Raw genomic sequence first — 144,179 nt, forward strand, 5'->3', positions numbered from 1 at the left:
TTCTCCTACATTATTCTTGACCACTGAAACTCTTTCATTATACTAAGTTTTCAAGTAAATGATCCAAGCTACATAAAAAAGGAACAGTACAAGTCAAAACAGTACTAACTTTTTTAGTTTTTATTTTTAAAATATTTTAAAAACTATTTCATGATATTCCTACTAGACCTGTGCTAATTCAGGCTAAAGTTTTTTCAGATTATTTTTAAGCCATATATTTGGTTACTAGTTTGTACTCACTTATAAAAGATATTAGACGTTATTCATTGAAAGCCACAAGTTAAGAGACCTACATTTGAGTCTTGGCTTTGCAAGCAACTTGCCATAAATTTTGGGGTAAATTATCTAGTCTTTCTAGGATTTTCTCTCCTCTGGTAACAATTGAAAGGATTAGACTAGAATAAACTTGAAAGTTCTATTCTGACAATTTGTGCTGGAAAGACTCAATTTCTGATCTTCAACACATTTTAATCCCATATAATAAAAGCCGAATATGCTAAGTGTCTGGTTGTCCAGTCAGCCGTTCAACCAATCAAAGCATAATATGCTAATGATATGCTAAGACCACTCAACCGCTTGCTATGACCAACAGGAGGCAGACAGTCAACTCGTTGACCAGTCACTATCATGTGCACTGACCACGAAGGGGCAGACGCTCTGACTAGTAGGTTAGCTTCCTGCTGGGGTTTGGCCTATCAGGACTGAGCGAGATGGGCCGGACATGCCCTGGAGTCCTCCTGTGGTCCCTTCCCAACTGGCTAGCCTCCCGTGTCCCTCCCTGGCCCCAATCGTGCACTGATGGGGTCCCTCGGCCTGGCCTGCACTCTCTTGCAATCTGGGGCCCCTCGGGGTATGTCAGAGAGCTGGTTTCGGCCCAATCCCACATGCCAGGCCGAGGGACCCACTGGTGCATGAATTCGTGCACCAGGCCTCTAGTAACAGTAATAATATTCATACATTTGCATACTACTTTATAGCTCACAAAGTGCTTTCACATATATGATCTCTTTTAAATCTCTCCTGTGCCTATGAGTTGAGCACAGTTCATAGAACTGAGAACAAGCTCAGAGAAGTAGTAACTAATCCAAGATCACAGAGTTGCATACATGGCAGAGCAGCATAGACAGGTCCTCCTACCCCCGTGTTCAGTTTTCTTTCTACTGTATTCAGCTACTTCAAGGTGATGGGAAAATGGGAGCATGATTAGTTCAGTTTTTGTTAAATCACAAAGTAATGTGATATCATTTTGTAAAGTAATATGATTTAAAATCAGAGAGTTAGGTTTCATTGACAGTTCTAACATTGATTTGGGGAAGTCACTTAACCTGTCTGAGCATCATTTTCCTCATCTGTGAAAAAGGGGTTTGGACTTCATGACTTTTGGGTTTATTTCTTGCTTAAAATTTTTATTTTCTTCTTCATGACTGTAATTGTTTCTAGATTAATATTATGATAGATCAGTATTAAAATGAAACTTTTTTATTGACTATAAGAGGTTTAAAAAAGTACACTAAGAGATCACTCGTACTAGCTATTATTTATGCTTTTTGGCCACTGGCATATTAAAAACCTTGAACTAACATTACAGACTGAAGACCACTTTCCAACAAACTAGTTAACTTAAAATTTTACAGAGAGATAAATTATTTTCACTGAGTTATGTAGGAAATGCATGGAGTTGCATTTTCTGAGAGGTCTTGACTTGATAGAAAAACTTACTTGGGAACCAATGATAGAAAACCTCATTGTGAAGACATTTTTGGCCCTTCCGGCAGTGTGCTGAATGATGATATCGCCTTCCTCTGACATAGTATCTTATTGTCATGCATACTCCTCTCCCCGAAAGTTTCTAATTGGTAGACATTTCATTTTAAAATTTAAAAAAGCATTGGAAAATAGTGAAAGGTTATGATGATGAGTGTTTCGAGATTAGAAACAAAGGAGAGTTTTGAACCTGCTCCTTCTTTGCCCGCCTCCCCGTCTGAGTAGACCATTGTAACTTTTGAAGCTAACATAGAATGGATCATAACCAGCTTGCTGAGCTGGTGACTTTATGCACAATTAAGCTTTGTTTGGACTTACTTTATTTGTAATAGTGCTGTTAAGGCGTGGGATGCTATTCAGCTGCAAACAACATTCCATTTAATAACGAGGCATTAGTTCCCCCATTAAATCAGTGCCATCACTAACTGATAAGTATCGCCCTTTTCCATGGCCTCACTTGACTCTTCTGCCCAGCGAACAAAGCATGGCAATGGCACAGACCTTGAGACAAGAACGTTGGAGGGAGGGTAGATTGAGCAATGATGGCCCAAATTCCATCTAGTCACAGAAATGGAACTTTGTCCTAGTCTTTTCTTTTCCTTAAATATAAACTTGCATACTTTCCGAGCAGCATGTTAAGTGCCTTTAAAAACAAAAACTAAACAAGCACACTAAATAAAATAACAGCACCAACAACTACATCTCTTAAACACCAGAGATGAAAATGGATGGAGGGTCATGCACCAAAAGATATACATAAAAATGTTCATAGCAGCATTGTTTGTAATAATCGAAATTAAAAACAGCTCAGTGCCCATCAGGAGAATAGATAAATAAACTATGTTCTATTTATACAATAGAAACTCAAGATGCTACCGCTACACTCAATGACATAAATAACTGTCACAAGACTAATGTTGAGAGAGAGAGAGAAGCCAAACTCAAAAGGGTGTATATTGTATGAATCCATCTTTATAAAGGCAAGAACTTAGCAAAATTAATCTCTGGTATTAAAAGTCAGGACAATGGTTACCCTTGAGGAGGAGTAAAGAGTATACATTTAGGAGAGCACGTGGGGGTTTCTGGGTGTTAGTAGTTATCTTCTTCTTTTTTTTTTTTTTTAAATCTGAGTGCTGAATACATCAAACTACACTCATATTTTGGTCATTTTCTGAATATGTTTTATACTTCAATAAAAAGTTTATTTGGAATTATGTTAGAAATAAGAAACTGCTTTAGGTAGATTGGGTCTGAGTGCCCTGAAGGCATCAACTCAATTAAGTCTCACCTGCAAACATAAAGGGTCAGTTTTATTTATTTATTAACAAATTCATTTATTATTTGTAATCCACTTTTGACTTTAGAATAGACTGAGATTTATAGAAAAGTTACAATGAGGGTACCATAGAGGGTTCATGTATACCACTCACCTATTTCCCCTTATTCTTAATGTCTTACATTATAATAGTACATTTCTTACAACTAAGAAACCAACATTGGTATATACATTACTATTAGCTAAATTCCACTCTTTATTCCAGTTTCACTAGTTTTCCCACCAATGTCCTTTTCATGTTCCAGGAACCCATGCAAAGTCCCATATTACATTTACTGGTCCTGTCTCCAAAGTCCCCCTCTGGTCTGAGAATTTCTCAATTTTTCTTTTCTTCTCTTTCCTTTTCTTTTCCCCTTCCTTCCTTCTTTCGTTCCTTCCTTCCTTCCTTCCTTCCTTCCTTCCTTCCTTCCTTCCTTCTTTCCTTCCTTCCTTTCTTTCTTTTTTTAAAAATATATACTTTATTGATTTTTTTTACAGAGAGGAAGGGAGAGGGATAGAGAGTTAGAAATATCAATGAGAGCGAAGCATCGACCAACTGCCTCCTGCACACCCCCCACTAGGGATGTGCCCGGAACCAAGGTACATGCCCTTGACCGGAATCCAACCCAGGACCCCTCAGTCCCCAGGCCGTCGCTCTATCCAGTGAGCCAAACCGGCTAGGGCTCTTTCTTTTTTTCATTAACTTGACAATTTGTTCAGGCATTTGGTAGGATATCTGGGTATTCTGATGTTATCTCAAGGTTAGACTGGGTTATGGGTGTTTTTTTTTTTAAATATATTTTATTGATTTTTTACAGAGAGGAAGGGAGAGGGATAGAGAGTTAGAAACATCGATGAAAGAGGAACATCGATCAGCTGCCTCCTGCACATCTCCTCCTGGGGATGTGCCCGCAACCCAGGTACATGCCCTTGTCCGGAATCGAACCCGGGACCTTTCAGTCCACAGGCCGACACTCTATCCACTGAGCCAAACCGGTTTCGGCAGGGTTATGGGTTTTAAGAAAAAATATCACAGGGAGGAAGTGCCCTTCTCATCACACCATGTCAGGGTGCATGTTATCAACTTGGGTTATCACTAATGCTGTTCACTTTCATCTAGCCTAGATGCTTGCCAGGTTTCTCCACAATAAAGCTACCTTCCACTCCTCCATAGTCTTTGGAAGCAAGTCACTAAGTGCTGCTCACTCAAGGGATGTTGACGATTAAGCTTCAATTCCTTTTTAAAATTTACTGTTTTGTATACAATTCATACTGCACATCATATATCAGCTCAGTTCCTATATATAATTTATAAATAAATATCATTATTTTGCCTCTTTAGGAGCAATCAGAAAGCAAGTATGTGTAGTTCAACATCTCGTCATTATTAAATGTTTTGCTATCTTAACAGAAACCTTGTCATAAGATAAATATCACAAACTTTTAAAAAGGTGATATTATATATATTGAAAATAAATAAAAAACGACTAAGGGAGACCATGAGAGCATCTTCATCAGAGGTAATGATCACGGGCTTCTGAATGTTGGGAGGGAAGTGAGCCTGCAGGATTGATTTTTATCTGGGGAGTAGAAATTTGCATAACTTTGGGGAGGAGTAAAGGGTATGCATCTAGTAGAAAACATAACTTTGTTCTACTTTTCCTCTTAGGACTTACCAACTGCAATCCCTATGCATCACCGGATCCACCCACCCTGGACTGAGGAGGCCTACACTACAGGTGGCAGGGCGGTGGGAGGAAGCGGTCATTCCCGCGGTGGACTTGCAGCCGCTGCCCACCCGCGAGTAACTGTACAATATATAGGGCACGCCCAGGACTGGGAACCCTCCGCCTCGGAGAGGGCGGTCCCAACGAGAGCCCCGCCTCCTGGCCCCGCCCCCGCCTCTTGGCCCCGCCCCCTCCGGGCTTCCGTGTCTTCCTTCCGGGTCGCGCCGGGCTGGCCCGCCGCGGTGGTGCCGCAGCGCGGGAGTTTGGGGGCTGCCCTCGTGCCCGGGCCTCCCCGCGCCGCCTGGTCGCTGGCGAAGCCCACGGCGCGCGCTCTCCCGGACCCTGCAGGGTACGGCCCTTTCTTTACTTCCCCCTCCTGCGGGTCTCCATTTTCTTCCTTCGCCGCTGGGGCTGGGCCTGGCCGGGCGGAGCGCCGCGCTTGGAGCTCCTGGGTGCGCGGCCGCGGTCCCCGCCCGTCCCCCCTCCCCTGCCGCCCCCGCCGCGCCGGCGGGGCTGGTTTGGGACCCTGAGAACAGCCCGGGGCCCCGGGCGCTGCTCGTCTCACGAGGCTGCCCCAGGGCGTGAGCGTCGCCGCGGCGGGCGAGCGGGCAGGGCTGTTTACCCCGCGGCGTCTGCGGGCCCTGGGACTCGGCCCCTGGGAGGCCCGCAGCCCCGGGCCGCCGCCTGCGTGTCTGTGCTTGCTGCTCCTGTGTGTGCTCGCTGGGCGTTCCTCTGACGTCCGATGGTGGTTGCCTGGCCGGGCCCATGTCTTCACTCAGGGCTGCCACGAGGTCCCCGCAGCAGCCTCGTGTCTGTGTCTAGGGGTGTCCTGGAGCGCAGGGATGATGGACACCACCCTGCCTCCCTGTCAACGTGTTAGCAAGGGGCGCGGTGTTGGGTTTCCTGGATGGTTTCCCAGGTACTCCTTGCCACAGTGTGGGGGTGCATTCACTAATTGAAACATATACATAATTAGAAAGGCATGACCGTGTAAACAGGTAGTTGTGTGGCAGGGTCTGTGTCTGACTGTAAACCTTGGCGGCCTCATTTAACAGGAGGCGTGGGATCTTGCTTGTTCTGGTCTGTTCCAGGACGCAAGCTGCCTTTACCGCTTCCTGGCGTACACTCCTAGGTTTCTTAAGTTCAGATCATAGGAACATTTTTTTTTTTCCCCTTAAAGTTCACTTTATGCTTCTGTTGTTTGAATTACATGTTATATCTGTTGGTTGAGTAGAGGGAGATTTTCTGATACATCAGTGCTCCTGGAGTCCTTTATTAGAAACTAGAGGCCTGGTGCATGAATTCGTGCACTGGTGGGGTCCCTCGGGCCTGGCCAGCGATCAAGGCCTATGGGGTGGGGGTGGGACAGGGAGCTTGGCTGTGGGAGTGCACTGACCACCAAGGGGGCAGCTCCTGCGTTGAGCATCTGCCCCCTAGTGGTCAGTGTGCATCATAGAGCAGTGATGGCGAACCTATGACATGCATGTCAGAGGTGACACCCGAACTCATTTTTTTGGTTGATTTTTCTTTGTTAAATGGCATTTAAATATATAAAATAAATATCAAAAATATACATCTTTGTTTTACTATGGTTGCAAATATCAAAAAATTTCTATATGTGACACGGCACCAGAGTTAAGTTAGGGTTTTTCAAAATGCTGACACGCCGAGCTCAAAAGGTTCGCCATCACTGTCATAGAGACTGGTTAACCGGTCGTTTGGTCGTAATGGTCCCTTAGGCTTTTATATATATAAAGTTGGGGGGTGGGAGGGACAATACTTATATTTCCAGTGGCAATGTGCATCACCTCATAGTAGGCACTCTAATTGTTCATTGAATTGGACTCTTCTTTCCACACCTCTTTTCTGAGTACCAAGTTTAAAAAGTTTTTTAACTGCTATCCCAAATTTTGGCTTTTCTTGAACCCTGTATTTTCATGCTCTTCCTTTTTGTTAGGATTTGAAAATCGGTTAATTTCTTTTTACTAATGCCATGATCCAGTAATGCGATCATAACCCTCTGTATAATGGCATCTTAAAATGTTGCTAACTGGGTATCTTTTATTTCGAAATATGGTCATTTAACAAAAACTGCCCCTTCTTTTTTTGTGTTAGTTTCATTGCCTCCTCTTCTTACATAATCCATTTTAACTTCATGGTTCTAACTGATATCTTTAGACTGTTTGTTACGTAAATTGTGTATATCCGCCTCTGTTTTCTTCTAGCATTTTTTAATGGTCTTATTCTTCATGTTTAAATCTTTAATCTACTTCAACAATATTTAGGGTAAGAAAGAAAGTAAGGCTCTAATTCCTCCCTCCTACCCCTCAAAAAAAATTGTTAGCCAGTGACCCCATCATTATTTGTTGAATTCTGTTTTTCCCAGCTGATAACAGATACTGTATTTATCCTAGATCATAATCCTTCTTTATCCTTGGAACTTCTAAATTGTTCATTGATCTCTGACTTCCTTTGCTGATACCATGCTGCTCTTATTACTCTGGCTTTATAATGTATTTTAATGTCTTGGGATTCAAACAATGTCTGGCATATTGTAGACACCACTAAATATTGTTGGAATGAGTGCATTTAGTGGGGTAAGTTGGTTTAACCCTTTCTGTGAAGTTTCTTGCCTATTCTTGACATAATATCTTAGCTTGCTTTTCTTATGGTCAGTTGAATCATTAACTGTTGTTGAATCCTTTCACTTGTTAACTCAGAACTCTCCATGTAGAGTTGCTCCTCGGAGTTGTACATGGAGAAGCATGTCTTTTGATTTGCACTGTGCATTATAAGCATTGTGTTTCTCTCCTCATCAGCTCTGACTCAGGACATTATGTACCTAGTTTCAGCAACTCTGAGGGATAAACTTCTATAGAGTGATCCCTGGAACAGCCCATGTCTATATGTATTTTACCGTCCCAACTGGACATCTTCAGTATAATAAATTTTCAATGGTTGCTATAATAGATACTTAGAAACTTTATGAGATCATTAAATGTATACTTTTTAAAAAGTCAAAAATATGTACAGAAATAGCTAAAAGAGAAAGTAAATATGTTGTGTGTCCATCAGCTAGTAAATCCATTCCTTAGAGATTATTACCATTCATTTGTTCTCCCAGACATTAGAAATAAATGTATATAACTCTACATGTTTCACAAGTGGCAGTGTATAATTATAATTCCAGTTAGTAATAATTGATGACAATCTATGTTACTGCATATAACATTCTTTTTAAACTTTTTTGGTATTTCATTGTAAGAATAACCCCCAAATTTTAATATATAACCAATTCCCTATTGATATTTAGCCAATTCAAAATTTATTTCTATTACAAACAAAACTACAGAGATCATTTTTGTATGTACATATGCACATTTGTTTATTTTTTTAGTGTAAATGTTTAGATGTGGGATTGCTGGTTCAAAGGCTATTTTTAAATGTTGATAGATTGTTCCATGTTGCTCTTCAAAAGGGTGTTTTAAGAACAAATTTCTGCAATTTATGAGAATGGTGCTGCTGCCATCTCATTGCCAAGAATGGTCAAGGCTGAGATTTTACTCTACATGCAAGTTAACAATCTCATGGATGCTGGAAGATGACATGAGACTCCTGGGTCAGAGACAATGCACAGAAATAAAAGTAGTCAGAGGATCATCATTTTCTTGTGCTGCTTCCTTGAGCCCTAATTAACACTGGGTGATGTGATGAGGGCCAGATGATTCTAGCACATGCAGTAGATGAGGAGAGGAACCCCGTGCTTAGGGAATCTGAATCTTTCATAATAGGCTGCAAGTAAACCTGCCTAACCTTTGCCCTAGGTCCAAACATTATCTTTATTATGCTGGATAGTGAACAAACCTGCCCTCGCCTCCACAGGGAGACCTTTCTTTATCTATGGAGGATATTTGCTGTAGAAACACCCTTAAAAACATAGTCTGGAACAAAGGCTCTCAGTGCCCCTGCTTATAAAACCGGTGAAGAATTGTCTCAGAATCGTTGCTGCTAAGATGATACAATCATTTTTTTTTCATTTTTGTAATTTTATGGATGAAAAATACTATTTTAGTACTGCTTTAATTGTGCATTTTTTTGCTTATTGACAGAGTTGAATATCTGTAAATATTTATTAGCCATTTGTATTACTTACCTGTTTATATTGTTTGCTTAGTTTTCTGTGGAAGTGTCCTTTTACTTATTGATTTGTAATAGATCTTTACGTGTAATGGCTATTAATGACTTGGCATATCATTTACTAGTATTTCTTATAGTATATTCTTTTAATGCTGTTTCTGGGAGCTTTTGCTGCATGGAAATCTTTACTATGTATATTGTCAGTTCTGCTATTTTCTGTATGGCCTCTGAATTTCCCCTGCAAGGTTATTAAAATACTAGAGGCCCGGTGCACAAAAATTTGTGCACTGGGGGGGGGGGGGCGGGTCCCCCAGCCCGGCCTGTGCCCTCTCGCAGTCTGGGACCCCTCGGGAGATAACGACCTGCTGGCTTAGGCCTGCTCCCGGGTGGCAGAGGGCAGGCCCAATCCCTAGGTGCAGCCCCTGGTCAGGCTCAGAGCAGGGCCGATTGGGGAGTTGGGGCACCGCCCCGTAATGCACAGAGCAGGGCAGATCGGGAGGTTGTGATGCCACCCTCAGTCACGATCAGGGTAGGGCTGATTGGGGGGTGGGGGCACCTCCCCCTGTCACACTCAAGGCAGGGTCGATGGGGAGGTTGCGGCGCCACCCCCTGTCACTCACAGAGCAGGGCCCATCACGGGGGTTGGGGATCCGTACCCTGTCACACACAGAGCAAGGTCGATAAGGGGGTTGGGGAGCTCCCCCCTGTCACGCACAGAGCAGGGCGGATCAGGGGGTTGGGGCGCTGCACCCTGTCACACTCAGGGCAGGGCCAATGGGGAGGTTATGGCTCTACCCTGTCACACACAGAGCAAGGCCCGTGGAGGGGGGTTGGGGCGCCACCCTCTATCACCCACAGAGCAGGGCCGATCAGGGGGTTGGGGCGCCGCCACTGTCACACTCAGGGCAGGGCCAATGGAGAGGTTATGGCTCTACCCTGTCACACACAGAGCAGGGCCCGTGGGGGGTGGGGGGGGGGGGTTGGGGCGCCGTACCCTGTCACACACAGAGCAGGGCCGATCAGGGGGTTGGTGTGCTGCACCCTGTCACACACAGAGCCGCAGGGCGATCAGGGGATTGGGGAGCTCCCCGCTATCAGGCACAGAGCAGGGCTGATCAGGGGGTTGGGGCGCCTTTCCCTGTCATGAACAGAGCAGGGTGGATAGGGAGGTTGTGGCCCTGCCCCCTGTCACACACAGAGCCGCAGGGCGATCAGGGGGTTTGGGCGCTGCCCCCTGTCACGCTGATCCAGCTGCTCCGCTGATCCCGGTGCTGGGAGGCGTATTACCCTTTTACTATATAGGATAGAGGCCTGGGGGCCGGCTGGTTTGCCCTGAAGGGTGTCCTGGATCAGGGTGGGGGTCCCCACTGGGGTGCCTGGCCAGCCTGGGTGAGGGGCTGAGGGCTGCTTTCAGGCTGGTGGTTGTTGACTGAAGCTCCCAACCGCTCCTTTTTTTTCTCTCTTTTTTATTTTATTCTGGGCCAGCTTTAGCTTTGGCTCTAGCTCTGAGGCTTCCGCTGCTGAGCGTTCTATAATCGAAACAATGTATAACTCCAGCTCTGAGATTCCGGCCGTTTGTTTAGCTTCTATATTTGTTACAAAGTTTCAAACTGCCGGCTCAGAGGCCGGCAAGGCAGGCGGGGAACGTTGGAGTCTGCAGTCACTGAAGCAAGCAAGCCTCATGTTTGCTTCCGGCCGCCATCTTGGCTGGCAGTTAATTTGCATATACTCACTGATTAGCCAATGAAAAGGGTAGCGGTCGTACGCTAATTACCATGTTTCTCTTTTATTAGTGTAGATTCTTTGTATATATTCTTTTATTGGATATTTTGTATTACATATTTAGATTTGTTTTAAAAAATGGTTATGATAATATTCTAAATTTACTTTTCTAAATGTCTGGGCATTTTTCTAAGACATTTTTGATAAGCCATCACCCTGTTGTTTTGATTTGACATATCCAGTATAACATACTACATCCTTATTATTTTCTCAAAACTGACAAATCAGTAAGCAAAATGTTTGTCTCCTACAGTGAGTATGAATTTGATTGAATCCATCTTATAGATTACTATATGTAGTGGTTTGTTCTTAGTGGATTTTAATCTTACGAAATATAAAATGTCCTTTTTTGCCCTATTTAATGATTTTTGCCTTGGAGTCTACATTGTCTGATATTACTGTTGCCATCTGTGTCAGTTTTGTGTATACCAGATAGATCTTTATTGCCCATATGTTGATTTTTAGTCTTTCTGTATTGTTTTGCTTTACTTGCCTCTCTTATACACCAAACATCATACAGCTGGACTTTCACTATCCTTTTAATCTTCACTCCTCCCAATTTGAAAGTATGCCTTTATTAATTTATTTGCATTATTAAAATATCTGTTTTTAAAAAGATGATTATAGATTCACATGCAGGTATAAGAAATGGTACAGAAAGATCCTGTGTAGACTTCATCCAGTTTCCTCCAATGGTAACATCTTGCATAAAACTATAGCATATTATACCTAGGAAATTGATACAGATACAATTGACAGACCATACCCAGATTTCATCAGTTTTATATGCACACATGTGTTTAGTTCTCAGCAATTTTATGTAGATCTTGTGACTCCCAAAGCCAAAATACAGAGCCATTCTATCACAAGAATCCCTTTTGCGAAAGAGTTTATCTTTTAATAGGAGATTTTAACTTATTCATATTTACTTTTTTTTCTCCCCTGCAAGTTTTCAAATCTAGAACCATGTATAACTGACTTTCTGTTACTCTCACATCTCCATTTAATAAGGTGAAACCTTGACTCCTTGGCTTCCCCCATTCTTGGCTCTATTGATTTTATTTCCTTTGTACATTACTTCTGTTTTTCTCTAACCATCCCTTTCAACTTTACCACTACTGTTTCAGTGATGATTTAGATTTAATTATAAGGCCACTGGTTACTTTTTATATTCTATCTTCCCCTTTTAAAATTATTTATTCAATCAGGGAAGTTACTACTTTTTTTTTTTACCTTCTCTTTGAACAATATGTGTATACTATTACTTATTGGATGGCTTCAAAGAAGGTCATACATTTGATTCTCACCTACTGTGCTTTGTTTTTTATTATTAAACTAGAGGCCTGATGCACAAAATTTGTGCAAGAGTAGGCCTTCCTTCCCCTGGCTGCCGGCAGCGGCTCCCCTCTGGTACCCGGGACTTGGGCTTCCCTCATAGCCCCAGCTTCGTCCAGAAGGACATCCAGTCTAATTGGCATATTACTCTTTTATTATTATAGATGTTTCCCCTTTTTTTCTATATCAAGAACTTTTTTTTGCTTCATATTTTGGTCTACATGTGCCTTATCTTGAAGAGTCACTGGTTTTATTTCTGTTTATTTTAACTGTCTTCTGCTATCTACTCTGCCAGTCTTCAAAAAAAAACACAAACAACAACAAAAAAACACACAGAACAAATGTTTATTGACATGTACTAGGCCCTAAGGGTATAGTTATAATTAAGACACATTCTCTGAACTTGAGGAATTTATTGTCTGCTAGGATAGAAAATTACCTCAGCATGTAGGGAATGATACACTATGTGCAAGAGCAAAGAAAAAGTAGGTGATAGATAAGGTCTAAACCTGACTAAAGGATGGATAAGAGGGTGCCAGGCTGAGGAAGAGCAAGGGTGTTCCAGGGGAACCCAGCCTTAGTGGCAAAGCCTAAGTGCAGCCTGGTGGTTGAAGCAAGTGTGGGAGAAGACTGGTGCCAGGCAGGTGGAATGTTGTGGTGTATCATTTTATCAGAAAGAGAGCCTTCCTTTAATGGTACCTTAATACACTTGAGAATGAGGAAGAAGAAGACCCAAGAGGAGACTGGGAAGCAGTTATTTGAGCGATGGAAGGAGATATAAGAGCATGTGGTGCCATAGAAAGCCAGAGATGGGGCAGGCCTGCAAAGAAGGCTGGTTATGAGTGTCAGCTCTGCACAAATTCAATTGTAATCCACTCTTCTTGATCATTTCCTCAGTTTGCCCATGTCTTGATTTCTAGACTCAACCAGAAAAGTCCTTTCCTCAACATAGTGTCTCTTGATCAGTTTCAGCAGTATACAGAAATAACAATTAAGGTTTGGCCTGTTTTCTTGATTTGGTACCACATTATGCACTTTTACCTTTTGGTACTATACTACAAGGCTGCCTAAATGCTCTTTTTATCTCTCACTTCATTGACATATCTCTGTGGGATATTTTGCAAGTAAGTATTGTATTACAACTGCCTTCAATATATGACACTACCTTATTGCCTGTTCTTTTTACCATTTTCTGTGTCTTTTCAATTTAAGTCGAGAATCCCCTTGAGTTTTCAACTTGTTTTCCAGGTTCCTTTATCACACTGTGAACCTAGCCTTTGTGTGGCCCTGGCTCAAGTTCATTCCCATTGCCTCCTTTTGCTTATTTCATGAGAAGTCCTTTTCCTTCCTCCCTTTTCCTCTACCAAAGCACAAGCCGTCTTCTCTGCAGTTGCTGCCATCCTGCTTCTCTCCGCCTCATCGACTCCCCATCTCACTTCAAATCTCAGTGGTAAACATATGTTCTCCCTTGTCTGTACCGCTTAATTTCTCTTTCCCACTGTTACTGCTTTCTCTGTAATGGTATTATTTAACTTTGGTAAGCAGTTTATAATATGAAAGACGTAGTTGAAAATAAAGCATTATAATAAAATCATGTCCTATAAAGCAAGTTGTTTCCCAAGGAGTGTGAAGGTCTCAGGATACAGGTTAAATGGCTGTTGTTTTGTATTCCTTGATTATGTGAGTATAAAAGTTCATTGTGTTGCTGAGAAATTCTCCCTTCATAACCATTGCAGATAAATGATTGGATTAAACAACTAATAAAATAAAGGTCCCCCTATTTTTAATTCAGACTATTTGTTAAATGGAAAATGATATTTTTATATGTTACAAGAGTCTTTAAAGAAGCATTTTGAATGAACTGAAAAGAAAATGTCTCCCAAAGATACATTTTTGTAAGTGTCCTTTTGGAAAAATTTAGTGAACAGACTAATATTTACATATTTGCATTAGGTGGGAAAAATAATTTTGTTTTTAAATCCCATTCTCCTCACAAAATAGAGTTATTGTATCTTGTGCATTGGTTTATTGCCCATTAGGATATTCATTGGTTATCACAAATCACCTCCACTCCTTGGCAAAGGTCCAGACAGTACATGGACAGTTTGGACTTCTGCGTTGGTCGCTGCTGTCCACATGTGTCCCGAGACTATGGCTCTATTCCCCCTTTTCAGCTTCATTTCCCAGGGAAAAGTAGATCGAGTTATCCTTTCTCTTCCATATGTTCTTCACCACCAAAACACTTTTATATGTCATATTAGTTGATAGAAAGGAGTTTAGAATCAGTGAAGGGTGTTAATAACAATGGGTTTACGCATTTTTTCTATGCCTTGTTTATTTTTAAAAACAGATTTTTAATTTTATTAAAATTTTTGAATAGTGTTGCTTTTTCATTTTTTTGGTTATTTTTAGCTTTATCTCACAAAAAGTTAACTCTAACGATTATTTATTGTTGGAAAAAATAAAGCATCCATTTACATTTCTCTTGTACACTGAAGATATTTGAACATGTAATACATATATTTATAGTTTGTAACTCACCTTTATATATGTTGCCTCAATGTAAAATTTTATTTAACAGCCTAAAAATGACATTGCATATATGACACTTGCTGTTTTTGCTAGTATCCCATCTCTATAGTGGTAAAAGCTAGCTGGGAAACAGTTATAAAGTTTGTGGTTTGTATGTCAAATAGAATTTGACTTTCACAATTTGTCTCAATCTTTTCATCAAGAATATGAACATTCACATGAATGATATCTAATTTGCAAATGTTTCTTTGGTTTTATAGAACTTTTACTTTCTGATAAATGCCATTTTATAAAGAGAGTGAAAAGAGCTTGGGTGAGCAATTTATAGGCTGTGGAGTAAGCAGTGTTGTCCAAAGATTATACAGTCAAATGCATCCATCCACCTTGGCAGATGGTATTTCCTTCTCTTGAAGATTTCTAGGAATAAAGCATCCAGTCTCCCAAATTAGCTGACCAGTCAGTTGACTTGGATACTTATACATTGTTGTTTATTTCCTAAATTACATTTTTATAATTTAAATTTATTTCATTTTTTTAAATGCTCTAGAAATTTATGTACACTTCTAGAATGTTTTTCATATTCTAGTCTTTTTTTAATATATTTTATTGATTTTTTACAGAGAGAAAGGGAGAGGGATAGAGAGTTAGAAACATCTATGAGAGAGGAACATCGATCAGCTGCCTCCTGTGCACCCCCTACTGGGGATGTGCCCGCAACCAAAGTACATGCCCTTGACTGGAATCGAACCTGGGACCCTTCAGTCCGCAGGCTGACGCTCTATCCACTGAGCTAAACCGGTTAGGGCACTTTTTTTTTTCTTTTAAGAAAGAGAGTTACTGCCCTCACTAGTTTGACTCAGTGGATAGAGTGTCGGCCTGCGGACCGAAGGGTCCCAGGTTCGATTCCAGTCAAGGGCATGTACCTTGGTTGGGGGCACATCCCCAGTAGGAGGTGTGCAGGAGGCAGCTGATCAATGTTTCTCTCTCGTCGATGTTTCTAACTCTATCCTTCTCCTTTCCTCTCTGTAAAAAAATCAATAAAATATATTTTTTTTTTAAAAAGAGAGTTACTAAGTAACTTCTTTGGAAAATTATTCCTCTTAATTTACCTGTGGGCTTATTTTGAAATAAAATATATATGGTAAAAGAAAGAGCTGTATCGTTTCACATTTTGGTGTAAAAGATTTGGTATTTGTGCAGTTGTAAAAATTTTTTTTTACTTGACAGATTTATACTTGTGGTAGGTGAGATGTTTGCATAAGCAAGTGATCTACTATGTAATTATTTTTTCCCACATTTATAACATGACCTGTTCTTCAGCACTGTAAATCTTTAGAAAGGGTTTAACCTCTGTCCTGTGTTGTGGAAGCATCCCTGCAAAGATGGTTCCCATCTGCCCCTAACAGGCCCTAAAGCATTACTGGGTCAGGACTACTTCTTTTTAAAGTTTTTGACTTGGGGATGGAGTATGGATTCTAAACCATGAAGGAAGTATGAACTTAGGTTCACACTGTGTGCATAGTACATGCCTAATAAGGGTCTGATTTTTACTCTGGTGACTCTCCCCCATTTCCTAGGTTGATATCACATCTTGGGCTTCCTGGCCAGTGAGCTAAGTTTTCCTATTCCTGGTTTCATGGATAGGGTGATCTTTGCTGAGTTTTGGCTTTCCAAATGGCACCTGTGGCTTGAAATGCCATTTTTGTGTGAGTGTCAGAAAGTCTCCTTAATAACCACTAAGGCCTTGTAACTGATGCCATGAGTCATATTAGCTTCAGCTCCTGCTTTCTGTCTTTGACTTTCTCTGTTTCTCACAACTGTGGATTTTCCTCACTTATTTCAAGCTCAGCTATTTATTTACTATTTTACTTGTTACATTTTGTCAAGCATTTCACTGGGTTTGGGTCTAGCTGGGATTGAGAAATAGAAGGATGCTGTTAGGTAATTTTAAATTATTTTAGACATAAATTCTTTGTGTGCTTATTACCTTTTCTGTCAACAAGTCAGATACTTTGTTTTTACTATGTGCTGAGTACTTTGAGAACTGAAGATCTTTGGCTAGATTCCCTCCTTCAAGAAATTTAGTTCTATGTAGACCCTTGTGGAACTAGGTTATATATCTGATACAAAGATGGTACCAGCAGATAGCAGAAAATAAGCCTACTTATGTGTTTTATAAATTGTAATGTTTTATAATCTTAGCACTAAAGTTTTCAAAGGCTAGCACATTGTTCTACTAAAGAGACGTTAGTACATCCCTTTTCTTTTACTTAGAAGAAGTTAAGCTCCAGACTTTACAGGTACAAAAATCATGTTTGATTTCCTTGTTTGTGTAGATGAGAGGTTAACTACTCAATGTGAATGGGGTCAGGCCTGGGCTGTGAGCTGGTAGAGCTGGCCAGGAATAATGGCAGATACGCAGAGAGCTCAGTCAGACCTCTTCTAACTGGAGTCCTCTTGATTGTTAAAAATTACAAACTAGTCAAATTTTAAAAAACACTATCTGATCCCAATAAAATGTCTGTTGGCATAGTTTGACTCATAAGCTCTGGGTTTACAATCTCTATTTAGAAAGGATTCATTATTATATTTTAGATATTCTTTCATAAAATTAACAAGATATATTAGCTATTCATAATAGTCCACAAATTCAGAAAAGTGTGACCTATTCAGTTTGAAAGTTCTATCTAACAAGTAGCTGTTTATCAATGATAAATCTTTTGGGACAGTTGACTTCCTAAGTTGAAAATTAAAATATTTTAAAAAATTCTTATCTTACAGGTAAAAGAATGTCACATGTCAACATTTGTACCTGAAGTCAACATGCCATTTTCAGGCTGCATGGACGAGTGCCAACTTTTGCATATCCTGTGACCTTTCTATCTGGGGGTGAGTGATTTTTAAGAGTGGCTGGCAACACACCAGATGCCAGCCCGCCGTAGATCACCCTAACAAATAATGCTAAGAGTTATAAATTAAACACTGTCTGGTGATCTGTGATGTGTAAGGCAGTTAATTTAGTTGGTCTGGATTAACTGTCAGCTCCAGAAAACTATATTCCCATAATGTGAGATCTGTACTCCGCATGTTTTGGCATGAATAATAATTAACAATAGGGAATCACTTGTTAAAAAGTGAAATTAAAAATGTCTAAGATTTTTCGGATTTACAGCAGTATTTTAGTGGTTTACCATATACTTTAAATAATTTTAATTTTTAAAGTTTAAACTCAGTATTTCTTGAAGGATAGTTATAATTTTGTATAAAATGGGAGTTTTGAGATGATACATCTTCCATTGTTTTATAATATTAGTTTTACTTCTCATGTAGCATAAAATTGTATCCATTTCAATATTTAGATTTCTTAAAAATACATCAGATAGATTATACTAGAGATTCACATTTACAGTGAATTTTTTTCTTCAGTTTCATTCTGGGAAATTACATTGGGTAAAAAGCCTGCTTATTATCTCATTTTTATGCATTTTCCTGCTTATTTAAATTATTTTATCAAGCCATTCTATTTTTTTAGAATATCCTTAGAGAGTTTATGCATCTTATGGAAGACACCTGACCTTTTGAAGCTTCATAATTCACATCTGCATGTCACCAGTCTTCCCCATGTTAACAGTTCTGACCATGTTTTATTATCTATGCCTGCGGCGCCGAGCCAGGACAGCTGCGAGGGGAGAAATGATGAACAGCCATAGAGCCATAGAATCAAACATTCGGACTTCCCCTCTGAATGCAGAGGTGGTCCAGTATGCCAAAGAAGTGGTGGATTTCAGTTCCCATTATGGAAGTGAGAATAGTATGTCCTATACCATGTGGAATTTGGCAGGTGTCCCAAATGTATTCCCAAGTTCTGGTGACTTCACTCAGACAGCTGTGTTTCGAACTTATGGAACATGGTGGGATCAGTGTCCCAGTGCTTCCTTGCCATTCAAGAGGACGCCGCCTAATTTTCAGAGCCAAGACTATGTGGAACTTACCTTTGAACAACAGGTGTATCCTACAGCTGTTCATGTTCTGGAAACCTATCATCCTGGAGCGGTCATTAGAATCCTAGCTTGCTCTGCAAATCCGTATTCCCCAAGTCCACCGGCTGAAGTAAGGTAAGACTCATTTTGTAATGATCATGTCATATGGCTGAAAGGTGTTGGTTGTTTTAATGTTGCAGGGCTTGTTTTATTGGAAGCATTCTCTTACGTAATTTAAACAGATTTGATTTTTAAAATGTTCCTTAGTTTTATGATGGGAAAAGAAAGATCACATATATGAAGATTTAATGCATTCTTCATACCCTTAACACCTCACATCATAATATTCAGAGATTGTGAAATTTGTGTGTCACAGAATTTACTATTTACATAATTAATTTGCATAGCAGTGCCTCTTTATTTCTCTTTCTCTTGTTTTTGTAGTTCAGCCTGCTGGTTTTTAAACATATAATTATTTGACTAGTATATTCATGTTTCATTAACCTAAAAAGTGCATAATTTAAAAAAGTACCCTGTTCTCCATGAGCCTAGAACTCATCTCTCCCTCCCTGAAAAAATACAAAAAATGCCACTTTTATCCACTTCCTTGGCATTTTTCCAGAGTTTATTTATATAAATATAAGCAAATACAAATATAGTCGTATTTTCTTTATACACAAAAATAAGCACACTGTTCATATTGTTTTGTACCTTATTTCATTTAGTCGTACATATTGGATCTTTTCATAGAAGTGCAAAGAGTGCTTACTCATTCTTTTCTACAGTTGCAAGTAATGCACAATGTATGTGTACCCCACCTTGTTAACCACTCCCCTATTGATGAGTACTCAGTTGTTTCCATACTTTTGCTGTTATAAACTTTAAGACAGTATATAACTTTGTCATGAGTCATTTCACATGTGGGATAAATTCTCAGGATTGCTGGGCCAAGTTTCTCTGCATTTGTAATTTTAATATATAGTGCCAACTCTACCTCCAAAGAGGCTCTACCTATTTATATTTCCAATAGCAATGTATGTGCATACATGTTTTGCCGAAGCCCCTCCTACAGAGTGTGTTAATACATTTTAATATTTTTGTCAATTTGGTAAGTAAAAAATGTTGTCTCATGTTAATTTTAAGTTAAAATTATTATCTGAGATTGAATATTTTCTCATGTTTAAGAACTGTTGATATTTCCTTTTCCTTGAGCTATCCGATTATATTATTTGCCCATTTTTCTATTACTTGTTGATATTATCACTTTTTAGATCTTTATATCACTTTATTAATTAAATATTTGTGTGTCTACTATGTATTTAGCATTATGCTAGTTATTAGGGGTACAACAGAGAAAAAAATAGATAAAATCCCTGCCCTTGAGTTTATTCTAGCCCCAGAGCAGTTTGTTGGCACCTGTTAAATTGTAGGATCCCAGGTGCCAGTGGAGGAGTAAAGGGGGCAGGGATCACCTGCCACCTGACATACTGCTTCTTTGACTTCCCTGTTCCCTCAACTCCGAGGAACAACTCCCAGCCACCCAGGAAACAAATGTAGAGCACAGCTCAACTCAAGCTGGAGACTGCTGGTATGATCTTATTGTTTTTTTGAACTGCCTTGATAATTCATTGTGAACAATATTATTAATGAACCAAATTATTTTTTAAAAATCTTTGTTATTGAAAGTATTACATATGTCCTCCTTTTTTCCCCATTGACCCCTTCTAGCTTGCCCCCACCCCCCACCCTAGACCTTCACCACACTATTGTCTGTGTCCATGGGTTATGCATATAAGCATACAAGTCCTTTGGTTGGCCTCTTCCCACCTACCCACCCACCCCTGCCTTCCCTCTGAGATTCGACAGTCTGAATCAAATTATTTTAAACACAAAAAACCAGCATCTTTTAATATACAGATTTTTTTTTTTTCTGAGGGGAAATAAAAGTACTCTGGGCAAAATCCTTTTTTATATAAGAATTGCTTTTTTTGAACTCTGTCATTCTTTGCCTCTTTCCTACAAAGTTATGCACCTTTTTCTTAAAATGCTGACCAAATTTAGAGAGAAAAGTCTATGAAACATGTAATGTCTTTCCTCTAATCTAACACTTTATGTCTGCATAGTTGATTGTGAGTATAAGCTATACTTTTGGTTTCTAGCTGAGAGCTATAATGTGTGATAGTGACTAAAGTGACAGCTTTATTTACAGTGAAATCTAATGTACTTAACTCATTTTTAGCTTTATTCTACAGAAAATACCATTACATTTTAGGAGAGAAAGAATCTAACCAACATTTACTTTTGCACAATAGAAAGGGGTCTTTTTAATTTTCCTGATTATGAAATCAGTAGATGTTTCATTGTTTAAAAAGCTTGTTATGAAATACAAAAAAAAAGAAAAGAAAATATACAGGGGGGAAAAACCAGTTCACAATCTTCTGCCTGGATTCAGTAGCTGTTCTCATTTTGGTGAATTTCTTTGGATAGTCAGAAACATGGCTTGCTCTGCCAGTTTAGTCTGAGAACAAAACAGAGAGCCAGACAAATATGGCTGTGTTCTTTTGAGTTTACAGGCCAGCATGGAAGAGGACCCTGAGATTATAGGGAACATGTGTTGGTGGAAGGAAGAGCCTCATTCATTGGGCTCAGGGAAGTTTTCACCGCGGCAGTGACGTTGAGACTGAGGGTCGAGGAGGCTTAAGTTTGGATAGGAAAGGTGGAGAGAGAAGAGCACGTGCAAAGGTGAAATCATGAGCTGAGATCTTGGTGTTTGAAGAAGTGAAAGTCCCAGAGTGTAGGAAATGAACTGTTGAAGGGTCACAAGCATGGAAGTGCCATTCTTAAGCTCTAGAGTAGTGACTTCCAGACTTTGGGATGTCATAGAGCGCTTGGGTCCAGTTTCCCAGAAGCAGACCTTGAGAAGACTATTCCTATGCAAGTGATTTGTTATGGAAATCCTCTTGGAGAGACCAGTATGGGAGTGGGGAAAGCGCTTTGGGGAAGGGAAGAAGTAAGGCAAGGATGCAATTTCATGTGTGCAGTCCTAGTCGGCCTGGAGGCAAAGTTGCTAGAGAGATGGGCTCTCACACTGCTGCACCTGTCTGTCGTCAGTTCTAGGCTATGGGAATGGAAATCTTTCAGGCACATACCACACCCTGGCTGAAGAGCCTCCCCCAGTCAGTTCTCTGAAGGCTGGAGGTAGAAGCCCTTAGTTGAAGCAAGCAGAGTACAGGTAGGGAAAGTCAGCTAGGATAATGAACCTAATAGTAATGAGAATAAAAATTAGAGAACTGATACAGGGTTGTCAGATTATTTACTTAGCTAAATAAACACATATTAAAAAGGCAAACAAATGAAATATCAACATCATTTATTATCACCATCATCTCATAGTAAAATCTCAGTTTATACTGAGAAATTATCAAAATCTCGAAAAAAGAACAGTTGGCAATTTTACACATATGTATGTGCATATATATATATATATATGTATATATATATATATATATATACATACACTAGAGGCCCGGTGCACAAAAATTTGTGCACTCATGGGGGGAGAGAGAGTCCCTCAGCCCATCCTGTGCCCTCTCGCAGTCTGGGAACCCTCAGGAGATAATGACCTGCTGGCTTAGGCCTGCTCCCGGGTGGCAGAGGGCAGGCCCAGTCCCTAGGTGCAGCCCCTGGTCGGGCTCAGAGCAGGGCTGATTGGGGAGTTGGGGCGCCACCCCCTGTCATGCACAGAGCAGGGCGGATCGGGAGGTTGCGATGCCACCCCTAGTCACGCTCAGGGTACAGCCGATTGGGGGGTTGGGGCACCGCCCCCTGTCACACTCAAGGCAGGGTCGATAGGGAAGTTGCGGCGCCACCCCCTGTCACGGACAGAGCAGGGCTGATCAGGGGGTTGGGGCGTTGCCCCCTGTCATGCACAGAGCAGGGCCCATCAGGGGGGTTGGGGCTCCGTACCCTGTCACACACAGAGCAGGGCCGATCAGGGGGTTGAGGAGCTCCCCCCTGTCACTCACAGAGTAGGGCCAATAGGGGAGTTGGCGCACCGCCCCCTGTCACACACAGAGCAGGGCAGATCAGGAGGTTGGGGCGCCGCCCTCTATCACCCACAGAGCAGGGCTGATTAGGGGGTTGGGGCACCGCCACTGTCACACTCAGGGCAGGGCCGATGGGGAGGTTATGGCTCTACCCCATCACACACAGAGCAGGGCCCGTGGGGGTGGTTGGGGCGCCACCCTCTATCACCCACAGAGCAGGGCCGATGAGGGGGTTGGGGCGCTGCACCCTGTCACACACAGAGCCGCAGGGCGATCGGGGTTTGGGGAGCTCCCCCCTATCAGGCACAGAGCAGGGCTGATCAGGGGGTTGGGGCACCTTCCCCTGTCATGAACAGAGCAGGTGGATAGGGAGGTTGTGGCCCCGCCCCCTGTCACACACAGAGCCGCAGGGCGATCAGGGGTTTGGGGAGCTCCCCCTATCAGGCACAGAGCAGGGCTGATCAGGGGGTTGGGGCGCCTTCCCCTGTCACACACAGAGCTGCAGGGCGATCAGGAGGTTTGGGCGCTGCCCCCTGTCACGCTGATCCCGGTGCCGGGAGGCCTAGCTGCTCCGCTGATCCCGGTGCCGGGAGGCATATTACCCTTTTACTATATAGAATAGAGGCCTGGTGCACGGGTGGGGGCTAGCTGGTTTGCCCTGAAGGGTGTCCTGGATCAGGTGGGGGTCCCCACTGGGGTGCCTGGCCAGTCTGGGTGAGGGGCTGAGGGCCGTTTTCAGGCTGGCGGGTGACTGAAGCTCCCAACTGCTCCTTTTTTTCTTTTTTATTCTGGGCCAGCTTTAGCTCTGAGGCCTTGGCTGCTGAAAGCAGGTTTCTGGCCTTTGTTTACCTTCTGTATTTGATACAATGTTGTGGTCCGGCTAGCTGAAGCCCGGCTGACTAAAGCAGGTTTCTGGGGTTTTGTTTAGCTTCTATATTTGCAACATAGTTGCTTAGAGTTGCAGCTGAGAGGCCGGCAAGTCAGGTGGGGAACGTTGGCTTCCTCTGTCACCGGAGCAAGCAAGCCTCCCTGTTCGCTTCAGTGCATGGCTGCCAGCCGCCATCTTGGCTGGAGTTAATTTGCATATCACCCTGATTAGCCAATGGGTAGGGTAGCGGATGTATGGCTAATTACCATGTTTCTCTTTTATTAGATAGGATATATTTACATTTAGCCATGGAAGCCTCCATCATGTTTGGGTATTGCTGGACTATTGCCTATTATTAATTGAGCACCTGGTTTTATGCCATCCTTAGGAGGTAGTAACTGAGAGTGTGAATTGGAGTAGCTCAGGAGTTTGTTTGCAGAAAATGGACTTATAGTCCCAGGACATTAAGAATTTAAAAGCAGCCTTTCCTCATTTCATCCAGTTGCAATTCTTTGTTCAAAGTTAGTCTATAAGGTCTCAAAGTCTTCTGACTTCTTGCCTAGTGCCCTATTAAGGGGAAAGAAAATAAGGTAGTATAGAATATCCTAGTCCTGAGGATAAGATCTTAATGGGTGCTGGTGTAAGAGGCAGAAAATAGGCTAGCGCAAGGTTACACACTGGAAGAGAGATACAGAGGAGGAATAAAATGACTAATTGAGGTCAGTAAAAAACTGATGGGAATAAAGTTACTTGGGGATAAAATTTAGTGTTGTGGATCTCTTCTGTTTTTTTTTATTTTTTTAGTATTAAAAGCATTTTAAACATATAATAGTGAAGTTAAGAAATTAAGGAGAAAAAGTGGCTGTTGTGCAGAGAATGTACTGCCAAAAGGAGTTGCTTAATGAAGCAACGATTTCACTTATTGGTAATGGGCTGATCTCATTGACTTTGTGGGCCAACAAGCATGATTTTGCCATTTAAGTCAGAGTTGACCAGACCCTTTACTGGTTGATTCTTTTTAAAGCAGCTGCCAGTTTGTTAGTTCCAATTAGAGATGGGCTGGGAGGCAAGGAGTGAGTAGGTACACCCATCAGAATACTATTCCTTTTTCCTTGTTGTGTTCCTGTCCTTTCCAGTTGCTTTCACTAGCACCTGGTGAAATAGAAGAGCCTTGGCAAGAGAACTTTCTTTGTGCTGGCTACTAGATATGCTTACTAACCAGGAGAACGTTTGGTTATAGGGAAGCTGTTTGCATTTATATGCTTGGCTTCCAACCTGAATACATAGAAACTTGCTTTCATGTGTTTCTATTGATCAACATCTTTCTTCCTCTCTAATCTACCTGCTGCTTCCAGTGAACCCTAGAGAGACTTTCTCAGTGGGATCACAACAGGGCAGGAGTCACACAGATTGGCTTGTTTCTTAATTTCCAACCACTGGACACATAGTAGGCATTTAGTGCAACCAACGGAAGGAGAAATAGGTGTGCTGGTGAAGAGAGTGCTGTTGGTTATCATCCCAGAGTTAAGTGCCCAGAATGCAGATTGAAGCAGAGCCTGAAAGGGATTCCAAGCTGAGTTCTGCATGTGTGTTACTATAGATTTAAAATACTTACATAGAACATTAGAATTTGGCAAGTTTGTCCAGTAGATAAACTTGTGTGAGCATATATAATAAGCATTTAAATGTACAGACTACAACGGTCATGACTTAAAGCAGTTTAATCATATCAACACTGATTTAAAAAGTTGGTGCTTTCTCATAGAAAAGTTTATGTATGTATCTTGTGTGCGTATGTGTACATTTCTTTACATTTGCTTGCTTGTTTTCACTAGTCTTCAAGATTCTGACTTGAGTTTTCTGGAATAAAAAAATACTGTTATATTCTTGTTTGATAAAATAGATACCTTTCTCTTTCTAACTTTGAAATAATATATTCTAGTTCTATCAGGGAATTTTAAACAAAAATTCACTTTAATTCAGGTATTCCCAAATCAATTTCTATTTTGTCTCATAGTTAATTTTAATTTAATCAAATTGCCATAAACCTATAAAATAATTTTTCCATCTTTTAAATCATTTTTCTTTATTTTGTAGGTTATCAAGAAAGTTCAAAAAATATATAAATAAACTAATGATACTTGCAAGTTTTTTTATGTTTAGGTACAATTTTAAATATTTCTGAAAACTGATAGAATATATTGTTCTACTTTAAGTATGCTATCATATTTATAATTTATGTTATGTGTATAACTAAATACAGGATGGGGGCAAAAGTAGGTTTAGAGTTCATATGGAAAATAATCCAATAATTAATAATAATACAAGAATAAACTCTGTTTTGCATACTCACAACTGTAAACCTATGTTTGCCTCACCCTGTATATAATGTTCATGCTATATAGAAGTCAGAAGCAAGAATGGTGCTAAAATAACATTAACTCTCTGACATACTAGACATGTTAAGGAAGTCTATTTAAATCATCATCTTTACATCCCTGTGACTATTTTGTAACTACCAATTTGTACTTCTTAATCCTTACACTTCTTTCTACCATACAGTATATGGCTAACTATGAAATTAGAGATTATTTTTAAATATAAATAATGATTTCATTGGTCATTGTTATATACTATTGACATGTGCTTCTTTGAAAGCAGTTTGTTGTCTATATTGAGAGACCTAAAAATATTCTTAATCTTTGACATAAAATAGTCAATATAGTCAGTAATATTGTGATAACTATGTATGGTGCCAGTAGGTACTAGGAATATCAGGGGGAACACTGTGTAAAGTATAGGATCATCTAAGTACTTTGCTGTGCACCTGAAACTAATATAAAATAATATTGAAAATAAACTATAATTGAAAAATAAAAATTTTAAAAATTATTTTTAAATGTTAAAAAGTAAAGCATTATTTCACATTGTCTATTCTACAAGGTAGATAGAGAGGACTAGTACATTATTATTATTAGTTTAATCCTCACCCAAGGATATTTTTTCATTGATTTTCAGAGAGAGTGTAAAGGAGGGGGAAAGGAGGAAAGAGAGAGAGAGAGAAGAGAGAGAAACATTGATGTGAGAGAGACACATCAATTGGTTGCCTCTTGCACATGCCCTGACCCCTATGCGGGATGGAGGAAGGTGAGGGATCAAACCTGCAACCCAAGGACGTGCCCTTGACCAGGAATCTAACACTATTCTTCCATGTGCAGGCTAAGGCTCTAACCACTGAGCATACCAGCCTGGGCTATATTTTTTAATTTAAATTTTATTTTTCAGTTACATTTTACATTTAATATTATTTTGTATTAGTTTAAGGTGTACAGCATAGAGGTTAGATGATCATTTGCTTTATCAAGTGTTTCCCCCAAATTTCTAATACCACATGGCACCATACATAGTTACTACAATATTGCTGACTATATTCCCTATGTTGTATTTTATATCCCCATGACTATTTTGATTAATACATTATTAAAATAGCATATTTCTGTTCTAATCACTGCTTTTCTTTAAGCTTATATTTGTGATTTTTATAATGTAATTTACATTATACTGCAAATCAAGCTATACATGAAGAACATGCTCATGTATTTATTGCAGAGGACCTGGCAGAGGTGATTTCTGTATTAAATTTTCAGTGTTTCTATTAAGCCTTATAAAAACTCACTGAAGCTAAAAACTAGGCTGGTTTAGTCCACATGTACTGTGAACCAGTAAAGGCAATTATTTCAGATTCCTGAGTGGTCCTTATTTCTTGGACATGAGTCATTCCTCCAGCATCATCTGATACCATTTTACAGTAGCAAGAAAAAGATGCGTAAAACCAAAGTTTGAATTTTCTCATGCATTCCACCATTTACCTCACGATTCTTGGAAATATACTGTCCAGAAGTAGGAATACATTTTCCCAACAACATGGTTTTAAATGTTTAATACTTCTGTTCCCTTGAACCTATATGGCTCGCTCTGTTTAACCCCGGAGATTTACAGTAGAGTGTTCAAATAATTGCATTGTTAAGAACCTTCAAGATTTTTGCAGTTAACATTTGGGAGCATGTCTTAGGTCTAGACTGGCATTCCAAACTTGTGTTCCTACCTTGTCACAGGAAGAAGAAAATGCCTAGCCTGCTTTCCTTTTCTCTTTAAATCTGCCACAACCAGTTCTGTTCCTTAGAATTCTTCCCCTGCCTCTCAACACTGGTTATAGAGTGGGAACAATCTCTGGATACAAATGTTGTTTCTGAATACAAATAGTAACAGGTTCTTTATGTTTGATGGGTTTTATTACTAATTTTCAGTAAAGAATCAACAAAACTAGCAAATATGGGGGGGGGGGTTATAAAGTTCCTAGAAACTGCAAAAGTTCCTATTATGATTAGTGTTATCTTTGCTAAAATCCCCATTGAAGTTCTGTCTTAAGCTTTTATTCTTAAAGTTAGAACTTACCATACTTGCCCTTCTTGCTCCCATCATGGCCTGAAGACCATCAGGATTCCTGTATGTGGATGACTTCTATAGATTTCTCCCCTGAGTTTCATATTTTTTTGTCTATTTCAATTTCCTAAACACCTTTCCATAATCAGTTTTTACTTAGATCTAATAGGTCATTTCCTTAAATATACAGGCAATATAACAAAGGGGAAAATCCTCATATGATTAATAAGTGTATAAAACAGTTTAAGTGTTATTAGTAATCACTGAATTTTATATTAGGTAATACAGAGCTATTTCTCTATGAAAGTAGAGATTATTTTTAAACATAAATAATGATTTCATTGGTCATTGTTATATACCATTGGCATATGCTTCTTTGAAAGTAGTTTGTTGTATATATTGAGAGACTTAAAAATATTATTAGTCTTTGACATAAAATCTGTGTTAAAAAATTCTGCTACCTAAAGTAAATTATAAATAAAGGAAAGGTGTTTATTGAAGTATTTTGTTCTATATTTCTAACTTTCTCTGATATATTAGAAAACAATATTAGAGAAATGGTTACATATGACATAAATATGAAAATATTATAGTAGTATATACTTAATGATGATATGTTATAAGAAATCTTTAAGGCCGAAACCGGTTTGGCTCAGTGGATAGAGCGTCGGCCTGTGGACTGAGGGGTCCTGGGTTCGATTCCGGTCAAGGGCATGTACCTGGGTTGCGGGCACATCCCCAGTGGGGGGCGTGCAGGAGGCAGGTGGTCGATGTTTCTCTCTCATCGATGTTTCTAACTCTCTATCTCTCTCCCTTCCTCTCTGTAAAAAATCAATAAAATATATTTTAAAAAAAAAAGAAATCTTTAAGTAATTTTGGAAAATAGTTTTATAAGAAGACTTATGTGCTGTAATACTTTCAAAAATAAAGATAAATTTAAAAAAACCAGAAGACTTATATGAAGAGATAGAATAGGAGTTGGGCCTTGAAAAATAGGATAATCTGTAGGTTGGGTATTTCACTGGGGGGTAAACAACATGAGTAAAGACACAAAGTTGGAAATAAGTTTATTTTCTGGAAAGTAATAATTAATCTGGCAGTAAAGAAGGGGTTCATTTGGGAGAAATTGGAAAAAATGTTATTCATCGTTATGTGTTAGATACTTGCTAAGTACTGTGGGTATAAGTATGACTAAAAGAAAAATTAAGACTTTAAGTAAAGGCACTCTGTACCTGCCTACACCAAAAATGATAGCTAGTTTAGTAGGATATTGTATTATAGAGGACTCTGTGGGTTTTACCAAGAAGTTTGCATTTTATCCCTTAAGCCAGTGGTCCTCAGGGTGCCTGGTTACTCCACACTCCTCTCTTTCCCCAACTCAAAATTTACAGCTAGTTAGGAGGATCTATAAAAATAAAAGTGTAATATGCAAATCGACTGAACAGCCGAACAGCGAAACAACCATCTGGATGACCTTCCAATTGATCAGTTGGGGGGGCCCAAAGATCGCCCCAAAGAGGGAGACCCAGGCCACTGACCAGTGGGCTGTGGTGGGTGGGCGGGGCCTCCCTCTGCGGGGGCGATCCATCTTGGAGCCCTGGCCAGGTGGGCAGGGCCTGCCTCTTTGGGGCGATCGATTGTGGGGCTCCCAGACTGTGAGAGGGCACAGGCTGGGCTGAGAAACCCCCCTCCTGAGTGCATGAATTTCGTGCACCGGGCCTCTAGTTTTGTATAACCAATTTAGACTATCTCCCTTCCAAATTGGTGGGTATTTCAGGTAATGGAAATTTAGAAGGACATATGTAAGACAATTTCATGAAAATTTAAAAAAACAATGAGTGGATAAAAATATCAAAGATAATGAAAGTTTTGATTTTGTATGATATCAGTAACAGAAATGGGAAAGCTGGAAAAGGAGAGGTTTGTGAGGCAAGATGATCAGTTTAGTTTTCACAGTTGGTTGAAGACATGCACTCAGGAGAGCATTATTTATCCTGTGTGCTTTATTCTTGCTTTGCTTTTTCTAGAAAAATGCATGTTGTTCTTCCTATACTTCTAACTACCTATTCCAATGTGAAATCTAATGTGAAATCTCCAAAAAAGACTTTCCATGGAGTTGTAAAAGTAACTTAAGTAGTAAAAATATTTAAGCAATAAGGTCTATGGCATTTAGTTTTAAAGTTTTTTTTCATGTACTGGAAACAGTACTTGTATTTGATTCTCTTCACCTTATTTAATGTCTTTGCTTCACACTGTAACATACTGGGCATGGGACCATAACCTTAAGGTAACAGTAAATCTCATTCTAAACTCTATTATAGGGAAGTTTCTTTCTTTAGCAGATGGGAGATTCTTTGGTCAGAGAGACCTACGAAGGTGAATGCTTCCCAGGCTCGCCAGTTTAAACCTTGTATTAAGCAGATAAATTTTCCCACAAATCTTATACGGCTGGAAGTAAATAGTTCTCTTCTGGATTATTACACTGAATTAGATGCAGTTGTATTGCATGGTATGAAGGACAAGCCAGTACTTTCTCTCAAGACTTCACTTATTGACATGAATGATCTAGAAGATGATGACTATGAAGAAAACGATGATTGTGGAATGGACAATCTTAACAAAAAGCTTAGCAGCACTGCCCTCAGGGAAGGGCCAAATAATGGATATTTTGACAAACTACCTTATGAGGTAAGTCAAATTTATTCAGTAGCAATATTACAAATAACACAATAATTTTTTAAAGTTTAGGTATTAATATTTATTTTGCTAGATACTAGAGAAATAGAAGTATTGGTAAGGTGTACATAACCTGATGTATATTTTGATTTTGAAAAAACTAGACAAAATTATGTTGAGTAATTTCACCACTTTGGTTTTGGATTGACTTTAATAATTTTGGATAAACTATTAAAAATACGTTGTTATATCACTGATTAAAAATAAGAAAACTACATAAACCAGCAATAAATTATACTCTACTACAATTCATAATTATACAATATAAATATGGACAATATGTGCTTAAATTTATACCAGTTAAGTTAAAGATGATTTGCAATTAAAAATAAGAGGATTAATAAGATTGTAAGAGAAATGCTTATTCTATGTAATAGTGCAAAGTTTCTCCCAAGTGTCATTTATTTTTCTATATCAACTCTATTCTGTATCCTCTAACTAGCTATAATTTTTGGTCTGGGCAGGTACAGAATGCCTTTACCTAAAGTCTTGTTTTCTGTGTGTCTCTATAAGGGCATTTCTGCAGTATATTTAACATCCCTGGCTCCCAGGCATCAAATGCCAGTAGCACACCCTCTGGGGGTGGGAGTAGGGCATGGCATTTCGGTCCCCAGCTGAGAACTGCTGTGTGTGGTTAAAAATAATATAATAAAAAATTTAAAGAAAAAATTATAACCTCAAATTTTAACCAATTCAGACTATCTCCCAAATTGGTGGGTATTTCAGGTTTCATTGTAATGACACAAGTAGCTTAACTTGTGTAGAACAATAAGATAGCCTCTCGAATGCCTCTCAGTAACTATAATGCCTGTGTAACATTTTACAGTTAAAATGTTATTTTACAGTTACTTCCTGAGAAGTAGCTAAAGTTTCCACATAAAGGTGAATTAAAGGGTCCAAGATAATTCAGTCCATAAGCTATGGGACTAGGATCCAACCAGGCCTTCTAGGTCAAGCTTTGTGTTATGGGAAGGAAGCTTCACAGATTGGACAAGACCCTCTGGCCCTAAACAGGACGGGGAAGATGAAGGGAGAGTTGAGTTGGGCAAGGAGAGGAGTGTGGGATAGTGACAGTGTTCCCCAGGGCTCCCAGGAGGATTTGTCCTGCCAGCAGTGGAAGCAGTTTCATCTGGAGGAAACAAAATCACTTCTTTGATTCTTACCCATTTCCTAAAACTACAAAATAGAAATTTAAATTCAGCAAATCTGTTTTAAACAGTTTATTGAATTTTATGCAGACCTAACAAAATGCTTGACACATAGTATTTAAATGAATAAGTGAGTTGAAGTTCAGAGAGAAGGGAAAGAATGTACAGAGATAAGAAGTGAAAGTGTGTGACCTTGTTTGGGAACTCCAGCATTTCAGTATGGCTGGATCAGGATTAGATAGCAGAAGCTATAAGAGATGAAATTGGATGGAGGCTCAGGGCTGCCTCCCTGCAGAACTAACTCCACAGGACACCATTCCCATCGAAGACAGTGATTGGGACATCCTAGCCTTGGCTGTGTTCAGCCTACTCTGCTGTATCATAGAGAGCCCTGTGGGTTTTAGCAAGAGGTTTGCATTTTCTCCCTTCAGCCAGGGGTCCTCAGAGTGCCCTGTTATTCCAGTACACAGCAACATCAGTTGTGGGAGTCATTCACATTCACTTTCTTGTATTCTTTTGTAGTCTTCATGGGCTTTTTTTTTTTTTTTGAGTGGGAGAGACAGGAGAAAGTGTAGAATGCTAACTAACATTCCAGGAATTATCTTTACTATGCAGACATTTTTGCATATGCTTTGGCCCACAATTAGATAATTGCCCAGGAGTTCAGCATCATGTAAACTTTGTGTTTCATATGTGTCATGACATAAAAAAGATTGTGGACATTTTCTGTAGTCAGTAGGAAACATTGAAGGTTTTATTTATTTTAAAAAAGGGGAATAACAAAATGAGATTTCTGTCTTAGATTACTCTGTTGGTAAATGAAGAGTAGACCAAAAGGGGATCAGGGACACCAGTTAGGAAGCTGCTGCAGTAATTTGGGCAAGAAATTATGAAGCCTTGGGTATTGGAAGTTTTAGAAAGGAGATGAGTGGGAGAAGTACTCCAGAGATGTAGAAGGTAGAAATCAAAGGTAACTAGTGAATGTGGAGATGAAACAGAACAACAGAGGGGCTTTAGGTTTCTGGTTGAAATGACTCAGTGGATGGACATGCCATTAATCACAAAACAGTGGGTGAAGGTGGGAAGAACATTCTGACTTTGAGGTGCCTGTGATTCATCAAAGCAGGCTTTTCGGGTTGGGGACAATAGTTTGAAACTCAGGAGGAAGGTCTGATTTTATATTTGTGTGATTCTACTCAAGAGAGGAGAGGGGCACCATCCTATATAATAAAAGCCTAATATGCTAAGTGTCTGGTTGTCCGTCTGGTCGGCCATTCAACCAATCACAGAGTAATAAGCTAATGATATGCTAAGGCCGCTCAACTGCTCTGACCACCAGGGGGCAGTCGACTGGCAGACACTCCGGGTGGTAGGTTAGCTTGCTGCTGGGGTCTGGCTGATTGGGACTGAGCAAGACAGGTCGGACATGCCCTGGAGCCCTTCCGTGGTCCCTCCCCATCTGGCCAACCTCCTGCGTCCCTCCCCAGCCCCAGTCGTGCACTGGTGGGGTCCCTAGGCCTGGCCTGTGCCCTCTCGCAATCCAGGACCCCTCGGGGGATGTTGGAGAGCTGTGTTTAGCCCGATCCCACAGGCCAGGCTAAGGGACCCCACTGGTGCACAAATTTCATGCACTGGGCCTGTAATGGTAGATAAAATTGACCAATAAAATTCTGTTAAGTGTGAATAAAGGACCAAGAATAGAATTCTGGAATACTAACATCTAAGAATCACATAGAGGAAGTCAAGTCAGAAAAGGCATTTCGGAAATAGGAAATTGTCTTTAAAACAAAATGCTAGGAAGCTAAGTATAGAAAACAAGTGCCCACAGACTTTGGCTGTTGAGGGGTCTTTGATAATCCTTTACCATGATCAGTTCAATGGAGCCATGCTATAGGGTGAGAATGAGAAAACCTTACCATATTTGGTTAAGGCATCAAGGAGGGAGGAAGGAGCAGAGACAAAAAGTGCCAAGTCTCTACGTTTAAGCAGAAAAATAGTTGTGTTAATATACTGTAACTGGGCTGTAACATGGGTAAGACTGTCCACCAATAATGACTAATACTGGCATGCTGACTAACACTCCACCCTTTTGTGTCACACTCAAAAAAGGGCATATCAACATGAGGGAGTGTATGTAGTTATGGGTATATCTCTTCTAACTTACCTTTTAAAGGGAGAGAAGATAGGTGAGTGGTATGGTAAAGGATGCAGCAGAGAGAGAAAGTTTCCATTTGTGATGCAGGTTGGGAGAGCTTTCAGCATGTTTATATGCTGAAAGGAAGGAGTAATAGAGAGGGGAAGCTTTCCAAACATGCAGGGGGTTTAATCGAAACTACAAAGTCAGGTAGAGGAAACCCAGAGATAGAAGCAGTAGTCCTCGAGGTCATTAATTAGCCATGATGAAAGCAGCGTGCCATGTACAGAGGGAATGATCTCACAGTGAATAAAAAGAGAAGCTCTTTAAAAAAAATGTTACCCAAATTATTTAAAGGTAATGCAAATTATTTCAAGGGGGAGAATCACATTTAAATATGTCAAGTGATCTAATGTTTTTATAGTTGAAAATAATTGTATTATGAGTAGAGTGGGTTTGAGGGCAGATAAATTGTGTTTTGGGAGTCCTTCCCAACACTTCATGTCCTACATTCACTGTGGTATCAAATGGTACTTTATGCCGGCACACTCCAATGTAAAAGCACATTTTGACAGACACTAGATTAGTAATGATTAATGGATGTTGTCTTGTAGACCTGAAACCTGTTATCTTTTATTTAATCAAAATCCAAAAGGTTTTTTCACATGTCACATGTCAATGTCATAGTCTCAGTGACTTTTCATTATTCTTTTTCTATTCTGATATTTGCTTAAAATGTAATATTAATTGTCATAGAGTGTTTTCACATAGTACACATCTTTTAATATTGGTGACTTTTGTTTGGAACAATGCCAGAAATTGCTGAGAGTTATTTAAATTACAAATCATCTGGAAAAAGTAAATTATGTATCCTCTGATACAGGGATATACTTAACTTTTAATGCCTCTGTACTAACTGCTTAAAAATTATACTGAAATAACTTTTAATACTGTGGTTAAAACAACAAATTTTTAATTCATTTTACAAATATTTAAGGTCCTACAATTGCTGAGCTCAGGTAGCTCATAAGTTCTTTCAAACATTTAAGAAACAGATAAATCTATATTATTTCAACTCTTTTATAACATAAAGAAAAATAAAAGTTTCGCTGTTGTTAATGAAGCCAGTTTAACACTATGGCACATAAAAAGAAAACTGTAGACTATGTGGTCATCCCTCAGTATCCTCTGGGGATTGGTTCCAGCCCCCAGCCCACCCCTCCATACCAAAATCCTCAGATGCTCAAGTCCCTTATATAAAACTAGTGGCCCGGTGCATGAAATTCGTGCACATTAAAAGGGAATTAATTAGAGGAAATATTTTAATATTGCTATTTGCCCTATCTCTATAATAGAAGTGTCAGAGATGAAAGATAATTAGTAAAATGTATATGAAAATCTCCCTCCTGTCAGAGTCTGGCCATGCCACGGGACCTAGAGTCAAGTCCCCGCCCACCACCTGCACACGATTCAAAAATGCAGGAGACCCAGACCTGGCAGGCCCCACCCCCATCAAGCCCATCTGGGCAGGGGGCGCAGCCTCAGGTCCCCTGGCCCAGTGCCAGGGCAGAGGGCATGGCCTGAGGCCCCCCATCAAGCCCCGCCAGGCAAGGGGCGCGGCCTGAGGTCCCCCATCAAGCCCCGTCAGGTGGGGGGCGCGGCCTGAGGTACCCCGGCCTGGTGCTGGGGTGGGTGGTGCAGCCTGATGTCTCCCTGCCTGGCGCCAGGGCAGGGGGCACCAAGGCGGGGGACGTGGCCTGAGGTCCCTCACTCCGGCCAGGCACCATGCAGCCTCAGGTCCCTGCTGTCTGGTCGTGACGTTACGGCGTCCGGGCTAATTTGCATATACCTCTATTATATACGTAGATGATAATAGTATTTGCATGTAACCTAAACACACCCTCTTATATATTTTAAATTATCTCTAGGTTACTTTTCCCCTTGGAGAGTATTATGCTAAGTGAAATAAGCCAGTCAGAGAAAGGCATGTCTGTCTTTTCGCCTAGTTTGCCTCTCACCCTTTAAAGCTGAACCTTCCTGATACAAGTCCTCTTTCATTTTGTGGTGAGGCCCCTGTCTTGTGTTAGGCTCTCGCGACAGCCTGTGCTTCTCTCTATCAAAGCTATTGAAACATGTCATTGTATTTACCAGTCCCCACTGAACTCTGAAAACTTTGAAACTGGGAACTCTTTTCTCTCTATCATCAGTGTTTGATTTATAGTAGATGTTTAGTAAATATTGAATCTATGAAAATTTGTATTTTTCAACAGATTTCCAAAATACATCTTTGCATTATAAAAAAAAATTAGTCAACTTGAGCTGAGTGTACTTTGAACATTTTGAAATGTAATTAAGTCTTAAGTAGGTATGGTTTCTTCTGTTTTGGCTAATTCAGTTCAATGTTGATCTTTTTAGTATGTGAAAATAGTGTTATAAAATACATGAAACTCTTGTTCTCTTTTTCATTCTTGATGATATTGGTTTCTCTGTTTTATGTAGCTCATTCAACTGATTCTGAATCATCTTACACTACCAGACCTGTGCAGATTAGCACAGACTTGCAAACTGCTGAACCAGCATTGCTACGATCCTCTCCAGTACATCCACCTCAATCTGCAGCCTTACTGGGCAAAACTCAATGACACCTCCCTGGAGTTTCTGCAGGCTCGCTGCACTCTCGTCCAGTGGCTTAACTTATCTTGGACTGGCAATAGGGGCTTCATCTCTGTTGCAGGATTCAGCAGGTTAGTGCCAAGTTGTTGAGATTATTTCACCAGCAGGCTGTACTTATTATGTAGTAGTTTCCACAATTAAGTTTGAAATCATATACTTTACAGAAATAAAAAAGAAATACATTTTGTGCATCATCCTGTTCAGAATGCTTCTGCTTATAGAAGCGAATGAGTTTCACCTTTTCAGCTATACTTCATGATAATAGGAAGGGAAACTATGCCCTTTACCTCATATTTTTAAAATCCCAAATAACTTTAACAGAGCTCCTTTTTTTTTCTTTCTCATATTTCCAGCACAGATGATTAACACATTTAAAAAACTATTTCTAAATCAAAATCTACCTCTCTAATGTGATTTGTCAGAAATGGAAAACAATTTATTATAGAACATTTTTAATTAAATCTTAATTACATGTGCAATACATCACCCAAATTTAGAAGCACATTTAAACTAATTATGTTGAAAATGCAATTGCATGCTAACGAGGCGACCACACTTGCAGACCTGCCCAGGTGTTTCTGCTCCTTTCTATTTAAGCATTTAGTTTCTTTGCTATTAAATGTCACCTGTTAAACATGGTAAAGCTTGCATAAGTGCATATTCATTTAGTAATGCCATGGTAATTTTTCTTATGGTACAAATAGGTGTTTTTCTCTTAACCTTGATGATGGTTATTCTCAGAGTGTGCTACAATCTAATCCCATCATTTCATTAAGCTAAATAATGAACAAGTAGAAACTTTGGGAAAACTACCCATTATTTTTTATTAATGAATACTCTCCTACCCTGTTTTTCGAAGTTAAAAATGAACTTCAGTTCTCCCGACACACATCCCTAGTGGCCACATTCTTGAAAAGTGGTTTATGAATTAGAAATTTATATATTGAGCCTTATTTCCCCTTGACTTACATTATAAAAATAAGCATGAAGTTCCATAAAATAAAATAAATATTTGATACCATTATATTCACATACAATAATAATGTTTTAGCCGAAACCGGTTTGGCTCGGTGGATAGAGCGTCGGCCTGCTGACTGAAAGGTCCCAGGTTCGATTCCGGTCAAGGGCATGTACCTGGGTTGCGGGCACATCCCCAGTGGGGGATGTGCAGGAGGCAGCTGATCGATGTTTCTCTCTCATCGATGTTTCTGGCTCTCTATCTCTCTCCCTTCCTCTCTGTAAAAAATTAATAAAATATATTAAAAAAAATAATAATGTTTTAAATACTAAAAGTGTGTTCAAAATGCTAATATTGATAGTTTATGCAATGAAGTGAAAAATTTACACAAGCATTTAATAGCTTATTAACACATGTTGAAACCATGGATGTACTGACTCCTGTCTTTTCTGCCAGAAATGGAGCCAGGGGAAGGGGTTCTTTGATAAAATATTATGGTATTGTGGGTCAGAGATTCTAAAGACTTTATAACATGCTATGTACACCAAATTCTTTTTCATTAGGAGGAAATATCTGTAGTAGAAAAATAAAGCATTTCTTTTAGCAGTGTGGTTTCAGTAAATTTTTTTAAGTTGCTAGACAATGACAAGTATTTAGTGGAACATTCTTTAGTCCTTTCTACTCACCCTTGCCCAAACACACACTTCATTCACAAATTTTCCTCTCTGCTAATAGGATCAAGAAGAACTGAAGCTAATGATGATTATGGGTATTTAGAGCATACACTATGGATTATAAACCAAGACAAACTGAGAGCAGATAGAACAGTTGGTGTCAGTAAGCATTATTTTACATTATAAGGACCTTTCTGGTATTTTAAATAGACATTAAAGGAAACATTGGTAGTGGATGGCTAAACTCCAGTTTCTTTGGCAAAATGTTGCCTATAAAAATGTTATAATGAGTAAAAGGTAAAGGTAATATTAAATCAGTTTTTCAAAACTCTCTGAATGTAACTCATCCTGATGCATGAGCAGAAACATAAGTTGTGAGAAGAAAACTTAGGAATACTATTTTTAAAATTTTAGACTCATAATGACTAAAGATCTTCTTTTACAAGGTTAAAGCTCCAATCTACTTTCTCACCAGCAAATTCTGTTTCATTTTCAATCCATCCATGTTAGTTGCTGTGGGGCTGTTTGAATAATCACAAAAGTACACATACGTAAATTTAAGTTTTCCATATTTTACTGTAGTTTTCAGCCAGTAAAACCATAAATCTTGATGGCATTCCTTTAAGCATAGTCATTGTTCCCATTAAGAAAAGAAAATGTTTAAATAACAGGGAGGGAATCTTTTTGGGGGTGCGGAAGATGCTGGAGTTTTGCCTCCTGATTGCTGTTGGCCCCCATGACTTGACTGCTGAATTGATAGTCATTATGGCTTGTAGGCAGCATTCCCAGAATAAACAATAAATATTCATGGCTTGATTATTAATGAATAACCTATGAATAAGTATGGCCTATTTGTGCTCATTACTGTGAAGAAGACTTATTTATAATACTTTAAAGACAAAAGTACATTTTTAGACTAGAGACCAATGATGATGAGCTGCTATTTTAGCAAGTCTTTGGGAAAAGTTTGATACAGTTTATTTTTGTTGCCTAAAAACCTAATCCCCACAAGTTGGAACTGTTTAACTGGATTTTAAAGAATTTTTTTAGGAATTCATATTATTCAAAATAGCAGGGAAATAGGTTAAATTGGAATAACAAGAATTTAAAACTTTTAATCAACTATTAAAATCCTGTTCTAGCTACAGATTTATGATTTGCAATTTCAAGTACTGCTTATGCATATTATTGTTCATAAAAATCACATATATTATAATTCTACTTTTCTTTTATAATACAGTTCCCTATAGTCTTGGCTATTCCTTAATCATATCATTCTGATGTTCAAAAGCCTAGGTACTATTTTTCTTCAGATAGTTACCCAAACTGATCACCTTGATCTCCATCTCAGTTAGGCAGAGATTTTTACCCTAACCCTCCACTTATTTCCCTCAGAAACATTCTTGAGTACTTTCTAGATTCAAGAACTTTATTAGATGTTTGACACAGAGCTACAGTTTTATGGGATAAAGAACTTACTGCCTATTTACATATTATTTTATTCAATTGCTTGCCTGTGCTTCAAACAGTTGTCTCTTTTTGATTGTCAATATCTAGAGATTAGAGATTACTTATTGACTTCCTTCTACTATTACCAGATACTACCATACACAGTTAGGCAGGAAGTCTTGTTTTTAATGGCTTTGTTTTGGAGCAGATGTAATAAATAATGTTCCAAGTTATTTGAGATTAAAAATGATCTTAAATGTGCTATTTTATAAAACTCCATAAGGGTCAGCTAACAAAGCATAAGATTAGGAATCAGGGGCGATGGATATTTGTATCTAATTCTCCCCTTACCTTTCTATATCAGGAGGATTGTGGGGATTAGTGCCTTTTATTTTGTGATGCGTAAACTCAGATTAAATCATTCATTCATGTGATGTTAATTATTTTAGGATGCAAGTTACAATTTAGTAAATTACTTCTTAGGTATTTACATTACTCTGGACAAATTAATTCACCTCATAAGGATAAGCAATTTATTTCTCTCTCCAGAGACTCCTTTTCTTATAGCAGGAGACCTAGTTTGGGATTGTTTATCTGAACCTAGGTCTTCTCATAATACCTTTAAATCAAGAAATACTTTGTGAGAATTCATAACCTGGAATGAATAGGCTGTAGGAATTAAGGAAGCTGTAGTTCTCTGTTTAGGTGACCAATATCACAATTGAGATGAATAAATAGAGGATCAAGACAAAAACATTATGTAATTATGCATTAAAATAAGGTATACATGAGCAGCATTAATTAATTGGGTCTGCTGCTACTTCTGCCTTCTTGGAATGGACATGTTATGAAAAAGTAGGTAATGTAGATCTTGTAAATTTAGGAAGAGAGACGGGATGTTGCACTAAAGGAAAAGAGAGACATAAAGGCAGTATAGGCATGGCTATTATTGTGCTTTCAAATCCTGTCATTCATTAAATCAGTTTGGCAAGTTTTCTAGTCTCTTTAAAGTTGGCTTTCTGGTGATTGGCTTGATGTCACTGTAAATTCTTTAGAGGGAAAAGTTCAATAATGAGAGCAAGGAGAAAAGGGATGTTAAAGTATCCCAAGTCCAATATGAAAAAGAATTGTAGAACAAAGTGCTTTGTTCTCTAAATAATGAAGACCTTTAAGAGATAAGATGTTTAAACATTTTAATTTTAAGAGAGTTAATATACTCATTTAACTTATGTGAGCTGCAGTTAATTTCAGAAGTATCAAATCAAAATAGGATATCATTAGTTCTCTGAAACTTTATGTCCATTTATTTCTAGATAGCTAGTTTATAAATAACTGGAGGCCCAGTGCATGAAATTCATGCACTGGAGGGGGGGTCCCTCAGCCCAGCCTGCGCCCCCCTCACAGTCCGGGAGCCCTCAGGGGTGGAAGGCGACCTGGTGATCAGGGAAAGGCGACGCCCTCATCACACCTCTGCTGCTGCCACTGCCAGCAGCGCAAGCCTCGGCCGGCCCTGGGCCCTGAGGCGGCTCTGGGCAGCTGGGCAGCCGCCATCCAAGGCTTGCCTGTGCCTCGGGCTGGCCCTGGGTGGCTGGGGACTGAGGGGACTGAGGTTCCCCGGAGGCAGGTACATGAGGCAGTCCTGGCCTTGTCGCGTGCCTGCTGCCCCGGCGGGGCTGAGGGGACTGGGTGCTGCCATCTTGTGGCTGTGGGCGCCGCCATCTTTGAGGGCATGGCAGTCAATTAGCATATTCCCTCCTTATTGGCTGTGCGTGCCGCCATCTTTGAGGGCGTGGCAGTCAGCATATTCCCTCCTTTTTGGCGGTGGGTGCTGCTGTCTTTGTGTTGGTGTGAGGGTCAATTAGCATATTCCCTCTTTATTAGATAGGATGAAGAACTACCCAAAACTAAGTATACTCAAAAAAAGGTAAAAATGCTAATTTTGTCATATTCCTTGGGAGTAATTTGACCCTATTGAGGGAAAAATACCCTGAATTCATAGAACTTTGTCTATCCAAGCATAGAGGGAACTTAAATTCTTCAAGTGAATTTTCATAATTGGAAGATTCATTTAACAGTTCTGATCAAGTAAATTTATAGCAACTATTTTTATTGTTTGAATATGAGTTGTCCAAGATTTAACTTTTATTTTAGTGTTTGTGGGTGCTTTGACCTTTCCAAACTGCTTTCACATATTATTTGATGTTCAAAACCATGAGATAGTGTGGTGAGTGCTATTAGATAATTCTAGTCTGCCTTTTCCAGGCGAGGAAATGCTGGGTAAGTGCATTTTCCAAGGTTACATGCTAGGAAGTAGGGGAAACAAAAAATCCAACTTTTGATTTAGAAGTCCATTGTTACTTCCTTTACTTACTTAAGTGATTGATTTAGTCAGTTTTATTTTGTATGTGTTTTAATCATTAAATCATTTAGGAAAGAGATTGGCATAAATAAATGAATAGTATGTAACTAATGTGACACTGACTAGGCAAGGGGATGTCGAGAGATCTGGATAGGGATGATTGGTGCACTGTTTAAGGATTCAATTTGCTTAGCTGATAGTTTCATGGATTCAAATACTCCTAGACTCACATTTACTTTTAGATTATTTTCAGATGATGATTATGGTCAGGACTGTTTCCCCTATCTGTAATGTAACTAAGATAAAGATTGTTATTTTTATTCTGAGAAGGAACTTTGGGTCCTCCAGGTTGAATTGTTTCTGTGTATTTTATGTGAAGCTGCAATTGAATATCTTGTAGTAATTTCAGTGTCAGTCCAACTGCTAAATAGTAACAGTTACAAGGAACATATCACAGCAGTACAGTTAAGCCAACCCAGTAAGAGTAGGCTAGTCTGATTTGTTTTGAGGTCATTTAATTAAAACTGTCACTGTACGTACTATGTGCAAAATAAGTTATCCAGTGTTGAATGGGTGCTGTGTGGGGGGAAATATCTTCCACGAGTTTAGAGTTTTGTTATGTTTTGTTTTTTGGCTCTACTAACTTAGATGCGAATTTCATGTACGTTGAAGAAACACATACTCTGCTTTCTTAATTTTTCACTTAGCATTAGTTGAAGTTTTTTGTGATATGAGTCCATTTTATCTTCTCAGGTTGCTTTATTTTAGCCTAACCATGCCTATTTTAGTATGTAGTAAGTGAGGATTTGAGTGAAACAAGTTTTACATTTTTCCTCATGGAAATCCATTCTTCTGAAGGTGTCTGCTTAGAGTTGATATAATTCCAAATACATGCAGAAATACTTTTAGTTTTATGAAATTCACAGAGAACATTATTTCTACAGGTTTCTGAAGGTTTGTGGATCCGAACTGGTGCGCCTTGAATTATCTTGCAGCCACTTCTTAAATGAAACTTGCTTGGAGATTATTTCTGAGATGTGTCCACATCTACAGGAGTTAAATCTCTCATCCTGTGATAAGCTACCACCTCAAGCTTTCAACCATATTGCCAAATTATGTGGCCTTAAACGACTTGTTCTCTATCGAACAAAAGTAGAGGTAAGAATAACTCATTTACATCTTTGCTAGTGTCACAGGCAACTGAATATTTAGTTACTCATAATAATGTGATTTCTGGTTTTTAAATAGATTAAGTTTATGATGCCACCTGGCTATTCAAAAATCATTAAACTGATTCAGTCATTTCAAAACTATTTAGCATCTTTTGTGTTAATTTTTTAGTTATAAGAAAATGTTGTTCTCTTTGCTCTTAAAATTTTTGTAATGCTGTTCATGTTTCCAGGTAAAGAAACAAGCAATGGGCTGAGGTGAGCTGAAATTCTGGCAGGGAATGAATTAGAGAAAGGAGTGGGAGCATGGTATGCAGGAGGACATTTGCTTGGAGCAGGAGGAAACAAAGTGGAATTTTTCCAGGACCAGACTTAGAGTTAAAATTCCTGATGCCATAGCTCATGAGTCTCATTAAAGAAAAATGGAATTATGTCATACATATTGATCTGGCTTTTTCCAAATAATATATCTGTGACATCTTTCCAGGCCATTGCATATACCAGCTGACTGTTTTCATTAACTGTGTGGTATATGTTATGCAATCTTCTATTCAACTGTTCCCCAAATGATCAACATTTAGGTTTTCCCAGTCATTTGTTTTTACAAACTATCACAAAATGTGTACAAGCTATTATTGCTGTGGGATAGAGTCCTGTAAGAGGTATTGCCAGGGTGTCCCTGCAGTCGACACCCTGTAATTGTTCTATGCTTGTGCCCTCTACTTCAATCTTGCTGGCCTTCTTTCTATACCTTGACATTCTGATCTGGTGCCAACTCATGGCTTTTCCTCTTCTGCCTGTGTGTAATATTCTTCAAGCTTATTACATGGCTGCCCTCTTCTTAGCTAGGAGTATTTGAATCCATGATACCTATGGAGAGATGGATGCCATCTTTCTAGCATCTAGAATAGACTTGTAAAGATTGGCCATTCAGTAAATGTTTATTTACCTTGATCAAAGTATTCAGTCTCTTAATATTTCAGTTTTTCTAAAATGTAGATAATAAAGAATACAGATCTCATATCATCATTGTGAGAATTACATTACATGTAAAGTGCTTACAGAGTGCCTAGAACATAGGAAACTCAGTATTAGCTGTTCAGAACAGTAGTAGTAGTGATATATCATCATGGCAGTTTTTTAGTATGTTTTGCCATGTAGTAGGGGAAATCTCCTCTCTAGTTTTTTTGAATGTTGTTTTTTTCATAAATCCTTATATATTATTTTTCCAGATATATCTCTCATCAAGAATTTTATTAAAAGTATATTCATTATATTTCATTTTGCTCTTTAGTCAGGCTTTTTATCTGTTCGTGTAGGTCTTGTTTTATGACCAACTGCATATTATAGTTTTCTTCACTTAAATTTTATATCTTTCTGGTTAAATTTATTTCTTGCATTTCAGATCTCAGAAACTTATTTCTCTTCTACTTAATTTTAACTTATTATTGTTAGTATGAAGGAAAATTAGTTTTTTGTGTATTTATCTTGTATCTGCTCACCTTACTAAATACTTATAATTGTTATAACTTTTTACTTATGTATTTTGTATTTTCTAATGCAGTTATATAATCTGGAAATCAATATGCTTTCTTTTCCAATATTTAAAGTGTTACTACATTAGATAGAACTTCATAGGTAATGTGGAATAATAAAGACACACAAGTATACCGGTCTTATTTCCAATATAATGGGATGTCTGCAATGTTTTATGTTTTTTGTATTTATCCAAAAGGTACTTAGTATATATTATGTGCCAGGCTACTAGGCACTGGGACTTCAATAGTGAACTAAACAGACAACTCCTCATGCAGCTTACTAATTTCATTTGTTGTTTGATGGTATTTGTGGATAAGTAGTCTTTATCGTTCTTGTTTAAGAATATTTTTTAAAATTATATATTGATTTCAGAGAGGAAGGGAGAGAGAGATAGAAACATCAATAATGAGAGAGAATCATCAATTGGCTGCTTCCTACCCCCCCCCCCCCCCACTGGGGATCAAACCCGCAACCCGGGCATGTGCCCCTGACCAGAATCGGACCTGGGACCCTTCAGTTCACAGGCCGATCTCTATCCACTGAGCCAAACCAGCTAGGGCTTATTTAAGAATATTTTATAAGAAATGTATCTTTTAAATTTTTAAAGCTTCTGTTAATACACTTATCTTTTTTCTTCTTTTATTATTAACTAGAGGCCCGATGCACAAAATTTGTGCTAGAGTAGGCCTTCGCAGCCACGACTGTCTGAATTCCTCCCTTGCAGCCACTGCCAGCTGCCTGGATCCCTCCCTCGCAGCCATGGCAACTGCAGCCCCAGCTTCATCCCAGAAGGACGTCTGGTCTAATTAGCATATTACACTTTTATTATTATAAATATAATGGTTTGTGTTGAATAATCCTTGCTTTCCTGGAGTAATCCCTACATATTTTTAATATAATACTTAGCTAGTTTAATTTCCCAACATTTTGGAGCCAAACTATTTGGATATAGATTCTAGTTTTATCACTTACTAATCATGTTCCCTTTTGGATATTATTTGATCCTCTGTACTTCAGCTTTCCCTTCTATAAAATGGAGATAATAATAGTATGCATCTCAAAGATTTGTTGTGAGGATTATTTAATACACATAAATTATCTATAACAATGTCTGATTCATAGTGAATATTCCTTTTTTAAAAAAGAATAGTTTATTGATTTTTAGAGAGAGGGGAAGGGAGAAAAGAGAGACATCAATATGAGACTGAAACATTGATAGACTGCCTCCTCACGCCTCTTACCGTGGATTGAGTCGGCAATCCAGGTGTGTACCCTGACTGGGAATCGAATCAGCAGACTTTTAGTGCATGGGACGATGCCCAACTGAGGCACACCAGCCAAGGCCATAGTAAATATTCTTTAAGGGTTTACACTTATAAATACTTTTCATCTGCTTCCTGAAAGGAGATTGAACTGTGGTTTTCCTTTCCATGCTCTCTTCTTAGGTATGGGGCTAGGATTGTGACAGCATAGCAAAATGATTTGGGAAACGCCCATATTTTTATCTGATCTCTAATAACTTGAATAAATGGGAATTATCTGTTAGATAAAAATTACCTATAAAACCACCTGGTGTGTAACTCTTTTATTTTTTTTATTTGGCAAATCAAATTAGATACCTTTTTCTAAGCATAGCTTTTTTTCCTAATCCATGAAAGCCTGAAAGTGTGTGAGTATAAGAGCTTCTTTGTAATGCAGCATTCCTGATTTGGGGCAAAATGTTTAGCTAAAGTTTAACCTGGTATGGTGGAAAGAAGACTGATTCTAGTGATGACCCTGCCAGTAACAAGCTTAATGATCTAGATTAAGTCACATTGTCTCTGACATTCCTAGATTCTTTATGTGTAAAATGAGAAAACTGTTGACCCTGGATGCCAGGGTAAAGATAATGTTAGTAAAATAATGTATTGTTGATGTCTGGGTGGTATGTTCTGAAGTGGTTAGGCATGGCTGGCATTTGCAAGTGTGATTACCCGATATGAGTGAACATGTAGTAGCAGGGTCCGAATTGCCTTATATGCTGGTAGGTAAGACCTGGCATGCTGATGTGGCTCCTTTGGTGAAAAGGGCACTGGGCGCAGGGGACTGGGCTTCTCTTTAGATAGATTTCACCAACATGGCTGCTGCGTTGACCACTGAGCCTCGTGTGTAACCTTGTCAGGAACTGGGGATGTATCCCAGTGCTTTATTAAAATAAGAGCAACCTTAAAACAAGTCCCAGGTGTCATTGTCACCAACTTTTGGTCCAACATTTTATGGTGTGGCCTAGATCATTAAGAGTTTTCTCCCCAGCCCAGCCAACGTGGCTCAGTGGTTGAGTGTCTACCCATGCACCTCATCTTGGCTTTCCAAGATTTACGTGCTTGGGTTATACTAAGTTAAAAAAATTTTGTCTATTAAAATAAAAACACCACACCTTGCCCTTTCACATAGGCTATTGAGAAGACCAAATTAGGTCAAACATGTAAAAAAACAAACCACTTTATACATTAAATGGATTTGTGTAAATGCAAAAATGATAGTATAGAATTTAGTCAGTACATTTTTACACAATTATCCTCTCCTCCACAAAACATTCTTATAGATCTTCCTAAATAGGAATATATTTTCTGTCATGTGCTAAGAGAAATTTAGGCTTCATTATCTCTTTCACTCTTAAGATTTGTTTCTGGTAAAAGAAATTTTCATTCCTAAATTGTAAACTTCATAATGGGAGGGATCATGTTTGACTGTTTACTTCTTTACAGCAAGTACATAGAACAGTGTCTGTTATTCACGATAGTGTATAGTAGTAGATATTTAGCAAACGTGTTTTTTTTTTCATTATTAGATAAGTTATAAGATAAGTTTGTCTTTCTACAGAATAACCATTTACTAAGCAGATGTGTGGGTGGATCAGCAACTTGAAAAACTTGTAAGAAAATATGTGAACTGTATTTGTTCAGAATTTTTAATCTTAAAAGGTAGTGAAATGTAGTTCACTATAGTTTTGTTAATTTACTTCATGAGATCTTTTTCTTTATGTGTTTAAGATTACTGAAAAATTACTTTTATCAGAGAAATAGCAATTGTCTTATTATAATATTATAATATCAAACAAAACAAAATGTCATCGCTAGGTAAGTTATTTGCAGAGTTAGTGGTATTCATTTGTAGAATTTAGGTAGATGCAGAGCAGTAAATACATGCCTAGTAAAGAACAAGGTACTAGTACGTTAAAGAGAGATGAGTGGACTGTCTTTATAAGAAGCCCAATGCATGTTAACAATGTCACAGGTTTGTACTTGGTTTGAGAATGGTCCATGTTGGGAAAACATTTTAGAAGAAATGACCCTAGAGCTGAGATTTAGGCCTTGTTTACTGTGTGATCCCAGAATAATTAGTGAAATGGGTTGGTAAATAGGGTAGTTTCCTTTTGACTGAATTTGGGGATCTTTTAGGGTTGCATAGGCAACACTTTAGGCAAAAGATGGGAACTTAGAACAGAGAAGAAAAAAACTTTTGTACTTAGTTTCTTCTATGTGACAAGGGAGTAATTATAGTAGCGTTAGATGTATAATGATTGGAAGGACTTTGTTTCAATTCCTTTGGTCCTTTACATCTGTAGTCACAAGATTCTTATGTATGATAAACATTGATTGCAAGTGCTTCTTTAGTCATGCATGATGGTGTATTTTCATGAGAGAAGTGCTGTAAAAATTTAACTCATCAATTAAGACTTTTATGTACAAGGAAAAACTTTTATTTTGAAATAATTGGCTTAAAAAGTAAAAAAAAAGTTTCATGCAAAAAGTTGCATAAAAAGTAGGTTCCCTACTATGTTCATTTTTTTTTTCCTGAACCACTTGGAAATAAGTAGAAGATATAATTGTCCTTTACCCGTATGGGGGCATATGTCTGCAATGTACGTACTCTTAAATACTGTGTTATGGGCTGAATTGTGTTACCCTAATATTCATATACTAGAGGCCTGTTGCACGAAAAGATTCGTGCAATAGGCCTTCCTTTCCCCTGGCTGCTGGCACCGGTTTTCCTCCGGTACCCGGGACCCAGGCCTTCGCTCCGGCCGGAGCCACCTTCAATCTTCACTGCTTCAGCCGGAGCCGCCTTCACGCCTTCGCTCTGCTGCTTTGCGCCTATGTATGCAAATTAACCGCCATATTTGTTGGCGGTTAATTTGCATATCTTGCTGATTAGCCTATGGGAGGCGTAGCGAAGGTACGGTCAATTACCATGTTTGTCTATTATTAGATAGGATTGAAGTTTTAACTCCTAATATCTCATAATGTATTGAAGATAGGGTCTTTAAAGAGGTAATTAAGGTTAAGTGAGGTCAATAGTGTAAGCTCTAATTCAATATGACTGGTGTCTTTATAAGAAGAGGAGATCAGGACACAGATACCATACAGGGAAGACCACGTAAAGACACTGGAAGATGGTCAGTTTCAAGGCAAGAAGTGAGGCCTTAGAAGAAACTAACCCTACTGACACCTTGATCTCAGACTTCTAGCCTTCAGAATTATGAAAAAATTAATGTTGCTTAAGCTACCTAGCCTGTGGTACTCTGTTCTATCAGCCCTAGCAAACTGTTACAACTTGTAAAGGATGACATAAGAATAGCTTTTTAACATACTGCCTAAAAAGTGTCTTTAAGCGAAGTCCTGTGCTTTTACTAAACCAGTGGGGATTAGTGTTAGACGTCAGAGCCTGTTTAACTTTTCTTTGTTTGGAAAAAAAAATCTGGGGTGGGGGTGAGATGAGGCATGACAGGTAACTCAGTAAGAATGTCGTTCTATTGCTTAGCAGCAGACAAGAAAACCAAGAGTGTTTTTTTAAAAGTTAGAGTTATAAATGGAACACCTGCATCCAGTTTTGATTGCCTCACTTCAAGAATGATAGAGCATAAATTGAAAGAATCTGAAGAAGTGAAAAAACTGATTACAGGTATTGTGGGGGACTAGTATATGACAGTAATCCCTAAATGTGGTTTAGCAGCTGTTTACTGGCTGGGACAACAGTTTCAAGGACCCTGCTGCCTTCATCTTCATGAACCAGAAGACAACAAAAGTAGTTGATGTTTACTTCTGTTGGCTATCAACACTGCCCTTGTATTTTCTTCTTTCTGTGACAGTTTATTTGGCAGAATGCATATCTATAAATTAAGTAAGTATAAATGCAAACCACCCTGCCTGTTGATGAAAAGCATCTGGGCTTTCCTCCGAAAGACATAAACTGTCATATTATAAGTCCTGATTCTGAGTGGGGCAATCTGCGAGACCCCTAGACAGGGAAGAATAAAGACTGAAAGGGGTTGGAGTTCAAAGAAGTAAGTGAAAACATTTTTAAACAGAACAAGGAAAAATATTTTTTAAAATAAACATAAGAAATTATGGACTATAAATAGACTAAAACAGCAACATAAGTAGTTGTGAAAAAGAATAATTAGAAATCTAGAAAATAAATGGTAGTCATTATAATAAAAAGTAAGTTGATAAATTCTAAATTAGATACAAAAAACTGTTAAGTTGGAAGAGAAGTCTGAGGAATGCACTTAAATTTATAAAAGCCTTGAATATCAGTTACTGCTGTAAGTAGTTTATATCTTATTTTTTTATCTATTGCTGTCTGTCAGTTGCCCCCAAACTTAGTGGTTTAAAAAAACACCCCATGTTCACGATGGCACACAATTTCTGTAGGTCAGGAGTCTGGGAGTGTTTGCCTGGGCAGTTTTGGCTCAGGCTTCCCAACAGGGTTGCAGCCATTTTTGCCAAGGCTGCAGTCATCTCAGGGCTTGGCTGCACCTGGAGGATCAGCTTCTAAGCTCACACATGTGGCTGTTGGCAGAGTTCCTCTTAGAGCTGTTGGCCAGAGGCCTCTGTTTCTCTCTTCGTGGGCCTCCCTTCTTCTGCCTGCGTGTTCTCCTGGCATGACAGCTGGCTTTTCCTAAATGAGCAATGGGGGAGGGAGCCACAGCCCTCTTATAACTATTAGTTAGAGTTTTCCAGGAATACAGGAATGAGAGGGAGTGTATGTTTGTATCTGGATTGTAAGGAATTGGCTCATGTGGTTACGGAGGCTGGCCAGTCCCATGTCCTACACAGTGAGTTGGGAAGCCAGAGACTCATTGTCAGGGGAGACAATGATGTAGCTCCAGTGTAAGGCCTACAGACTGAGACCCAGGATGCTCTGATGTTTCAGTTTGAGTCTGAAATCAGGAGTAAGCCGATGTCCCAATTTAAAGGGAGAATTCTCCATTACCTGGGGGAGTGTCAGCCTTTTGTTCTATTCAGATCTTTGACAGATTGGATGAGGTCCACCAACATTAGAGAATACTCTGCTTTCCTTGGTATACTGATTAAACATTAATCTCACCCAAAAACACCCTCACAGAAACAGCCAGAATAGTGTTGGACCAAATATCTGGGAACCCTGTGGCCTAATCAGATTGATACGTAATATTAGCCATCATAGTAACCTGTCACTTCTATGTTTTGTTTGTTAGAAGTATGTCACTAAGTCCATCCCCATCCACAAAGGGGGAAGAATTACGTTTCACCTCTGGGAGGAAGAAGTATAGAACAATTTGTGGACATATTTTTAACACCACTATAGGCACTGGTACTTGGGAGACTCCAAAATTCATTTAATTAGAGTTCCAGAAGAAAAAAATGGAAAAAATGACGGAGAAGCCATATTTGAAGAGGGAATTGTTAAGAATCTTGATTGTTCATGAAAAAAGATGTAAGTCTTCAAATAAATGTTCACTTGGGATACCAAACAGGATAAATTAAAATAAATTTTTACCTAGACATGTGATGGAATTGCAGAATATAAATGAGAAAGGGACAAGAGCTATCAGAGAGACAAGACATTACTTACAGAGGAAGATAATTAGACTGACAGTAGACTTCTTATCAAAATAATGGAGGCTGATAGGTAATGGAGCAAAACTTTCAAAATGATAAAAGAAGATAACTGGTATCCATGTTACGCCTGGCTAAACTTTCATTCAAGATTGAGGAGATATATAAAGGCTCAATATATTATTTAACTTTCTGTGATTCAGATTCCTTATCTATAAATAGGAATAATGATGTGTACCTTATAGGTTATTTTCTGCCATGTAGACTGATATATCCCAAGTGCCAGAACAGTACTTAACACATAGTAGGCATTCAATAAATATTTATTAAATGAACAGGGTGTTATGAGGATTAATTTATATAAAAAATTTATAGCACCAATCAGAGAAAGACAAATATCACATAATCTCACTTATTTGTGGAATCTAATGAACAAAATGAATTGACTAGCAAAATAAGACCTGAGGCAGGGAGGCATACCTTGATGTAGGGGTCGGGGGACAAGGAGAGATAAACCAAATATATTTATATGCACTGCCCATGGACACCGACATTAGGGTGATGAAGCCCTGGGGCGGGGGGTAGGGGGTGGGCAGAGGGGGGTAAAGGGGGGGGAAATGGAGATATCTGTAATACTGTCAACAATTTAAAGAATATTTTAAGAAAAAGAATTTACAGCAATGCTGACATGTTAATAACTACTCAATATATGTTTGTTGTTAAGATTTTACCACTCATGGATGCTCACTAAAAGAACTATTAAAAATAGTTTTCAACAAGAACATTTCAGGAAGAGGGTGTCAGATATAATAAATGATAATGACACAGAAATTGATAAAGTGCCAGTAAATTAAATAATGATCGTGGGGGAAGAAAGAAAAACGAATCTTTCATATTTTTTAAAAGGTAAACTAAAATATTTTAAGATGATCCTAAAATATGAAAGAGCAAAAGCCTCTTTAGTGTTTTACAGAATGAAGAAAGGGTATTCTCCTTACTAGATTTATAGACTTACTACATGTGGCTGTTGGCAGAGTTCCTCTTAGAGCTGTTGGCCAGAGGCCTCTGTTTCTCTCTTCGTGGGCCTCTCTTGCCTGCGTGTATAATAATTAAGACTGAAGTGTTAGCGTCGGAAAAGGCAAGTAGACCAGTGAAACACAATGACCCAGAAGTAGACTCACACATACAAGGGAACTTGATATATGACAGAAAGCATCACAAATCAGTGAATAAGATAGACTCTTCAGTAAATTGAACTGGGACAAGAGGTTATTCCTAAGGAGAAAACCATGAAATTTGATACCTTACCATGTATAAAAATCAATTTCAGTTGGGTTAAAACCTAAGTGCAAAGAAGAAAAATTTTAAAGTTGTCATTCAAAAATAATAATAGAAGAATATCCTTCTGTGGGCAAAGAGGGACTTTTTTTAAAAAACAACAGAATACACATGTAAAGATAGATGTGACTATTAAAATTTAAAATTTCATGTCTCAGAAGATTATAAACAAAGCAAAAAGACAAGTCTTAGATTTAGGGAAGATATTTGTAATGCATGTAACTGACAAAGATTGGTATTCAGCATAAAAAAAAAAATTCCTACAAGTCAAGAAGGAAGAAACAACCTGATGCAGCGGTTCTCAACCTGTGGGTCGAGACCCCTTTGGCGGTCGAACGACCCTTTCACAGGGGTCGTCTAAGACCATCCTGCATATCAGATATTTACATTATGATTCATAACAGTAGCAACATTACAATTATGAAGTAGCAACGAAAATAATTTTATGGTTGGGTCACAACATGAGGAACTGTATTTAAAGGGCCAGAAGGTTGAGAACCACTGACCTAATGGAAACATCAGTAAAGAATATGATTGCGAATGGCTGGGCTGGGCGGGGGGGGGGGGGGGGGGGGGGGGGCGGGGTGAGTCAGTTGGGGAAAAAGGAGACATACATAAAACTTTAGACGATAAAAAAATATGATTACACAGTTTACAGAAGAGGAAATATGACTGGCGCATAAACATGAAAAGATTTTCAAACTCACTAGGAATTACACTAATGCAAATTATACTATTCCATACTCATCAGACAGATAATAAAAAAGAATGAGAAGACTATATGTTGGCAGAAATGTGGGGACCCCACACTCTTACACAGCTGGTGGAGTGTCAATTAATACAATCACTTCGGAGTGCTATTTTGGAAAATCTAATAACATCGGCCATACATAAACCCCTGGAAATTCTTCTCTAGTATGTGCTCTAGTGAAATACTCTTCTATAAATGCACAGGAAGCACTATAAGAATGTTTATTCTAACATTCTTTGTTATGGTAGAACTTGTAAGCAAACTATTCCTTGAGTAAAAGTGTATGCTGGAAAAAAAAACCAAGATGGCGGCATAGGAAAACACCGAAAATTGCTGCCTCCGACAACAACTTCAAAAATACAACTGAAAGACAGAACGGTCATCATCCAGAACCACAGGAAGGCTGGCTGAGTGGAAATTCTACAACTACAAGGAAAGAGAAGAGCACACAGACTCAGAGGAGCTACGAAAGTAAAGTGCAGAGGTAGGGAGGCTCCGCCGCGGAAAGGGGCGGGCACCTGAGGACATGGCTGTCTTTTTGAATCGGGAGGGAGTCACAAGCTCCCGACTGCTCTGAACTCCGGTTCCGGGAAATCTCTGGGGTCCCCCGGCTCATACCGGGAGAAACCAGATGGTCTGGCAGCAGGCAGAACTCGGAACTTGAGGGCGGCTTTCCCTCAGAGGTGCTGGCGGCAGTTACCGGGACACTGAGACGCGCGGCCCCTTAGGGCAGGGCTGAGAATCAGCCATAGCTGCTTGCTCTGCCCTGTTGATTCCGAGACCCCGCCCCTTCCAGGCTGCTGCAAAGCCTTTTGCATATGAATGCCCGGGTCCTTTGCAACCAGACAATTACCTAACAAATTGCAGCTGGGCCAGACAGACTCAGAACTTCCAAGAGAAGGCCCAAGGCCCCACAGCAGCTTGCATTGCTTTTCAGCTGGGCCTCATCTGGGCACCCCCAAACCCCCCAAAAAAGAAGGGAAATCTGCATATCTCTTCGTAGCTCCTGCTGGGTAACCTCAGGAAGAGGCTTAATTAGCACCTCCTTAGATCCAAGAGCCAGTGTACCCAGTGGTCAGAGTGGGACCATCCAGATTACAACTCCTCAGATTCATAAGGAACACACTCAGGGGGCAGACTCAGTGAGCACCAAAGCCCCACTGAAGCAAGTCTTGCCCCAGAAGGGTGTCTTCAGCACAGAAGTTCTCCCACTGCAGACACAGCTGATTCTCACTGCCAATTGGCCTGGAGGTCAATTCCTCCCAGTGACACCTAAAACAATCAAGTCATAACTACAACAAGACTGTGCACAAAGCCCACAAGGGAGTGCTCCAAGAGTGTCCACCTCAGGTAACTGGGGAGGCTGAGCCACTGGGCCCTGTAGGACACCTAGCACACAAAACCACTCTACCAACACAGGGAAGCAGACAAAATGTGAAGACAAAGAAACAGGTCACAAATGACAGAAATGGAGGACAGCAAACGACTGGATATAGAGTACAAAATCACGGTTCTAAGATTTTTCAAGAATTTTATGGAAACCGCCGATAAATGTAGTGAGATCCTCAAGAAATCTAGTGAGACCCTCGATGTTGTGATAAAGGACCAACTAGAAATTAAGCATACACTGACTGAAATAAAGAATATCATACAGACTCCCAACAGCAGACCAGAGGATCGCAAGAATCAAGTCAAAGATTTGAAATTCGAAGAAGCAAAAAACACCCAACCGGAAAAGCAAAATGAAAAAAGAATCCAAAAATACGAAGATAGTGTAAGGAGCCTCTGGGACAACTTCAAGCGTACCAACATCAGAATTATAGGGGTACCAGAAGAAGAGAGAGGGCAAGATATTGAAAACCTATTTGAAGAAATAATGATAGAAAACTTCCCCCACCTGGTGAAAGAAATAGACTTCCAGGTCCAAGAAGCGCAGAGAACCCCAAACAAAAGGAATCCAAAGAGGACCACACCAAGACACATCATAATTAAAATGCCAAGAGCAAAAGACAAAGAGAGAATCTTAAAAGCAGCAAGAGAAAAAAAGTCAGTTACCTATAAGGGAGCACCCATACGACTTTCAGCTGATTTCTCAACAGAAACCATGCAGGCCAGAAGGGAGTGGCAAGAAATATTCAAAGTGATGAATAGCAAGAACCTACAACCAAGATTACTTTATCCAGCAAAGCTATCATTCAGAATTGAAGGTCAGATAAAGAGCTTCACAGATAAGAAAAAGCTAAAGGAGTTCATCACCACCAAACCAGCATTATATGAAATGCTGAAAGGTATTCTTTAAGAAGAGGAAGAAGAAAAAGGAACTCTTACCATTTGCCACACCATGGATGAAACTAGAGAGCATTATGCTAAGTGAAATAAGCCAGTCAGAGAAGGATAAATACCACATGATCTCACTCATTTGTGGAATATAATGAACATCATAAACTGATGAACGAGGACTGATCCAGAGACGGAGAGGCATTGATTGGACCGTCGGGCCTTGGAGGGAAGGTATGGGAGGGTGGGGGTAAGGGGGAAAGATCAACCAAAGTACTTAACATGCAAGCATATAGGTCTAACCAATGGACATGGACAACGGGGGGGGGGGGGGGGGGGGTGAGGGCATGAGCGGGGTGGGGGGGTAGGGGGTAACGTGGGTATAAGGACACATGTAATATCTTAATAAAAATATATATATATAAAAATAAAATAAAATAAGTAAAAAAAAAGAAAGTGTATGCTGTTTATATATATATATATATATATAAAATATATTTTTATTGATTTCAGAAAGGAAGGGAGATGGAGAGAGAGATAGAAACATCAATGATGAGAGAGAATCATTGATTGGCTGCCTTCTGCACGCCCCCTACTGGGGATTGAGCCCACAGCCCAGGCATGTGCCCTTGATCCCTTGATGGAATCGAACCTGGGATCCTTCAGTCCACAGGCCGATGCTCTATCCACTGAGTCAAACCAGCTAGGGCTATGCTGTAGTATATTTGCATAATGGAATAGTAGACAATTAAAAAGTCAGAACTAAAGCTGTAAGTATCAACATGGACAAATCCCTCACAAACACTGTTAAGGAGGATGCAGAAGTACATGCATAATAAAATACCATTTGTATAAAAACCATGGAGAACAATATTATATGCTATTTATGGACACATATTGTATAATAAAATATAATCTTTTGGCATGTTTTTAAACAATGAATCCTGATGAAGATTACCTCTGAGGAAGTATATGAATGGATGGAGAGATACACAAATAGAGAAAGATAAGCCAAGAAGGCAAAACAGATGTTTGTTTTATGGACTCTATACTTGTCTGTATATTTGAAATTATTTGTAGTAAATAATTTAAAAATACATTACCAAACAAATTCTATGATAAAGTGTATGTGTGTGTGTGTGTGTGTGTGTGTGTGTGTGTGTTAATTTAAAATTTCTTACAAGAATATATGGAATCCTCTCTAAAAATTCTCTAATATATTCTGGATCTTGCTCATGGGAAAATCTTACAAAGCATCTTGTTGTAAGGATCTGATATTTTAATAAAAACAAACCATGTCATTTCCCCATCTGTTAATAAGTTAAAATAGCTAAGTATTATGGAGAATCTGAAAATTAACTTATCTTCATATATCTCTTCTAATGCCAACATTCTGAGAGCTACATGGGATTGCCTTTTATGTTATAAGTTGTATTAAAACTTAAGCATGAAATCAATATAAACTTTTTTCTTAAATTTAAAGAAACACCCAATAGTGAACCAGTCTTAAGTCTAGTATCTCTCTAGGGCCGATTATAACAAGGATTATTTTATTTTTGCCTTATGTTTATTTTATGTGAAATATTTCATTATTTTCTTATTGAGAATCTTATCTGGGTTTGAACAGATGTTTTGTATTGTCATTGACATATTTGTCAACCTCTCCCTAACTAATATTGTTCAGATTCTGGACACTTGCAACAGATTAAACATAGGTTTTATAGTATCTTAACTTTCTTAGATATGTTTTAGTTCAAATATGTAGAGAGAAATTTTGCCACAAAGTTGGAGTAGCCTTTTTCTTCATTTAGAATATAAAAATTAGAAATTTGAATGTTCTGCATTTTTTTTTACAAGTTTTCATGGCAGACATGTCATCAAATGAAGTTATGACTTTAGAAATATGTAATTATCAGGATTATGTCACAGCCTAGCATTTCTTTGGCTTTCTTGAGTGATGAGAGCGTTTCATTGCATTGCACAGGATAGATGGGCTGAAATGGCAGGAACATAACTAGAAAGTGCACGTTATATATGTTTCAGTCAGCATGTTGCTAGTGACAGGTGTTCAATGGTTGTTGGGATCCTTGTCAGCGGAGAGAATCCTTTGACATTAAAGTCACCAGCCTAATCCTGATTTCGGGCAACTCTATTGGCAGTTCCATCAGGCTGCTGCTGATCGGTGAATGTCAGAGCTGCCACTGTTCCTCAGAGTGTCACCAGCCCACTGTGGGGTTTTTTTTTATTTGTTTGTTTTTGGAGGGGGAGGTTGTTTAGCTTGTCTTGTTGTTCAGCCTTAACCAGATTTTCAAATTGCTTACGTTTGGGAAATAAAATGAGAGGTCATGGGGAATATGGGTATCTTTAGGGCATGCAAAACCACATGCAAAGTGACAACTTACTTGGAGACTGGTAATGATTACCTTGACGCCCAGCCAATCAATGGTGGGAGCACCTGGGGACTCATTACATGGCATTTGTGGTGTCTGTAACCTGGATTTTGAGCTCTGTTTCAGGAGAAGTAGTGACAGCCTTTAATATCTAATTGACCTCTTCTCTTTGTTTCACTTTCTTTCACTTTCTGTGTTTGCTTCTGATGTGGTCCCTGGGGCAGCAAACAGCACTGCTCAGCATTTTGAACTTCTGCTCAGAGCTTCAACACCTCAGTTTGGGTAGTTGTGTAATGGTAAGTATTTGAAAATTGGTTATTCTCAGTTGCTCATTCTCTTTTTCTTCCCTTGGGTGAATTTTTTCCTGACTCATCCCACCCCACCCCCACCCACAGCTTTTCTGATTTACAGTTGAACCCCACTTTCAAACATTTTTCTTAAAGTGGAGAGTATATCTTTGAAATGTTGACATTATTTAGCCATGAGAGCAAGAAGAGAAGTATAGTGTGGCAAAAGAGTTTGGTTCTGCCTCAAGTGAGATGTAGACAAGTTATCTACTTCTCTGGTTTCTTTATAAAATAAGTGATCAATCATACTCAGACGTCAGTAGTTCAGTGAGTTTTTCATAAAGCTTAATTAATTTTTTAAGTTCTGAGATTATTTCTGGAAATGTTGATGATAGTAGATAGGTTTATTTTGTGTTTTGTTTGTTTTACTGGCCTTACTGGGTGAGATAAAAAGGTGGATATTCTGTGTTAGAACTCAGGTATTTTATTATTATTATTATTATTATTATTATTAATTTTACTGGTCCATGAAATCCAAAAGCCTAGGGACTGTATGACTAGATAGTCTCTACAGGCCTTCCAGATTTAAAATTAGTACTTTAGGGGTCATTGAAAGACCATGGGATGAGTTAAGTCTTTTTCATCTGAATTATGTGACTTATAAATAATATTGACACTCAAGGGACTATAGAATTCTTCGTTATATGTGTGTGTCGTGCATGTATGCTCACATTTCCAGGAAATGCATCTCCCAGTATAGTTGTAAGCAGTCCATTCCTCTTCAAGGCAGATTTAGAGGATCCCCAACTATTTCAGTTTTGCATCCACTTATTAGGACCTATAGATCAGAATAAGCAGGATGGTTGCAAGATTCCAGAGAGGTTTCTAGACTTGGAATCAACAGGGACAGTCACTGACCAGAAAATAGATCCCATTGAACATCTTTTAGAGCTCAGCAGTGGCTTCAGAGATGCCTCAAGGTTTGGCAATGTAGGCTGGAGAGGCCAATTAAAATGACATATTAGTCTCCATGTCCCTGTAGTTTTAAATTCTGGTGGTTAGGCCTGATTAAAGTCTAACTATGGGCTCAGGCCCACCCTGGTCTCTGAATACGGTGTTGTGAGCCCACTAATTCAGCATTAGATTTTCCTTCTATTAATATGTAATACACTATGGTAAATGCTCTTTTAGAAAAATAAGCTACTTTTAATTTAAAGTATGTAATTACTAATAAAATATTGTTACCATTGATATTTGTTGTCAGGAAATTAAATATTAAGGACTTGACATTAAAGTTCAGAAATAATGCTAATATTGCTACTACCACCCTAATCAAAATATTTCATGCCTGCCATAGTTCTTACTTCACAGCAGGTCCAGAGTTTACCAGGACAACAACAGAGATAACTCCTTGTTGATACTTTAATACTATGTTTATCTCAGTTTCTTTTCTGTCAATTGACCAAAAGGTCAGCTTGCTATTTTATTTCTGACTATCAAAATAATAGCAATCAGAATCATGGGTTTCAGAAAGTTTTGAATGTTTCTTTCTAAAGAAGCAAATTGGCTGCACTACAGGTCTGTGTTATTCAGGTACACTCACTGATGTGAATAGTTATATCCTCCCCAATCTGTTTCTCATGGCTTCTACATGACTCTACCATATGCAGTTGCTAAAGACCAGAGACTGTCACCACTATATCTAGTCCATAAGCCTTAGGTTCTGACTCAAAATATAGCCCCAAATCTGTCTACTTCTCCAGTTCCTCTGTTACTTCCTTAACCCAAACCCCTGTCATCTCTCCTCTAAGCTAGTGCAGGCTTTTTCACTGGGGCTCCTCCCCCATTCTTACCCACCATAGGCTCTCTTTCGGATAGAATAAAGAGGGATTTTTGTTTGTTTTCATATAAATCACATTTGTTTCTAACCCTCCATTGATTTCCTTAGCACTTAAAATAAAAATCAAATGCCTTCATGGCCTAATGGCCTGGCCCCAGCATAACTCTCTGCCCTCCCAGCCTGTCCTGTCCTGCACTCCCCAGGCCCACGCCGATCTCATTTCTGTCCCTGGAATGCACTGCGCTCACCCTGGAGATCACAGCAGCACCTCGCCCTCCCTCAGCTAACTCCTGACTCTCCGATTGCTCTCACACCCACCTCTTTACTACCTTCATGCCACTTACCGCTCTCTGAGTTTATTTTGCTCATTATTTGTATGTCTTTCCTAAAAATGTGAACACAGTGTTTGTTGGCTCACTGTTGTTCCTAGCATCTGGAGTGGTGCTGGCGAGTAGTAATGGAGAATATGATTAACAAATAAACAAAAGGAAAATATCTGAGTGTTTGTTATTTTGTTTCCTTTTGACTTCTGGTGACAATTTTGATACCTGATTATAACAAAATCAAATGAACCTCTTAAAATTTAAGCACCTATTTAAAGAAACATTATTAAAGCATATAAAGCCCATGAACTTAAATGTTTAATCCTTGGTTAGTAAAGGCTTATCCTGTGACCTTGAGCTAAATCATTGGATACCTCCTATAAATGACAGTAATGAACATACATAATCTAAATTTTTTATGTGTTGTATATTCAGTCCCCAAATGTCTACTTTCACCCAAAACTAATATCCTTATTAGTACTAACAACATATTCACATACTGTTTTAGAGCCTAGTAAAGTGTACACCTTTATCAGGGAGATCTTATATATCTCCCAAAGTTGATTAATTATATCTAAAATATAAGAAGCTAGACCTTGTCAGTGAGTAGCAGCAGCAAGATCAAACTGGGAGGCATACAAGAGCAGCTCAGAATCCTCAAATTCTTCATGAGAGACTGAGGATTTCAGACTGCTTTGGGATTTCATTCATTAACGTCCTCTGTCTGGAGTTCTGTTAAATAGATTTTTAAGTAAGTGATTACTCTTGCTGTCTTATGAAACAGTGGCAGGTCTGTGAGATGAGTGGGCAGATCTATATTAATGAGAATGTGGGTATGTTTACATGGAAGCAAACAACAGGGGATGATTAAAAATGTTTTAACTTGCTCTCTAAACTGTTCGTATTTCTGAGCATAATATGTAAAAGATGGGAATTATTTGACTTCCAGATTGAAGACTATGATGTGATCGCCAGCATGATAGGAGCCAAGTGTAAAAAACTGCGCACCCTGGATCTGTGGCGTTGCAAGAACATCACTGAGAATGGGATAGCAGAGCTGGCATCTGGGTGTCCGCTCCTGGAGGAACTTGACCTCGGTTGGTGTCCTACTCTGCAGAGCAGCACCGGGTGCTTTGCCAAACTGGCACGCCACCTCCCAAACTTGCAAAAACTCTTTCTTACGGCCAACAGGTCTGTGTGTGACACAGACATTGAGGAATTGGCATGTAATTGTACCAGATTACGGCAACTGGACATACTAGGTAAGGATGCAATATATTAGTTTGTTTTAAAGCCTTGACATTAGAGCTGATCTCAGACTTTTTGCAAAAAAAGAACACACACCAAAAAACATAAAACTTGGATACAATAAAAATGTTGTCCTGATAAGACTACTTGGTTTGATAGGAAGTGCTTTGGAAACCTAGGATGGGGACCCTAGCCTAGTTACATCTTCACTCTCCAACTTCCTTCCCTGGCATTCTCTTAGGAACTTCTAACCTATCAGGAAACTCAGATTGTAATGACCAACACTGGCAAAGATAAAATAATCGTGATTCTAGGTAAAAACAAAACAAAACAAAACAAAAAACCACATAGCCAAGTGTCTTAGTTGACGTTCTCTGGTCTTACATAACAGAAACCTACTCAAGATAACTTAAGCATAAGAAAAAAAATTATTACGAAGATACAGGTGTCTCCCTCAGATCCCATCTCCCTCAGAATCATGCAATGGTAAGTCCAGCATCAGTAGGAGCTACCTATGGTCCAGCCTCAGGAGGGACTGGAAAACCATCAAAAAGCAAAGAAGCTATTTTCTGTTTTCCCTTCCTTTTTCCTGCCCCCTATCCCAGCCTCTGCAGCTGTATGCTCACAGTCTTTATGTCTGGTTCTCGCTTTGGTTTGCCTTGTTCTTTCGTCATGCATGTTATCTCTGCTTCTCTAAGTAGACATGGCCAAATATAACAGACCCAACACAGTTCTCCATGTCTTTAGTTTGAAGGATATATGGACACTGAATTTACTGAATTCCAATGATAAATTTTCAGGAGAATCTGTATTGGTTTGGTGAGGGGCCAGTCACAGCCTGGGTAGCAGTTGTAGTTACAGCTTCCACAGCTCATGTCAGGGAGGGGAGGAGAAAGGAGTTCTCAGAAAAAAGTCATTTCAGAAACTTTAATCCCCATCCCAGTAGATGTAGTATGTAATACAATTGTGATATTTTTCCCCTAGTAAAGCTGTAGTTAAAGAAAGGTATGTTCCAACAGATGACATCTTATAACTTAGTGATGATTTAGCTTCCATCTGAATATCCCATAATTACTTCAAATTTAACATGGGCTAACTAGTACTCATCATCCATCATCTGTCTTCCAGTACTGCCATTTTACACCCACCACTTGCCATAAACTTATCAAGTTGTGTTGTAGTTAATAGCCTTCAACCTTGGTCACTGGGTTTCTTGAATCTTCAGTGCTTGAAACAAGTTTCTACAGGGTAGTTGCATTGCATGGAATTAGAGGTTGAATCTAATTAGAGGTTGTAAGCATAGCTGCCATGGATTAAGAAAAAGAGATTCAAATGGTTTTGAACTGGGGTGACAGAAATAGGAAAGTCTGGAGGAGCTGATTAGAAGGAGCAGGAGGTGGGAATGAAGATAGTGGGTAAAGTATTGACAGGAGATGCCAAATTGGCTGGGAAAATTCAGTGCATATTTGTTTACAGGACTATAAGTCTTTTAAGAAATGAAGTCTTTTAAGAAATGCTTTCAATTTTTAAAAGGCAATTTATTTGAAGTGTATTTTAAACAATCAGTAATAAAGGGACTCTTTATTAGAACATTATATAAATATTCTATTTAAAGTGTTTTATGTGGTTTTGTTTTTTTGAACAGGAACAAGAATGGTAAGTCCGATGTCCTTAAGAAAACTCCTGGAATCATGCAAAGATCTTTCTCTACTTGATGTGTCCTTCTGCTCTCAGATTGACAATAGAGCTGTGCTCGAGTTCAATGGGAGCTTTCCAAACGTGTTCATAAAAAAGAGCTTTACTCAGTGATTTAATGTATGTTCTATAATAAAATCAGTGTGCTTTTGTGGGGTTATATGTTAGAGTTGATTTTGTTTTGTGTTGTGTGGTTTTTATAATGGTGGAAATGTCTTAACCTATTAAGACATTTGTAGGTTTTAAAGAAAAATATGAAATATTATGAAATACAGATAGGTATTGCCAAATACATATGTTAATTCATGATTAGAATATGATTCTCATTTAGCATATTTATCACTTGGAAGGCATTGATAGAATTCTATTACATTCCTTCTTCTCCTGATAATTTTCTTTTAGCATGTTATTACATTGCAGATTAATCACTTCCAATTGAATGTTAGGTGGAGGCTCCTCGATTGCACAGCTGAATGGCTATTGAGAAATGAAAATTTCCTTTATACTTGCATCAGGGTCCAGAAAAATCCACTTGGACCTATAGTTTGAGCTTAGAAAATCTGTTGCAGATTTATGTGAAAACAGATAGCTCCCTTATTATCTTACCTTTTGATAAGATAAGCTTCATGTTACTTCATAATTCAAACAATGTAGTTGTCATCAGAATTACGTAAGTATGTTTCCTATATAAACACTGTTTAGCTCCACTCCCAGAGCTTTCAATTCAGTAGAATCTGTGATTCTAATAAGTAGTCAGACAGGTGTGGCTGCTGGTGGTGGTGGTCTGAGGGCTCCCTTTTAAGAATCACGGCTCTAGAACTTTCATGGAGTCTGGAGACTTTCCTTGAATTTCAGTGAATCCCACATACAGTGGGGATAACTGTTCTCATTATGCTGAACTGGTTAAATTATCTTGGGTTGAATTCATAAAAAAGCATTTGTCAAGTCTGCAACAAAAGCTAAATTCCTAAGCCCTTTAGTGTTTCAGAATAGTGGTTGAGGGTATTTCTTCTTCAGAAAAATTTCAATATCAGCTCTGAGCTCAAAAACAGTAAAACTACCACTGCTAAGCCAGCAAATTGCTAGATGACAATACTAGTTCAATAACAAAAGATTGAGTCAGATATATTCCACAGAGTACCTGCTGATGAATAATACATAAATAACCATGGATTTTAACACTTTATATTTTTACAAGCTTTGTAAATTTGACCAACTAAGTCTTCTTTTTGCTCCACACATATTTTTACCATCACCAGTTCTAACACATCTTAGCAAGTTCTTCAGATTGTCCTGAAATCATGTTTTCTTAACTTCTTAGAAAATATTCTTGCCTTTAATTATTTCACACATAGTACTCATGGACACTAACTCTTCAGACACTTCAACCTTGGCATTGATTTATCAAATAAAAAACAATCACTAGGCAGCATCAGTAACATCTTTGATTCATCAAGAACCATGGGAAACCACTCAGAATCATTTGATTTGCCTTGTTTGTTTTTATTGACTACATTGATGTTCCCAGTGTTCTCAATTCTTTCAAGCAACTGTTCTTGACAAACAGCTAATAGTCTTAAGCAAGTTTATTTTGGATACATCTCTTCAGCTGATGAATAAAAAATAATGTAATGAACTCACTGTTGGTGAAAAGGCTTTCTTTGCTTGGCTAACAAATGAGCCACTCCAAAACTTACTTTACAGCTTTATTTTCATTTTTGTAAATAAATTCTGCTGTGATGAGATACCTTGTTTTAATTTTATAATTTCTCTGGTCACTGCATTCTATAAATTGAGAATACTTAGTTTGGTAATTCATATATATATCTCAAAACAACTACAGTGTCACTGCATGTTAAACAATGCTTTGCCATCTAATTCAATAACAAAATAATCCATTGTTCACTGTGCCTTAAACATATGACACTTGAAGTTCTCTCTCTTTCTCTCATATTCTGACATTATTGGTATGTACTGAAAACTTTAAAATGTTGTGGTATGACAATCTATGTGCCATTCAAAATGCTAGTAGTTATGAACTACATCACTATAATTTGTAATGTGCTAGGCAGCAATGCAAAGCAATGAGAGCACCATGTAGGTCTCTGTTGCAGTTACTCAGCTCTGCCATTGTAGTGTGAAAGCGACCATAGACAATACATACATGAGTGAGTGTGCCCAGGGTCCAATAAAGGTCTGTTTTCTTATGGACACGAAAAGTTGAATTTCGTATAATTTTCATGTATCACAAAATAATCTTCCTTTGATTTGATTTTTTTTTTTTTTTGCCATTAGAAAATTTAAAAAAAACATATTTAAGGGGCAGTCTGGGTTTGGTTTGTGGAATGAATTTGTAACTCCTGTTCTAAGATATTTTCAAATCAATTAGTAAACCCATGTTTGTCCATTCCTAATTTTATAAACCATATTCAAACCTGTTCTCAGCCTTTATCTTTCTCATTTTACCATTCAGATTTTAAAATGAAGTACAGTGTTTTTTTGACTTAGAGAAAAACCAAACTTGTTACCATAACATAAGAGTTTTGACATTTTTATGAGATATATTTGATAATTGTATATATTGTAAACATTTCTATTAATGTATATATTAAGGTATACAACTTGATGATTTAATATACATTTACATTGTGAAATAATCACCACATTCAAGCTAATTAACATTTACCTCTTCAGATAGGTATCACTTTTTTTTGTAGTGACACTTAAGATCTACCTTCTTAACAAATTTCAATACAATAAAGTATTGTTAACTATAGCCACATTGTTATGCATTAGAATTCCAGAACTTATTCATCTTGCATAACTGAAACTTTGTACCTTTTGATCAACATCTCCCCATTTCCCCCTCCCTCAGTTTCTGGTACCCACCATTGTACTCTGCTTCTATGCATGTGACTATTTTAGATTCCACATATAATTGAGATCACACTTTGTCTTTCTGTGTCTGGTATATTTCACTTAGCACAATGTTCTCATATTGTTGCAAATGTTAGTATTTCCTCCTTTTTAAGGCTGAGTAATAATCCATTATAATGGTATATATAATGGTACTCACATACACACACATACACAGACACATACCACATTTTCTTTATCCATTCATCTGTTGACTGACATTTAGGTTGTTGACATAACTAAATGTCTGATGTGGGAGGGTAGATGTCTCTTTGAGATCCTAATTTTTTTTATATATGTATGCCCAAAAGTGCGATTGCTGGATCATATGGTATTTTCTTTTTAATTTTTTGAGGAACCTCCATAATGTTTTTCATAATGGCTGTACCAGTTTACATTCCCACCAACATTGTACCAGGATTTCCTTAACAAGAGAGAACATACAGACTATCCATTAAAATTTGAAGCCAGATGACCCATTGTTACTAGCATTGTCAACTGACTTAGTTTTTTATAATTCTTTTACCTCAGCATTTTGGTAAGAAAATGATCTTCCCAGTGGCTAGTAATAGATAACAACATGCCCCTGACTCTGTGAGTATAATTACAGGATCCTCTCAATTTAAACTGCTTGAAATAAGACCCTAAAATATATACATTTAGACAGTTAATATTCTCCCTTCCCTTTGGAGTGATTAGCTTTGAGCCAATGTATAACAAAGCATTTGCAGAAGTGTTTTTATTTTTTTTGGTGCTTTCCAGGAATTAATTAAATACCAAAAACTCATATTTGCAAGTATAATAATACTAACCAGGAAGTCAATAAGAATTACATTTGGTTACCATATATATTAATAATAAATGTTTGGCTTTTCATTTTCTACTTAAGGTATTAAGAGAATGCTATTAGTGACAGTCATTTTCAAAGCCATTTACACACATTTATCAGTGCTTCATCTAGTCCCCCAATCCCCGTTAGCACATTTAATATTGGTACTTCAGAAGAGCGTTGGTTTTTTTCAGCCACTATGAAAACTTTGTCAGTGACCCTTAACAGAATATTAGCTATTGCCAAAACACTATTTTAGCATCTATCATTTTATACTTGGAGCGTAGTTCTCTAGCAGTACATTAATGTCAATAAACAAATGAGGTGATGTTTGGTAGCAATAGCTAGAAGTCAAAAGGTAAAAGATAAATTAATCAGAGATAATGATACACATTTTTTATAAATATGAATAGAGACCAAGATATTTCTTTGGTCACAGCAGAAATAATGCTTAAAATGTTTGCCTATAAGTGAATTTCTGGCTTAAATTTTAGTATATTTGCATACTATTCATGGTTTGAAAGAAAAAAGGTGCAATGGCCAGTGTGACTCAGTTGAGCATAGTACTGGGCACTGAAGAGTTGCCAGTTCAATTCCCGGTCTGAGCACATGTCCAGGCTGTAGATTCGGTCCTGGTGGAGAGGCAACCAATTGATGTTTCTCTTTCACATCGTTGTCTCTCCCCTCCTCCTCGCCCCTCCCCCCCCCCCCCCCCCCCCGCCTAAAATTAATAAAAACAGTTTTTTAAAAAAGAAAGGAAGAAATAATGATGACATTTTAAGAGGAAGGAAGATTATCATCAATGTATTTGGTAAAGTAAATTAGTGCAATCTTGACTATAAAATTTTTAAGGAAAAATGTAAAAGCAAAGCAGTCATATGATCAGATAAATTGAGTAGGTAGTCTTTCTGTTACAAGTGAAAATCTGTACAGACGGTGTTTTAAATTTTATTTGTATAAAAATGCTGTTCCATATCTAGTGGTCTTCATTGTTTGTATTATTTTATACTTTAGAATAATAAGATAAGCTTGAGTATCTCATTAGCTCACTTTCAAAACGGATCATGTCAAGACACTGCTGTATATACTGGAAGGTTTGAGTAAATAGGTTTGTGTCACAGCCTCTATGAAATGAGATGAGGATAAGCCTGGAAGATGAGCCATCATCTGTGGGCTGAACACTAACAATCCATCCTCATGCTATGAAATGACATCAGCTGAGGTGCATTTTAAAATCTAAAATTACACAAGTCTGCAATTAAACTGAGTTCACACTGTTATTTACTTCTTTCTCCTTTCTCTGTAATTCCACCAAATGGGATTTATTGACTTAAAGTTTGGTTTGTCACATAAAACAAACCAAAGTTTGATATAGTGTTTTCCTATTTTTACTTGTAAGGTATCATGTACTGTGGTGTTTATTTGCTTTTTGTAGAAGCCAGTTCCTTCATTACTAATTAGCTCCTAAGTTGTCCCACAGTTCTTAGTCATGCCCAGTTTGCTTTGGGGGAGCTAGAGTGGAATAAATGGCAACAGATAAGACACACTCATTTATCCATTTAGTTCACAATAATATAGACAACAAATAAGTATTGACATCTGTGTCTAGGCACAGATTGGGGTGGGTGGTGGGTTTACAGAATGCATGTCTATAACAGCAATTTTCAAAAATTGTTAGTGCCAAGAAAAAATTCTGTTTTGGTGAAATAAGCATGGGATGCAATGGACTCAGCAATGTTAAGCATATTCTTTACTGCTGACCTTTAGAACCAGTAATATCTAATGGACATTGTGAAGGTGGGATGAGTTAAGGTCCGTAGTGTTTTCTGATTTTTGGTGGCATGCCTGTCCATGTGCTTTTGAAAACTTTAGTTTCTCAGAGCACAGTTTGGAAAATGCAGCTAAGAAATACTATATGGTATATTATGGAAGGTATTCACTACAGTGACTTTTAATATACTTGCTAAAGATTCATTGTAATTTGTTCCTAACAGATATTTTTAATTTATTTAAGAAGATTAGGAAGTTAAATGATACTTCAGTGATGTGATTTAAAAAAAATATTTCTGAGCATGATTACTCTTTTTGGCCCATAATTTCTAACTCATCTTTTATTCTTATATTAGACTTTTAGAATTTGTGCTTACTTTTCTCTGAAATATAAACCATGTCTAGTCATTGGGAATGCCTAAAGGAACGGCTGTACCATCTGGTGATTTTTAATATTTGTTTGTAGGATTCCAGTCTCACATTGCTTTAATATTTATATGTTGTGCTAGTCCACCAACTATTCTAATAAATTAATTGTGCATTAGTTTTTAAAAGTAAAAATTTTAAATTAACTTCTGATCAGTGACTATTTTAAATTTGATATGTAATTTTTTTAAAATGGGTATAGTAATTACAATATATTACTAGTATTTGTTTTCTGAAGTCTGTGAATGAAAGAAAGTGTTAATTTATTACAAGAATCATACTTTTATGTGAACTCTGTAGATGTGTAGTCACATATATATACATACATATATATTTATTTCAGTCTCTCAAGTAAATGTGTTTCATTTATTTTGTTAAACATTTTAAATGCAAATTCTATTGCACACATTTCTGCAATATGTGCTATAGAATATTTATAAATTGCCGCTAAGATTACAACAAAAGCTCGAGAATTGTTAATACGAACAAATATTGGCACACACCGTTTTTCTTGAGATGTTTTTGTGGATAGATACTTCAAATAAAGGACTGATAGTATTGCAGCCCTGTTTTCTTTGTTTAAAAGTCCTAGAAATAAATCTACATAGTAAAACCTAAACTATTTATAAGTCTTTATAATGAGAAAAACTGAAAGACCTTAAAATGTGTGTACCTCGCATGTTATCCTTGCAGTTTGTCAGCGTTGTGTCTGACCACATGTAACTACCCAGAGAAGAGAAACACTATCCAACTCTGACTGCTGTTCTGCTTCTGCCTTTCAGAAGTCTTCTGAGTTCCCATCTATATCTCTCCTGCCAAAGCCAAGAGTCTCATTTCCTGAGGTGCATCTGTTTTACCTGGGCCTAGAGTCTGAGCAGAGCAGTGTTCCTGCGCCAGCACCAGGCCTCATTCCTCCATGCTTTCAGTCCTTCTCGGCCTCTAAGAAGCCACTAGCCCCGGTTTTACATTTGTAGCCTTAAATCCTCCCTCATAAATCAAATTAGGCCATCTGTTTTTTATGCTTTGATATTAAAGTATCAAATGTTAAAGAAGGCGAATGTTTAAGCCTACTGGTACATGGAGAAATATTTAACCACCAACTCCGGTGGCAGAAAGAGCCCTAATTTGTAGTGCCTTCCAATTATTGTGTAAATTCTCCCTCCATGACCAGTGTCAGGCTACCAATGTGAAGTCAGTCAATGCTGAGTTGGGATGAGATGCACACACTTTGCTCTTTCAAGTTGATAGGAATTGGCTCTAGCTTACCACTGCCAGATGAAATTATTAAACATTGATTGCATAATTTCTGAAAAAATAGGCATAATAATCTATAGCTAGATTTCCCCGAGTTTGTGTTATCTGTAGTCAAATTGTCCTTCAGCATCATAGGAAATTCTTCCTTGCCACTGAATATATTAAAAGAATAAAATTAAATTTCCTAAACAAATATTCAATAATCATTAGTAGGAAATTTAAGAGTAATAAGAAGGAAAACTTTTAAAAAATTAAGGGGAAGTAAATTATATTTGCTGATGTAAATCTGACATTGCTCATATAAATTGATAGATATCCCAAATATGTGTTTGTGGGATTATAATTTTAAAACACATTCCCATATATTTCCGTGGACTTTGAAATTACATCCCTAGATAAATTGTGACATTTTCTTTCTGCACATTGGTGCAATTTTACATTACAAAATTGTCATGTAGATTCATTACTCCTATTTTCCAAACACAAATGACCATAACTCAAATTCGTACCTGTCATATACCAAAGTCTAAAACACATAAAAACATTCTATCACTAATGTTTATACAGGCACATTGATAAGATACTTACACGTCTTTATAACAAAGATTCTTGGCTTGGGGACTTCAGAATTTTTACTTTTGATATCTTTCTGGCTCAAGTACCAGATTTTTGGTCCAGATTTGAGAGCAGAGTAACAACCTCCAAAATTTCAGTGGCTTTCAGTAACATATATTTCTCACTCACGTGGCCTGTTGGCGGCTGGAGGTTGGTTGCTGTGATTCTAGGTCAGGTCTGCTCCATCCAGGACCTAGGCTGAAAGAGAAGGCCTCACCCGGGCTATGCCCTTCCAGTGGCAGGGGCAGAGGCAAGAGAATTGGCAGCAATGTGAAATGGAGCTAAAAGTGTTTAAGTGGATGTACTAATCATCTAATCTGTTCATATCTGATGGCCAAGACAAGTCATGAGGCCAAGCCCAGTCACTGAGCAACAAGACTACTCTTCATACAGGGGGCCATTATGAGTTATAGCCAAAGGTATTGGGAAAAAATAATTCTGAACACTGATACCCTGGGTACCACAGATATTTGAGCTTACTCTGAGTAGCTAAAGTATGTCAAAATAATGAAAGGAAATCTCTTATTTTTTTTTTGAAAAGAAAAATATAAACCTAGTTTAATAATGTAATAAATAATGGGTTTTAGAATATAAACCTACTTAATAGGTTGGTTCAGAATTTTTTAGAAGGTTCTTCACTCTTTGTATTTTACTTTTAGGAAAACAAAGAGATTTTCCCAAATATCACTGTTACCTGATTCTGTGGTGAATAAAAAATATGATAAACTAATAAACATGTTCCTAGATAATCGATGGTGTAGTCATGGTATCAATAGAGGGGAGACAGGAGTCATGAGAAGTCCATAAGCAGGACTGTGCTACTTTTTGACTGTTACTTAACTTTTCTGAGTCTCAGTTTACTCATTTGTAAAATAAGAAAGTTGTTCTACCAACTTCCTAAGGTCAGTCTTACTGTAAATCTTTTATTCTAGTGCTTTTTTGTATTGCCATCTAATTAAGCATATTCTTATGCAATTTTTGTTATAGTTTAACTCATTGTTTTTCTTAGAATTATCACAGAGCAATGGAATTTTAATTTTCCTTTATTCATATCCCATCCTTTTCAAAAATGGATTTGAGATAAATAGACTATAATCCTCCTTGTTTTTAATCTTAATTTCAAACTAATGCTCTTCAATTACTCTGAGATTTGCTGGTTTAAACATCATTATATGTTCGAATCATCTGGGAGCTTGTTTAAAATGTAAATTTCCAGTCCCCAAACCCTTGGAGATTTTGAGACTAGATAGAACCCAGAACACTACATTTTAACAAGCACGCCAAGGTGTCTAAACTAGTCTAAACAGTACAAGCCCTATAAATTATTTTGGTAATAATAATAATAAAGCGCCACATACTGGAATACTCTATACTTAGTATGATAATTTAAAATTCGTTGTTAATATCATGTTTCTCAATTACACATTCTTTATTTGGAGTGTGCATTTTGTCTTCAGGAACTTGATTTTTCCTTTGTTACCACATTTAGTGTATTGGGCCTCTGTAAGTGATAGACTTAGGTTCATGTATAAATTTTAGAAATGTGCAACCAAAATATCTTAGTATTCCTTTGAAGTGAATGTGCTTTGATTACTATTAGCGTTCTCCAGATGCATACAGGGTGGATTTATCTCAGAATGAAATATTACAAAATTAGAACTAAGTTGGATTACTACATCTAGTTTCCCTGCTTCTAAGGAAAGACGGTTTCCTTACCGTCTAAGCCCCACAGCCTTCGTATGCCTTTTAAAACACAATCAGATGTCATTTCTCTGCTTGAAAACCTAAAAGCCCTTATCCGGTAGGACCCTGCCCCTTCCTGCTCCTTGCGCTCTACACCTTGCTCCTTGCTGCAGTGTTCTTATGTCTTCACCATGCTAGCTTTTACTTCCTTCAGGTCTCTACTCCAATATTGCCTATCCAGAGAGACCCTTATTGACAATCCAAAATAAAATAGGATATTCCCTTCCACCCATCAACCATTAGCCTTTGTACACTGCTATATTTTTATTGATAGCACTTATGACTAGTTGACATATTATATATTGATTTATGTTTACCCCTTTATAATTTTTAGTTCTGTAAGCACAAGGACTTTGGTTTGTTCACTGCTGCGTCTCTAGGACTTAGAATACCTGGCACATAGTAGGTACTCAGTTAACAGTAGGTACTCAGGTGTTTGTTTGTTTTTTCTGGAAAGTGACTACAGCTTGGTTTGTCTTTAATATACAAGATAAGTGATATTTTTAAAGGCAGTTTTATTTTCTTTTAATTTCTCATCTATTTTGAAAGTCATTTTAATGTATTACTTTCAGATTTATCATCCCTTTTGCAAACTCTTTTCTTTCCGTGTTTTTCTAGTCTATTTTAAAATTATGTGTGATACTTTGTTTTGAATTACGGCGATTTAAAGTTGATATTTTATTTCAACAAGTTTTAATTACCTAATTGAGATATGAAACTCCAACTAAGAATTCAGTTTTGGTGGAAGGAACCAGATTTACATCCCCATAAAACAGAGCACTTACCTTCGTGTGATACATGTATGGGGTAGGTGTATGAATAAGCAATAGCATTCAGGATTTCCTCTGCAAACTAGAAATCTTCTTGATTAAAAAACAAAGTTAAAGGATAATATATTCCTCAGCCTCCTCTGATACATGCCCTCTAACACCAACTTATGTACAGGTAGAGACTTTTATGCCATAAAAATATGCCTGACTGGAGCAGAACTGAGGTAATTTAGACAGTAGGTTCAAAACACTTTAAAAACTAAAGGGGAAAAAAGTGGCTGTTGCAATGTTTACAATATTTTTAGTAAAGTAAGATTTAACCACATTCAAACAGTGTACTTATTTGGACATTCTCTCCTCCCTGGCCTAAACTTGCCTACTTTGTTACTTACTCCCTGGTTTGGTGCCTAGAAATGCCCCTTGTGCCAGTAGCCTGTCAGGAATGAAGATTTGGGTCACCTCACCAGGTAAAGAACAGGGACCAGCACTGAGTAGTAGGAGGAGGTAGTCATGAATACCAGCTATGATCATGTGACCAGTTACAAAAACAAGGACTGATTCTCATCAATATTTACTCCTTATTTTGTTATGAATGTGTTTTTTTAGCAAATATCTTTGTCTTCCTTCCTTTTCATCTCCTTTTCATGTAAATCAGATGCATTGACCTATCATAGTGTTTACATATTGTTAACTTTCCATCACAGTATTTAAATCATGGTCATCAAGAAGAGTAAACATCATCTAAGAACGTTTTTGCATCCTCTTCTGGGGAAAGGGCTAGGGCATTTTTATCTTTGTATGCAGAATAGTTGTATCTTAGGTGGAATTATGACCCTCTTCTCTTTATTTGAAGACTAATAATGGAGATTATGTGGGGGTTAATAATATATGGGATTCAGGAGATGTGTATGAATGCCAAGTTGACAAGGAGTGCACTTGAGATGGTCAACTTTATGTGTCAGTTTGGCACCACAGAGTGCCCAGATACTTAGTCAAACATTATTCTGGGTGTATTCTGTGTTTGTATGAAATTAACACTTAAATTGGTGGGCCTCACCCAGTCAGTTGAAGGCCTGAATAGAACAAAATGCTTGGCCTCCCTCCAGCAAGAGAGATTTTCCATCAGGCCATGTTTAGGCTTCATCTACAACACTAGCTCTTTCTGTTCCTACCGCAGCCTGCTTATGGATTCAAAGGAACATTGCATTCTGCTGAGTCTTCAGCCTGACAGCCTACCTTGGAGATGTTGGATTTGCCAACCTCCATAATCCCAGGAGCCAATTCCTTATAATATTGTATAAATATATATACATACATGCATACATATTCATCCTATTGGTTCTGTTTCTCTGGAGAACCCTAATACACTTCTCAGCAAGGCCCAAAACCCTTGTGACCTACAGATTATAAAGGAAATAAAGAGATTTTACTAACTGGATTGAAAACATTTTATCAAAGCTAGTAGAAGTTTGCATTACATATACTTTATTGAAGAGATCTAGTCATTCATTGAACTTCCAAGTGTAGATTTCAATATCCTGTTACCTGCTTTGTTTTTTTAATTAACATAACTTTTATAGGACTTTTGCTTTTTTATGAACTTGAGGCCCAGAATATTTCAACTAAATACGTTATCACTGACAACAATTTTTGTAAATTCTGCTAGTTAACATAACACTGATGCACAATGAAATCTATTTTCAATATGTATTACTGATAATGATAATTTATTTCTTATAAAATAGTACAAAATGTTTTTGTTGTTTATGGTGCTACCTGGTATCTGTAGGCTGATTACAAAGCCAGGAAGAAAAAGAAAAATCATGTAAATATGTTGGCTACTATATTAATTAAATTAATTACATATGAAATTGGGCCACAGAAGAAAGTACAAAATGATATATACGTTCAGGATCATTTCAGAAACTTCTGTGGGATATTGAGGCTCTTATAACAGTTTACTACAACACAACATACAAGAAATTAGAGTATAGCATTAGTAGGCTTCCTACAAGAAAAAAAAAAAGCAATTTTTGAAGTTCCTTCAAGGACAAAAGATAATGGATGTTTTTATAGTTTGCATCTGGTCTAACTCTATTAGCATCATTAGTGGTAATGTATTCCAGAAGCCATTTAATGTAATTATGCAGATAATATTTTTTTCATTAAGAATGTTGTGGAATTTCAAATAAGTACATTTTTATTTTTTTTATTTTTTTTTAAATATATTTTATTGATTTTTCTACAGAGAGGAAGGGAGAGAGATAGAGAGCCAGAAACATCGATGAGAGAGAAATATCGACCAGCCGCCTCCTGCACATCTCCCACTGGGGATGTGCCCGCAACCCAGGCACATGCCCCCGACCGGAATCGAACCCGGGACCCTTCAGTCCGCAGGCCGACGCTCCATCCACTGAGCCAAACCGGTTTCGGCTAAGTACATTTTTAGATGAAATATTTAATCTTCCTCTTTGCCGAAACCGGTTTGGCTCAGTGGATAGAGTGTCGGCCTGCGGACTGAAAGGTCCCAGGTTCAATTCCAGTCAAGGGCATGTACCTGGGTTTCGGGCACATCCCCAGTAGGAGATGTATAGGAGGCAGCTGATTGATGTTTCTAACTCTCTATCTCTCTCCCTTCCTCTCTGTAAAAAATCAATAAAATATATTTAAAAAAAAATATTTAATCTTCTTAGAGTAGTTTCCTATAAAGATCTATTACTGTAAAATATAAAGGAACTATAGGTTGAGACTAACAATCTTCACTTTTGTAGCTCACTTAAATATTGATATAACCTATTTAAGTTGCTAAGTCAAGAAAGAAAAGAAAAAGAGCTCCCCAAGTATCCTTACTTTTAGTTCTTAGACTAGAGGTGTATAAAATATAAGCATTACTATATTAAAAGTACATTAATTATAGTAGACACATTTTTCTTTTTAAAAATATTTATTATTTTTTGCTATCCAGCCACTCTTTAACCCTTCTTGAACCACTGCCCTGACTTTCTTTCGGGAAATACTCCTCTCAAACTCTCAGGACACGTGGTTTGAATGGAGCTGATGCCTTGGTTTTAAAAGTTGGCATGTGAACTCAGGAATGATCAATCAGAGCATTGCAACCTCACACACAGGTAAACAAAGGTACATGCACATCCTGGTTATTTAAAAAGATGGTCAATGAGATTAATTCTGGGCCTTAGGTGGAACTCTTCAAGCTGGGGCATCTTATAGTACAGAGTACAAACCTAACATGATTAAGATCGAGCCAGCAGTCCCAGGCACCAGAGTGAGTTCACCTGCCAGGAGATCTAGAGAACCTGGCTCAGTCCTGATGATGCCATTTGTCCCCCTGGGGCAAGTCATTTCAGAAGTTTTATGTTGCATGAGCCAGTGAATTCCCTTTTTGTTTTATTTGTTTTTGTTTATTTGTTAAGCCTGTTAGATATAGTTTCAGTTACTTGCAAATGAAAGAGTCCTACTAGTAATAGACAACTATTTTTAATATATTTTTATTGATTTCAGAGAGAGAAAGGGAGAGGGAGAAAGTTAGAAACATCAATGACGAGAGAAAATCGTTGATCCATTAACCTCCTGCACGCCCTCTACTGGGGATCGAGCCCACAACCTGGGCATGTGCTCTGGGAATTGAACCCTGACCTCCTGGTTCATAGGTGGACACTCAACCACTGAACCACACCAGCTGGGCTCATATACAACTATTTTTAAAAATATATTCTTACAAGCAACTCATTCTCTCACCCATTTCCTATAAAGGGTAGGTTCCCTCTATCTATTCCAGTGTTCGCTCTTAGGAATACCATCCCTCTTCTTCCTGCCAGATTACATCTTCTCACTTTATTAAGCACTGATAACACATTTTCTTGCATTACCCTTTCCAGCTTTGATCCTCCAACTAAGAATTCTAATTGAGTCAACTTACACATAATATTCATATGCTTCTGTTGTGCTGGAAATTGGTATGTACTTGTATACTTGGATTATAAACTGTGGCAATTATAAATAATACCGATATCAGAGTAGCTCAGGGTTCTCCAGATATTTAGTAACAAGTACAGTGTCATCTGGATTGGTTGCTTGAAATTTTTCATTTAGTGTAAAGTACCTCATTGACATTTGACATACTATACCTCGGGGGACTGTGAGTTGGGCAGCAATGGCACCCAAGAACCTTTAAATACTAAATTTTACTATGATGCAGAACTACTAAGACTTCCCTTTGTGGACATTTTCTTATGACTTCACCTTATAGTGCAAATATGCCAGGCCTACAGCACAAACCTGTCTCATATTATTCTTTTCCCTCAGTTGTTTATTGCATTGTAACCACTTCAAAATGTATGGCTTAAAACAATAATGATTTATTATTTTCCATAATTCTGTGGATTGTTTGGACAGTGCTGTTCTTGCCCGTGCTCACTCCTGGCTGCATTCAGCTAGCTGGTTGGCTGGCCTGAGGTTCAGCTAGGTTGTTGGTTGAGGCATGTCTCTCCCATCCCCTCAGTGATTCCATTAGTGCAACAATAGAGTTTCAAGGTCTCTTAAAGTTTAGCCTTGCAGGCATGTACTCATTTCTATGGCTGCATTTTCTTGAATGTGAGGACCAACCCATCTTATACAGGGCTGAGCAAAAGTAGGTTTACAATTTTGAGTACATGAAACAGTTTATTCTTGAATTGTTTATTTGTTAATTATTGTATTATTAATTATTATTATCCTACCTTTGCCCACCCTGTATAGAACTGGTGGGGGAGGAAGGAATAGCTACCACTTGATGAGAGGAGTAGCAGAATCTCATTGCAGAACGTGTGCAGGACAAGGGCTATAGTGACCATCTTTGGAAACAATCTGCTTCACTGTTTTTTATTATTGGAGAATAAAACCAGTATGCCTTTTATTTCCAAATGCTCTTGATGCATACAGTAGAATCCTTTCTGAACCATTTAATACTTATAAAAGTACTCACAATGAAAAAGAAATGGTTTTCATTGGAAGCAAGTATTTCTGAAGTGGCAAGTAGTAGGACACAGTCATTTACAAGTACACACATATGCGAGGCTATTTTCTTTGGCTTATATACAAAATTAAGCTGATAATTGTTTAGGTTTTGCTCTTACTGAAAAAGGCAAAACATCAATGTTGTGTGTTTTTTACTCTCCTCTATAAAGCTTCAGTTTTTAAAAACATAAGAGCCATACAGGCCTTGGAGTCTATATATTGCATTATATGGCTCTAAAAAGTGTAGCAGTGTATCCAAGATGCCTGTCTTTTGTATTTGAGATAGTTAACATTGTTTCTATGACATGTGGTTTATCCAACAGTTTTATGTAACTTATATAGCATTTTAAAATATGAAAAACTCTTAAGAATAAAAATATGTATAAGAATATAAAGAAATCCATGGATGATAAATGCTAAATTCAGGATGGTGATTATCTCTGGTAGGGGAGAGAAAAGCCATTAAAGAGCCATAACAGAGGAGCAAATAACAGATTGCAATGTTTTCTTTCTTTTTTTAGAAAAAAATATTTTTTTATTGATTTCAGAGAGAAAGAGAAGGAGAGGGAGATAGAAACATCAATGATGAGAGAGAATCATGGATTGGCTGCCTCCTGGATGCCCCTCTTGGGGATTGAGCTGCACGTGCCCTGACCAGAAATCAAACCGTGATCTCCTGGTTCACAGATCAACGCTCAACCACTGAGCCATACCAGCCTGGCACAATGTTTTATTTCTTAAATAGTATGGTAGGAATTCAGGTATTTGTTATATTTTCTTTATACTTCATATTTATTACCTGATTAAGGTACCATTATAATCTATGATACCTGAGATTTTCAGAAATAATTTCTTATTGGTTTCTAAAATGTTGCCTTACTATACAGGTAGTTCTGATAACTCAGCCCCCCATGCAGGCCCATTTCATAATACTTTTTTCTCTTCTTTCCAAATTAATTATGATAATGACAAGCACAGAGTTAGGTAGCATCCGGCAGCTCCTCCGCTATTCACATACATCTTCTAATTCAGAGCCAGTAGCCCCTGCAGTCCACTCTGTGGCATCAAGAGGATTTTTATGTGGTATGTTTTGTAAAATATGGCAGGTGGGTGGGCTGGCAGTAGTGTGTCTGCAAGTGGGAAAAAAATGCTTGAAAAAAGACTCCAGAAAACTTTAATTCCCTAACTAATTAAGGCTAAATCTCATTCTGACAAATAATGCAGAAAATAGTTTCTAATTTTTTCCCAGGATCCCAAAAAATATTAATTTCTGACAAACATTTTCAGGTGAAAAGTCCTTTTCTGAATACTACATAGGAAGCTTTAAAACAAACAGACAATAACAAGACAAAACAAGGTCCCCTAGTTAGCTTGACTTAAAATGGAAAGTAGAAAATAGAACCAATGTAAGGTGACTATCTGTGGTATACAAAAGAAGAGAAATTATATGCAGGTCAGTTTATGCTCTGTCTTTAAGCTGGCAGTCTCTGCTACTTTACACTGTATTCAAGAGAATATTGACATACTTGTGTTCTACTGGCCTCTGCTCACATTTGCCTTCCTTTTTTCCTAACTCAGAGTAATCCAGTGTACCATTCCGGTCTTTTGAAGATTAGAAAATATTAAAGAGGGGGTTTTGCACTTTAATTGGGAAATAATATTTATATAAACAAGTATCTTATCCCAAAATCTAACCCCTCATAGTTTTACTTGACATGTTAAATAAGGAAAGTTTAATGTATATCTAAATTTCTTTAAAATGGATTCCTTCCTTTAACTCCCTTAGAAGCAAACAAAGATTTGGGTAAAAATATGTGGCAAAAGACACTTGAAATGAGAAGTACTGTGGCTCAAGCAGGCCTCCTTTTGGGAATTTACACGAAGCCTGGCTGTGGCCCTTCTTACAGGTTTCTCAACACTGTGGACAGTGCCCACTTCACACGAAAGAAGGTGGCTTCTGGTTTGTGTTCATTTTCTCTCCCTTCCTATTTTCTCCATCCCCGTTCAAGAAACACCATTGAGGAAAGGGCTTAGCACATGGTAGCTACTTAATAACAATTTCCTGAATTGAAATTAAATTGATTTTTACTAGGCTCAGCCTTACAGCTAGGTTCAATAAATAGATAAACGTTGCTGAAAACCTGCTGTCATGATGGCTTTATGATACTCGGGGTGTGTGTCTGTGTGTGTGTGTGTGCGCGTGTGTGTGTCTCAGAGAGACAGAGAAACTAGTGAAGCCACCACATCTGAAACAGTACAGTGTCTACAATTCTCCTTTGTTCTCATCTCTATCCCTGTCCAAAGGTAATCACGGTCTCACCATTCTTTCCATCTCCCATTTAGCCCCCTACAGCCATTCTGGCACCACCATCTGCCTCTCTTTTTCAGACTTCTCTGACCACTCTGTCGGGACTATTTGCCTAGCCTTCTACCTAACCTCCCAGCTTTTCATTCCAGCCAACCTTTCGGGTGCACTGCACCACCTCCCTCCCTGAAGTATGATTTTCATCGGATCACTCCTCTACAATGGCCCTTAATTGCCTTTTGAATCTAATTAAAACTTCAAGACCCTCTACCAATTAACTCTGTACGCAGGGCCCCTTAGCAGCCTTCTATGCCGGGCGCCGGCTGTGTTCTCCCACCCAGCGGACCAAACCCCTCTCACCCTCTGCCTTTTCCTGCTTCCCCGCCTCACATTGTGCCGGGTGCCTCCTTCCTAGAGTGCCCACTCCACCTCTCTCTTCGCCCTGCCAAAGTACTCCCTCTCTCTTTAAAAAAACAAAATAAAACAAAAAACACAAAAAACTAAATTAACTTTTCCTTCCAATTTGGATTATTCCAAGTAAGAATCCTAATGGATTAAATTTGGGTCTGTCCTTTGGGAATGCGTGTGGGTTTGTGTACCTGCCTTATCAGCGCCTTGTGACGGGGAGCAGTACCCGCACAGCCTGGGCTCCAGGCCTTTGGCAGATCCCCTGTCCTCCGGCTGGTGGTTTGGCTCTTCCTACCAGCAGGTGAAGGTGCGTCTAGTGCTTAGTCCTTGGCTCTTGCCTGGGCAGTCAAGCTGGGGGCTGCCCTCTCCCCCTGCCCCGGGGCGGGGGCTGGGCAGGGGGAGCCTCGGGGCCTCCAGGTGTCAGAGGGAAACCATCCAGGTGGAGCGCGGTGGGGACCGGACCGGACCTTAGGCTGCAAGGCATTTCGAACCGGGCCACCTCGTTGTCCCTTGTCCGGCTGGGTCCCGGGGTGCCGTGATGGTGTGGCGGCTCCATCCCCCGACCGCCGTTGGCCTCCCTAGGAGAACTCCTGGGGGGACAACGTGTTTGTGAAACAAACTGGCACAGCCCCGCCGCCCCGCCATGCCAGCCAGAGGGAGGTCAGCCCTGGAGCGCCCGGGCTACCCCTTCCTCCGCTGCATTTCTGCTTCGCCTCGGGCCGGCGCAGGGACTGACGCGTAGCTGCCCCCGTCCCCTCGCCTGCGCCCCACCCGCGCAGGGGTCCAGGGCTTCAGCACCGCGGGTCGGGGGGAACCCTCAGAACCTCTCCCTCTATCCGCACACGGATAGGTGCCCTAAGGGGACCTCTTGGCGCAAGCGAAGGGAGGGGCTGGGGGAACCACTCCTCCTCGGGGGTGGCGCAGGGACTGCGGCCGGCCGGTGGAAGGACGTTGGAAGGACTCTCTGAGTGGGATGAGGCCCCCTGAGTGGCGGAGGGTACCCAAGAGTGGGGGGCTGGCTTCTGCCACAGGCCCCTCCGGGAGACTCCGGGGGTGTCGCTGAGAGCCTATTGCATCCAAACTGTATTTCCAAGCCCAGAGCCTGGACGTGGCCTTGGACCCCTGGAGCTCTCCACAGGTGGGAGGCCTGGATCGGCTCAGCAGCTGCTGGTGGTCAGTGCTGTTGTTGTTGCTGCCATTGCTGTGTGTGTGTGTGTGTGTGTGATCGGTTTTAACTGTGTGGTCCCATTAAATTCCCTTCTGGACTAATGCAGGCTGCCATAAGTGACACGCAGCGAGGGACGCCATAAACGTCAAGAGGTAGTAAGAAGTGAAAAGGAAGGGAGTGGTTCGCAGGAGTACAGGGCTAGTCCGCGCACCACAGACGCGCTGCCATCGCTACAATCACTGCTGCGGGCGCCCGAGTCCCTAATGATAGTTTAGCTACATGCCAGGGCCTGGACAACCTTACATGCCAACCATCCCGCGCATGGCAGCCCTGACTTAAAGCTGATCAGGACCCCGGCACCTTTCCTGGACAATGAAATGGCTGTGCGTGCACTTCTCCTTCCCCACGCTGGTAGCCACCAGGCAGCACCATTGTGTTTAAGCTGAGAACGTTTCTTGCTGGACAGTCACAGCAGAGGCCTCCACTGGGGGTGGCAACGACAGCGCTTCCCATTGGGCTGCCTTTGTGTGCTTTCATGTCCGTTACTTCACCCGGGCTTTACTTAAACACTGTTGGGAAGAAAGAAGTATGATCCCCGTTCTGCACATGAAGAAACTGAAATTTGCAGGTGTCAGCTGACTCCCCCGGGGGGACTCACACCTGAGTGCGGGGCTGGGACCCAATTGTGGGTGTTCCCGTTGTAATCCAGTTCCCAGTTCCATTCCTACTGCAGGGTGCGCGCTGTGGTCCTTGTTCTCTCCTCTCTCCTTGTCATGTTAGGTGGGATAAAGGCAGAGGGAGAAATCATTCGTGGTGAGAATGCCTGCAGTGTGGGAAAAGGACTAATTAACCAGGCTCTGAAGGGAGCAAAGTTCAGCTCCACCTGCTGAATTGATACTTTTGGCAGATGTTGGGGGGGGGGGCTTATTCTGGCAAGTTCTTCCCATGGATAGGTCCCTCTGCAGTGACAGCTGGAAACTCCGTTTTGAACCCCAAAACGGAACAAAGCTACTCTACAGGAAGAAGTCACGAGTGGGCCCTGGGCTGAATGAAAGCCGCACTCCCTGGGCTCCCTTCTTCCCGCTGGAGGGTTCTGCCTGCTTGTTAAAGCTTTGTTTCTAACCTGCTATTCGGTCTGGATGCCCCCTGAAGAGCTGGGGCTTCTTTGAGAGACTGGAGACTTACCTGCCATAGTTCAAGCAGGTAGGAACCAAGAAGTGGGGGAGCTATTCTTTCCTCTTACCTTTGGGAACTTTTCTGCTGTAGAAAGTATGGTCTATCCAGTCGAAGCTTTTCAAATCCCTACTCAGGAGCCACCTAGACCTGGATGCTTAGAAACCTTTGAATGAGTCATGTGCATAGAGTCACCTTCATAAGTATTTGTCTAGGAGGAGTTGAGGGGGGGAAATGCAGAGTGAGGAGAGAGAGGGCATGGAGGGGGCAGGACACTTGAATCTGAAACAAAACATCTGAACAGATTAGGCTGTAAAATCAGGAGTAATTCCGAGCCAACTCCACTGTGGGGCGCCAAAGTTCTACTGGGCTTAGGCCTGCGGCTGTCTTGGGTGCCAGGACAGAAGTCCTGGGGAACAGTTGCGCTGGGGGACAAGCAGGGGGAGGAGAGGGGGGAGGGACAGGGAAGGAGGGGTGGGGCTAGGGTGTTTTTTAGTCTCCAGTTAAAGTCGCCCGGGAGACTTTGTTACCTAACAACGCCTGTGCGTGGAGGAAGAAGCCTTGGTTAGAAGGAAAGGAGGGTGTGAGTTGGGGAAAAGCTCTTAGGAAAGAAGAAACTCGGGACCGCTGAGCTGACCAAGGAGCACAGATGCTCCTCTTCGCTTCGGAAATCCGTGGGCTTCTCAAACTGGGCCCTGGCCTCTTCAGGGGGCACGCGAGGAGGGGCATAGATTTAGAGAGGATCTGCTCCCCACAAGCACGGCAGCTCCCTCGCCCAACGTCCCCGCTTCCCACCCCCATTTGGGGTCTTCCCTGCTGCCTCGGGGTAGCCGGCTATTTCTCCTGCTGGGCGCCGCGGGGCTGCCCAGCTCCATCTGCAGCCCCGGAGGACTCCTCGGCCGGGATCAAGGGCGGCTTCCCGGGTCCTGAGCGCCCTGGATGCTCGGCCCTCAGCTGCGGGAGGCGCTGATTTCATTCCTGAGCGGCTCTCATTGCGGGCGGCGAAGGGCGGAGGGCGGAGGGCGGAGGTGGTGGTGGTGGGGGTGGGAGTTAGGGGGGTGGCGGGGTTAGCGGGGTGCGGGCTGGAGGCGCCCGGCGCGACCAGGGGAAGCTGAACACCCCGACCCACCGGGGTTTATTACATCCCAGCCACCGGCAAAGGTTAGGAACGCGCATCTAGAGACGGGATAATCCGACTTTAAATATTAACAGTAAAAGCAGAACCGGTGGAATATTTACCTAGAAACGGAGCAGATCTCCTTTGCCAGGGGAGAGGCGGTCGGCTGCGAGCCCGCGGCGCGGCGCGGCGCTGCCCGGGGGCACCACTGTCAGGCCCAGACCCACGCGGGAGCTTCCTCGGGTGGTGGTTAGGGGGGGGGGGGGGCCTCGGACCCCTCGCTCGGCCAAGTCGATGGGAGTCTGCGGGGTGCAGGCCACATCTTCTGCTTCGTCATATTCTTCTTTTTAAGGGCCTCCCCGACCCACACAAAAGGTGGCGGAAAGTACGTTGGATCAATAGCAAAGATTGTTATTTAGATAACGAATTAATCTCCCTGTTATAATACTTTTTATAGTGAACTTTGCACCCCTTCCATAAGAAAAAGGAATTTAAAGGGAAAAAGTCTCAAACAGGATTAAGGTTTTAATTACAATTCCCTATCGAAATAGTATGTTTGATGAGCTGATCTTATCAATTAATAGTAACATTAAAGCTCAAGAAACAGATTCACAGAAAATATGCTTAAGGGCGTCTTTTAAAAGTAATCACACCCAGGGAACCAGCAGGCACGGCGGGTTTCGGCTCGGACTTGGCCAGGCCGGGCCGGTGCGGGCTGGGGCGGAGGCTGGGGCTGGGGCTGGGGCTGGGGCTGGGGCGGAGGCTGGGGCGGGGGCTGCCGCCTGAAGCCGGGGGACTTGACCTCGGAGTTGGGAGGGAAGTAACGGGAGCCTCTTCCAAGCCCAGACCCCCATCGAAGTTGGGGCCCCACAAGGGCCGTGCAGTTCACTGCGTTGGGGTCAGCGTTATATTCCAGGGGCAAATAAAGTAATTTGAACATGCACCAACAGTTTTCCATAAAATACGAGTTAAAAGAAGTAATAGAACTAATCACTGTCTCCTCAAATCAAGTAGAAAACATTTCAATGCACTAATTAGAGTAATTAGAATAATAAGCCTCTGCCTATATGTGGTAAGACAATGTGTACAAACAACTTTATTTAATGTATACTGGTAATCAGCGATGCGTGCCTGCTTGAATGCTTAGCGCAATAAAACTACCCTCCGTCCGCCCAAACAATCAAATACAAATTAGTTTAATGATTGTGCCTGCTGAATGTCTTAGAAATCTTCCCGGCAGAGGCGAGTAAATAGAAGCATCCTTGTTTGCGCGCGTCCCTGCCCGGCTGGCCGCGGGGCCGGTGAGTGGCCGTAGGCGGGCTCGGCGGGGAGCAGGCGGGAGGCCGGGCGCACCGGGCGGAGGCCGGCCCGGCGCCAGCACAGACCCGCGCCCCGGCAGGACCCCTGCTTCTGCGCTGGCCGCCTGCCCACCCTCCCCAGCTAGCTTCCTGCCCCGGAGGCCCCACCGCGCACCCCAGGGCCCAAGAGCCCTTTGTCCCCCATCAGGCCTCACCTCCTCCGGAGGCAAAAGGCCGCCTTAGAACTCCCGGCGAAGGTCCTAAGAATTGATTTTCTACCACCAGCGCCTCCTCCCAGGGACGTGGGAAGGATGAGGGCGGTGAGGGGGGGTGGGGGGAGCGCTTCAGTGCGCCTAGTGCCCTCGGAGACCCCTAGGCCTCGGCTGGTGGGAAGCGGCTCCCCCCTGCTCGCTGCCCTCAGCTCTGACTTGGGATGATGGGGTGTCCAGAGGGGCTGCCCGTCCTCCCGTGTGGACAGAAGAGCGGCTTGAGGCCCAGCAGGGAGTGATGGGTTGCGGAGGGTGTCTGGGTTCCTGGTCCTTCATGCTTCAGAGCTTGGAGAGTAGGTTCCTCTCCGCTGGGGGCAGGGAGCTGAGGTCCCGAGTGGCAGAAGTTTGATGGGTGTGAGCTGAGGGGAACGGGCTTCAGAACTTGGCTTGCCAGCCGCGCTCCCTCGCTCCGGGCCTTGGCCCTCCCCGACCTCTCACCCCTACTGCCCCAAACAAACAGAAAACGGACACATCAGTCCAGGGGCCGCCGGGTTTCTTTCCTCCCCAGTTTTCCTGCAGTTGCCTCCTCTGCCCTCTTCTCCTGGGGCACCTTCTCCCACGGTTGCCTCTCGAATGCAGAAAACACTGTCCTGGGACCAACTTTGCAGAGTCCAAGGGAAAAGCCACGCAGACGGAAAGCTAGGAGACTCAGCCCTCAGTCACCGTGCGTCCCACAGGCATCGCTACCCCAGGGCACGCGTGTCCCCAGCGAGGCCCAGCCAACTCACCACGACTCTAGCCAACTTCCCCAGGGGTGGCGACCAAACCCACGGCCTCCACTCTTGTCCCAACAGCCACCTCTACCAATCATCATGCCCTCCCCCACCTCCCTGGAGAGGGAAAGTGCCGGAATGGCCAAAGACGTTGGGGCTGTCCAGCTTCCCCCTAGGAGCTGGGCAGCAGATAATCCGGGTTCTGGGCAAACACTCGGGGACCTGGGCTGGAGGACTGGGGACGCCGGATCCTCCCGCTTCTCTCCCCTCCCGGCCCGGCCTGCAGGACCGCCTGGGACTTCCTTCAGCGGCCCGGGCTCCCCGAGTTGGGGCTCGGCCAGGCTGGGGTGCCTCGTTTGCAAGCCCGCAGCACTCACCGGCCTGGGCCAGGGGCTCCAACAACTTTGAAAGAATATTTTGTTAGGGGAGCAAACAAACAAAAAGTTATGAGTGCCAAATCATTCTCTTCAAAATCATGTGCTGTGGGTGATAAAAATTGAGGTTTATTAAGGCATGAGATTTCTCAAGAGGAGGAAGGGAAGAACTCCAAATACTCCGTACCAGGATTTGCCTGAACCTTAAAGCCTGGTGACTTACAATGGCTAATTTGTGTTACACGCCTGCAAGAAACTTTTTCTTTTTCCTACTCTCCTATGCCAAACTCGCCAGGTGGCTTTTTTTTTTTTTTCTTTTTAAACAAACCGGGAGGAAACATTGGTGGGAGGAAAAATATATGCTCCAAATAAAAAAGGATGCAGATTCAACTTTACTCCACAGCAAGGTTCCTATCGCCCGAGTTCTGTACTCTGAGAGTTCATCGCACACAATTTATAACAATCAACATCCTCTCCTTATTGCTCAGATGGGGTCCTAATGCCCCCCCTGTCTTTCTAAAATCAGTGAAAAGTGAATCTTTGTGGGGCATTTATTTCCTTTTTTCTAGATGACAGCTCCCCATTCTGAGAGCAGAGAGCGGTTTGCCTTGCCGCAGCTACCGACCACTCCGGAGCCCCGGCTCTTCCTGCAGGAACCGCATATGGAGTCCCCCACCCTCCAAACCCCAGACAAAGAGCTATAAAAACTCAGAAAGACGTGGAAGGAATAAACTTTAAGATATAGGTGCACTTTTACTGGTGTATTAAATAACATTTCAGACATTTTTTAAAAAAGAAATACATCTTAATGTTATCAACAACCAGAATTATAGGAACAATGAGAGGCCAGGGTTGTTTTGATGGGGTATAATATTGTTTCTAAAACCTCTAACAGCTAAGCCAAGCAGAGTTGTTATTAAGGTAAAGGAGAAGTACTACATGATAAAGTTAATTAACTTTTTTCTTTAAAAAAAAAGAAACAAATTTCCTAGCTTCCTACCAAATACAAGAACAACGTGGAAATATTCTGATTGTTTCTTTATCTCCATAACTAAGCAAAGCCTTAAAAGAAAACAGAAAAGCCATTTTCTGGCAGTCCTGTGCCCACATAGACAAGGGGGTATTGAAATAGCTCCAGCCCAAGTTTTACAAAGGTGGGCAAGTTTATCCCATGATTTGCTAGTGGCGAGCCCCTGCCACTTTGAATTATTCCCCATCCTGAATCAAGTGCTGGGAATAGGAACCAGGAGCCCTGGTTGTCTCCTACCACCCATTGCCCCCTGTTAATAGATTATGTTTCACTGAAAAAGTAAACTTTCCTGAATAGAGAAAACGTTTCTATAAAATTTAGCTGTACATCTCACTTAGTTTTATTGTCAAGATTCATTCCTAATATTTCAAGATGCATCTTTTACTTTCATTTCGAATGGACACAGTCCCCTTTGCCTCACTGAAATAAACAAGCAGAACCAAAGAAACACTTTTACCTTTGACCTTCACTTTACCATCCTTCCATCTTTTTTTGGTACAAACTCCATTCTTTACCTCATTCTTTAACTTGTCTAGGAATTTGATAGAATCTAGAACAGAGTCCTACAAACTGATTGAAAAACCAACAAAGACAAATCACAGAGGCCAATGATCAAAAGATAATTTCTCTCACTCAGCAGCCCAGCACTCCGGAGCTGCTTCCATAGCGAGGCAAATGAAAGGCAAATGAATGCAACATCTAGACCTACATGTGCAGGTACCAGTGCCAACCCCCCCCCCCCCCCAACCGTTGTTGCTGATGCATCTCTTTATTAATTGTTTTTGGAGAAATAAGTAGAAAGATAAGCACCTTTATTAAAGCCATTTCACCAGAAAAATAATTGCCAACCGGTGTGTGGCTCCCACTGGTAGGAGCAGGAGGGCAAGGAGAGGAGTCCTTTTGTGGCTGCATCTGGAATATAGAGGAGGTAACGTCGTGGGAACCGAGAATGTTTAGAAGTGCCAAGCACAATAGTATTAGTGGCCATTCCCTCCATCCGACCTTCACATAACTCCCACATGATCCTTTCTCCCTCATCTTACACCGTCAATTTAAAAAGTGACATATTTTGAGGAAACACAGGAGAGCTCTCAGGATGGCTGTCTTCTGCATTATTGTCTTTAGGGAAAAGAAAGGGTTTGTCATTGTGTCTAGCCAACATTTTAGGGGTGACTGCCCCACAAATTTCTCCCAGAGGCAGTGATGGAGTTTTTTCACCTTAGCATGTAATACACTCCCCCAAACGGCATGGAAACTGCTTGAAGAGCTTAGAATCTGAGCGGCAAACATGGGTCAAAACCATGGCGTGTCCGTTTAACACGTGATGGTTGCCAGTCAGTAGCCCCTGTGGCTAAGAACAAAAAACGCCTTCTCAAGGTCCACTAAAATGCCTGCAGAGGGCAGATGCTGCTTGCTTTCTGCCTACAATGGAGGAGGATATTGACCCAGAACTCAAATCTATACCCAGCTTAAACATTTCACCCATCAGCATGTCTGCGGTCACAAAACACTTCTTCTTTCTGTCACTTTGCGTTCAGACTATTGATAAGATCATTTGGCTGAATCAGTTTGGGACCTGTGTAATATTGACTAGGAGTTAGAAAAGATGATCAGATGTAATAAGCCCAGAAACTACCTTTCAAAATGGACATTTATACTAAAACCAATGTTCCAAGGAGGACTCGAAGTACATCAGCAAACTTGTAAACTAACCCAACTGCTTGGCTGTCTCACTAACCTTCGAACTGATTCTGGTAAGTGTAATGTTCATCTGCAACTATGAAACAATCTGTTATTAGCACCACAGTCTTGAGTGCTCCCTAGGTTCTTTCCTTGTTTCAGAGGCTGTTTGTTTGCCTAATGAGAAATAGACACTATTGTATAAATGAGCGCAAAATCCATCTTTTTCTCTGTAAACCTAACAGGAATAATACATAGGACCTGCCTCTATCACTTGGTAAACACACATATTGCACATAATCAGAGTTGTTTATTGAAAGATCTTTGTAAACCACTAAGAAGAATAATTTCCTTAACTCGGCCTTGTTTTTCTGTAGATCCAAATTATGTGAGGGCATGTGGGTATAGATTAAAGTCCACCTAGTTCCAGTGATAGTCTCCAAAAAACTAAAATCAGATCAGGTAAAGCTAACCTGGAAAGAAGATGCAGGGAGATCTGCATTTATTTAGAGGGGACAAACATCTCTTTGTCAGACCATGAAATGGCAAGCAAATTGAAGCTCAGACCCAATGACCATTTCAATTTAATGCTATAGGCATAGTAGCTGAATGGTTTGGGATTGATGGCGGGGGAGGTGGTTTGCAAAGAAAAGTGAATGAGAATAGTAGTCTCACTTAATAAAAAAAAAGCCTCTGAAAGTTATTAACGTGAAACCTGGCAGTATATGCATAAAATTTATTCCAAAACTTTATGAAGTATAAAGGAAGGGAAGTGTTTTACATACAACTCAACTCAGTCAGTATAAGGTCTAGGTTTTTCCCCCTTAAAACTTGGCACTATTTTTAAAAATAAAATAAAGATATTTCAATAATTAGAACAAACTATGAAGGTATTGTGCATTTCTGTTTTATGTAGATAATAAAATATTACTTTAACATAAATATATAAGGATCTCTGCGTTTTTATTTTCCCCACAAGCACAACCAAATGTACCAAAACAAAGTATTTTTAAAGAGACTGAACAAAAAAAATTACATCCCATATAGATTTTGCTCACCTACTCATTTAAAGCTACAGAAAAACAGTTTCCAGAACCTTTTTGCTTTAAAAGAAATAAATATACATTGAGGCAGGCCACTTAAAAATGATATGAAAATATTTCCCTGGGTAGCATTAAAAAAAAAAAAGAAAAATAGACAAAGAAACATTTAAACTATTTCTGCATTTCAAAAGACAGATATTAAACATATATACATAGTGGGAAGGTTCAGTGGTAACTTTCATCTTAGTAAACCTCTGAGTGTTAGAGGAGCTATAGACACATCCCCTGAACCCCAGCTTCTAACCTTACCCACTTGGTAATAAGAATCTGAAAATTCATTTCCTCCCTTTACCCTTGGCTATTGCCCTGCTCTGGATTGCTTCACTAAAGGCCAGTCCCCACACCTCAGGAACAAGCAGTGTGGTGCACCCCAAGCAGCTCCATGCCCATCTCCTTGTGACATTCATTGGGGGAAATGAAATACAGGCAAGTAAATATGCCCATTATAAGTCATCATTTATCTTGCAAAAACATTGAAAATGAAACAATCACTGGTGTTTGAAAAGACAATCTAAAGCATATTTCCTAAAACCTTAGCTACTAAGTGCAATGCTAATCTGATGCTGAACCATAATCTTATGGTATCGAGATTTAATTTTTTAAATAAAAATTTACCTAATACCTAACCAGAAAAAAAAGCCCCGATCTTTTAAGATTAATAAAAAGTGTTTTCCCTTTTAGCGGCCTTTTGTGCTGATTACTTTTAAATATTTTAACTGATCACAGTTTAATGGCATTTATTTTCAATACAATTACAGTTTTGTGTGTTTTTTTTTTCACCTCCACTTCCCAGTAGATTCTTTTGTTATGGGAACTATCCGTTTTCCATCAAGATAAGGTAAAAAATGCACTTAAAACTATTAACAAAGGGAGAAAGGGAAGGATTGAAAATAGCATTTTTTCCCCTTCTACATTTGGCTTCTTTAGTGAAAGAGGGGGTGGGTGAAGCTGTCCAAGTCAAACTGGTCATTTTCTGTAATGAATTACAGGAGAAGAAGGTATGGGACCTTAGATATAATTTGATATACAAATGAGCTAGTGAAAACGAAACCAGCCTAGAGTGGAAACACTGTTCTCTGTATGCATGTGGGTATTTGTGTGCTAAGAAACACAGTCGAGGCATACACCATGAAGTTCCCAGATTATTTTCTTTATGTTTTTTTAAAGCTATTAAAGGAACAAAGTTTAACTGCTACTGTCAGCACAAATAATTCCTTCTAAATGAAGTTATTAAAACTGAAGGCAGAGAACTATACAGGGGGTGTCTGGAGATATGTATTTCCCTAGTTCTCTTCAAAGTGCCACTTTCTTTCTGTTGAAAATGTACTTAACCTCCACATATCCTCTGAGCGCTATCACAATGGGCCCGCTTGGTAAAATGAAGCAATCGGTCACTCACTATCAATTTTTCTTTTTCTCCCCTCTGCAACCTCCCCCAGAAACACTGCCTGAAAACGAAGTTTACTTTGTGGCTGATAACAAAAAAAACAATGTTTGGCTCTCGTTTTTGTATTCCAAACTGGATTTTTGCCTTGTTAAAGACGGTAGACCATGCACATTTCCTGAAAGCAGAGAACTATTTATTTTGTATGAAGCCAATCGTTTTTTGCTTTGGTAAAAGAAGCAAATAAAAGTTACACCAATGGAAGGGAGGGGAGGGGATCTGAAGGTAACCAAAGTTCACAAACAGTAAGAACAAGTGGCTACACGGGAAGGTTAGAAATGGAGAGTGGCCAAGAGCTGGCTTCAACTCTTTCCTCTGAATAAACAAAACAAAACACAAACCGCGGCAATTTCAAAATTAACGGTGGAAGAAAGAAAAATGTGTCCATGCATTTGTTCATGTAAACTTCAATTTTCTTGCAGTGCAAATTTATGTGGTTAGATTTTGCCTACGTCAAAGAACATGTGTATTTTTTCCTCTTTCCTGATGGGGATCCACATTAAATAAACACAGCAGCATGTGCCAACTCCCGGCATTAGGAAGCTGTGTTTTGTATTTATCACGGCTTGATAGATTTTTGTTTTTGGTAATTTATTTAGTTTCGCCAGGTATCTCTCTCTCTCTCTCTCTCTCTCTCTCTCTCTCTCTCTCTCTCTCTCTCTCCTTACTCTGTGAGACACTCCATTGCCTGGGTACTAGCCTGTAAAGGTCAAAACACATCATTACACCTGCTACCGTTTGGATAACCCAGTGCCTTCGTTGCTTTCCTTATTTTTTTTTTTCTCCTTAAGGGACGGGGAAATAATAATTAAAAATAAAAGAACAATCAGAAGTTAGAGAGGGAACAAGGGGGCCAGGAAAGGGCGGTGGGCCGAAGGGGAGGGGGAGCCCCACGCTCTGCCCCTCCCCCGCTCGAGTTCACTGGACGGGCGTCTGCACCCCGTGGTGTGGTGGCGTGTCCCTACTCCCCCCGTACACATCCTCGGCGCCCGGCAGAGTCCCTCCGGGAGGGGTCATCCTTTTCTCTTTCTGTCTCCTGTTACAAAACCAAACTCTCACCACCTCCTTCTCCAGCTGTAAGCTGTCCGCGAGGGAGGTGATCTCCTGGGCCGAGGGCTTGGGGCATTTGAGGAAATGGCTCTCCAGAGCCCCCTTGACGCTCACCTCGATGGAGGTCCGCTTTTTCCTCTTGCGCCCCTGCGCTGCGATCTTGTCTATGCTGGTGGGGCTGCCCGAGGACGAGTCCGCCTCCTCCAACCACTTGTTCAACAAAGGCTTCAGCTTGCACATGTTCTTGAAGCTCAGCTGCAGGGCCTCAAACCTGCAGATGGTGGTCTGCGAGAACACGTTGCCGTACAGGGTGCCCAGCGCCAGCCCCACGTCCGCTTGGGTAAATCCCAGTTTGATCCTCCGCTGCTTGAACTGCTTGGCGAACTGCTCCAGGTCATCCGAGGTCGGCGTGTCCTCGTCCGAGTGAGGGTCGTGGTGGGCGCCGGGGTGGCCTGGCGGGCCCTGCGGGGGCGGCGGCGGCTGCTGGTGCGGGTGCGAGTGCGGGTGCGGGTGGTGGTCTGCGTGGTGCGGCTCCTCGTGCGCGTCCCGCAGGCCGTGGTGGTGCAGCCCGGCCGGTTGCCCGCCGGCGCCCAGCATGCCGTTCACGGTGAAGCTGGGCTGTGAGTAGAGCAAGCCGCCGTTGGACGCTCCCATGGAGGGCGGGAGGTGCGCTGCGGCCGCCGCGCTCCGCCATGCCCCGGGCCCCGGGTGGTGGTTGGCGGCGTGGTGCACCAGATGCGGTGGCCGCTGCTGTTGCTGCTGCTGTTGTTGCTGCTGCTGCTGCTGTTGCTGCTGCTGTTGCTGCTGCTGGTGCTGCTGCTGCAGGGCGCCTGGCCCGTGCAGCTCGTCGCCGCGGCCGCCCTGCTGTACCACCACCGAGGGCTTGATGTCCGGCTGGCCCAAGGGGCTGGTGGACCACGGGGAGCCGTCGCCGCCGCCCCCGCCGCCACCCCCGCCCCCGCCGCCTCCACCGCCGCCCCCGCCGCCACCGCCGTGGGACAGCGCGGTGATCCACTGGTGAGCGTGGCTGAGCGGGTGCCCGTTGCTCTGCAGCGCGCCGTAGTCGCCCTGCACCAGGCTCTGCGCCTCGCGGTAGCCCCCGGCGCCCTGCTGCATGCCACCCGGCGGCTCGGCGTGCACGATGGAGGCGCTGGAAGTGAGCAGGCTGTAGTGGTTAGACGCTGCGGTCGCCATGACTCTCAGAGCCGGACTGAGCGCTCAGGTTAAAGGAGCCGCGCATTTGACAGTTACTTTTTCGCCTCGGGCTCTTCTCTTCCCTCGCTCTCTCTCTCCCCCAGCGGGCAGCTCGACGACGCCTGCTCCGACGCCTTCTGTAGCTGCTCGTGCTATTACTGCTGCTGCCGCCGCCACTGCCTCTCGCCCGCCCTCGCTCTTTCTCCTCTCCCTCCTTCTTGCTTCGCTCACTCTCAGACTAGCTCTGCGCGCCCCCCTCTCCCTGTTCTCTCCAGCTCTCTCCCGCTCTCTTGGCAGAGCCGGCTTGCAGCGGCACGCGCCTGGGCCCCGCCCCCTCCGCCCCCTCCCATTGGCTCCGCGCCCTTTGATTTACGTGGATACCACTAGCAACCTCCCAGGCCGGAGCCGCTGATTGGCGCAGAGCAACTCCTCCTCCTTGCCCCCCCTCCCGGGCGCGGAGTCCTCCTAGCCCTCCTCCAGTGCCCCCTCGCCACTGATTCAGATTCTCTTAGATCTCACCTCCCCTCCTTCTCCACCCAGGGGCCTCCACCGCCCTTCTCCAAAGGGCCCCGCCCCCCATCTGTCTCCCCAGCCGACTAGCCAGGAGGGGGTAGGGGTTTGGGGGCAGGGGCTGGCCCCTGCGCACTATGGATCACAACCACTTGGAAGGATTGGGTGGGTGGATAGGGGGTGTCGGTCCACCTTCTTTTCCCTATAGGGCTTAGGCGGGGCGGGGGGGGGGGGGGCGCGGGTTGGGGCGGGGGGTGAAGAAGGAGGGAGGAAGAGAAAGGCTGAGTTGGCACCGAGTCAGGAGGCGTCTGATTTTTATTCACCTTGGGACATATACATATCAGCTTCTCTTAAACCTACAACCAGAAGCCAGGCTTCCTTTCCCCACACGGTTAGAATTTCAGTGCGCGAGTGCTTCTTGCTCCAGGGGGTGCGGACACTTTTGCCCTCAATAAAGGTCTTTCCCCCTCCACCCCGACGCTAGCGCAGGCTCTTTTCCTTTTAGGTCCCAGGTCCAATTGTCTCCCAGCCCCTCCACCAGAGGCCCCCACGAGAGGCAGGCTTAGCCCGCGCATCAGCTTGCGCGAGATTCCTGTTAAGGCGCTCCCTTTGAGAGCGCTGCTGGCCGGACTGAAAGCAAAACAAAACTCTGAAAGTCTATGTCAGATTCCCACACTAGGGCGCGCGCACAGGTTTTAGTTTAGAAAACTGGGAGTCTGCGCGCAGACCTTAGCCTTGTGCGAGGCTACAGGAGCGCTGGCAAGGGGTGCCCAGCCTCCGGGTGTGATGGAGGCACCGAGGGCCGCCCCAGAGAAGCCGAGCCTTCGGTGCTGCGTGAGCGCCCCCCTGCAATCCTGGCGCTTTTCGATGCCACTTTTCCGTTAGCTGCTTCGATGGGGAGGAAGAGTGTGTGACGGAAGATGGGCTGATGCTAGAGGAGCTTTCCTAATCAGTAACTTCTGCGGAAGCCAGTGGGTGGGGTTGGTCTAACTCAACTCTCAGGCGCTCTCTGGAGAAGCTCCCTACTTATTCTTCAGTCATGAACTCCGCAGAGAGACTGCGGGACGGTACCCTAGCGGCGCCCGTCCATTCAACACGAGCTAGACGCGCTGTCAGTTTCCCAGCCGAGCCCGGGCAGGTGCCTGCAGCAGTTTGGAGCCTGTGAGTCGGCCAGGATAGGCCTGGGCGCGGACCCAGGCAGAAGCATGGGGACTGCCACGCAAAGCCAAGCTTATGGCGGCGCCTGTACTTCAAAACGAATCACAGGTTGCTGCAGGGGAAGGGCAAAAAGACCTCAAGGAACTTGATCGCGTTCCCCCTTTCACCCTCGGCCCCGCGCGTTGCAGCGCTAATGTCGGTGCTGCCGGCAGTCATGGGTTTGTGAAGGAGACCGAATCAACGTCCAAGGGGAGCACTTTGAGGCTTCTGAGCATCTTAATCGAGACACCAAAGTAGAGCGGACCAGAGAATTCATCATGACTAACGAGGAGCGGAGCTCTTTGGGGAGTGGCTGATCTGTTTATAAATCACCACATTGAGCGCCCGACGGGGCGAGGCACGTTGGCTGAGAATTTCCACGTGCCCTGTGTTTATGAGCGTGTGGGTGGGAGAGAGCGAAATGGTGAGGGGAGGGTCGAGCCCACGGGCTACCAGCGGGACGGACCTGCAGCCCCGACGCGCGCACCCGCGCGGCAAGGCGAGGACACACACAGTGTGCTGCAAGATCGCAGCGCAAGCATGGAGCCGCTCTGGCCACGCGCCTAGGGGCTGCTGAGAATCCGCTAACTTTGTCCAGCTCGGGGAAAAAAAAAGGGGAAAAGTCTGAGGCTCGGAGCGCGCCGACTCCGCGGCTGGCCCGGGCAGCTCCTCCACTAGGAGCGACGAGACTGGGCAGCTGCCTAGCCTCCCCAACTGTGGGCGCACGGCTCCCTGGGGCTTTGGGAGCGCACTGGCCGCTTGCCAGCCGCGTCAGGTCGTGGCCTTCGGCGGCCTTCTCACTCCTCCCCCCACCCCCCACCACGCCTCTCCCTCTCCCTCCCCACCTCCAGCTGGGAGATTTCCAGCTCCCACAGATTGAAGAATCCAGCCTCCGGGAAGGGCCGCGTCCGGACACCCAGCAGCTCCCCCTCCCCCCCCTTCCGGGGCAGGTGTCTGCTTTTCTCTAGATTTGATTTCACATTTCTCTAGGGACAAGCCCCTTTGCAGCCTGTGGGGGTGATACACTAGATCGAAGAGAAAGGTTTCCCAGACGCATCTCTGAGGGAACCGAGCAGCAGGACTTGGAGTCCGTTTAAAAGCTCCCCCACCCCCGCCCCCAACTCGGGCTTAGGGCGCTGATATGTGTAAGTGGAGGTGGGCAAGAATAGGCTGCACGTGTACATGCAAACTTCCTGTCTGCAATGGGACTTCACTGGAAATTACTGTGCCACGATTCATCCCATTTGACGTCTCGAGTCTCCACTCCACCCCCACCCCCGCCTCTTTTTACTTGCAGGCGACAGAGCCGGAACGTTCCCAACCGGGTAAACTCTGGTAGTTCTATGAGGTTAACACCTCTCATAAATCCCAGGGAGTACACGAAGCAAGTTCTGCCCCTGGTCTCAGACTCCTTATCCCACCCCCCACCCCGGGAGCCGGGCCAATCGCCGGGAGGCGCGCACTGAGGCTCTGGGTACCACCTCCCCCCAAACCACCCCAGCCTCCCCGCCAGTTGCCGGAGGCCCGGTTGGCGCGAACGGCGGATACTGAGTAGCTTCGGCTTCCAGTCTGCCTCCGCTCGGTGTCTCCCTGGGGCTCCGGAAACCTGGGCAATCGGAGGTTTTACCTCCAGAAGGGGGCTTCTCCGTCCGTGGCGCTCCCTCCGCCCCCAGCGCCAGCGCCGGCGCCTTTCTTTGCGTCTGACCCAGCCAGGGCAGAATCCGCTGGTCCGCCTGCTTTTATTCCAAACGCATAAAAGAACGTTGAAGGTGTCTCAGAGAGACATCTCCAGGTTTTGATTTAGCTCATTCCCTTTCACCGTTCAAAGCAGCTGTACAAATACAGAGGCTGCTTACGCTGACGTGGAGAGGATTTCAAACAACCCTAAAATGCTTTGAACTGACAAGGTGTCTCCATGTCTCCCTCACTCCAGCACAGCTCCCCGAGACCACTCTCTCTAGGACAATGGATGAGCAGGCGGTTCCTGCTGGCCTCGCTGCCTCGGGAGCAGACTGCGGGGTCCCCTGGGCCCCTTCCTCAAGTACTGGCTCGGGGCACCTGAGAGGAGATCTTGGCAAGAGTGCCAGTCCATTCCCTTTCCCTGGGAGTGGACTTTCTCTACTCAGTCCGTATCCTGACTTGGACTCGCCTGAGGAAATGGTGAGAACTCCCTCCTGCTCGCTTGGAGAGGAAAGAACTCAGCTAATCCGAGTTTAACCCAAAAGACCCGTATTTATCCCACATTGTCACACCTCAGAATGAGGCGGGCCTGTATCAGTAACCCCCGGCATCCTCACCCAAGGCCCCTAACGTTACCTCACCTGAATAGCCGTAATGGGACCCATTTGCACACTCCAACTTGAACTCTAATTTATTAACTCGTTCATCTAGCAAACACACTCACGCCATATGTAAAATGTCATTTATTTATTCCTATATCCTAGGATTTGACAGAAAAACCACCACACATTGAGCTGACAGAACAGTTATTAAAATAGAGGTGAGATGATATTCACTTGATAGATCTTTATTTATTATTTATGTATTCCTGCGATAATAGAAATAGAGAAACAAAGGAAATTTTCTTAGGAGGTGGCTACTGGTATACACGGGTAAAACTGCCTTCTGGTGCTTTCTTTTAAATATATCCACCCTGTTTGAATCCCTTCTCCTCCCTCTCATTCTCCTCCATCTTCTGCCTTGTCCCAGTCATCCATTTCCATCTTTCTTCTCCCCTGCTGGCTCCAGAAGCTGTCTGATTTTGTGGAGAGCTCCCCCATATTTGAATGGAACATCTTTGCTAAGGGCCTACAGAACGTCAAACTGAGGCTCCCACTTCAGAGCTGCAGCTTTGAACAGCCAGGGCACACAAAGAGGCAGCTGGCTGCTTTAATAGAAACCTCCTTAAAGCTTCAAGAACTGCAGGCTTGGGATGCATTTATAAGCATGAAAAATGTTTTTCCAAGTTGCCAGTTCTTTTGAGAAACACAATCAACATTTACTGTTAAAAAGGACAGAAATTAACATCTTTAACTATGTAACAGCACAGTGTATCCTAAATTTAAAAAATATCCCATATAGGTTTATATGTTACTATCTATTCATACATTTTACAAGTTTCCAAATGTGCATCTGTCTCCATGTTATAAGTGGTCTTGAAGAAGGAAAAGTTTTCTGGAAGTTGAAACTCTCATTCTTCATATGCTTGGCACTTCTGTTTGTCCATGCATCACATACAAATGATTATATTTTATCTTGACTACTGTGTCAACCAGTGAGATGTAATGTTGTAAGTTGACTATTTAAAATAAAATTACTTGAATTTGTGGATAGTAATTTCTTTCTTTTTTTATTCCAGTTCTGAATCTCATTATTAAAAATGACCCCCATTTGTAGTCCAAAGGTGAATATTTTATAGGCAGGCAAGGCAAGAAGATTTCTAAAACCATATCACCCAGACAGTCTAGCTGTTTCAGGGATTCTTTTGAGAAATTTATGAAAGGAAACCTGGTAAATTTTGAGTGGTGAGGCCTTCCAGGGAAGAAAGCATAAAGGACATAATTCATCAATGTGCAAGATAAATTCTATTTGGAGTTAATATAGTTGTTTATACTGAAATATCAGGAGAAGAACTCATGGCGATTGGTGGGTCCTAGTTCCCTTCCTGAAAATTCGTTTTCAAAGTAGTAACAGTTAAGTGACTTCCTAACAATGAAGGTGTCCCTCCCCACCCCAATTTCCCTATCCCCTCTTAAAGCAGGTGGGTGGGTGGCCACCAGGAGGAAAGGACAACTCTTATAAATTAAAGTGATTTCAACGAAACCACCTTAGCTCTAAAGCTTTGGGAGATGCACTAAGATGAAGCTTCTGCCGCGGTCCTTTTCCTCTCTTATCTTCGGGAACAATCTAAGAAGTCGAAGGCCAGGGGCCAGAGCGACCGCAAATATCAGCTCACAGACGCGCTGGGGAAGGACGGCCTCAGCAATTTCTTTGGTCCGGGGTCTAAGAGCTAGGACTGGGTTTCCATCGCTGGGGACTCAGGTTGCATTTGGTGGAGGTTGAACTTCGGATTTCTTATTACGGCTGCACAGAGCACGCGAATGTAAATCTCTTCTAAAGTGTACGAGTGCACTTAACAGTTGCATTGTTAAGGGGGTCTTGGGGACAGCAGCGGGGGGGGGGGGGGCGGGGGGGGAGGGGGAGGGCGCGAGGGGAGGGTGATGCACCGGGCAAAATTTTTCTTGAGAGCAGTTAACCACAGAGGTAATAGCTGTGGGCCAGGACGTCTGCTAAGGTCTCTGAGTCTTGGAACTGTCATTGTAGGCACCTTTGGACTGAATGAAATTAGAGATGATTATTTTTTTAAAGACAGATTTCCAGAATATGGATCCTGAGAATGCAGAGGCTGACATTGTCCGAAAGAAGATGCAGAAAGAGGAAGCCTTAGTCAGGATGAAGCAAAGAGAACACCTCACTCCTCTTGTCTTTCCTGCGATTTTTCGAGGGTAATCTAGGGCAGCTGCGTCCCAGCATTAAATGCAAAGTAGGAAAAGAGGACTCGGCCCAGTCACAGGCCTGATCACATTAATGCCCTAGGTCAGAGGGAGAGAATAATGAATAGGCTCGGAGCTCAGTTCCTGGAAGGGAACTTAATTAACCTTGGGAGAGTGAAAGAAAGTCAGAGATCATGCCTAGGACCTTGGTTTAGGATGCTTATATTTACATGAAGGTGTTTGTGTATGGGGGGGGGGTAGTTTGCTTTGTGCATTTTACTAATAATTTTTCAACCCTGAAAAAAGCTGGGATTTGTGACATTCAGGGCCACGCAACCACTCACACAATCCCGCGGAGAACTCCTCGGTGGGAGCCCCTGAGCTCCGTCAGGAGGTTCTGTGTCCCGGCCTCGGCCTACGTGGGGGATCAGCCGGGTAGGAGAAGCGGCGGCCGCGTCCCGCGCCCCGGCCTGACCTCCCGGGGGACAGCCAGGGAACGCAGCGGGGTGGGGGTGGAGCCGTTCCCGGCCACTGAGCCACTCAGCTTCTAGGCAGGTCCTGGCTGCGTTCCGGGGGAGGAAGACGGAGGGCGAGAAGCGGGAGGCCGGGCCATTGTCCAGGAAGGGCGCATTTTTGTCCCGACGCTGCTGGTTGCTATAGCAAGGAGGGAAATCCAAACAGAAGGGCTCAGTTCGCCTCCCTCGGGCCTGGGAGCAGTGTTCCCTCCTCTCAGCCAAAATAAAAGTGCCTGCCGGGGCCTGGCACCTCTTCCCCGGACAGCTGACTGCGGGCTGTAGGAAGGGGCCCAGAGGGTCCCGGCACCGAGCAAGGGGAAGGGGTCCAGCCACGCAGAGAAAGGCCAAGCCGGTTACTGCTGGAGTGGGCCGAACGCACCAGCCACAATTCTCTCTCTCTCTCTCCCTCCCTCCCCACATTCGCCCATTCGCTTCCGGGCCCACACTTCACTTTTCCTAGCGTATTTTATCTTTTATTTAGGGAAAAATCTCACAACCTTCTCAAACGCCTGACACTTGCCCCGTGGGTGAAAGCCCCTCTTGGTGGGGCTGATGGCAGGATTTGGGCGTAGGAAGCGCCGTCGAGGACGGCGACCTGCGAGCGCCGCCCACTCTGGACCCGGGAGGAGGGAGAATACCAGCGGCAGAATGACCTGTTTGTTAGAGTTTAAATATCACTCAAAGGAACTTTTGCTAGAAAGAAGTGCAGATGCAAATTTCTCACATTTAAAAGAGACTCTTATTTTGCAGTAGTGTTTTTTTTTTAAGTCTTGCTATTCAACTTTGAAAACAGTGTGTGAAGGGAAGCTTACAATAAAGGCTCTTTACAGTTTATAATTTCTCCAACTGTATGGCTCAGAATAACTGGAAGGAAACAGCAATATTTGGTCAATTGAGAGCTGTTAGCTTTAGAAAATTTTGAGTTGGTACTTTTATAAAGGGGAATATTAGTTTACTCTAGGTCAGGTAAAAAGTTAGAATTTTATTTGTGGGGGCAACTTATCTATACCAAAAAAGGACCGGATAGTAGGGAATTTAAAAAATTAATTCTTTCTTACTCTCCTGCGACTTTTAAATTTTTTCTCCCCCTCCCCCATCCTCTCTTCTTCTCTGTCTTTCTCTCTTTCTTGCCTAGAAGCTGCCTGAAAAAACTAGAGAAAGCTTATTTAACTAGAGAAAGCCATTTGAAATTCATATTGAAAAGCATTTCTCTTCCTCCATTCAAATATTTCCTTTCCTTCCCAATGACAAGTCCCTTAAAAAAAGTTCACATAACTTTGTAAGAATTTCCTTAACGTAATAATATTCACATTTTTAAAAAATGCTTGAAAGAAATCATGTTAATGAAGAGAACATTTGCAGTAATTTGGTGATAATTATCTGAATTGCCACATATTCGCAGAGGCTTGAACAATACGTGTTCGGAGAAAAGCAAAACACATTATTTTAATAGTCTGATATGCAAACTATGGACCGTTCAATTACAAGGCTTAATAATGCATACATGATGTGATCTTGTTATTGGGATGGGAAGGTCTGCGGTGAGTCACTCCTAAGACTAAGTGTGCTCTCACATCCAGTAAAATCCATTGCCATGGATCAGGGGCCCCTGCCAAACTGCATTTAAGAGAATAAAAATTAATGACTGAGAATTTGAGCGTTAAATTAACATTAATTATATGACCTGCATGCTGGAAAGATTAAATTTCTTACGCCCTAATTAGATAACTTCTCCTCATACATCAAATCATTTCCATTTTCATTTCCAGGTTTCAAGAATACAATGCAAGATGGGGAGGGGCAGTTGTTGAGGGTTTTCCTTGTTTGTGGTCAGAGTTTGAGGGTGTCTAGCCACCATGTCCACTGCTTTCCTTTTCTTCTTCCATTGGCTCTTCAGCATGAAGAGCCCTCAGGTTGGAGGTTTTATTATAGAGAATGAAGCTCATTCTCTACTTCCTACTGACTGGTAGCTGGAGATCAGAGAGCATGGTGGGCGGTCCAAGTAGACCTGAAGCATTAGAGGGACCTGTTGCAGCTGCCCCAAGAAGGTAGGGCCACCAGTCAGTGTCTCAGGCCATGAAAACAAGGCAGTAAGACCCGAGCGGGGACGGGAGGGAGGAAAGTCCAGTCCAAACGCACCATGGACCCTTTGGGAGTAGAAATGTCTAAGCTAGAAGAGCAAGGGTGCAAGTGATTCTCCATGTTGTGTTTGGAAAAGAAAAAAAAGTTTTCTTAGGGAAGGAACAACCAAAGACAAGAGCCCTCATTTCCTTCGTGAAGAGGTTTGTAAGAGGTTTGTCTGTCCTCTCACACCAGGCGCCCACGCCGCCCGGCGAGGCCGATGTAGCCTCTGTCTGACCCTGTCTGGGGTTCTGGGGTGAACACTTGGTGGCCACAGGGCGAGAAGTGTGTGTGTGCGGGGGGGGGGGGGGGGGGGGGGAGGACGAGGGGGGGACTCTCACATTTGAAAACTTGTTGCTGATGAAAGGGGGCAGGAAAGGGGCAGGATTAGGTCGAACAGTACCCCCCTCCCGGCCTCGGCCCCCAACTCCCTGGACAGATGGTCGGTGGTGGCGCGTCCGTTCTCTCTGTTCCTAAGACACGACTTGGGGGTCCCAGAACTCCAAAGAAAGCTGCCCTGTGCATTGGCTTTGGAAACAATGAATGCACGAGGACTTCAGTTCCTGGGATTAGGATTCGGAGTTTCCTCGGGGATACTCCGGGTGGCCCCAGACCTCTCACGTTCCCCTCCCGGCCCCACCTTCCCGAGGGACAGCAAAGAGCGCGGGGGACCTGGCGGACAGCTGCCCTGGGCACCGGCGGGATGAGCCCAGCGAGATTAAAACCTCCAGGCGGCAGATGCTAAATCACTCAGAATAGAGTTTTTACGTGTCAGTGTTTCCATTCAGCCACTTGCAGACTTCTGGGGAAAGGGCAGACAGGCGTGAGCGCGAAGTCCACGCGGTCGTAAATCGTGTGTAAGTGGCGGGGAAAGGGGGTGTTAGAGAAGTAGCAGCTGCGAGCAGAGGAGGGGCTCTTTCAGCGGGTTCCCCTTCCCTAGTGCGGTCAAGAACAGGGGGGAGGGGCGAGGAGGGGGAGTGGCGGCCGAAAAGAGTGGGGGCGGGGGCGGGGACGCGCCGGCGGGCGGGGCGGGGAGAGGCTCCCCAAATCCCCGAGCCGGGCAGGTCCCTCCAGCCGCGGGCCTCCAGCGCGCTGCCCGCCGTGCGCTCAGACGCAGGTGCGGAGAGAACTGCGATCCCCAGTGAAATCGCATCTCGGGGCCGTCGGGAAAGTCGGCCCACCCCTCCGCGGGGGCTGGCAAGTTTCCGCTCCGTTTCGCTGGCGGGTGGACCGCGGGGCGGGGAGCGGGGCTGGACTCTGGGGCCAGGAGGGGCGCCTGCGCGGAGTCAGCTGGAGGCCGGGGCTTCTGGAAAGTTTGGCGACTTTGGAAACCCCGCCCTGGCTCCCGCCCTTCCCCACTCGGCCCCAGCGGGTGGGTGGGCGAGGGAGGGCAGTTCTGCGGGGAGGAGGCGCGCTGAAGGGCAAATGGGTAGCCGGTCCGTCCCGCCTTCTGGGAGGAGACAGAAGCCGCTCCCCGGGCGGAGAAAGGTCTCTTCCAGCGGCTCCGCAGAGCTGCACCGCCCTGGCTGCGGTGGCAGCACCTGCTGCGCAGCCCCACGACTTGGTCAGAAAAGCCGCGCGGGCTCCCCCCAGCTCGCTCCTCCGCCGCGCTGTGGGTGAGACGGTGTTTACAAGGACACCCCACCCCCACGCCCCCAGCGTGCCTTTGCTCGAAATGGTTACTCCTTTTAGAAATTGGAAAATCAATACTAGTTTAGCTTCTTCCATGAGATGATGCACTAACCCTACGGGGAGGGAACCGGCCGAAGGCCTGGCTCCAGCCCCTGGAGAATTTTACATAGAAATGTGCAGTGAACGGCACTTCAGGGCTGCGTTGGTTAGTAGCATTACTGTAAGCCCAAGACACACCTCTTATGTACTGGCTGTTTGGACATGGTTGGGGTTTGGTTAAATGATCAAAAGCTTGCACCGTGGGTATTTATTCTTCCTGTTTTCTTAAATCACATCTTGGAGGGTTTTCTGTTAGTTTTCAGATGTCATTTGCAGCACCGACAGATTTCATATGCCTACTGCAGATTGTCTTCAAAGTTTTGGTTTAAAGAGCATTATGTAAGCCTCTCTCTATTTACATAAGAGCTTTAACTCAACCTCTCAGAAAACCATTTATTACCAACGGAAACTCATGCAGGGGAGCAGCATAACCGACCTGTATCTTTATGACACTCGCAAGAACAGCAGTTCATTCCTTTTGAAAAAAGAAAAAAGTAGATGTAAGAAGAATTGGGGTATTTTGCATTTTGTATTCACCTTGGCCTTATATCATTTGAACATTATTTTTAAGCTTAATTCAGTCAGCAGCAACATTTGTAGAATACACTTTAAATCCATGTAGTCAGCATTTATCTAGGCCACAGTCTCCCTCAACTTTAATCGCAAATGTGAGAACAAATGTCATTTTAGTTGTAGAATCAATCAAGTACAAAATTTTACTAAATTCTAAATTCTATGAACACTGTAAATAAAATCAAGCAACGATAAAATACATAGAATTTTTTTTCTTTTTTACTACCTTCATCTGCATCCCCTTCCCCTTCCCATAGATAACCACTGCTAATAGTTTAATGAGTTTCTTTCTCCCTTCCTTCCTCTGCTCCCCTCACCATTCCTTTCCTCCCTCCTCTCTTCCCTCCTTTCCTTCCCTCCTTTCCTCCCTTCCTTCCTTCCTTCCTTCCTTCCTTCCTTCCTTCCTTCCTTCCTCTCTCTATCTACTTACTAAAGGTTTTGAAAGATTTTCTTGTTACGTACTGCTATAATTAATTTTAGGAAGATGAGGCCTGGTGAGATAGGAAACGTAAAAAGAGTACAAAATTGGGACACTATAAAGAAGGACATATGGGAAACTAGTTTGGGGTATAGCTCTATCTCTGTTTTGCATTAGCTGAAAAAAAGCTAATGACATGCACTTTCATGTCATTAAAAAAGGTTGACAAAGGTCTTAGGGATATTCTTCTTTAACTATTAGATGATTAGAAGCTGGAAGTATTTCAAGCGAGTTCTTAGAGTCACAGGTTCTTCCAGGTGACTACCTTCTATTTAAACAATCTTCCTTCTCCCTGCAAACCCCAGGACAAATGCTGTTCTACAGCCCTGCTTCCAAAATGAAACTTGTCTTATTAGGGGAAGGGATTAGATTCTCTTACATCCTCTCACAGGATGCCCATTCTAAGGTGTAATTAAGTGGTGTTGTGTGTACTGCTGTTACCAAGAGGAATTGTGAATCACATAGGTTGTATCTCAAGTGTCCTATCAACTGCCATCCTTCTCACTTTTTCCTATCGCCCTGACCACACAGGTTCCTAGTCTGCCCTTTGTGACATTTTAACCCGCTTAGAATCTTTCCCCTAAGGGACTCCTCACTGTTTCCTTCCTTGTTGTCATCAATCCGATAAGATAATCTATAGATACCAAGGTATTAAATGCTGATAAATGCTAAGTGGCATTTATATGTTTTTCAAAGCAGCTTAGAGGGTCCATATCATAGGCCTAAAACAATGAATCTCAAATTGGAATTTTAGACTGTGGTTGGCAGATGGGGAAGATATTTTAGGCAAGGAATTTGTGGCACTCCAAAAATATAGCCACATGGCCTCTCTTTAAGGACCAGCTTTACCTCTGTAGTCTACCCGGATGTAACATTTCTACTGGAAAACAGTATCACTGTAGAATTTTTTATTAGTAATTGAGCAATGTTGGAAATGTTTTAATGGGATTTTTATTGTATAGAAGAATTTACTTCTAGTAACAGATTCCATGAATCTGACCCTACTCTCTGGGGAAAATGACCAAGATAGGCCAACAAAAGAATTTGCATCCCATAGTAATTGGTTCGGGAAGTCCACCGAACCTAAGCAGGCCAATCAGGGCCAATGAATTTTAGCCTCATAATTTTGGCCAGAATGATAAGAAAAACAAGTTAAACTTCTGATTACCACATATATTAAGGTATAAGCCTTCATTATCTAGGAGTTCTGTTGTACAGAGAATATGCTTAAGATAAACCAATACAAAGAAAAACAAAAGGCAGAGTAATAAAAGATGATATAATTGAGCTCTTAAATTTAGATGTGCCTAAAGTCTACCCTTGGATTTTTTTTTGATTTTTTTTGTTTTGTTTTGTAAGCCAAGAAATCACTTCTCTTGCCCTGAAGTTAGTTTGAGTTCTGTCACTTGAATTTGAAACAGCCAAGAATATGTTTCTCATATTCTTAAGGGCAAAGGGTTGAGTTAATCATACTTCTCAATTCATGGCACATTATCATCATTGGTTCATGCAAAACCCTTCTCAATCATTCCTTCTTCCCTCCCTCCCTTCCTTTTCTTCTTCTTCCTTTATTCTTATACTAGAGGTTCAGCGCGTGAAATCCAGCAAGACCCAGACCCGCTGCGCTGGTGGGACCCAGACCCACCACGCTGTGAGACCCATTAATGCACCTCCTGGTGACCGGTCCTTTGGTTGTTACGGCGTTACGGCCATTGGCCTTTTATAATATAGATACCATGTCAATTTCTGTCTCTGTCACCATTATAATATGTTTGTATGTATTCTTAAAATGCATATTGCTTTTCTAAAGGAATTATTTTTAATTTATTTAAATTACATAGTGTTGAATATCTTGTGTGTCTCTTGCTTTCTCACTTAGTACTATGTATTTAGTATATATTTATGTTGCTATGTGTACATCTAATCTGTTGCTTCTAATTGCTGCATAGTTCTCCGTCATGTGTGTATCAACCAAGTTCCAGTAGGTAAAAACAAAAACACACTTGGTATTTCAACAGAGAGAATTTAACATAAGGAGTTGATTACCCAGCTGAAAATACAAAAGTTAAAGCATAAAGAAAAATAGAGGTAATTGCAGCAAATAACAGGGCTAATGGAACAAATAGAAAAGATTGGGTGATTAAAACTTTGATGTTAAGAAGAGGAGTCCCAGGGAGCTGGGACTCAGACTTCTGAAGAGGGAGTGCTACTCAATTAGTACTAATACCTAGAATCAGAGGAATGGTCATGAAGAGTTGAGACTCAGACCTTGGGAGGCATTGGCAGCTGTTGCTGGTGCTTCTGAGGGCAGGGGGAGCTGATGAGGCTGCTTCAGGTGCCAAAAACAGTTGGAGGTTGAAACACAATGCTGCTGCCAAGGTCAGGTACCTGTGCTTGCGTGACACTGACAGGAAGAACAAGCAAATAAAAAGGAGCAAGTGCCTCTGCCCTCTCCCTGTCTTGCAGGATCCCTCTAGGACCCCTTTATGACAGATTTTAATAAGGATTCAGCTGACAAAATAGTCTGGAGTCTCAGCGCTAGTTTTCCAAAGCAGGGTCTAGAAGATGAAATTTGGAGTTAAAGGATAATAACATAATATTCTTCTACACAGAACAGAACTTTTATACAAGAACTTTATGCTTCTGCCTAGTAAGTTGCAACTATCCTTCACAAGATTCTCCCTCCCCTCCAAAGGAGACCCAGTTTTCCAATAGGTATTATTTCCATGATGCACAACTAATTACTCCTGTATTTCAGTTACTTAAACACTAAGTTATAAATTTAACTAATACCAACACTCATTATATAAAATAGTAGTAAAAGAGAAATAGAAATCCTATATAATAAAAGTCTAATATGCAAATCAACTGAACAGTGGAATGACGGGCAAAATGACTAGTTGCTGTGAAGCGCACTGACCCCCAGGGGCCAGACACTCAACACAGAAGCTGCCCCCAGCCCACAGGCTCCAGACCAGCCAAGGGGGATGCCAGTTGGGGTCCCCTAATTGCCCTGCTGGTTGCCTCTCAGAGGGAGGCGACCAGCGGTGGCAGTGGGGGGCCAGGACCGGCAAGCCGGCGGCGCCAGGTCGGCCAAGGCGGGTGCCAGTGGGAGTCCCCCCAGTCGCCTCACCGGTTGCCCCATAGATCGGCCCTGATTGCCGGCCAGGCCTAGGGACCCTATCCATGTATGAATTTTGTGCACCAGGCCTCTAGTACATTTAATAATCAAGGAAGAAAACATACTAGTCAATGTTTCTAGAACTATTGTTATTATTTGTAACTTTCTTTTTCCACAATCCATTCCATGTTTCTGTGACTTTCAGCCAGCACTTCAGCTAGTTCTTTTCTTGGCCAAAAGACCCATACTTCCATTTATGAAAGGTTTTAATACTTAGTGGTTCTTCCTTTTTAAAAATACAATTAGTTTTCCATTAATTCTTATTTGTGAAAATGGAAGTTCTAAGAGCCATCCCAATGAGTCCCCTGTTTTAACTGCCTGCATTATTTATCAACAGCCCTATTTCTTTTTGTTAGTCAGGATCAGTCATCCTAGTCAGTAGAGTAATCTCATTCCTTGCCTATCGGCTCAATGGCCTGAGAAACCCAAAGTGGACAAGTGTCTGTGTGAACTCTCAGTTCAATGGAACAATTATGCCTACTAGTACAAACATTCCTTCCATGGGAACTAAGACCTCTAAACCAACAGAGCACAAAGTTGTGGGGATGCAAAGAAAAACTTCTGTCAGGGGGTTACCAGCTGGAATAGTGACATAGATTTCTAGATCCCTGTATTCTGGCCCTGGGAGAAACAGCACCATGTGTTGGTCACATATTTAAAGCATATGATGACATTTTATAAGACATAGCTCCAAACTTTCAGGATGTCCTTGATTGGTGTGGTAATGATTCTTCATAGATCATTCCACTATTTTGTTAGATCAGCTATATCTAAGTGATGGGGAATTGTGGTAAGACCAGTGAATTCCATGGATATGAGGTCATTATTGTACTTCTTTTGTTGTGTTAGGTTTTTTTGGTCAAAAGTAATGTGTGATACTTAACAATTAAAAATATATGTTTTTATTAATTTTAGAAAGAGAGGAAGGGAGAGAGAGAAACATTGATATGAGAGAGAACCATTGCTTGGTTGCCTCCCACACACAGCACCCCAACCATTGGGAATCAAACCCATAAGCTGATCCTGTACCCTGACTGGGAATTAAACGTGCAACCTTTTGGAGCATGGAATAATGCTCAACCAACTGAGCCACACTGGCCAGGGCTGAAAGTTAACACTTTTGCACTGTCTATGGTGAATTAAGACTTTCTATAAGTTCACAATGGTGGTTCTGGCAGAAGCACTGAATAAAGACAAAGGAAATCCATTTCTAAAACACATGAACATTACAGTTAGAACAAATTGCTGCCACATCCATGAAGGAAGGGGTCTGATGTGATCCAGGTACCACAGAGTAGCTGGCTGGTATATTCAGGGAATGGTGCCATTTGGGGTGTTGAGCACTGGAGCTTGTGGTTGGCAGTTTGTGCATTCTGAAATGGCAATATCAGATCAGAGATGTTGTTGAACCAAAGCCTAGCCTCTACTTACACTGTTATGGCCACTTTGTACATTCATTCATGGCCACTTTGTACATTCATTCAGCAAGCACCTGAGTGGCTGAGAAAGAAGTTTCTATTTCTGTAAATCACCTGTTTATATACATTGACCTTACTTTGTCTTAGTCTTACTTTGTCCTTGACATCCTGAAAGTTTGGAGCTATCATAGGCAGATTGGCCACTGCCTATGAGTCAAATCCATATCTCTGGTTATATCCAGTTCTGACAAAAGCAGCAAATATACCACTCTCATTTATTTCTTTATTTTTAAAAAATATGTTCTTATTGATTTCAGAGAGAGGAAGGGATAGTGTGAGAGAGATAGAAACATCAATGATGAGAGAGAATCATCAACCGACTGCCTCCTGCATGCTCCCCACCAGGGATGGAGCCAGCAACCCGGGCATGTGCCCTGACCGGGAATTGAACCATGACCTCCTGGTTCATGGATCCACACTCAACCACTGAGCAACACTGGCTGGGCCCCTCTCATTTCTTTTTATTAGGATTTCCCTTCACCATTGTCTTTCATGGACACTCCTATTTGGAGCTATAGTGTTAAAGGTATCAATCTCTGATTACTGGGCCATACCTACTTAGACTTATTTCTCTCTTATTTAATGAAAACCGATTGATTAGGGACCTTAATTACATCAGCACAATCCCTATACCTTTGTTATATAAGACTAGAGGCCTGGTGCACAAAATTCCAGCACTGAGGGGTGGGGGTCCCTCAGCTCTCCTGTGCCCTTTCGCAGTCCGGGACCCCTCAGGGGATGTCCACCTACTGGCTTAGGCTTGATCCCTGCTCCTGCATTGAGTGTCTGCCCTCTGGTAGTCAGTGTACATCATAGTGACTGATTGACCAGTCATTCTGGTTGTTCTGCCGTTCGGTCGCTGGGCTTTTATTATATAGGACTAGAACTCCAGTGCATGGGGTAGGGGGGGTCCCTTAACCCGGATTGTGACAGGGCTCAGGCCAGGCCAAGGGACCCCACTGGTGCATGATTGGGGCCAAGGAGGGATGCAGGAGGTTGGCCAGCTGGGGAGGGACCGTGGGAAGGCTTCAGGGCATGTCCAGCCCATCTTGCTCAGTCCTGATTGGCCGGACCCCAGCAGCAAACTAACCTACCAGTTGGAGCATCTGCCCCCTGGTGGTCAGTGCACGTCATAGAGAGTGGTTGAGCGGCTTTAGCATATTATTAGCATATTACACTTTGATTGGTTGAATGGCTGACCAGATGACCAGACACTTAGCATATTAGGTTTTTATTATATAGGATAATCATAAAAACTAATATCCCTTCATATGCACAGGTCCCACCAAGAGTCAATTGGGCTGAACCGATTTGGCTCAGTGGATAGAGCGTCTGCCTGTGGACTCAAGGGTCCCAGGTTTGATTCCGGTCAAGGGCATGTACCTTGGTTGCTGGCACATCCCCACTGGGGGGAGTGCAGGAGGCAGCTGATCGATCTCTCTCATCGATGTTTCTAACTCTCTATCCCTCTCCCTTCTTCTCTGTAAAAAATCAATAAAATATATATATTTTTTAAAAAGAGTCAATTGGAAGGAATTATACAATTGTGTGGGTCAGCGAGGATCATCTTATCATAATATCATGCTATTAGAATTTTTTTCACTAAATATTATGTCTTTGCTATCTACCTTTATTATTATGTTTACATCTCTTGTGTTGCTCCTAAATTTCCCCAGTTATGAATACTCAGAGAGCTTCTAAGTCTCAAATAATGCTACAATAAAATAAATAATACTGATTACATGTTTCCTGAAGAGCTTATGTGATAGTTCCTCCTATCTATCTATGAATCTTTGTATCTATGTATCTATCTGTCTCCAGATATCCAGGTGGACCTGTACCATAAGGTTTTCAAATACTTAATTTGACTGAAAACTGTCACATTATTTTCTTAAATGGCTATACCAGTCTACATTTATACCATATATGTAGTTATCTGTGAAATCATTATCATTCAAATAATTGGCTAATTGTATGTTTTGGGCTTTATTTTATATACTTATTTATTTTAATTTATATTTTGCTTTTATACCAATTGATATTCACTCGCATACACAACTTCCTGTGAAAATTTTCTTTTAAATGTCATCATACCTCTCTCAAGATATTTAATGGGCCCAATCAATGATTCTCTCTTGTCACTGATGTTTCTATTTCTCTCCCTCTCCCTTCCTCTCTCTGAAATCAATATATATATATTTAAAAAAAGATATTTAATGGGCATGAATTTTCCAACACATATAAATAAATAAGAAAAATAAACACACCTACACTTTCAAGGTCTTTTCTATGCTGAAGAAAGAGGCTTGCGGGATAAATTCAGTGAACATTTCATCCTCAAAAAATGAGAGTCTCTGGCTGTGTCTTTAAGAGTTCAGGAACATTCCAGTCTTCTTTAGACCAGAGGAGCAAGCAAACCTCTTCTAATTCACACTGTTGGGGGAATATAAGAGCAAGCATTCACTGAAACTGGAATCAGGCATTACTGGCTACTCAAAACACTTGATAAGAAAGGATGATCCAATGAATAATGCATTGTTTACACGAGTGTTTGTGAGCTGTGACACTGTCCTCCCTTTATGATGTGCTCAGCTCTTCCAGGAGAGCCTAAGGAAGACCAGACAAAGGGCACAACGGATGGATTGTCCCACTTCCTTCTTGGTTTTCTCTGAGTACTAAGTCAAGACCAAATTGCCTGTTGTGTACCGACTATTCAGTACATGGTGCTGTATTTATGGTGTTAACCCAGTACATATGAAAGCAGAACTCTTTGTTCTATTCTTCCACTGTAAACACTTGAGCATAATCTAATCTTTTCTTACTATCTCCTTGTACTTTACTTTTTTTATTTGTTTTTATATATTTTTGTTGATTTCAGAGAGGAAGGGAGAGGGAGAGAGAGATAGAAACATCAGTGATGAGAGAGAATCATTGATTGGCTGCCTCCTGCACACCCCCAACTGGGGATTGAGCCCACAACCCAGGCATGTTCCCTTGACCGAAATCGAACCTGGGACCTTTCAGTCCACAGTCTGATGCTCTATCCACTGAGCCAAACCAGCTAGGGCTCTTCTTGTACTTTAAACAATTTTTTAAATTGACCAAGGAAACTTTTTTCTCCTTATTTCATGTTACTCTTCTTTGACCAAACATTGGACTCTTAATATATACCAAGGGATATAAAGGTGAATAAGATACCATGTTAGGAAATACAGATAGAAAACAAATACACCTTTGAGATGCTCTCTATGAGCTCACAGCCTGGGTGGGGAAAGATGGATAGGTAAATATTACAATGTGGTTTGTGACATCTTTCACTCATTTATTGACTAAATTTACCTATGCATTCTATTTAACATGCCTCCTGTGTGCCAGGTACTGAGCTAATCCTCAAAAGCAGTGGTTGTCAGCCGTGGTTCATATTAGGAGAATGACCTGGGAAACTTAAGGAAGATGTCTTAGTTCACCCTCACAGGTAATTGTTTCAGTGGTTCTCAACCTTCCTAATGCCGCGACCCTTTAATACAGTTCCAGTTCCTCATGTTGTGGTGACCTCCAACCATAAAATTATTTTCGTTGCTACTTCATAACTGTAATTTTGCTACTGTTATGAATCATAATGTAAATATCTGATATGCAGGATGTATTTTCAGGGGTCGCGACCCACAGGTTGAGAACCAATTAAGCTTAGGCACTGGGAGCTTGAAAAACTCCCCAGGTTATTATCCTGTGCAGCCAAGTTGGAGAACCCTTGCTCTAAAGCAGCGGTTCTCAACCTGTGGGTCGCAACCCCTCTGGGGGTCGAATGACCCTTTCACAGGGGTCGCCTAAGACCATCGGAAAACACATATATAATTACATATTGTTTTTGTGATTAATCACTATGCTTTAATTATGTTCAATTTGTAACAATGAAATTGGGGGTCACCACAACATGAGGAACTGTATTAAAGGGTCACGGCATTAGGAAGGTTGAGAACCACTGCGAGAAAAAGACATTTCTCCTTCTCCCAGAAACGCATAACTTCATGGCAGAAACAGATAAGTATCCAGGCAACTATAATCCAGTGTGAAGAGCTATATGATGAGGTGAGTATGGGGAGCTATAGCCACATTCTTCCTCCCACATGTTAATAGATTTGCCCAACATCATAGATTGAGTAGGTAATAGAGGCAGGATATAAATCTAGATCAGTCAGATTTGACTGACCTACAAATCACTAGATGAACTCCCAACAAAAGGAAACTATGCCTCCCCATAGAAGAAAAAGAATCAGGACTATTTATTTTCATTATTTTACAAAGGAATTCACTGTGTTTTTGTTCTACTATGGACAAAGTATGCATATGAATTTCTAGATTTTTAAGTGAAAAACTATAAGAAATACAAAAGGAAAAGAAAAAATACCCTCATGAGTCCATGTTCTCAAAATATTTACTGAACTAGATATTCATAATATAATGAAATCTTGTGAAGGCAACATTTTTACATTATTATTCCTATGTTTCTTGGAATATCCATCTAACACATTTGGAAAATCCACTTAATGATTTACTTATTATTCTTGTGAAATTATGATAATGATGAATACTGGATTCAGGGAAGGGGCATCTTTGACAATCTGACCCATAATGATTAAACCTTGAATTATGCACCACCATGTAATTTGGTCATCCCCTAGGCCTTCTCAAAATTTCCATTCTAGTTAGACTTTTTATCTTTCTCAGAGACTTCACAGCATCCTCTTATTTTTTTTATTTTATTTATTTTTTTTTTTTTGTCTTTTTTTTTTTTTTTTTTTTAAATTAAATCTTTATTGTTCAGATTATTACATTTGTTCCTCTTTTTTCCCCCCATAACTCCCCTCCTTCCAGCTCCCACCCCACCCTCCACCCTCACTCCCCACCCACTGTGTTCATCCATAGGTGCATGATTTTTGTCCAGTCACTTCCCGCATCTCCCACACCCCTTTTTCCCCCAAGAATAGTCAGTCTATTCCCTTTCTATGTCCCTGATTCTATTATAATCACCAGTTCATTCTGTACATCAGGTTATTTATTCACTTGATTCTTAGATTCATTTGTTGATAGATGCATGTTTGTTGTTCATAATTTGTATCTTTACCTTTTTCTTCTTCTTCCTCTTCTTAAAGGATACCTTTCAGCATTTCATATAATACTGGTTTGGCGGTGATGAACTCCTTTAGCTTTTCCTTATCTGTGAAGCTCTTTATCTGACCTTCAATTCTGAATGATAGCTTTGCTGGATAAAGTAATCTTGGTTGTAGGTTCTTGGTATTCAGCACTTTGAATATTTCTTGCCATTCCCTTCTGGCCTGCAAAGTTTCTGTTGAGAAATCAGCTGACAGTCGTATGGGTATTCCCTTGTAGGTAATTGAGCCTCTTTCTCTTGCTGCTTTTAAGATTTTCTCTTTGTCTTTTGCTCTTGGCATTTTAATGATGATGTGTCTTGGTGTGGTCCTCTTTGGATTCCTTTTGTTTGGGGTTCTCTGCGCTTCTTGGACCTGTAAGTCCATTTCTTTCACCAGGTGGGGGAAGTTTTCTGCCATTATTTCTTGAAATAGGTTTTCAATATCTTGCTGTCTCTCATCTTCTGGGACTCCAATGACTCTGATATTAGACCGCTTAAAACTGTCCCTGAGGCTCCTTACACTATCTTCACACTTTCGGATTCTTTTTTCATTTTGCTTTTCCAATTGGGTGTTTTTTGTCGAATCTTTGGTTTGATTATTGTACTCCTCTGGTCTGCTATTGGGTATAATATTCTTTATTTCAGTCCGTGTATGCTTACTTTCTAATTTCTTTATCGTAGCATCGAGGGTCTCATTAGTTTTCGTGAGGCTCTGCACAAATTTATGGCAAGCCCTCAAAATTGCGATTCTTAGCTCCATATCCTCCATTTCTGTCATGTTTTTTTGTCTCCGCATCTTTTATGCTTTCTTGGTGCACCCCCTTGTGGTCTCTGTGCGCAGTCTTGTTCTAGCCAAGCCTTAATTGTTGTAGTTAACACTAGAGGGATTTGACCCCCAGGTCGACTGGCTGTGGAAATCAGCTGTGTGGAAAACGTCTGCCTTCTGGGGAGGCGCTAATCCAGCCTTTGCCTGAGGCGATCGGCAAATGGCTGTGCGCAGAGTTTGGGCGGGGCGGGCTCAACAGGGCGGGCGGAGGGAGCAGTTATGGCCACGCTCAGTCCCGTTCCCAGAGGCTCTGCTTCTCAGAACCCCAGCAGCCGCTGCAAACCTCGGAGAGAAAGCTGCCCTCAGGTTCCAACTGATGCCGGATAATCCCGCTTCTCCCGTTTGAGTCTGGGTCCCTAGAGACTCGCCCGGATCTGGAGCCCAGAGTCTGAGACTCACTCCCGACAGAAAAGGACAACCGCGCCCTCAGCCACCAGCCCGCTTTGCGCGCGCACACCTCGGTACCTTTGTATTTTCCACACTGCGCCGCCTCTGAGCCTCGATTTGCTGTTCTCTTTCCTTCTAGTTGTAGAGTCTCTCTTCAGCCAGCCTTCCTGTGGTTCTGGGTGATGTCCGTTCAGTCTTTTAGTTGTATTTTTGAAATGGTTGTTTGCGGCAGTGGTCTCCGGTGTTTACCTACGCCGCCATCTTGGTTCTATATATCTTATTTTTTTTATTAAGGAATCTGTAAAAATCTGAATGCAAGGTTTCTGTTTAAATTACTCTAGTTTAAGTTTTTATTTTTTTAAAGCATTTCTTTAGGAAAATTTTTGCCTTTGGAAAAATATCTCAGCTCATCATAAAAAGGGTATACGCAGGCAAAAAGCAAACTACCTTTTCTACATTTTGTACTGATGTTTCATATTCATACATCAGTGAGGTTGTACATGGCATGTTCAAATTGAGAGCAAAAAACTGAAGCTGCATCTCTGAGATGTCCATCTGGAGTTTTCCTGAGTAAGGATTATCAGCTGAATTCTAGAAGACACGCCTAGCCTTTGCCAAAACAAGACTGGAGCTGGAGCTGACAAAAATACATGAAATTTTTTATTATTTTAACTAGATTGCAGCAGTGATATAGGGAGAACAAGGCAGTTTAGGTAGAGAGTCAACTTCTAAAAGTTAATTTAAAAAAGAAAAAAAAAACACCCCAGGGATGCAAATACTTTGTGAGAGAATAAATGTTTGAGTGTCATTGGGATATTTAATAGTTATATTAAAATGCTTTTGATTCAGAGATTTCAGAATGTCTGAAACTTAAAAATATCACAATGATTGAAATTCTGCCTATCTGTAGGGGTTCTTTTAAATGTCATATAGCTGTTTCATTTTTATCTGTGAGAGCCTATTGGGGTTCTACTGAGCTGATTGTATGAAAAGGTCCTATAAAGTTCAAGATAAATTTTGTCCTCTAGATCTCATCTTATAATAATAATAAGCAATGGTTACTGCTTTTGGTGATTCTATGTAATAAAAACTGTAGTTATTTCCATCCATGGGCCACACCCAGGAAGCAGAAGTCTGTCTTGTTTTTTTTTTTTATCTCAAAGAGACTGGGGCCTGCATGAAATTTAACTTGGGTAACTCAGCATGAGATGCCCTTCTGAGGAAGCAGTTTATGGTGGTTGGAAAAAGCTATTCCAGGATGCAAAGCTATACATGTGATATGGAGCTTGTTTTGTAAACAAATTATTTGTGTAAATAGGCTGTTATAACGTTACTATTGAGCACAGCCCTCTGTCTCAGGAAGGATGCAAGTAATGACTCCCAACCCCAAAGCCAACTGTCTTAACAATAAGACAGTTCGGTTATCCTATACACCAAGACATCTGGAGACAGGGCAGCTCTAATGCTGTTAGTGCATTAGCTCATTGATTTATTAAGAATCCAGGTTCTCCAGTAGGAGATGTGCAAGAGGCAGCTGATCGATGTTTCTCTCTCATCGATGTTTCTAACTCTCTATCTCTCTCCCTTCCTCTCTGTAAAAAATCAATAAAATATATATTAAAAAAAAAAAAAAAAAGAATCCAGGTTCTTCTCATCTCAGCTTTCTCTAGTTTTGTTCCCTCAGGGCTACAAAATGATTGCTGTAGTTCCAAACATTAGATGAAGATCCAACAATGTTTGATAGTAGAAGGATCCTTTTAAAATATATTTTTATTGATTTCAGAGAGGAAAGGAGAGGGAGAGAGGAACATCAATGATGAGAGACAATCATTGATCAGCTGCCTCCTGCACACCCCACACTGGGATTGAGCCTGCCACCCGGACATGTGCTTTGACTGGGAATTGAACTGTGACCTCCTGGTTCATAGGTTGACACTCAACATGCCAGCCAGCAGTAGAAGGATCTTCTACATCTCTCTTAGGAAGTTATCTTTTCCGGAAGTTTCCAGCAGACTCTGGGTGATATGCACATGCCTAAACCAGTTGCTTGCCAAGGACACAGAATCATGCTAATTGGATTCCTAATCACGATTTACACTGAGTCATTTGGGGAGGATGGACATTTGAATTACGTTGGAGCCACTCTTGGTAAGGGAGAAAGTGAATAAATATTAGTTGTGCAAAAATAGGTGACTCTTTGGGGAGAGTAAAAAGAAGTAATAGAGGAGAATGAGAGAGGAAAAAATAATTTAAGGAAATAAAGCTCAGAGATGATTCTTTATAGGAACAGATGGACTTACAGCTATAGGAAGCAGGTGCCAACGAAGTAGAAGGACTCTATTTTCAGCCACCTTAAGTGGGTCTCTGTGCACACAAGCTCGGGAATGTGGATAAAACAGAACGGGGAACTGGAAGCTTCCTGTGCTGGTCACTGAGTCGATGGCATTTTTGTTTTTGCATGATTAAGCCATTAAGGTGATTTTATCATACAGTGATGAGTATGCAACATTGAAGTGACTTTCTTAGATTCACATGATAAATTTGATTAGTCTTTCCACCTATGTAGCCAGGAAACAGATGTGGGAATAGTCTGGAGTGAATGTCTAATTCTCATTCACAAATACTTAAGGAGCACCTATGTGCCAAATATCATTTCAGGCTCTGGTGTTAATACTGAAATAAGTATAGCAAGTCTGTGTCTACGTGGAGCTTAAATTCTAGAGGGAGGAGACAAACAATAAACAATCAAATAAACATATAAAGAACAGATGATGATAAGTTCTATGGAGAAAAATAAAGCAATACAAGGTAGGGTGAGGCAAGTTTGGTATTTTACATGTAATCAGAAAAGGCCTTATTAAAAGGGTTTATGATAAGGAGTGGCCAGGAGAATATCTAGGAGAGGACTGCTCCAGACAGTGGGAACAGAAAAAAAAAAGTTTCTGAGGTCAGAGATGCTGGAAGGCTTAAAAGGCCAGAGGCCTGGACCAGAGACAAGAAGGTGGGAAGTAATGAGGGATGAGTTCGGAGAAGTGATGGATTTATGTAGGGTATTGTAGGCCATTGGTTCTAAGAGCGTGTCCCCAGACCAGCAGCCTCAGCATGTCCTGGAAACTTGTTAAAAATGCAAATTATTGGCCCCACCCAGGCTTCCTGAATCAAAGCTCTGGGGTGGAGCTCAGCAAAGGGTATTCTAATGAGACTCCAGGTGATTCTGATTCCGGTGCAGCTAAGGTTTGGGAACCAGTGTTGTTGTAGGCTATCCTAAGGACTTTGGATTTCATTTTGGATGAAACAGGAGCCATTGGAAAGTTTTAAACACTGGACATAACCAGATTTCTATTAAAAAATCACTCTGGCTTCTTTGTTAAAAATAAACTATAAGGAAGCAAAGGAAAAAGCAAATAAACCAGTTTTAGATGATTGTAATAGTCTGAGCAAGAAGAGACAGTAGCTTGGACTAGGATGGTGGTAGAGGTGGTGATCAGTGGTTGGATTCTGCATAGACTTTGAAGATAGAGCCAACAAGAATTGCTGATGACTTGTGAAGTGAGAGTTAGAGAATAGATAAGAGCAATTCCAGCATTTTTGACCTGAGACACTGGAAGGACATTACTACTCTTTAACCATTATGCAGAAAACTGTAGGGGAAGATGGCTAAGGGTTAAAATGAGGAGTGTGGCCATATTCATTTTGAAATGGATATGCCAAGTAGGGATTCAGGGGAGTGGTTTGGGGTGGAGATAAAACTTGCGAGTTATCAGGGCATATGTGCTATTTCCAGCCATGGGCCTGGATGAGAGCATTTAGGCAATCAGTGTAGACGGAGAAAAAGTCTTAGAGTTGAATGCTCAATGTCTAGAGGTTGGAGGAGATGAGAACAAAACAGCAAAGGATATTGAAAAAGAGTAACCAGTGAGATTGGAGGAGAAAGAAGAGATGGTGACCTCAAAGCCAAATTTCAAAGTGTATCAAGAAAAAGGGCATGACAGTCGAGCTGCGATAGGGTGGAGGGCCTGGTACTGCCTTGGGTGCAATATTTAGAGGAGGTACCAAGAAACTCAGTAATCAAGGTAATTAATATCTTAATGTAATATTTAAAAAATAAAAACATATATATTTTTTTAACCTATGCCCCATCTTGCATTCCAAACTTCATGAATTTAAATTCTTCCTTCAATTGTAGAACTCCAAGAACTTCAATTTGACCTCACATTTCATGTATTTGGCTGAGCAAATTATATGCAAAACTGAATTCTGACAAGCATGTGCCCTAATGAAGATGTTTCAAATACATTTTAAAAGATCATCTGAACTATGATGTATGGATGTGATATTTACTGCTTGCTCTTTCTAATAGAGTGGAATAGTTACGCCATCAGAACTTTCGAAACTCAGGCAAAATACAAATTTATCTGTTCCTATTGAATTACAGTTTCACATCTTTTACCATTAATTTGGAAAATTTACTAAAAGTATACAGTTTGTCAGATTAATTTTATTTAAAAAAATTTTAAATTGATTTTTAGAGAGAGTGAAAAGGAGAGCAAGTGAGGAACATCAATTTGTTGTTCCACTCATCTATGCATTGATTGGTTGATCCTTATACGTACGTGCCTGACTGGGGATTGAACCCGCAACCTTGGCATATGAGAACGATGCTCTAACCAACTGAGCTACCCATCCATGGCTGTCAGATTAATTTTAATGCATTTGATGTAGTTGTCTTAAGTCTTTTGCTTCTTCTTTTATCAAGCGAATTTATGACTCATTCAATATTTCTCCTGTTAAAGTGTCTTTTTCTGTGTTATGCAATATTATACTTTAGAAGATAGATTTGAGAAACGTAAGAGCCACTCTTGTTTTCAGTTTTAATGCAGTTATATACAGGGTACGCAAAAGTAGGTTTACAGTTGTTCATTTGGAAAATAATACAATAATTAATAAATAATAATAGAAGAATAAAAACATATTTTAAAAATCCATGATAAACAAAATATCACAATTTTAATAAAAACAGAATCTGACCAGGTACTGACATCACTTACCTTACTTTCCTTACCTGGACAGACGTTGTGTTTATTTAAAATTTCAATATTTTATTCTCCTTGAATTTTTTGTATTTATTTTCATATAAAAATATTACATTAAGACATTATTTATCTCAATTTCTGAGGTTTTGGCATTCCCTTAAATTTTGCACCTGTAATGAATGCCTCTCTCACCTACTCTACTCTCAAAATAAAAGCAGAGGACTGATTGGGTTCAGGAATACAGAGTACATGCCGACTCTGACCAAAGCTGACTCGGTGGTGTTGGGAGGGTCAAATATAATTGGGGGTTGTTCAAGAGGGAATAGAGGAGAAGAATTGAAGATAGTGAACTTCAACTATTGTTTTAAGGAGACTTGCTGTTAAAGAGAATTGGTCATATGCCATAGGGCATGTGGGGTCAAGTACGGGTTTTATTTCATATGGAGACTATTGGCAGTATGTTTGTATGAGGAGAGAATGATAGAACAGTTGAGGAATCAATAATACAGAAGAGGCGACATGTACCAAAAATGGGAGAAGCTGGACACCTATGTATGTGAATGTGTTGCTGAGAGGGCCCAAGGTTTGGAGGGAAGATGGGGATGTATTTTCAGTTTTATTAAAAGGAAATCAAGTCCACTTATAAAAGGACTATACAATATGTCCCTAAAACTAACTTTTGAAATTATATGTAACATGTGTAACAGAATGGCCAAACATTCTTAACAACTATGTCATCACACATATAGAAGAGTGATCAATAGGAATTATTCTTATAATGTCCTTTGATAAAGGGCTATGTTATATGTCATGAAGGGAAGTTGCCTAGGTATCCAATATTTTGATGTTTAAAATGATGTAAGTCTAGACCTTAGGCTTCCAGAGGAGCAGGCAGATGAATAATATTAAATTTGTCTATTGGGTTTTTGATGGGAAATTAATGTCAAACACACCAAGGTGATTCTATCCAGCTCAGTGTGTGTCAGCTGTGCTCCACTGTGGATTAAGGACAGAGCTCATCTCTTTGGGAACCAGGTGGAGGTATCAAGAAAGTTAAGGAGTCTACTATGTGTTCTAGCCCTGAAGTGAGGCCTCTGCACCTTCATATGGAGGGTCATAGAACTGCAGGCAAGGCCAGGATTTTCCTCAGAAGGCAGTTGAAAGAGTGTTTGGTTAAGACAGGAGCACAGCCGAGGTCATTTTAGCTTTAAATTCTTTTCAGAGAAGGTATTACCAGACATCCATAGCTATATAAATTGCTGCTATGTTTGTTTACCAGCATGGCATCCTGCTGACTGCCCCCCCCACCCCCCCGCCCCGGGGTATAGAATATACCACTCAACGACAGAATGCATTGGACTCATGTATGGGATTATTGATGTTTTAAGGGTGGTAGACTATTGGCCTGAAATTATAATTCCCATTTAAAAATGTTTTTAGTATTTTTATTCCCAAAGGTAATAGGATCATTTGACACTTAAAAAAAACACACCATTTGATGTTTAGTTCAGTCAAATAAGCAAATACTACAATTACAATTAGTCAAACAATGTTTTGTGCTTTATAAACAAAGTAAATATGCACTGACTAAATTTTTCAGATTTCAGCCCATTTGGAGCATATGTTTCAAATGCCCTTTTCTTTTCTTTATCTTTCTGTCATCAACACAGAAACTGTGCTATGGGAGTGGGCTGAGGCAGTGCAGCCAGAGGAACCAGTACCAGCCTGACCAGGGAGCCTGGACATACAAAGGCGGTGGAAGGGAGGAGCAAAGTCTTACGCTGGATGACAAGGGGGAAGATAGAGTGCCAAGGGGCCCAGAGAAGGGTAATAGGGTTAAACTTGTACAGACACTAAAGTCCCACTTTGGAAAGACCACACACTGCTCTCGCTGGATAAAAGTGCCAGGATTCTTACGAAACCCCCAAGAAGTCCTGTCTTCAAGGGGAAACTATTCCAAGTCTCTGATCTCTTAGAGATGATTCATCTCTAAGTCATTTTATACTTTGAAATTTGTCAGTGATATAATGGGAGCAAAGTTGTTCCTGTAAAGAAGACATAGGCTGTTTGTTCCCTGCAAAGGAAGTGAAAAATGAGGAAACCATCTGGCATTTGCTCAAAATATCTAGATAATTGAGGCCAAAGTATCTTTTAGCTTAATTTTATATCAATGAACATCCTTCATACCCCCTTCCACATTTGCTGTGGAAGAAGCATCTTAGGGAAAGATCCTGAAATTTTCTAACGTAACTTTGAAATACAATGATTATTAATACTATTAAATTGTATTCTTCATTATTCCTAGCAATTCTGCTATTCTTGAATTTAATATATGTGTGTATATATATATATATGAATTAAAGAGAGATTCTTTAAGAATCTTTATAGATGGAAGAGTCCTACCTTTATTGAAAATTTCATAGCATCGATCAGATATTTTTCACAGGTGATGTGATCTCTCTGTTATCTCTCAAAATTTGCATTTCAAAGCTGATTGATAGACCAAGTGAGATGGAGTTGATGTCCTTTTCCTGCAACAGAGATGTTGGATGAATCTGCTTAGAAATATTATTTACTGCCAAGGTTATTTAATAAATTTAGTCTTGCATTTCTAATTCAGAATTATATGCTTTGTACCACATGTAAAGCTCTGTTACAAAAGCTCACATTTCTTAGAAAAACAGAGCTGTATTTAAAAGACATTTAATAGCTGGATTCCCCCCCCCCCCCGCCCCCAATAAGTGTATAAAGTATTGTATACTTATTCATTAAGAAATGTGATTATGTGATATCTTCTCGTGTCAACAATGAGTATCACTGTTCATTCCTACTTTTAATCTGAGTATAGATTACTTTTTATTTTATTGAAAATAAATTTAAAAAATTTGGAAACATTATAACTGTCTAGTTAAAGAAAAATCTTTATGGGAGGCATCATATTAACACTTAATTAGGCCTGGGGCGGGGGGTGGAGGTTCACCTGTTTATTAATGTCAATTTTCAATTATGGGGGAAGAGGATATACCTCTTAGAATGTCTGGGCTTGTGGACTCTTGAGAATCACGCTAAGGCTTTAGCATAAGGTCTCAATGCTTCCATATTTTCTATATGATGAGTATAAAGAGGGCAACCTTCACATGGAGAGGGACTTGGAGTGAGAAAATAGGGAGCCAACACTTTGATGAACCTGACTGTGGGGCCACACACACACACACACACACACATTGGCCCTCCCCATCTCCACTACGCTACTCAGGACACTTATAAAATAGGGGTGCTGGGACCAGTGAAGCTGAGGAGAAAGTCAAACATGGTAGGAGGGGACCACCTCCTTTCTAGGTAAATCCTTTCAGGATTTGAGTCTTGTTTAAATGAGCAAGGTGGTCTCTTCAATACTTTCCTTCCTCTGGTTGATATTTGCAGTTTGAATTTGCTATGCATTTGGCTAGTATTCTGTACAAGGTGCCGTGTTTGAAATGGCTGAGAGTTATATTTGCACTGTCTTGCTATTTGCTGAAATCGCATCTCCCTGTTTGAGGTGGTTGTTATATCATCCTTTGAGCTCATTGAGGGCAGGGGCCATATGTTGTATATCTTTCATAATCCATGAAATGGTTTCTTTCATAACACCACTGCAATCATGTTACTTACCAATGACCTAGGCTTGACAGTAGCAGCCATAGCAGCAAGAACAATGATACCAACTTCCATTTATGGAAATATATTTGATATTATACAAACTTGTACATCTATATTGTTATGTCTTTCATTTTCTGTGGTTTTCTTAAGCTTCATGACACTTGGTAGAGATGTTTTTACTTTTTACCTGCCATATTAGTTCAGGGAATGGACAGAGACAGGAATGGGGGTGATGCACATAAGGGTGTAGAATGTGCAGATTCACAACATAAGTAGACAGATTCAAACTGTGGCCCAAAACACAGTGAGAGCAATAAACCATGAGTCCTGCTGATGGAAAGTTGAGGGAGCCCTTCTGTTAGAGGAATTCAAAGATGGGGGGTGAATACTAAGCCTTCCCAACTAACTTCTGATAATCAACTATGGATTAGTACTTTTATGAATTGTGAAAATGATTTTGAACACTTGAATAGTTTATATTTTTTGCATTGGAGCAAAATTCACAACAAAATTTACTGTTTTTTTTATTGGTTCTTTCTCTAGAGATTGTTTTTTTTCTCCTTCTCATTTTTATAGTTCAAATATTACTCTTAACATATTACAGGACACTAGTCAAATATTTTTCACCTTTACTGAAATTTGGCTGCATTACATGATTTAGTTGGCCATTGCTCAAGTTTGGGAAATAAGTCTTTTGTTTCAGAGATTTTCATTGTGGTGTTATTTGGAAATAGTATAAGAAAAGTAGCATTGCTTTGGACTACAACCAGAGCATACCCAATCTCCTACTCTGTTCTTTGGACTTGTAATGAAAATTGACTTCCAATGAATTTTATAGTCATAATTTCCCTCCCACCTCCATTGTCCTTACTTTGGCCACGCTCCTCATCCTCTACTATTTGACCAATCATTACCCATTTATTCAATACTTGCAGAGTGTTTATTTTGGGCTACAGTGCATCCGCAGGTCCTAAAGACACAAAAGTGAACCAGAAATGTATTTTATCCTCACAGAGCACTCTGACTATTTGAGGAGGAAACAGACATATGTATCAGTCAAGATCCAATCAGGAGATCAGATACTACACTGGGTGTTTTAATAAGGAATCTAATATAGGTGTCGGAAGGCTGAAAAAGCAGAAAGGGTGTTTTCTCTCTGGAAAGAGAGTAACTGCAGAAAACAGGTACCAATTCTATGACTGGGGAACAACAACAAAAAAACAACTTTAGTCATGGCTACCAGGCTCCAGAAGCTCAAAGAAGGACTTTACAGAAATTCTGTTCATACCTGTAAGGGCTTCGAGAAGGCTGCTTTTGTGACCACCAAGAGAAGCTGGGACCAGCTGCTGCTCTGGAAAAGAACAGCAAACACAGGAAGGAACAAGTGGTGTCTCCTTCCTCCTGCCTTCCTGTCTTCCTCTAGTCCCTTTGTTGGAAGAGTCTTTTAAAAAATTCAACCTGATAAATTTGAAGACATAGGTTTCATTAAGTGATTCATGAATTGGGCAGCATTCCATCTAGCAACTAGAGATGTGCTCCAGGGGTTTGTACAAAATGGAAGGTTTTTATAGGGAGCAGGGTGGGGCAAGGGAGCTATTAACAAAAGAAAAGAAAGGATTATTTTTAGACCAAGACTGTTGTATTGGGGGAGGAAGGGAAAGAGAAGGGTTTGGTTTTTTTTTTTTATGCAGATTGCCTCTTCTTTCCATGAGGGTGGGGTGGGGGCATGGAGAGGGCCCATATGATATAGTATTACCATATTAGTGTGGGCCAGAAATTTCAGACTGGTTGATTAAGATTATATTTCTAGGAAAGACTGAAACTGTTATGCCCAGATTTCAAGATCCCCAAGAAACCACATCAGGGAGCCAGCCAATCCGATGCAAAAGGATAAGAATCTGTATTTCAAGCTAGCTTGAGCTCTCCATCCACCAGACTAACCGACACATCGGCTAGCCAAGTGGCCAAGAGAGCTAGAACCCCACCTAGAGACCGGTTATATAGGGGGGTTGGAGTAAGGGGAGGAGAAAGGACTGTGCTCTGCCGATTGGCCAGGTGCAAGCCGGGTCTTGTTACACAGGATGTGGTCATATCTATGGCACACACTTCCCTTGATTGTCATTGGTTAGTTTAAAATCCCGGGCGTGGCCAGCAGAGGCCTGGGCTTCCGGGAAGAAGGCCGCACGTGGCCCCAACATGGAGGATACAGGCAAGATGGAGGGCATAGCCCTCGCCCTTTCAGAAACAGCAGTTAGGGTCAGGTATTAAATCTAGGTTTGGTAGCATACACTTCAGTACAAGTGATGCCATTTTGGACATTGACAAAGGAATCTGGAAAATATAATTGGCCAAGTCCCAGCCCCATCATCACAGAGAAAAGTTTGGAAGGGCAAAGAGAAAAATCTAAATAATTGGCATAACACTTAAACAAAAATTGGAATAGAAATAAACTGCTAATAGGTAGGTCAAGTGGTTGAAGTGCACAATGGTTATGGGATGGTTATGGTGAGAACAAAGGATGAGATAGTCATTCATTAGGCAGAAAGCAGAGCTAGCACCAAGGTTTGAAACAAAAAGCAGATTTTTAAACAGTAATTTAGAATGGTTCCAGATTAGGGTTTGGAAAGGGACACAACCAAGGATTTGTTTATTTCCCTTTTTTCTCTTCATTCAGTATTGTGGTTTCTATGATTGATCGATATTGTTATTTTTAATGCTGTTTAATATTCCATTGAGTAAATAAACCATAGTTATTTCCACTGTAGTAGAAGATTTAGGCGGTTTCTCCCCCCCCCCCGCTTTTTCCTCTTTCTTATCCTTCTTTTTCTTCTTTGCTACCATGAGCAACACTGCTCTGAACATTTTATGGATGTCTTCTGGTGGACATGAAACAGGAATTTTAGGGGTAAAATAGGACAGGTTTAGGAAATTTTAGAAATTAAGGGGACCATGGAAGAAGCACAGGGCTGCAGAGCAGCAGAAAGTATATTTCCATAGAATAGGAGAACTGAAAAGCTGCAACAGGTACATTTCCCTAGAATGAGGGAGCTGGAAACAGCAAAAGGTCTATATTTACAAAATAAAGGGAAGGATGCCCCTCATCCAGAAGGAGAAGAAGAAAGCCCAAAGGGAATAAAAAAACAATAAGGAAGGAGGCAGGGAGAACCTCACAAGTCCCGTGTGAGGTTCAACCTTTGAGCCCAGGAGTTACTATAGTAACCAAATAGTGAGCCATCAGAGGGGATATCAAGGCACAAGGGTCTGTAGCCTTTATAAGCCATAGGAAAAAGGGACTTAGGGGGACCTTTTCCCCCTCCCCAAGTGGGAGTCTGTAACTTGTTCTTTAATAAATCTCCACCTTTGCCATACCACCTTCTGTCCGAGGATTCATTCTTTGACTCCGGGGGACAAAGAATCCGGATTCCAGTCCAGGGGAACACCGCGTGTTCCAACCCAAAAATTTCATTTCAGACATATGCAAAGTTGTTCTCTCTTTCTCTCTCTCTCTCTCTCTCTCTCTCTCTCTCTCACACACACACACACACACACACACACACACACACTTAGTAGCAGAATTGTCAGATTTAGAGTATATGAATGTTTTACTTTACAAGGTCTTGCCATATCATTTTCTAATAAATGGTGCTCATTAAAATTTTGTTTTATACTACAGAATTACCCATGATTTGTCTCTAACTCCTGCCTAATCACAGTATTCCTGGTTCTTGGCTGCTTCTAGGAATCATTTTGATACAATAGTTTTAAGACCAACTAACCTCTCTTTATTGCTATCTCTAATTATGAGGAAGATTACTTTTAATTTATCCCAGTGAAAGGATCTCAGGTCCAGTGTTGTGTGACTCAGAAGATGAAGGAAATTCCGACTCCTCCCAGGAGGTGGATGTACTGGGAACCTCATAATGCATGACCTTCAAGACCCCCTGTTTGTCTGGGTCCCTACTAGCATCATTTGAAACTGTTCACTTTTGTATATATCTTTTATTCATAATTTAAAAATCGTTTTCTGAAAAAGGCTCTCAACTTGTATAAGCTTAAGGTCTCATGAAACCTGAATTTGTCCTTAGTTTCTTTTATATTATAATCTCTTTACTTTGGGGTTTAATTTACATTTTATAACCTTGGTCTTCCTAATCCTTTGCAATAGCTTTTAAGAGACTTTTTTTTTTAAAGATTCAAAACATTTTCCCCCTTGAATATTTTTAAAATAACATGAAACAACAGACTAGTCATTTAACTCAATAATAGGTTCTTCCTAAGGGACATCATCCCCGTTTTAGTGAAGTTACTTGGAAATGAGTCACAATCCTACCAGTTTTCAACACAGTAGATTAATTTAATCGAGTGAAATCATTCTTGGAACCACTCAGTTTACTTTGGTTATGATGTGGCTCTACATGCCAAATCAGATTTAACGGTCTAATGTATGGTATTAGTGTTTCATAGACTGGTCCCAGGGCTTCCCTAGAATCTCTGCCTGATTTCTCTGAATTAAACTACTAGGCAATGTCAGGTGTAATAAATCAATTAGGTATTATGAGAAAGCCTTGTGCCCATAAATAGCTAACAATCTACTGGTGGTTATTAGTGTGTTTGATCATTAATTTAAAGCTATCTTTATTTACTTCTGAACATTGACACTGAGAGATAAGACTATAAATACGAAAGTAGCAGAGCTGAATTGGAATATCATCATTGCCTTTCTGGGCAGATTATTTCTCAGGAATATACCTTGTGGCAGAGTCCTTTGCTTTTTTTTCCAGATCTACAGGGACAATCAGAAAAATCATTGGTTCCTAACTAATGCCAGAGTCCTCTCCAGAGAGTCCTCTCCAGAGATTCTATATGATGGCATGCTTCCCACACGGATAACCCAAATCCTTATTGCAATTCATCAAGGGCACCGAAGCCTTCCAACCACTCCATTTCCCTTTTTGGCTCCTCACAGGTGAGTGCATCAGACCAGACCTCCCCCGGCCTGCTTTTCCTTTCTGACCAAATGCGGTGCGTAACCTTCAAAGCCCCTTGCATGTCTGGGCCCCATCTAACTTCATTAAGAAACACCCACTCTTGTACTTAATTTTTGTTCATAGTTAAACAAAATTTTTTAATATAAAAGGGCTCCCAGAGGGTCAGGAGAGATTTTAGTGAAAGTACGACAGTGTTTCTTAAATTTAAAAATTCTTTGATTCCTCAGAATGTACCCACAAACCTGTCAGGAAACATTGACATGTGAGGATAAAACTTGACATTTTATCAACCTCGATGTTCTCAAACTCACAAGGTGAGGCCCTTTCCCATGTAAGCCTCTGCCAGGAGTCTCCTGTGGCGACTCCCTCTATCTCTCCCTTCAAGTATTTCTGCTGGGTACTCCACTCCTCCCAAGAAGAGGAGGTGCCCTGATATTTCTTAAAATCTTCAGCAACACCTCAGACTCTGACAGGGTGTGCCTTGATCTCTCTCCCCTCCTTTGAAAGTAGCACTATAATTCCCTGACCATCTCAGACAAGATAATGGGATACTCAGCCAGAGGTAGGATGTTCTTAGCAACCCAGTTAATTTGCACAAAATATCTTATTCCTACGTGTCTCTTATGTAACACTTCCTTTCTGGTGAATGTAAGACTCCTCAAGCAATAACAACTTGCATTTATACAGCCTTATGAGCATGAACTCACATAAATCACATTCATTAGTACCTCTCCCCTCAGAGGTCCCTTTCCCAGGTGGCTAGCACGCCTCCAGCCTGCCTCCCAACCTCTGCCTCGCTGCTATTATTGGTATAATCGCACTTGACTCTCCCAGGGGAAGCCCACCTGCCCAATCCTTTTCCTCACTTTTCCTGTAATCTCACACAATTTTAGTTCAGGCCCAGGGCTCTCCCTGCCTGGTTTGCTGAGCCCTCCTCACCTGCCCTGCCACTTACCTGCATTTCCTATTGGAGTAACCCATCCACTGGGCTTTGTTGAGAGGACTGAAGTCTCCTGTCCTCTGTGAGTATCAATGTCTTACCTTTTCTCCAGCTCAAATATCTCCCTGTTTTGTATTTTTTTTTGTCTCTCACCTTTTTCATATTGGTTATCTTGTCAAATGAATAAACACAGTATAGCAGGGTAGTTAAGAGTATAAGCTGGGGTTGAGTTTGGCTTGACTATAGACATTTAAAATGTTCAAAATATCCTCCTGTCCCTGAATATGTTAACTGACAGACAGTTAGAAAAAAATTATCTGGGCTTCAGTTTGCTCATTTGTAAAATGGAATTCATAACAGCCCTCATTTCATAGAGAAGTTGTGAAGATTAAATGAGGAAATAAAGGTATTTACCACAGTGCTTTACACAGAGTCCACGGGCAATAAATGTATCTTCATCCCAGACCTTTCCAACAGGATTGCTGTTTGATTTCTCTGTGCAAGAAAGTGAAAATGGTCATATTTTTTGTGACTTATCTAAACATTTAAAAATGTAAGATGTTATATTTTATGCAACACATTTGATTTATTTTTTTATTAGGGCTTTTATTTTTAAACTAGAGGCCTGATGCATGACATTTATGCAAGAGTAGGCCTTCCTTCCCCTGGCTGCCAGCACTGGCTTCCCTCTGGCACCTGGTACCTGGGCTTCCCTTGCAGCCCCGGCTTCATCCGGAAGGACGTCTGGTCTAATTAGCATATTACACTTTTATTATTATAGATTATAGTTTACATTCAATATTATTTTGTATTAGTTTCAGATATATAACACAGTGGTTAGACAATGCTATACTTTACAAAGTGATATCCCCAATATTTCCAGTATCTACTTGGCACCATACATAGTTATTACAATGCTATTGACTACTAGAGGCCTGGTGCACGGATTCGTGCACGGGTGGGTCTCAGCCTGGCTGGCGATTGGGGCTGATTGGGGCCATCTTGTCCAGTCCCCGACCGGGAGTGATGGGGGCCAGCTGGCCAGGGAGGGACCACGGGAGGGTTCCAGGGCATGTCCAGTCCTCTTGCCTAGTCCTGATCAGCTGGACACCAGCAGCAAGCTAACCTACTGGTTGGAGTGTCTGCCCCCTGGTGGTCAGTGTGTGTCATAGCAACTGGTTGAACAAATGGTCAGACACTTTGCATATTTGGCTTTTATTATATAGGATTTCAATTTGTAGTTCTTAATTCCTTCACCTTGATTAAGGTTTTTAGTATGATTGTGTTTGATAAGATTACTTTGTCTCCCCAACAGTTCACTTTCTATATAAGCTGCAATTCTTAATAAATATTCATTCATTTTTTTCATGCCATTTTATTCTAGGACAGGAATCATATTTTATTATTACTATTCCCATTTCAAAGACAGAGAAATGAAGGCAGCGAGAACAAAATAATATGCCTGAGGTCATAGGATGACTACTGGTAAGTTGGGGAGACAAAGCATAATCCTGGACCTAGTTTGCTCTTTGTGCCATTTTGTTTCAATACTTAAAAAATTGCACCCCAAAAGCTAATCGAAATCTTCTGAATAGTAATCATGTGCTGAAAGATAGTGTATTCTTTTTGCATAAAAGATTTTCTGCATTACAGCAGGGGGCCCTACTCTGATGTGTCAGGAGGAAGAAGAAAATTCATTTCTTATACCAGCCTGTCAGCTGCCCTTTATGATTGAACCATATACCATTAGACAATCACAAACAGTGACAAGAGCTTTTGCTCTGTAGCGATTCTTATGTTTGAATTGCTTTACTGAAATGTTGCACTATGCTGCTTTACTGGAAAACACTACAAAGAACAGATGTGCGGTACCAAGCAGTATTTATCATTTAGGTGTCTAATCTGGGTATTTTAAATACCACTCCGATTGTGTTACAGTGTATTTGATATTTGAAGTGTTTCTTTTTAAAGAGCCATGTTAAAAGTACAATAAATGATATATTTTTAAGGTTTAAGTAAATCCTTTGTTGTTGACATAACCACATTCTGAAAGTGACTGAAAATAAAAATATTTTCAATTTTCATATATACATATTTTTGATGGTGTATTTGTAGCAATTTTACCAGAGCAAATTCACATCCTCTGCAGCTGGTGTAATTCTTACACCTACCTTCGGGGAGACTTCCCCTATAGAGATACAGAAGATGTGTGCTCTTATATTGTCTCCCAGTAGATTACAAAAAGTAATCAGACCAAATGGAAGATATACTCTCCATCATATATTTTCAGACTTTAAGTAGTATTTTTTCCCCCTGCATACTAAAGCAAGTAGGGACCTTTTACATTATCTCTGGTCCCTTTATAACTCCTTGAGTAAGTGTATTGCAAATAAGCACATTTATCATTGAAGACTGTTAGTAAAGAATATGGTATTTATTCAGACGATTCAGAGACACAACATTTGAAGAGTTTTTAAATTGCTTATTTGGTTTAGAGCCATATTCACTTCTTGACCAAGATATTGTTAAGTGATGAAAGTTAGAAAGCTACATTTCACTGATCTCTGCCAGAGCCAATGAAAATATTAATTTTAAAGAAGTAAAATGTAGGAGTAGGCTATATGAATTTTAATAATGTTTCATGTTTAAATTATTAGAAAATTTAATAGAACATAGATTCCTAAGGTTAATTTTAAAGACACTGCATTTCTTGAGTCAACATGTACATTATGAAGAGATTTCAGGATGAAAAATTAGTACAGAATAAAGCCCACTGTGGAGAATCACTTAGTACCAGCCATGATAATAACCTATTACAAGACATCTGGTTATACCATGGATGTGACCATGGAGGTCATCATGTTCTCTGTGTACATAGTGATGTGTGGTGCATCTTTTTTCTTGTAACTTGGAAAGCATACAGTAAGGGGGCTCTGTGTGTTCACTGGCTCCTGCATTATAATAGGATTCTATGTAGTAAGGCCATTAAGACATTTACGAATGCATCATGGCGACTTGGCTAGGAGACTGCAAAATGCTTGTGGGCAGAAAATTCTTGCTTACATATTTATTTGTTTAGGATTTTACCCTTATTGCCAAAAGGATATGAAGTGGCTTCCATACTTAGAGCAATGAAGTAAATATATTAAAACAAATATTAGCCTTTTAGACAAACATTTTCTCATTAGTCTCCTCTCTGTGAAGAGAATAAGGTTAAAAATGGTTTGAAGTTTCTTAAGTCATTATGTTCTGTGGCTTTTCTAAAATTAGAGTGTCACATTTTCAGTAACTGTGCTTGTATTTACATAATTTTATTAATTTTTATAGCAGTTCAAAGCAAACAACCATTTTACCAATTGCCTTTTTGAAATTAGCATGTTATATCTTCAGATTGTTTTGGCTTTCAGTGAATACAGTAGCATCACATTTCATTAGCAAACACAAAATGGTATTTCCTGATGTAATTAGACAAGTGTATTTGGTGTTTAACATGATTTTCATCTTCATTAGAGAGAGATATGCTACTTATGAGTCTCAATTTTATCACTTTGAAAATTCTTCCTCCTTGAAAAATATCTCTGTGTAATTTTACTATTCCTGTTTGATTTTTGTGGGGCAGCATGTTACCTGGATCTGAGGATGTAGTAAATTATCTTACCTTGTCTGGTGGAAGAATACAAGGGTGTGTGTCTGTGTAAAATATAAAGAGAGCACATATGGAAAAATAACATAAAAATGATTGTTCGGATCAATCTGAGAAAGTTTTTGGCGTTGGACTGGGGCCTTTCCCATTTTCTCAGGACTGAACTATTTTTGGACGCTGTCTAGGTGGTTACATAAGGCCCATTTTTGTGGAGGTTGATGGTAGGTTAGGGTTAAATAGAAGAGCATATGAACTAGTACACAAACATCAGAGAAGCAGATTCTGTAATAGCCATTTATCACTGTATCTCCTATTAAGAAGGAATGACTTATTCACTCTATTTTACTGGGCTATAGAATCAACAGTGAAAGCACTTTACACTTTCTTTTTTTAAAAAACAACAATAAAGAAACAAGAAAGTCATAATCACGTTGCTTATTCTCCCCTCTTATTGGCAAAATGTGGACAATTAATACATTTCTATTTTTATCACCACTTTGTGGTCAGCTTTAATTTGGGTTTTTATTTCATATGATAGTGTCCTTAGCCAAAATATTTTAGAAATGCTGTTGACTATAAGTTTTATAGGATTAGGTACTAATTATGATAATTTAAATTGATGTTTGAAAGTATATAGAGGTTGAATATTTGTGATATTTTCCCTATATAAAAATGTTTATGATATTTACTTAAATTTAGAACAGTAATTTTTGGTGAGGTCTTCCTCTGTGGTGGTTTTGAATTAAATTCTTAATTAAATGTTATCAAAGGACATTTGTGACTATCTCAAAAATTCAGTATGATAGGATAAAATATCATGCTCTTATTGCATTTAGTGTAATTGTCACATATGTCTTTTAAAATATTTATTATACTTTGTTTATTTTCTCAAGGAATTTAAATTAATGTATAAAATACTAATTGCAAAATACAAAACATTAAAAATATGATTTGGGAAAATAGGGACTAGAACAAGAATCAAGGTCAGAAATAAAATAGGACACATTTGAAATAGCTATGCTCCATATGAAGGTTTAAGCTTTCTGGTGGCCTAAGTGAAAAGGGAAAATTAGCTAACTGTTCTAGGTGAGGAAACAAACACTTCCTATGGGGCACTTAAAGCTTTTTTTTAGCACAAAGCTCCCCCCGCCCCCCAAATTTCCCTCATAGGCCCTGAATGGTGTTCTAACAATGTTCCTAAAGCCAATACAATAAAGAGTTTCCAAAAACAAGCATTTTCTCCTCCCCATTGATATGAACAAAAGCTAAGGACAGGCTAGAAAAGAACAGTGTAGTATAATCAACTCCATAAGGTCAAGACAATATGGTACTAATGAGAGTTTTTGATATTCTCCTTGTTCCCTCTAGATATAGGGGTGGGGAACCTTTTTTTCTACCTACGGCCATTTACATATTTTTAACATCATTCGAGGGCCATACAAAATTATCAAATTAAAAATAAGCCTGTTATATTTGGTCAAACATTTAATTAACTCATCCCTAATGCTTGGCAGGGCCAGACCAAATGATTTCCCGGGTGTTATATGGCCTGTGGGCTGGAAGTTCCCCACCCCTGCTAGAAGAATAGATAGCAAGTCCTTCAAATTTGTCTCTCCTGGCTGGTAGGCAGTTTGAGGCTGATTCTGCGGGGAGGTATCTTGGGTTGTGCATTGAAGCCATGAGTGCTCATGACATACCACATATGGTATGTGGGTGCTTACCACTTGCCCACAGTCCTGTAATGAGCAAGGAGTTCCTTGCATAAACATGCTCTGCTTTGTCATCTGACCTTGCTATTCTGACCACCTTGCTGCTCTTGGCCAAGATCATCTTCCAGGACAGCATTTCAGTGGCCTGGGAAGATAATTATTTCCATTGTGGTTGCTCTAATCTGGGTAAGGAGTGATCACTCAAATGGCATCTTTGCTCTTATAGAGCATGACTTAAAATAAACAAAAAGAAAGAGATGAAGACCAAAGAGTGGCTCTAAAGTGAGGAGATGCACTGAAAGGAGACAAGCAGAAACCATGGGGTAGAGAGAGAAGGAGAGGGAAACTGAGGCCCACAAAAGGCAGACACTTAGAGCTGCTGTAGAGCTGCTGGCATTGCAGTGGAATCATGAGGGATGTGAAGCTTCTTTTAAAAAATATTTATTTATTAAATTGATTGGGGTGACATTGGTCAACATGAACTTATAGGTTTCAGGTGTGGATTTCTATGTAACAAGATCTGTATATTGCACCATGTGCCCACCACCCAAAGTCAAATCTCTTGTCACCTTATATTAGGACCCCCTTCTTCCCTCACCCCCTTCCCTCTGGCAATCACCCCACTGCTATTTGTGTTCATGAGTTTCAGTTTTATATCCCACAGATGAGTGAACATATAGTTCTTAGCTTTTTCTGACTGACTTATTTCACTTAGCATAATATTCTCAGGGTCCATCCATGTTGTTGAAAACGGCATTATTTCATCCTTTCTATGGTTGAGTAATGTGTATATGTACCACATCTTCTTCATACAGTCCTCTATCATGGGACACTTTGGTTGTTTCCATGCCTTGGCCACTGTGAATAATGCTGCAATGAACATAGGATTGCTTATATCTTTGCGAATACATGATTTCAATTTTTTAAGTATATACCCAGGAGAGGAATTGTTGGGTCATATGGAAGTTCTATTCTTAATTTTTTGAGGAATCACCAGACTGCTTTACATAGGTTGTACCAGTCTACATTCCCACTGGCAATGAATGAGGATTCCCTTTTTTCTACAACCTCTCCAATACTTGTTACTGCTTGTCTTGTTGATAATGGCCACTCTAACAGGGGTAATGTGGTATCTCATTATAGTTTTGATTTTCATTTATCTAATTGCCAGTGAGGTTGAACATCTTTTTATATATCTAATAGAGGCCCGATGCACAAAATTCATGCAAGGGGCTCGGCCCTTGCAGCTGCGGTGGCTTGCCTCATCCCTCACAGCTCTGGCTTTGTCCGGAAGGATGTCCAGTCTAATTAGCATATTATGCTTTTATTATTATAGACTAGAGGCCCAATGCACGAAATTTGTGCAAGAGTAGGCCTTCTTTCCCCCGGCTACCTGCATCGACTTCTCTCTGGCATCTGGGACCAGGGCTTCCCTGCAGCCTCCTGCAGGCACCCAGGACCCAGGTTTCCCTTGTAGCCTTGGCTTCGTCCGGAAGGATGGAAGGATGTCTGGTCTAATTAGCATATTACACTTTTATTATTATAGATTGGCTGTTTGTATGTCTTCTTGGGAGAGGTGTATTTTCAGGTCCTCTGCTCACTTTTTGATTGGGTTGTTTGTTTGTTTGGTGTTGAGTTTTATGAGTTCTTTATACATTTTTGAAATTAAACCTTTGTCAGAGCTACTGTTTGCAAATATCATCTCCCATCTGGTTGGCTGCCTGTTCCTAACAGATTCTATGAGGCCAATATAACCCTGATAACAAAACCTGGCAAAGATAACACAAAAAAAGAAATCTACAGGCCTCTGATGAATACAGACGCAAAAATCCTAAACAAAATACTAGCAAATAGAATACAACAGTGCATCCAAAAAATAATACATTATGATCAAGTGAGGTTCATTCCAGGGGCACAAGGATGGTTCAACATACATAAATCAATCAACATAATATATCACAATAATAAAAAAAGGATAAAAATCACATGATCTTATCAATAGATGCAGAAAAAAACATTTGATAAGATACAATATGCATTTATGATTAAAACACTCAATATAATAGGAATAGAAGGAAAGTACCTCAGAATAATAAAAGCCATATATGATAAACTCTCACTAATATACTCAATGGTGAAAAACTGAAATGTTTTCCTCTAAGATCAGGAACAAGACAAGGATGTCCACCCTCACCACTCTTATTCAACATAGTGCTGGAAGTCCCAGCCAGAGCAATAAGGCAAAAGAAAGAAATAAAAGGTACCCAAACAGGGAGGGAAGAAGTCAAACTGAGGCTTCTTCATCAGTCTTGCTTGGGGAAACTTTTCGTGCTTCCTTACTCTCTCAACATCTTTATGATAAAGCCCATTATACAGGGTAGTCTGCATATTTTTGTTCTTTGTAACTGAAAAAAGCCAAACACAAGCATTGGCCCATGTAATCTGGAGATTAACTGACAGGATAGTTTATTATTTTTTTATGGAATTAAGGATTCTAACAAAATTCTCACCAGGATGAATCACTATGTATGTTTATGTCTTTTTGACATTAGTGATAAAAATACAGCAAGTAAAATTTCTTTCTGTTGTAATTATAAGAAGTATCTATTGAAAATTATTGAGGCTTATATATTTGTTAAATCCATAAAAACATCTCAGAATTACACATAGGAACCTTGTAATGCATTTGTGGCAATAATAACTCTGGGATTAAAAATTGTGATGTTTTAAAACAGAGTAAGATCTCTTAACACAGTGGTTCAAATGTTAAGGAGCACAATTTGGAAGATAAGGTTTTCTATGGTTTAGCGTGTCAGAGGCCTGATATCTTTTATTGTAATCAGAACAAGTAGGTGCACTGCTTTTTATGTGTTACTAGAGGCCTGATGCATGAAATTCGTGCAAGGGGCTCAGTCCTCACAGTCCCAGTGTTGTCCGGTTGGTTGTTCCGCTGTTAGGCCGTCCAGTCTAATTAGCATATTATGTTTTTATTATTATAGATGTTTGTGTTTTGGGAAAACAATCTTATAGTGCAATTACCCAGGCCGTTTCCAAGAGGAATATGGAACCTGGGACTTCTGTGCTCTCTTAATGTCTCTTCTTACTATAAAATCAGAATATTGAGTTATAGTGAGATAATTCTAATGAAGTGAAGTACATTCATCTTTTAGCTTCTTGAAGAGCACTCTGCTAATGTGGTCTTCTTTCTTTAACGATTCAGCCCAAATCGGTGGTGACCTTTCTAATGAAACATAAAACCTATAATATGCAACCTTACTAATATATTCTAATGCAATTAGGTCACACAAAAGGCTTGTTAACTTTGTAATGTCTACTTTCACTTTCACTAGAATTTTTTTCTCTATCACTGTAATTCTACTCCAAATAAAGAGGAGTTTCTTAAATAAAATAAATATCATTACTATGTAAAATATATTAAAGTGTTTGATGATTAAAAATTTTGAAAGGTAGTTAAAGTAATAACTTGTTTTACATTTTACTAATAGCCACATTATATCTGATCATTTTTATATTTAAAAATGATTATATGGCCCTAACCAGTTTGTCTCAGTGGATAGAGCGTCAGCCTGTGGACTCAAGGTTCCCAGGTTTGATTCCGGTCAAGGGCATGTACCTTGGTTGCGGGCACATCCCCAGTAGGGAGTGTGCAGGAGGCAGCTGATCAATGTTTCTCCCTCATCGATGTTTCTAACTCTCTATCCCTCTCCCTTCCTCTCTGTAAAAAATCAATAAAATATATTTAAAAAAATGATTATATGAATCTCAGAGGAATGGGGGAGGGGGAGAGGGAAGAGATTAACCAAAGCACTTAAATGCATATATGCATTACCCATGAACACAGAGAGTAGGGTGGTGAAGGCCTGGGGTGGGGCCAGAAATGGGTGGTGGTGGATAAGGGGAAAAAGGGGAGGCATTTGTAATACTCTCAACAATAAAGATTAAAAAAAAAGAATTTAATGACAACAACAAAATGATCATACGGCTCTGGCCGGGTGGCTCAGTTGGTTGGAGCATCCTCCCGTACATCAAAAAGTTGTGGATTCGATTCCAGGTCAGGGCACATATTTAGGCTGCAGTTCAATCCCCAGGAAGGGTACTTGTGGGAGGCAACAGAAAGATGTTTGTCTCTCACATTGACATTTCTCTCTCTCTCCCTTCCTATCTCTCTAAAAATCAATAAAAACATATCCTCAAGTGAGGATTAAAAATAGATTACATGTATTCTTAGATAATTTTATAAATGTATTAGTTTTCCATTTAAGAGTGTTCTGTAGTTGTCCCATTAACTTTTTTCCCTATTAGGAATAATTATCTGTGTAGAGCTGTTGACGCTTGCAGGGATGTTGCCTTCCCAAATAAACATCCACAGCGATGCCAATGTCCTGTAGTGGCCTGACTTGTGTTGTCTGAGCTGCTTGTTGAAAGGGACATTTCAGAGTAATACCCCAAGTTCTTTCTAAAATATATTAACCATCTGCCCTTTATAGGATTGTCTATATGTAAAAAAAATCACCCACTGACCTCTTTATGTAGAGGGGCTGTTTAGTGGTTCTCAACCTTCCTAATGCCGCCACCCTTTAATACAGTTCCTCATGTTGTGGTGACCCCCCCAACCATAAAATTATTTTCCGCGGGGAGAAGGAAATCAAAGCAAGCGAGCACACCATTTTACTCTCTGATCGGACTACACACGGCCTCTTAGAAGCCGAAGTTTCTGGAGCTGCCGGCGGTGCAGTCACCTGCTGGCCAGCGGTTCTCTAGAGAGCGGAGGTTGCTCACTTTCGGTGTGGAGTTCATGTAACACAGATGACTGCTGCCGAGAACTAAACGGAGGCCACGAACGTTACTGAAGGTGTGAGATGAGATCCAGCCCAGGCGGAAGGCAATCCCAGAGAAGATCCCAGAGCGGGTTAGAGGGAGGGAGCGAGCCTGCAGAGGAGGCTCCTGGCGGCAAGACTGGGCTGGTTCCTTCACCAAGGCTGTTGCTGCAGGCACTGCAGCATCTCTTAATGCACTGAAGAAGAAAGGGGGCCAGGACAGCAGGGAAGAAAAACCAGGGGGAAACGTATAAAAAATTCACCACATAAATTAGCTGGGCCGCTCGCTGCAAAATCTGACGATTTCATCTGAATGTGAATCCCAGGCCTCCTTCTTCGAGTGCCGGGAGGAACTGCATCATGTCATCTGCAAGGTAATTATTAAAAATGCATAGATGGTTGCGTAGGTACCAAAAAAAAAAAAAAAAAAAAAAAAGGACACTTGTCTCCAGAAACACATTAAAAGGTCTGCATATGTCAATGAATTGGAGTCTGTTTGCTTCTACCAGCTGCTATTTGGGGAATTCCTCTGAGGATGTTTAAAGAGCAAGTTTTGTAGATGGAGGTGGCTGCTCCATTGTCGTGGACAGTTGAAACCAGAGGAGGCTATTGAGGGGAGCTAACGGTTTTGGCACTGGTTTTGGGTGTTAAGTATCAACTAACATGTTTATGCCCGCCCTTCAGATGTCCACATACAAAGGCCTCTTTCTCTCCCGTCTGGCAAGAATCCAGGCCAATCTTGGAATGCTTGGTCCCCCACCCATCATTAAGGGCACTGTGTTAATCGCCGGGCTTCATCGCAGAAGAACCCGGGAAAGGAATGCTCACTGACCCACAACATCCACATTTCCGCTTCTGTGGAAATTGCATGCACATGAATCTGCGGTTCTGAAGCAGAACTAAGAAACAATCAAGTTCAAGTTCACTTAAAACTATCTATAGAGTTAATATTTTAGCCATGCTAATGGAGAGGCCATTGGATTGTTTCAATCATTTAAAAAAAAATCTGTGTTATATTAGAAGTGTATGATATACATGATTGTCATATATATCATATATCAATATCATATTATATATATGACTAGAGGCCTGATGCATGAAATTCATGCAAGAGTAGGCCTTCCTTGCCCCGGCTGCCGGCACCGGCTTCCCTCTGGCACCCTGGACCCAGGCTTCCCTCCGGCCGCTGGCTTGTCCGGAAGGATGTCCGGTCTAATTAGCATATTACGCTTTTATTATTATAGATTCTTTCTCACCATTATTTCTATAGAGAACACAGCACACAGCATATATGTATTTTTATTC

The 144,179-nt window shown here is 40.8% G+C and overlaps 2 protein-coding genes across 6 annotated transcripts; one reads left to right on the forward strand and one right to left on the reverse strand.

Moving 5' to 3' along the window:
- Positions 1-5,034: 5,034 nt before the first annotated feature.
- On the forward strand, positions 5,035-65,987 carry FBXL4 (F-box and leucine rich repeat protein 4). 5 transcript variants are annotated; one of them, XR_011471848.1, is made up of 10 exons: positions 5,035-5,155; positions 17,374-17,481; positions 18,125-18,707; positions 30,251-30,617; positions 36,447-36,691; positions 43,005-43,218; positions 58,612-58,683; positions 61,787-62,099; positions 62,477-62,571; positions 63,731-63,813. XR_011471848.1 is itself a non-coding variant. In XM_070418042.1 (9 exons), the coding sequence occupies exons 3-9, from the start codon at positions 18,196-18,198 to the stop codon at positions 63,892-63,894; spliced, it is 1,887 nt and encodes a 628-aa protein (XP_070274143.1). In that variant the 5' UTR covers positions 5,035-5,155; positions 17,374-17,481; positions 18,125-18,195; the 3' UTR covers positions 63,895-65,987. The 5 variants fall into 5 exon arrangements, 4 of the variants coding, with proteins under 4 accessions (XP_070274143.1, XP_070274144.1, XP_070274146.1 ...); XM_070418042.1 differs by lacking the exon at positions 62,477-62,571 and having other exon boundaries at positions 63,731-65,987; XM_070418043.1 differs by lacking the exon at positions 62,477-62,571 and having other exon boundaries at positions 30,269-30,617; positions 63,731-65,987.
- Positions 65,988-89,718: 23,731 nt separating this feature from the next.
- On the reverse strand, positions 89,719-95,663 carry POU3F2 (POU class 3 homeobox 2). The gene has a single exon (XM_070418047.1). It carries the CDS (start codon positions 95,440-95,442, stop codon positions 94,117-94,119), a length of 1,326 nt encoding a protein of 441 aa, XP_070274148.1. The 5' UTR covers positions 95,443-95,663; the 3' UTR covers positions 89,719-94,116.
- Positions 95,664-144,179: the final 48,516 nt, after the last annotated feature.

This window comes from Myotis yumanensis, unplaced genomic scaffold (assembly GCF_028538775.1).
Source record: "Myotis yumanensis isolate MYYU_CA2020_CCGP unplaced genomic scaffold, mMyoYum1.0.hap1 SCAF_6, whole genome shotgun sequence".
Lineage (NCBI taxonomy): Eukaryota > Metazoa > Chordata > Mammalia > Chiroptera > Vespertilionidae > Myotis > Myotis yumanensis.

What these genes read in the sequence shown, in the direction of transcription:
- POU3F2 (XM_070418047.1), bottom strand. Translation starts at nt 95,442, where the DNA reads ATGGCGACCGCAGCGTCTAACCACTACAGCCTGCTCACTTCCAGCGCC.
- FBXL4 (XM_070418042.1), top strand. Translation starts at nt 18,196, where the DNA reads ATGTCACCAGTCTTCCCCATGTTAACAGTTCTGACCATGTTTTATTAT. An exon ending in TCTATCGAACAAAAGTAGAG is followed by an intron (nt 43,219 to 58,611) that starts GTAAGAATAACT and finishes TCCCTGGGGCAG; the next exon opens with CAAACAGCACTGCTCAGCAT. An exon ending in GTTTGGGTAGTTGTGTAATG is followed by an intron (nt 58,684 to 61,786) that starts GTAAGTATTTGA and finishes TTTGACTTCCAG; the next exon opens with ATTGAAGACTATGATGTGAT.